Genomic DNA, 107373 nt, shown 5'->3' with positions numbered 1-107373 from the left:
GTTAAGTGCATGGTATAAATTTAAAAATATATGTTTCCTCTGATTATTTATAAAATTACTTTGAAGTTAAAATTTAAGGAATGTTTACTTTCTGCATTAATTTCATTGGCTCATTTATTTATTTAATTTTCAATTAATATTTAAAAAAACAGTCAAACCCAAGATCACTTAATTATATTTCTTTGTTACGATTTTACCCAGAAGATAATAAATTTTTTTATTGATTTTCAGCGACAAATTTCAATATAAATTATCTTAAATTTATTGATGTTTAATATTTAATAATCTGATTAATTATGATGAAATTGTTAAATTATTTAATATGTATTCTTTTCTTATGAAAGAGCATATTCAATGAAATTTCCATTCCGATTGTCCCACATATTTTAAATGAATATTTCAGACTTTTGCATAATACGCTTCAGCCTTTTCTAATTTCATATATGAATTATCTGCACATTTTAATGTCAAATCAAAATTAAAATATTGATTTTGCTTTCTTTAACTAATAATCGTTTTTCATCAAATTTAATTTGATTTATGGTGTTTTTTTAAAATCATATTATTTATTAAATCATCAAAAAGATCATAAATTTTAAAATTCTGATTTGTATATTTTTATTTTCTTAATATAAATTGAACTGAACTATATTCATGATTTTGTAAGAAATTATAAAACTGTTGTGATAACTATTATCAGTTTTAATTTTGATTAGGAAACAAAAATAACTTTACAAATTATTACAGCTTGATTTTTTTAAGTAAAACAAAATCCAATCAACGATTTTAATTTCAGTTCTATTTAAAATTTTTGCTGAAGGAATGCCATAAAAATTCAAAATGTTGCCTTATTTCATATCCAACTATATTATTTGATAATATAATATATAATATCTCTACGTAAATGTTTCCTTTCTTGATTGAAAAAATTAAATTTTTAATCGATTTTTGACTTTAAGTTTTTATTTCATGAAAGGCACATTTAGAAGCATATTCGGGAAAAAAATTATTCCAAAATTTTCTCGCATTTATCACAATGAATTGTAAAATATAATATGAATAAAATTAAAATTATTCAGAGTAAAATAATGTGAATAATATCTACAGTAAAATTTTAAATTATTCGTTCAATTTTGCATTAATCTTCCTTCAGATTTAAAGAAAAATATTAATTTTTATAATACATTAATAAAAGCAAAGCATTTCAGTTCAAAGTCTTTTCGTTATTTTCATGCGAAATAAAAAAAAAATATATCTAAGCATCAAGAACAACTTTCACCAAGGATCCAAACCCATTTTTTCTATTCAATGATAATTATCGGAATTAAGCTATTTAAATTACGATATAATAATTTTATATTTCTGAATTTTAATGTGAAACTAATTTTCTGCTTTTTATTCTGTCATATTTTTCACGTTTATAATAGTAGAATCAGCGGACATGCGAAAACTAATTATCGCATCAGAAAGCATGCGCAAGCACCATACCACTTTTCCTCTCAAATGAAAAGATACTCTCAAGAATCGCTGCAGCCAAATGTCGGTCGACGACCTGCCTCTGACTTTATATCGCGCATCTGAATATTCAAAGGGAGTTGCCGATGAATCAATCTTGAGACGGAGATCCGTGAACACCCCTCCTTCACCAAACAAACCCAAATACAAAGGGATAACAACATAACAGAAACCAAAAAAAGTAAAAGTAATAATTATAAAATGAAAACCTATTCAAGGAAGCCCGGATCTAAAACTAGGTTACACTAATGAAAATTTCACTATTGAAAGTGAAGAATGCTCAATAATCCGAGAAAAACGAAAATGAAATTGTTCTCCTGAATCGAATTCAGCAATTACTTGCGAAAGACTCGCGAATGGTCTTTTAATGAATGAAATAATGACGCAATGAAAGCAATAAAAGAGGAAAGATTCATAGAAAAAAGGATCCATGGAAACTAGAGGCCCGTCTTTTCTCTTTTAATATTTTAAGAACACTGTTCAATAACTAAGTTTTAAATAGCTATCTGCCAACTATTTTATCTGGAATATTAACTGCATGCGATTTCAACTGAATTTTTATCAATAACATGGTGTTCATTGTTCCAACCGCAAGTAATTTTTAAATTTCAGATTGAAAAATAAATTTATACTAATTGCCTTACACCTGTTCTATTTTTTGTGTGCATGAACTTTCTTATCTTTCCATATGTCAAAATCTCAGGAGAATAATGACTGCCAGCAGTATCTAATACCTTGTAGCGCGCTGCCTTATGTAGTGTAATAATTTTTCTCATTATTTTCCTGCGCCTGTTAATTCCAGTATTAAATTGATTCGGTGCAATTCAAATACGTTAACGCATTCAATGTCATATTGGATGGATTGATAAAAAATTTTAAAAGATTAAATTGATAAAAAAATTAAAATATTAGCATGCCCAATTTAACTCGTAGCATTCTTAATATTTTACTGGGTTTTAATTACAGTTAACAAATCAATGGTAGGAAATAAAAATCAGGAAGTAAAAATTCAACATGACATTGCCAAAGAAGATGAAAATTCGAAGAGAATTTTCATTCCTTGGTTTGTAATAAGGTAAGAGCACACTTGGTCAAATATTTAAAGAAATACTGAAATTAGTTTCAATTTCTTTGTAACTATGAAAAGAATTATTTAAAACTAAATTTAAATAGTACTTTTAGAAAAATTGCTGAAATTCAAGCAAAAATTCCTTTACTACTAAATTGATATCATTTATATATATATATATATATATATATATATATATATATATATATATATATATATATATATATATATATATATATATATATATATATATATATATATATATATATATATATATATATATATATATATATATATATATAATATAATTTGTGATGATATTTTAATTTTAATTTCAATTTAATTAATTTCCAAGATTTTATCTTAATTTAGCCCTTCCTAACTTCATTCTAAAATATTCTCTTATTTCGTGATCCAATTCCACTTTCGGTTTAATTAATCCCTTTATAAAAATAATGCACCATCAGTACTACGTATCAAATGGAAGTGATACTTTCGTTGCCCTTGACAGAGGTGAACACATGTATTCCATTGGCACGTGGCCGGAAATCCCATCTTATATAAGGCTAGTGATCATTTGTTCGGATCTTTTCGCCTTCTCTCTTACTTCTGCTTTTGTGCCGCGCTGCGTCTGCTTGTAAATAAATTGCTTTCCCGAGATGTATATTAAAGAGAGAATAAAATGAAATTAAAAATACAATGCCTCGTCTATGTCTTCAAATTTGCATTCTGTTTCAACCAAAATAATGTTACATATATATTATTGAATTTCAAAATGTCGCAAAATAAAACGTTTTTTTGTAGCAATATTTTTAGAAATAACCAGGGAATAAATGCCTAAATCTCATTTTAAAAAATTATAAAGACCTCTTCGAGATGCACATTTTCATGAATCATAGTAAATAATTAAAAGCATTCATTTTCACAAACTTTTAAAATAAAAAATAATTAACCTAAAATAAATCATTTACATGCTATTTAAATTAAAAATATGAACACAAACTGACCATTTTGTTTAGAACAGAGGCCTCATAAAGTCACACTTCCTATGATTCAAAATGCCTAAATCCATCATCGTGTTTCTACGCTGGTGATAGTCAGTAGTTTATTAAGAAAATTGTTTTAGCCATTTAGAAACATTCTATAGATATTAAAATATCATTAAAAAACAATATTTAATAATTTGGAAAGAAAAAAATAATATATCTGTTTAAAAACCTTTACATTGAAGTTAAATCATAAGATAACATAATCAATGATATAAGTAATTGCACAATGTTTCAGATGTGCATTTTTAATGCAACTGTAATCATAAGTCTTTTTTTTTTCCTCTTTAGTTAGATGAGAATTCCATTCTAAAATTAAATTATCGAAGCTCATTGACTTACTTGACTTCATTCTGTGAGCTTGTATTTATTTTTTTCTTCTTATTTTTGCGAGAAAAACGCATAAACAGCCTTGAACTAGCTGTAAACTCAGCTCATAAATTGAAGAGCTCCAAGAAATCTTTTCATTTCGTACGCTACTTAGAAATGCTACGCGATAAAATATAATTGCTAAAAAATTTTCGTATGGTGAAACATCAAATTTCCATGTCAGAAACCAAGAATTTTTCCGGTTAACAAATGCGTGTAGCTCTGGTATTAAGTGGATATTGCATCAAATTCTTTTATATTTATTTGAATTTATCTTGAAATAAAATTTATTTGGTTGCTTTTCATAAATAAGCATTTTATTAAAAAATGAGTTTTTTTCTTTCACTGATTTTTTAAATCATGACCAAGTATTTTTTCTAAGTATTTAAGATTTGTCATTTTTCGTAATCATTTGAATTTCCCAGAAAAAATGCAAATATAATGATGAAATTGTAATAAATAAGCACTAGCAGTTATTTTCAAAAATTTCTGTTATATATCTTTTTTCCAATAAAGATGTTTAATAATTGTCCTTGTACAGAGGTTCTAATAACGAAACTCAAGTCATATATCTATATTTTGAAGAAAAGCGATTTTAAATTCCCCATATGCATAGAAAAGAAAAATGCAAACGATATTATTCAACGAACCTTATATTTATATGATGTAAACAATTTTTTTCTTTTGATAAAAATTTGGATATACTGCGGCTCTTGAATTTATATTGATATTGCATATGAAGTTGGAATTACAATAAACGTAGGTTTAAAGAGAAAAATAACTGGAATCTAATGCAATAAAGATGAATTATCTCAAATTTGCAGTTCCCATTAAAATATAAATTTTAGTATGTCTAATACAGCCGAGGAAAAAAATAGTTTAAAGTCTCTTATTAATAAAAAAAACACTAATAATATATTTAATTCTCACAGAACCATCACTAAAAATCTTTCTTATGGAATATAATCCAGAACTTGTTATTTTTTATTGTACAAAGTATTTAGGAATTTTTGCATTTTCATACATTTTTGCGATTCTGCTAAATTTAGTATTTGCAAACACCATTTAATCCAAAAGTGGAAGAAGAAATAGTAAACTTCATACAGCAAACAACAAATAAAATCTCTTAACAGTAAATTTTTTGCGCATACGTGCACATTTTTTTCTGAATTTTGACGATTAGAGAAAAAAAATGGCTAATTTTTAACAATAGATTACATTGTTGTTTCGAAATTCATTTTTTGTGGCATCATTTATCTAATCACATGATTTTCTGTTGTTGAAAGCTATAGAAGAAGGATATTTAACATTTGTATAGTTCACAAAGCAAATTAAAAAAGTGAAATTACAATATTGCAAAATTTAGAAAATAGACGAGCAGCACAGAGATAGAATTACGTTTTTAATGTCTCATATATCATGGGAATGGTAACCGTTTGAAAGGCCCATGCACACAATGAATTCGGTTTGAATCATGTACACACCGAAGACTCTCCATGTGTGGGGGTGGCTGGCGTACGTATAAATTTGTCGGGGTCACAAAGTCCTCCATGTCAAGAATAATACCACTAGAGGTAGTGGATCAGGGGTGATCCTTCTTTGATTCAGGTCTAAATTACGATCTGTGGCTGAGTGAATGAAATGCATGAATGAAGTCCGCCCCGTAAAAAGGGTGTGACGTGTGTGTAGCTAAGTTGTACTTTTGGCCCTAGATGTCGCTACTGAAAAAGCAAGAGACGCACCCTTAGCTTAAAATCACTGACTTCTAAAGTGGATATTCACAATGAATAGAGCATATGTAAAATAATTAAATTAACACTGCATTAATTTCTAACAACTGGGCGGAATCATGGTCCTAAAGTTATATTAAAACGATTTAGCTAAAATATACCCAAAATCCTCGGCGAACCGGATAATCTCCAAAGGCAATTAGCATCAAGTTTGAGTTGTTTTTGACTGTAATGTTCTTCAAGTATGATATAAGTAAATCATCATTGTAACTAAGGATAAAAATTGAATCTCAGCTTAGAGTTTCACTATAAAAATTTTAAATAGGTATATAAAAATACGAAGGAAATGGTACAATGGATATAAAATTTTAAATACGAAAAAGCTCTAAATCTGATAGATTATTTTTCTAAAGATACAACGCAGTATACTGTAAAATAGAACAAATTATTTCAAAATCGATTTCATTTACAAATTCCCATCACCCTAAATCAGAATTTATAGTGATATTCCATAAGTTATTTTTTTAAGCTCTATCTTAAGTACCATAGTGAGTTGAGGATTTTTTACATCCTAAGAACTTAAGAACATTACAGACAAAAGTTAATCTAATTGCGATATGAGAAAAGATAAGTGATGTTATCATTCCACCGAATTAAATAATCCAGAATACAATATACTGACATATTAAAATGATATATTTTAATAAACTTTAAATTTTAAAATACAAAATTTTATATTTTGTATGTATATATTTAAAGCGAAAATTACCTGATATTTGAGCACCTTTATTGATCACCACAACTCGAAGAAACTAAGAGTGAATTGTTCACTGATGGCAAATCTCATTTCTTACGTTTTAACTTGAATGCCTTAATGTAAACCGAAAAAAGCTGAAGCGAAATAATAATACAGCATAGTAAGAATGCTGCTACAGAAATCTCAAAAAAAAAAAAAAAAAAAAAATTAGGAATATACAGGCTGGGATATACATTCAAGTGCAACGAACTGTGGGTATGGCTGCACGAGATCATAAAAATTTAAAGAATTTTATCAACTGCGTGATCAATAGTTTTGATGTAAAAATGTAAATTGTAGTAGATAAAAATGTAATTAATGCATATCGCACTGGAAAATATCATTTATCTCTTATGCGAAGATTCCTTTTTTTAATTATTTCAGATTCGTTAAAAACGAAAGCATCTCGCAAATGGCAATAAGTTAGCTCAGCCAACCAGAATGATTCTGAATTTTAATCTCAAATCCAATTTATAGTTGAAGCCCTATCTATGAATACTTCAAACCTAAAATAAATTAATAAGTTGACGCATTGATAATTACTGTAAGAAGTGAATTGTTATTTTTTATATTTTGCATGGTACTATGCTAACTACATGCACAAGGAATGAAACCAAAAATTTTCACAAATATCATGCAGGGGAAACTTTGGAAAACTTTTAAAAAATGGATTTCATTGGAGTTTATTGAAAATGCTCTATTCATGCAAATTGATTGAGTATTTCGAAATATTAAATGTTTTGCTTTTCTAACCAAAAATAATAATGGCACTCATCGCTTTATCATTTTTAATATCTTACTTATGAAGTTTGTTTCAGCACTGGCCATTTTTGTTTGACTTCTTGAATGAATTTTATTTCTAAAACAATCTCATTATGTAATGGGAAAAATACATTTAACTTTCGGTTATACAGTATCAAAATATTTTTTTAATAATGTTCATTCATAGACAGTTTTAAAAAAGTCACTTAAGTTAGAAGCATAATTTCTTTTCTTCAGAATCTTTCTTTCGACATTTATCAAGAATATGTCATTTGTATCACCACCAATATTAAAAAGAATGCATTTATAAATATCTTAAAATAATATTTTGGAGCAAAGTGATGCAAATTTGAATTTTCAATAATTTTTTCCTCTATAAATAACTTTTTAAAAAATATTGGGTTTTTTTTTTAATCTGAATACTAGTTTTTGAATTTCGATATTTAAATTTTAGTTTTAAAAAACATTTTCAAAATTTTAGTTCAATAAAAACAAATGAAAACACAGATGCAAATAAAAACTGAACTCAAACTCTCGTTTACTCAATAAAAATATTCCCGTGACTCGGGTGCAATATTTGATTCAGCAAAGATCTGCTATATATACTTGTGAATTCATAATTTATTCCTACAAAAGTATGAAGATTATAAGGAATAAAAATAGTATAAAAAATAGGAATAAAAAAGAAGAAATGAATTCTGCCCGAAATCTATGAGAAGCCATCGTCGGGAAGAAATTCAAACTAGGAATTTTTTTTTTCTATGAGGAGCCTGACAATCTTCCAAAAACTGAACCCATGTGACGCAAAAAATCTCAGGAAATTGCAGTTTTAGAATTTAATAATTTTAAAGATTCTAATTTTTTATCTTAATTATTTTTGCATCATTCTCGTTCATAAAATATATTTCATTAAAATATTTTAAAGATAAGAAGTCTTGAATTATTCATTTACTTAGATTTTATTAGTTTTATTTTCATTGTAATGTTATATGTCAATACAAATACAAATCGCCATGTCAATATGTCATGACGATGTTATGTCAGTAAGTTAATACAAACATAAATCGCTACTTTTTTGCTTTGTTTTTTGTTTACTATATCTACAATACAAAAAAATAAGAAAATGAATTAAGCCATTTTAGAAGAAAAAACATCATAATGAGAGATATTTTTGATAGGTGATTTATATAAATTGCTTTAAAGATGTAGAGATTGGAAGATATCTGCTGAGAAAAGCAGGGTGTAAGTTTATTATATAAAAAAAATCGACAAATGATTTAGTTTCATATTTTATTTCACAAATTATGTACAATAATGTATACTCATTATAAAAGACGATATACATTTTCGGCACATTCGTTAATTCTTTGTGCATATTGCATTGATGCTAAAATAAACAGAAACAGCCCTAAAACATATAAATTATTAGGATTTAAAATAAAAAAATATAGAAAATAGTAATTATGTGCTCATATGTAAACACAACTTATTTTCAAATATTGTGTATATAAATTTTTTATATGATTTCAATCTTAAGTAACATAACTTCAATATTTATTATAAAATTACCATTATCTTTCAATGCCATAAAATCATTGTACTTAATATTTTGATCCTATTTTCTCGATTTATGGAATTCTTCTTCTAGAAGTTGCAGATATTTGTTGCCGTTGTGAAATATTAATTGTGATCTTTCATTTGCTTTATCATAGAAGCTGAAATTGATATTTTACACTCATTTAACAATAATCCTCCTGACAAGCTTAAAACCTTTTGCAAAACCCCATCCTTCCCAATCTAAATTAATCTACAAAAACCAAAAATCCTTGTAACTCCTTCCATTCAAAGTAAATCCTCTAGTAACAATGTGGCTGTTTGACGCTCTCGGATTCTGCAAGTAAAACTTTAAGAGACGAATCTCTTTATCTTCTTGTTGAAGTATTTTACTCAAATCCGATTCTTTGAAATGAGTGTCTGAATTAGACAAACCTGAGAAAAAGATTTCATCCGGTTTCAAAGTAGCAGTATTTTGGATTGATGAAGAATGTGTTTCTCTATAAGTATTAAAATAAGCTTGAGGTTGCTGATACTTCCACAAAAATGTTGGTTTTTGGCTTGTTCCATTTTGTAATTTTGGCGACGCAGTTGGTTTCTCGCCAAACTGAAGATTCAGCCATGATGATGGATGTGTTGGAATTTTTGCATTGCTATATTTGCTTTTGATGGTATTTGTGCTTTTATTTCTTTGGCTTTGTTTTGAAATTTCCAAGGCATACTTAGGGTATTTTGTAATGGAAGTGTCTTTCGAGTACTTTTGCTTTGTACTTTTGGAAAAAGGAGAAAAGTCAAAGTATTTGTTCCTAATGTCATTTTGATTTGGCGAGTAAGGAAAGCTGTTGTAGCTCTTTCCAATGACGATGTCTGCGCAACCTCTAAATGTCTCTTGGGGTCCACATCCAAGTCTTGACTGGCCATCTTCGCATCGGCCCCAGTTATTGCCTGAAAAAATATATTATTTTATTTTTACCTGAAATTTACTAATCTGCATAAATAATAATAGATTTATATGGTAAAGTTTTTATTAAATTTTTTACAAAGAGAATTTGATGTCGAATAATATAGAAATACTTGCTCAAATTGATAATGTTCCGTTTCTTAAAAATGTAAGATTAAACTTTTATATATTTTATGAAAGAATTTTTACTTTTTTAAATATACCCACAGCGTAACCATTTTTAATAATTATATATACCCATGGAACAAAAACTTACATAGAATTTTCTTTAAAGAAGAATATTTAAATGACCTATTTCTCAGAAGCAGCTTTTTTTAATCTTTTTTTCCTTTTGATTTTGGTTTAAATCTTAGAAAACAAAAAGTAACTTTCACATTTATTAAATCAAGTCAAAAAATGTACTAAATGAAATAAAATGATTAAAGGAAGATTATCGTAAAATAAAGTAAAAGAAACATTAGAAATAATCTTAAGATTAATTTATATCTTTTGTATGTTCCTTCACAAATGCATGAAAATCCATCTTATATGGAATTTAGCTTTTTCTTAACGTGGAAAACAGTTTCGACATGAAAAGTATTTTTTTTTATTTAACTTTCAAAGAACAAAATTTAACTGTCATATCTACCATTTGATACAAACTTTAAAAATAAAGGAACAAAATGTTCTTTAAAAAATCGCTTGAAAAATGTTAACGGTTTAGCAAAAATAAATTAAAACGCTTCTTTGCCCGACGCGGTAAATGTGCATGTATATTTTTGGATAATACAGGGAATTTTGTTGGAACAAATTCAGAATTAAAAGGATTGAAAAAATAAATGAGTAATCCTGATGATACTTTAAATAATTATTTAACTACAGAAAGTATTGATTGCAAATTTATTCCCCCAAGGTCTAATAATTTTGGAGGCTTGTGCGAATCAGGTGCCAAATCTTTTAAATTTCATTTAAGGAGAGCAGTAGGTTCTATAAAACTCACATTTGAAGAATTTTTTAACATTAACTGCAGAAATCGAAGGTATTTTAAATAATAGATCTATTGTACCTTTATCTACGGATCCGAATGATTATACAGCTTTGACTCCGGGACATTTCTTAATTGGCCGTCCAATAACTTCAATTATTGAACCACAATTAATTGAAAAATCAGATAATTATTTGTCAAAATGGCAAAAATTAACTAAATTAGTACAACAAGTTTGGAAAAATTGGAAACGTGATTATTTGAATAATTTACATCTTAGAAACAAATGGCTGTTTTCTAAGAATAATGTAAATCTTAATGATATGGTTGTAATCAAGGATCCAGATTTGCCTCCATAAATAGAGAATGGGTAGAATTCAAGAATTAATAAAAGGTTGAGATGGTTTAGTCAGAGTTGTTGCAATAAGAGTTTTGAATGGTGTTATTAAAAGAGGTATTAGTCAAATATGTTTACTTCCAAAAAATTAATTGGATTTATATGTGTATATGATTGTAAATAATATATAGAGACTTTAACTCATTTGTATAAATTTGTATATGTAAGAATTATTTCAGTATTATTTTGTGCAAATTTATATATAAGAATTATTTCCGTATTTTTTATTTGTTTTTGCATTTATTCATTTTTTATAATAATTCTGTCGAATTTATTGTGATGTGTGAAATTCATATAGTGTCTGAATATTGAAATTGTGCAATTTCAAGGTGGGAGTATGTTACGTAAGCATGCTGCCCCGCCTCTCACTTGTAACGCCCTCTAGCGGTATATGTAAAAAACGATCAGTCTTTGTAACATCATCGACGTAGCAACACGCCGAAAGGCAAAGCTAAAAAAACTCCCGAAAGCGGAGAAACAATAAAATCTTTAAAAAACTAAAAAAGGTCCGTCATTATTGTTGAACCTCCCCAGAAATAACATGGTATTTTTGGCATTAATTTTCACTTCTCTGTAAAAATAATCAATTTATTATAAAAGACCATAATTGAATATCCTTTAGTACATATAACTAATAAAGAATTGACATGGGATTGAAGCAAAAGTATATCAATATTGCTTCAGAAGAGCTTCTGCTATCTCTTAAGGAGAGTTTCTGCATGTGATCAATAGGTCCCGTCGATACTACGAAGGAATTCTTTCCCTGGAAATTCGGTCAATGTGTGAAGGACTTTATGAGCCAAAGGATTTTTGGTCTCAATTTTCAACCGGAATGGGCAGATTGAATTGATAATTACTTTCTATCACGATTTAAAAGCTGTAACAGAAAAAAATCGCCATTAAGATTACATCGATGATTTGAATATCAATTTTCTGTCAGTATATCATTAATATTTATAACTTATGTAGTAAATAGAATAACATCTCGTCAAATATTTGTCATTCCTGATAAAAAGAGATATTATTTTACCCTTCAAAAGTAAGGATCCTACCCTATACTTATGCAAGATAACCGTGCTTATTCTACTTGATTCGATTTTGCGAATTTTTTCTTATGGACCGATAAATATAGAATCAAATATATTTATGAAAGTTTTATTCTAGGTTCAAGAAATTTTTTCTTTTTTTTAGACAATTGTTATTGCGAGATTGTTGTAATTGTTTCTTTAATTTGGCTTCGATCCAATTTTAAATGTTCAGCTGATCTGGATCTGATTTATTGATTCCAATCTCACGTATTTTTAATTGAACTTTCATACAAGTTTTTTCTATCAGGATAAACATATTTAATTACTCAAACTTTTATTATGCATTATGATAAATGTGTTTAAATATATATATTAGTTTCATAAAGCGGATTTGTTACATCATCTTTATTTCTTTGATGAGATTTCCGGACTCGTTCCAACATGCGCAACACATTGCTGACTTCTATCTTGGGCAAAACAAAAACAGTACCGAAGAGTGGAGTTTGTTGACTTTAGAATCACGTTTTATAATAACTTTTGTAAATGAGACGAATGTCTTCAGAGGAGGTAATGATTATTTGCTATTTTTTTCAAATAATTCAGGTGTTTTGTGTTGTACAATTATAAACAAATGTGGTATTATTACAATAAAAAGTTCATTTTTATTTTTAAACTTCTTTCTGCTTAAAAAAGCAGAACTATTAAAATTTTTGGCTTTCATTTGGTTTATGTAAAACGTAATTTTTCATATTTTATTACATTTAGATTTTTTTTCTTATAGTCACTGAAATTCAATAAAAATTTATTCTTTTTTAAAGATTAAGTCTAAATAATAAGAATGATTCCAATAACTGCGGATATTAAATAATAATTAATTTTTTTTTCCTTTCATGAGTTATGTGAAATAGAAATTCAAACCTCTTTATGTTGTGTAACTGCTTCAGTTTTTTTTTAATGTACCATTTCTCAAATTGTTATTAACTATTATTACAGTTTGTAAAAATTGTGCTAAAAGTATAATCTGTAATTACTTTATTTTATAAATAACCACTGATGTGTTTGTTAAGTTTTTTAGATCTGGCATAAAACTTTGACAATTATTAACTCATAAAATATAATTGTAGTTATCTGTATAAATAAAATACTTAAATTTTTTGTAACTCGGACATCTAATACATAAAATTGTGAAAGTAAGTTTTAAAAAAATTATTACTAAGTAGAATATTGATGTAAATATAATCACTTCTGACATATAATTTTTAATCAATTTTCATGTATTATTGCATTTTAATGTATTATTGTATTAGTGCATAACATCTGTATAAATCATTATTATTGTGTAATAGAATTGTGTGTGAAGAATTATACCCTACATTGATATTTACTTTGGAACATATTTTAATGAAGCATAAACTGCCTTTCTTTTAAAATTTTTTTTCTTTAAATTGAATGTTTAATTTTGTGCTTATTTATTTTAAATATGTGACAGAAAATGTTAAGTTATATTAATTTTAAATTAAATAAATGTACTTGTTGCTGTGCCCTTATATTTTCATTTTGAGTTAGTATTACGTTAATGTACCTGATTATAATTAACATAAGAATTGGCTATTCTCGCTTAGTTATATATTTCAAAGTTCACTATTTTAGAATTGCAACTGTATGAAAGATTGAATTATTTCTTATATTATTCTATATGTTTACTTTTATCTGTAAAGTTGAAGGGTTTTTTGGGGGGGAGAGGGGAAGAAAACTCTCTGAAAAACACTTAATAATTATTAATTTACATTTCATTTCATTTTTTTAAACTAAAAAATGACGATGAATTTTAAAAATAAATTTGAATAATTAAAAGAATGTTTTTTTTTTTTTTTATTATTAACAAATGATATGTATTCGTATAGATTGTAAAAAGAAATTACGTACAAATTGAGGAATTACAGATTTAAGTAGACTTGAAATGAATAAAAGTTTTATTTCAGATTTTTAAATTGAAGATTATTAATTCTTATGAATTATTATTGAGATTATCATCTACAATTAATTAACAAAAGTCATTCATTCCAGGACCAGGATGTGTTTGAAATCACAGATTTCACTACAGCATCTGAATGGGAAAGGTAGAGATGTTTTTTCATTAATAAAAAAACCCCCAATATTTCATTTTATGTCTGTCAGTAATATAAATTATTTATCTAATGTATATACATATTTTATTTTGTCAATCTCTATCAGTGTATAAATCATTATAATAATTTATAGGTTAGAGAAATATTCTGCTAAGTTAAATAAAACTATGTTTGAATGAAAAACAAATAGACATGGTTAGGAGAATAATAATAATAGCATATAATTTATAATTAATAAACATAACACTTTTTAAACACAGTGATCATTAATGATGAAATATAGGAAATATTATGATTTTAATTTGAAGATTTTGACTTTTGCTAACAATACATTGCTAATTATTTTTGTTGAAACAATATTTGAAAATTATAACTATTTATTAAATTAATTTAAAATAATTATAAAGTAATCATTAGTTTTTCAAATGCTACTATTTAAAAAAAAACAATAGTACTTTTCAATGCTCATGGGAACATGATGAAACATATGTCAGATTTTTGCTATAATTTTACTATAATTTTTAACATATTTTTATTAATTCACTTTCTGCTGGGTTTGTCTTTTCTGTGCAAATTTTGTAATTGAATTTAAACTAATTTCCTGATGAGCTAAAGACTTAAAACTTAAACAAAGATAAGAATGCTTAAAGTTTATGAATGACAATGCAATATTTGCTCACTTTCTTGCATATCTATTTGTCTATTCAGTACTTTTCAAAATGCTTTCACAAGTTTCCATATCTTATGATTAGGAATTTCTTTCTTCGAGGTTACTGTAACAGAAATTGTGTACCACCGTTGCCAAATGAGTTGAAAAAGTTCCATAACTATATTTTTAAAATTTGTTTGAACATAATTAATTGCAAATTCCAGTGTGTCTGCATAAATTTGTATTCTATAAAGATATAAATTATATAAGGAAAAGAATTTTATATATATATTGTTCGTGGATTGATGATACTAACAAAAATTTATAGACAATAGTATTTTACAAATATTTATATTTAATCAAACAACAACAACAAAAAACAATCCACTTTTCAATAGATGCAGCAACAATTTGTTACAGATCCTCCGCCACATTCAACATTTTAGTCTCAGTCAAAAACACCAATGGTCGCATGTAACTCTAACTCAGTGAAAGAGTAACCGCAAATCTTTCTTTGATGATTGCAACAAGTTTTTTTTCTATACTCTTGGAATACTTTCGAATTTTATAGAAATGAGTTGAAATGTCGCATTGTTAAATGTATCATCTAATTCTGTCACAAGGCCATCCAATAGAACCTCTTTAACATGTTGTTTGTGATTTGCGATTTGTAGGATTCAACCAATTTAGACAGCGGAAGTAATATTTTTCTCTTGCTCGGAATGAAGTTGGTGTTCTGTACCTGGAAATTCTATTCTGCAACAATGCTTTCACAACCTAGTCCAATCAAATTATCATGAAAAATAGCTAAATATAATAAAAGCACATGACAAATATGTTTGATTTGAGTTGTTGAGTTGGCTGTCTAAAACAGCCTACATGTTTGCACCTGGATATGTTACTGGATAAAATTGTGGCGCAGAATTTCTCATGGAGATTTTTTGCATTTAAATAAAAAGCTATTAATTTGAGATGGAAGCTTTAAATCAATAAGTTGTAAACATTGAGAAGAATTATAAAATGTGTTATAGAACTTGCCGACAGCTTGATCAGATAAGGAGTAAATTTAAACAGGTGGGAGTCTGGCAAAAACTTTCTCGCATACTCTTTAATAAATATGCTATCTTCTCCCCACATAAAATTGTGGACCATGGGCAAGGCCGTGAATTCAGAGTTTCAGAATCCCATACATGAGAATTGCCTGTTTTGTAAATAGTGAAGAAAAAAGACTAATAATTGGTAAATTGCTTGGCATTGACAAAAATTCAGACCGAGCATATCGATTTTTAGTATAAATCTAGCGTTTTTTTTTTATTCCGGTGTGATTTTACTAACACACACTAATAGAAAATCGATTAATGCCCTTTTCACTATTGATTGAAAACAGAATTTGACAATGAATTTTAATTGTTATCCTATTATCACACACCAAATTTTTTTCAGTTGAAAACTTTTTTTTTTTAGTTATTGCATTTATATGTATTTGGTCTAGGAATTAATTCGTGCGGTTTTTAATGAAAAAATTAAAGCTTTATTTCAAAAGCAAAATACATAAATACGTTATAAAAAATATTGTCCATCGCTAGCTACTACTTTTTCCCATCTTTCAGGCAATTTACGAATTCCGTGTCGAAAGAATTCCTCACTTTTCGAAGCGATCCAATCAGAGATCCATTTTTCAATATTTTCTGAAGAAGTGAACCGCTGTCCAAGCAAATCGTTATTCATGCAATCAAACAAGTAGTAGTCTGAAGGAGCAATGTCTGGTGAATGCGGCGGGTGGGGTAACACTTCCCATCCGACATTTTCCAAATATGTTTTGACCGGTTTTGCGACGTTATCTTGTTGAAAAATAAGTTTATTATGTCTGTTATCCCATTCGTTTTCTGGCCAGAGCTTGTTTCAAACGCATCAACTGAAGTCGATAACGTTCTCCATTAATAGTTTCACCAGGTTTCAGAAGCTCATAGTACACTACACCTTTCATATCCCACTATATACACAGCATAACCTTTGCACAGTGAATATTTCGTTTCGGTTGTAATGGACCTGGTTCACCTGGCATTACCCAGGCTTTTTTTCGTTTAGGATTCTCGTAATAAAACCATTTCTCATCACCAGTAACAATCCGATGCAAGAATCCCTTATTTTTCTGTCTTTGAAGCATCATTTCGCAAATGGTTTTTCTTCTTTCAACGTCTCTTTCTTTCAATTAATATGGAACCAAATGTGACATCTTTTGAATCATTCCCATTGCTTTGAGGCGTTTGGAAACTGTTGTTTGATCAACTCCTAATGATTTTGCAAGTTCTTCCTGTGTTTGACACGAATCCTGATCGAGCAATGCTGTCAATTCTTCAAATTTTTTTGGCTGTCCAGGTCGTTCTTGGTCTTCCAAGCTGTAATCACCATTTTTAAACCGTGCAAACCACTTCTGACACGTTCGCTCAGCTAGAGCATGATCACCATAAACTTCCACCAAAATACGATGACTTTCGGTAGCACTTTTCTTCATGTTAAAGTAATGAAAAAGAACCCCCGCAAAAACACTTTATCAGGCACAAAATTTGACATTTTCAGTTGAATAAAAATTGTTGTTCTTTACGCTTAAACCAAATGGCATATACTAAACTAGATGCGCAATAACAGTAGTTTTAAATGCATGTTTGAACAAACGAAACTATGGGACAATAAGCTAGTTACGCCATCTCTTCTAAAACCGCACGAATTAATTCCTACACCAAATATGTAAAACTGTAGACTGACAGATGATCAGCCCTTTGAATAATTTGACATGTTTCTACATTTTAGATGGCAAACTTTTATCAAGTTTTAACTATGTAAATTTTAAGTCTTATGATTTCACTTGTTCGCTTTTACTCGGACAGCCAGCCAGACAAATGTCCTGCGAATGTATTTCGTTCAAAATTTGATGAAATATCTGTAAATTTGGTCTTAAATCCATATGCCGAATTTTATCATGTAACTGAAAACACTTTTGATTTATTGTTTTCATAGAAGACAAAATTCCCATCAGCAGGAGTGAAGCGGTTGGAGTCTTCCTGAAATTTTCGCGCATATTGCCTAATGAAAGTCCAATTTTCTTACCCATCTGTATAAAATTGTGGACTTTGTGTAAGGTCGTAAATGCCTTGCATGGCATTAGCGAAAAATAGTCACCAGCCCAGAGAACCTTGTGTTATTTAATTCTAGAACTGAAGCTGCCAGCTGAATCTTGTATTTGAGGATACTATTAAATTCGAGGATCGGTTTTATGCCTGAATCCTTCATTCGTGTTTCTCACTATGATTAATCGCTCCATGGATTTATATGGGGTGGAACTGAATCCATGATTTAGGTTATCATCTGGTATTTCTCTTCAAATTCAGAATAGTAACGACTACTTTTAGAATATGGCTTTCTTTATAAAGAGCCAATATTTTCGTGTAAGAATGGATTCTTTGCGTTATTTTATTTCAAAGTCATATCCCTAATATTTATGTATTTATCTGGCCGTATCTCCTCCCTATATTCTTGGAATTCCGAAACCAGTCGTGAGAGGCATGATCAGTTCTGAGCAGAAATTTTCATCCTTAACGCAATAATTAAAGAAGTTGTTTACAACTTTTACTGTAACAGGCAATTCTTTTCGGATCATACAATAATTTCATTCTGATTTTGTGTGACATTTGCTTTAATATATAGTGACACATACTATAATTGCTGACGTCAGTATTTAATATGAATTATTTTGCAGAATTAGAATGGACGTCAATGTTAATGTCCCTTTCAACCTAATTAAATTTTCTCGCATTCTTAATTAGTCTATGAAGTGGTCCTGCAACTAAAGAAAAGCCTTTCTCAAAACTTCTATAATAAGTGTAAAGTCCTGGACATTTCCTGTATTCATGAATATTCTGCGAACGGTTCCAATCTTTCACCACTGATATTTTTCTCGGGTCATTTTTCACACCATTTGCAGAAATCATGTGGTTGAATTAGCTTATCTAACGACAAAATAAATTGCAATTAGATGGAGTTAGTTTCAAGTTGGTGTCTTTTAATTCCTTTAGTGCATTTTTTAAGGGATCGCTAAAATCCCATCCGACTATAAGTGCATCATCAAAGTAAACTTGACAATCTTCTAGATTGATTGCTCTCATTACAATCTCCATCAGAATCTCGAACATGGCTTGTGCATTGCAAAGGCCAAACAGCATGACTGTGAACTGCCAATGCAGAGAAAAAACACTCGTTCCCAGAAAGTGTATTCACTATGTTATCACCTCTGAGAAGGAAAGAACTGTCCTTCTTGGGATGTCATTCAATCGGCCATTGTTTTCACAAGATCACGTGAAACCATTTTATTCCGGACCTACACGATGTGAGAGGATCAAGGACTATTTGAAGGTTCAATGACATTTTTTTTTTTTTTTCATATCTTTTCACAGATGTTTTTATTTCATTCTATCTTCTAGAATCTAGAGATTTTTTATGTTTATTAGATGTTGAGACAATTTTTTTTTCTTACAAAACCATCAAGAGGTGCGAGAAAATAGATCTTCGAATTTTTCATTTACTGTTTCCGCTGTGTCTTTCTGGTCATTAATTAATTTGGTATTAATTGGCAGCTCTATTTTTAAACATGCAAAATACTATAAGTATCAGGATTTCTCTTAATATAAGGAGTCTGGATCACATTTCGTCAAAATCTCACTTTTCTAAATGGCTTTTTGTTTGCCGCTAAAATTTATAATTCTGACGTGAATGGTATCTTTAGAAATATCTACGAATGTCTTGGAAAATATCATTCTTTTCTGAAATATTTCCGTTTTCCTGAAGATTCTGGGAAACTCGAAACCAAATTGAAAAAAAAAAATAAAAAAATCTGTAGAATCTTTTAAAAATCATTAGTCTTCTAGAAATAATTAGATCACATGTTTCGGTTCCACAAAAACCTGATTGAAATATATATCAATATTTATATTGTTTGTTGAATGTTGAGATTTATCTTTTAGCATATTTAGACCCTCATTTTGCCAATAATCCGAAATTTATCGCCTGCCAAACGTATGGAGAGTAACGTAGGGCATTGTCTATATAATTTTTCCATTAAATTTTTGAATAATTTCCTGACGCATGATGGTTACATTAACTCTTGTATCAGCAATCTTTTGACAAGGATTAATTAAGGCTTCGATTAAAAGGCCATTTTCGTCACCGCTTCTAGAAGAGATTTGCAAAATTACAACATTTTGCGTTTGATTATCTGGTATTCTCCACCACTCGAAACCGCCATGATCTAATCTATTTGATTAGTATTCTTGGTTATGGTTTTCACCTACCAGTGATTTTGGGGACCATCTCGTTGAAAATGGTCCTTGACCCTACACTTCTTGCCTTAACTTGCAGGAAATGTTGGGTCGGGGTTGTATTTATTCTTTATCTTCTAATTGTTTTTAATTTAATATTGCGCCCTTTCCAGCTGTTTGGTTCCGTCGATGAAAACGGAAGCGCATAGCAATAATTATTGAGCCAGTTTAAAATGCTGCTTTGATTTTTTTTTTTTTTTTAGTTGATCATACGAACATTGCTCATCTTTCTCTGAAGCACAAATTACGAATAAATTTATAAGTGGTTGATCCAATTGCAGATATGAAAATTGATATTTTCTTGTTCTCTTTAATATCAATTGTAAGAAGAAAATTGTTCCGACTGTTAAACCTATAAATTAAAATCATCCAGTTCCGCATAAACCGAATGCAAAGTGCTGATTAGGCCTAACTTATGCATGATACGAAATGAAAAATAATTAAATTAATGCAAAGATATAGATTTGCAAATTAAAAAAATCTTCCCATCCTTGTTGCCAATATAATGTATTTCAAATTTGCCACATTTTTATTAAAAAAAATAATCTCAAAGATAAGTTAAAAATACTTTATTTTTGTTCTTACAAGTGTTATACTGACTAAAACATTGCATTCCCATTAATTTATTGATTTTTCTATGTTGAGTTGAGATGTACCCTTTTTATAATACATTAAAATGATATTGCCAAATTGTTATTATATAACAGATATTACAATAATGCATAATAACAGATATTACAATTTCAATAATGCATACCAACGATTTATGCATGGCATAATCACCAATGTGTAAAAGTTCACCAATAAATGTATCGAAAGTTTAATACATAAGTACCAATAAATGTGAGTAAATGATAGTTCATTACATATTAACAAATAGATGTTTGAATAAAATTGAATTCAAACTATTACAATCAATTATTAATATCCTTTTGAATATAGCTCCGGGAAGTTTGTGTGATTGCTCAGAGCCTTTAAATTTAAGGCAAAATATTATATTATTGTTCAGATCTGTTATTAAAAGTTCATGCAATGTTAAACAGGGTCTTCCTTTTCCTTGTTTGATCTTACATCTTTTATATTTGAGTTAAGTATACACTGTTATATAATTTTGATAGTTTGGTTTTACTCACTAGATTCCTTTAGATTTGGTTTGGTTTTATCCTCTAGATTTTCCAATTATCTCTTTAGTAATTTTTATTTAATATTCCATGTAATATATATTTCCTTTTTTAATTTTTGTCTACTTGACTTAATGTGTTATATTTTTATAGATTCATTTCGAAAATTGAAGAAGTGTTTCATGAATGGAAATTGCCTCAACATAACTCTGCTCCTCCTTTGAAGAAGGTAATTTTACTAAATTTGTTTTTATTTTGTTAACAATGATATTAAAATGCAATATCTTTATTCGCTTGGACTCTACTTTTCTTCTTGTAGATATTTTATGCTTTTACTAACAATCTGAAATATTACAACCTGTTGAAAGCTTAATTTTAGATATAAAATTTTGATTAGTTTTCTTACTTATAAAGTTTATCATATCTAAAATTCCTTTAAAATTATATCAATATCAAGGCAACATAGCAGTTTTAATTTTCTTATACAAAATAGATAAAGAGAAAATATTGAAATTGTCAAAAAAAAAAAAAAAAGTCTGTCTGGGGACATTATAATTGAGTTAGACAAATAATTTAACACTTGAGTTAGAAACTTGGTGGAATGTATATGGCATTTCGCCAAGTTTCCATCAAATTCTGATAGAATTCTATTCAGAGGAAATTTGTCTGTCCAGCTGTCCAAATATAAGTTAACATGGCAGTTGCAAAATGAGGAGAGCTGGATGTATAAAGTTTGGCACATAGATTTATTTAAAGTGTAGATACCAATCATGTTTGAAATCATATCCATCTAAAGGTTGACTGTCTGTTTGTACTTTCACAAATATGTAAGCATGATAACTCAAAAACACAATGACTTAATTATTTGAAATTTGGTTTGTGATTTTACAACTATAATTGTAGTTCTTTGTCAAATTTTGTTTTCAATAGGCTAGAAAAATGAAATTCAAAATACACATTTAGTATTTTGATGTTTTTGTAATAACCTCTTTCCAGTGATTAATCCCCAGAGATTACAGACTAATAGCCTCTCTCATAACTATTATTTGCTAATTGTATGCTGTTAATAATACATAAGTATATTTATTTGAGAATATAGGATAAATTTTATGAAAGACTAGACCTGCTGGTTTTCATTTGGATTTGTTGGACTGAAATGTTATGTAATGGTTGGCCTGAGTTTAAATTTTTCTGTTTAAATTTACTACAATAAGAGAAATTAATTTTAATTTTAAATTAATTTTATTTTAAGAGAAAGACAAATGTGATTTAGAAGGATCTGAAGCATAATCTAAAAAATCAATTCAAGCAAAAAAAAAAAAAAAAAATATGATATTGGTTTAGCATAATTTATTATTGATGCATCACATATGCATTTATTAAAGAAGCTAGATTTTGTTTTTAACAAATACTATTCAATTTTAGCTTTCATTACTGATATGAATAAAATATGCAGTTTTGTATAACCATAATTTGCTTCACCCAATTTTTTTTACATATTTTTAAAAAATTAATAATTGAATTTTACTAGAAAGAAAAATATTTCTTCAGATGAAATTTTTGCAAAATAATTTCAAAATTGCTTTGAAGGCATAATAAATATGAAAAAGCTTAAAAATAAAGAAAATTAAAAAAGACTGAACCATTTGCTTCCTTTTATAATTTTTACAAAAGGGAACTTAATGAAAATGAGATTTTTTTAATTGAAAAGAAATTTTACAACAATAGAAAAAATGTAAGTAAAAATTTTATTTGTCATGTTGATATATGATATTTTAAAATCTAATTTAAGCCTAATTATTTTCCTAATTTTTAGCTAAATTCAGCACATAATTAACTTCATTCTAAAATATTCTCTTATTTCCTGATCCCACTCCACTTTTCTATTTAATTAATGCAACAAAAAGCTCTGTAAAAATGGGTTCGTCAGCAGTACCCACATTCAGAATGAAGGGATAAAAAATTGTCAGTCAAGCAAATTCTTTTTAATAGATCCCTATACCTTATCTAAATTCAACACGTGTGGAATATCCCTACCAAAATCTCATAGTATATATTCACAGGGATAAAATTTTCATTAGCTTTTCCTCATTTCCTTTTGTGTTGTTTTGTGTGATGTGCTCATCCCTTTGCTTGTACATAAATCATGCTGCCTGGGATAAAATTAAACTAAGTTAAAAATTCAAAGTGTTTTGGACCACGATTCTGTTTTAAAAATTATGTTTATATATATATATATATATATATATATATATATATATATATATATATATATATATATATATATATATATATATATATATAAGATGGAATTCTAATTCATGATGTTTTACTATTCAATATTGTGCAACAGATTTGTTTAGTTATTTGAAAATTATATCTCTTTAATTTCTATGATGTATTAGATATTTTTATTCTATATTTTATACTTCAAAACTTAAGTAATATTCCAGTTTAGGACAAAAGTTTAAGCAAAAGAGAGGCTGAAACCTTGGTGAGTATTGTTAGATAATTTATTCATTTACTTTTCAGGAATGTTTCTAAAGATATATCCTTTTTAATTAATCAGTTTTAACATCTGAAAAAATAAGCACTTTATTTCAAGTATTAATTGGGCATAAGAATGACCAGTTAATAAAAAAACTTGGAAATTATTTCTTCTGCTTTTGATGTTTTGGAGAGTAATTTGCAGATGAAAGCTTTTATAAATAAAGTTGTTTATGTAGCTTTAAATTCATCCATTGAAATAAATGCTATAGATGTTAGAAAGTCTTAGAACTTGGTGTATTAGAACATGAAGGGTTTTATAAGTTCAGTTTTTAACTAAAAACCTTTTCTCTATGTTTAGATAATTGAATGAAATTTAAATTTGCTTGTAGCTTCATATAAAAAGCACTAAAATATTTTCTATGGTTCGTAATCAATCATGTTCTAGTTCTAGAGCTCTTTATCATTCATATGCCCTTGTTCATTCTTTATCATTCATAAAATGAATAGGGGAAAAAAGAGATGAATTATTTTTTTGTTAAAATAATATACAGTGCCTAAGAAAAATTCTTTAGTGGGGGAAAAAACGAGCAAACAAACAAACTCACCTTAGCATTGCAGTCTAGAAAAAATAAAAAAAAATCATCTTTTTCAGAATAAATTATTTCTGTGCTAATTACAAATGCATTGTAGATTTTAGTTTAAAATGCAATAATTTTCTGACTTCAAATGGATAAGAAACATATAAACTTTTTCTTTTTTTATCAATTTAAGTTTAGTATGTGTGAGTATGGGAAAGTGAAAATAAAGCTCTTTGATACAAATTATATGTATCTGTATGGATCTTGGATAACTTCATACTTGAAAGTGAAATAATCTTGTGAAACAATGTTTTAGGGTGAACTGACAGATGGAGTATGGATGGAAAAACGAGAACAGCTTATGTTTGCATCTTTTCAATTTGAGGCAGTGCATCATTGCCTGAAACCTTCAGATACACAATCTACTTCAGCTGAAGATGACAGTGAGTTTATTTTTTTATATTTATAATTTTCAAACAAAAATGTCACTTACTTTCTAATTGATCAGTAGTTTTGTGTATAAATTAAATGACATATTAAAATTTTTTTAGGGTTTAAAGCACTTGTAGTTTTTTTTCAGTCTATTCAGAAATCTTAGCTAGAATTGACCTTCAAATTCCAGATTCTAATGTTAAATTGAAATCATGTATATTAATTTAGCATTTTTTTCCCTATGTTTTTTGTGAAGTAATGAGAGCATTTTTTAAATGTATTTGACAAAATAATAAATAGTTCTTTTGGCTGAAGAATATAAAACTATTGTGTAATTATTTTTAATTATGTTTTTGCTTTACAGATGAGTGCCTGCCATATTGCCTGAATGATATGATGTCAAGAGAGAATGACTTTCCACCAAAAGCTCATTGCCTTGTTAGATGGTAAAAATATTTTATTTTTATTTTTGTGGGTTTTCTTTGTATTTTATAGAACTTGCTCATAGTACTAAGTCTTTTTCTGGTTTATAAATTTCGTAAAAAAATGTTTTAAGTAAGTTTTTTGTTTTATTAAATAATTAAGTATTAGGATGAAAGCACTTTGAAATAAATATGCATTTGTTGAAAATTCCTTGATATTTGATATAACAACTATAATGCCTAGAAATATGTTCTTAAATACTTTTTTCAGAAATTAGCAATGATATTGACTAAATTAGAATAAAGACAATTAAATGATTAGATAGATAAATAATGATAATAATAAATTGACTGTATAATTATTTTTACTACAGAGTACTATTTTTCCTATTTTTTGCTCTTTCAAAAGTTTATTACCATGGTAGAATTAATATTGTTGAGCAGCAAATCTATAATAAATCTTTTATGTGTTTCTAAAGCTAAAATTTTCAATTTTTAAAAAAAAAAATCAAGTTATTATATACAATAAATGAGTTTTAAGATGGAAGAGAATTTTCTAATTATAACTGCAAATACATTTTAACTATTTACTATTTAAAACTAGTTCTGTGTGTACTAATTATAAAAATAGTTAAAACATTTTTTTTGTATTGAATATTTTAACTTTGATTTTTGAAATAGATTTTCAAATGCTGATATTTTATAATATAATCACTATCACTCTTCTTTTACAACTGAAACCTAAATTGTTATATAGATCCAAAAATGTCACTTTTCTTAAAACTTTTATTCAGGGTTTTGCTTATTCTGAAATTCAAATATTTGATAAAGAAAAATATTGAGAAGGTACAGTTCTTTGAATTTTAAAGGTTATTTTCATTTAGGTATGGTGTCCGTGAATTTGTGGTTATCCATCCAGCGAAAGCAAATGATGCTATTATGACAGAAGATAGAACAAAAATGCTCCTTAGCTCTATTACTATTGCCATCAACAGTACTAATTGGTAAGCTCATATTTGGTGGAAAATGGCAAATATCAAAACCTCTATCTAATTAGATAATATGTATTGGTTTATTGGCATTAAATATGTTTAATTTATGGACAATTTTGTATGATGTACATTCTGAAAGAATTGAATTCATTAAGAAAATATACTTTATTTTTATCATTTTGATCCAGCATTTCATAAATATTAACATATTGGGTATAATGTAATTGTTTTAACTTAATTCTTATATTTGTGACTAGCAATGCATGAAATACTAGCAATCTGTCAAATTTCTAAACACTTTATATAATGTCAGCTATTTTTAGGCAAGGTGTGAATTATGAAAATTATTATATACTTTCCTAGGCATGTGTTCATAGAATTACAAATACTGTTCAAGCAAAATATGAAAATAAGGTCATATTACTGTTATTATTTAAGCAGTTTATTAGTTTAGAAACTATATCATTTTCATCATTTTCACTGGCAAGGTCACAAAAGGTATGAATTTTTTTATAACACTTTGTGCATGCATGTGCATTATTAGTTTGGTTTAAACATGTGCAACAGATGGTTAAAACGTAAACTTTTCAGTAAGCATGTCATCATAATGTGATTTAATCTTTGAATATAATCTATCCACGTTTTTTTAAACTGGTTCTTTTTCTTGTGTCGGAGATGAATTTCATGCTTTTCTGGTTTCATATTTGTCTTTCTATAGAATGCCCAGGGAATAGGTGAAGTGTTTATTCATTTTATGTGTTACTGATAAGTCTTTTGGCATTCTATGAAATGTCTAGGTATTCTATAGAATGCTGGCTTTCCTAAACTGACAGTAAAATATACATATTTCAGGCTGAGCCTTTATTATAGGTTTGTAATGCGTAAGCAGTTAAAATTGCAATTGCTATTATTTTTTTATTTTCACAGTTGATTTGAAATTTTTAAACATTTCTGGTACAAATAAAACTCAAGTCATTAAAACTATTATTTGCAAATAAATTAAAATTATATTTATGTTATTCCTTTCCTATTAAGTTCTTGATTCAACTGTTCTTGTACGAAAAGACTTTGTGCTTGTTTATCAGTCACAACTTATTTGCAGATTAATTAGGCTTTTATTGATTGTTATAATTTTCCAGCCAAATTCCTGTATTTGTGCAACTGCAGCAGATGCGTCAGAAATACTTTCTGGGAGTTTGTGAAGGAGGTGGAGTACGGACATCTTTTGACATGATTCATTTGCATCGACCCTTTCCTCAGTTGCAACATACTCAAGGCCTTTTACAGTTATTTAAAGGAAAGCTGGTGAGCACAACTTTTTTAATACTATGAATTTTCTCAATTCTTTACTGTAGCTTTGCTAATTTTTTTATAAGGCTATTAAGTTTCTCAGTTTATGAATTTAAAAATTATTGATATTTAATTTTATTTATTAATAAATTGTTTTGGTCATAATTAGCTTTTTGTGACCTCTTAGTTCAATTAAAACAATCTTCTCTTAGAGAAAATAGCTCAGCACAGACTTTGAATATCATTTGATGAAAATTTTGTTTCTTTTAAATCAAATGTTACATTAGAATAAATAATTACAATATACATTTTACTAGTCTTTGAACTATAAGTCATTTAGAAATCACACATATTAAAATTCATTAACAAAATTACAACACACAAAATTTAAATATTGTTTTAGCTCTGTTTAGGAAAATTATCTATTCTTATACTAATATTTGTATTTGATTTATTCTCTTTAAGAAAGTTAGTTGATACTTTCACTTTGATATGAAAAGAGAAAATGTAAATAATTATGACTTTTTGAACATTTATCATTAATGAATTATTTTTTTTTTGTTAGATATCAAACTGGATTAATTTGTCTTGACAATAACAACAAGAAAATGTGTCAAATTTACATGCATATTTTGTTTCCTATATTGATATTAAATATTACTTTAAATTAAGAAAACTTCTCTTAAAAGTAATTTTGTGTTAAAAGTACTTTCTATTTAAATTTGCTTTAGTTTTTATTATTTTTCTTTTCTTCTATTGCCTAATTTTGAGTCACAATAAAAAGACATTGCTTAATATTGCTTAGATACAGTTGATTCTTGATTTGGGCGTTGCATTTTGTTGATTACTTCATTGAATTTATTGCAAATTTTTTTATTTAATTTAAAATTGAAAATAATAATATCTATTGTATGCAGACAATTTATATTTCTACCCATTTGTTTGCATTTTTCAAAGGTGAAAAGATTTTGCAACAGTTTTTTAACTGTCCATTATATCCTGTTGATAACGTTTATTCACAATTCAATGTGAAGCTAATAGGAATAATGCTATTTAGTACTACAATAACACTTCTTTAAATGGTATGGTATATTGATATATGTACATTTAAATAGTGTATATTGATAGTAATATCTGGATTTTTTTTCCCTCTCTTTTACTTTCTAATATCGTAAATTGAAGCAGTACATTGATATATATACATTTAAATAGTGTATATTGATAGTAATATCTAGATTTTTTCCCCTCTCTTTTACTTTCTAATATCGTAAATTGAAAAGTAGCATATTACAATCATCTTTTAGCTATTCAGCATTTTAAAAATATATTTGGAAAAAAGATGATTGTGACATTTTCCAGCTTAATTATTCTCGATAAATTTCAAATTCTTTAGTCAACATTTAGATTAATTTTATTACTTTTCCCATCTTTTATTTAAACAATTAAAAAAGATTAATTTCATTTGTAATAGTAATAATTGTTCCTTGTATGTATTCTGAAATTTTTTTGCTCCTATTCACATGATTAAGTGGATCAATTTATAATTGATTTTTTTTCAAGTTAAAATTCACTGTAATATGAACATTATTAAAATTTTGAAAAGAGTATTATTCATTTAGAAATTTAAAAAAAGAATTACTTTTACATGCTGCCTCTCTGATGAATTGGTAAATTTTGTTCTAGGGCTTTTCTGCCATTCCTCCGGTAACTGTATCAATCCGCTTTACATATGTACTCCAGGACTGGTCTCCATGCAGTTGGCCTCAGCCTCCTCCAGGTACCTTATAATATTCATACTCAAATCCCTGTCAGTTTCTAAACAAATATTTTTGATGAAATTGACTTATAATTCTTCATTTAGAATTGGATGAGTTAGGTGAAGATATCACTCCTACAGATATTGGTCGGCTTCCTTGTGGAGCATTAGAAGATCCTGTATTGTGAGTATGATAGTTTGATATTCTTTGCAAACTATTTTCTTATATCAATTTGCAACTTTTATGTGTTTTCTTTTTTTCATTTTTCCATCTCTTTTCAGAGAATTCCATTTGTCAGTGACATGGCCATATTTCTTTGAAAATACCATTGTTGACAATGATGTGCATTCGTGAGTATATTAAAATATTTTGTTGGCTCTAGTAGTAAATTGGCAATATTAAAGTTTTGATTTATTGAAAAGCATTTTGGATTATCTATTTTTATCTGCTGAAAAGTTTTTCCTAACAACTAACAAGATATGAAAAATTCATCTTAAAGGTTTGTGTTACTTAGATGTTTGTCTTTTGTAACTTCTTTGGAATGAACATATATTTCATATTTGAGACATAAGGCTTTTAACTGAAATAATTTAAATTTGAAAACTAATAGTACAATATATAAATAAAATTTAAGTTGTTGATATTGAAATGTCAGAACTTTAATTTTATTTTGGTACATATCGAATAATGTTGTGACAATTTTATTGCAATTTTATATGTAATTTTTCTTTTAATTTATTAATGTGCTCTTTATTTTATTGATAATTTTTTATGTTTAAATACTGGAAAATTTCAAAATTACTTTAATCTACATTTTTGATAACTTTATGAACAGTTTTTTTAAAAACGTAGCAAAATAAATATATTTTGCTAATTTTTTGTTTTGTATTGATGTTGTGAAGACAGGTACTTTCCTTTATTTTACTTTATGTAAGAGTATTTATTGTATTTTGTTTATTGTAGTCTGTGTTTTCCATTATCTTGTTCAAAAACCAATTCATTATATTTAAAAATTTCAAATTAAAAATTACTTCGTCAGTTAATTTTAATTTCTTATTAGTGTAAAATACAATACTAATGACTAATGTGAAAAGTTTTCGAATTTTATAACTAATTATAGATGGGTGAACCAGTAGTTATTTAAAAAATAAACAAAACATAATTTTTAGATTCAGAGATAAACAAATATTTCAGTTGTTAAAATCTTTCTCTTCTTGTAAGTTGATAAATTACATTTGCATTGTGAATTTTATCCCAATTTTAATATGAAATGCGAATTGTTTACCTGGATAAAGAAGGCAACCTATCTTGATAACTCTTTCACAGAGATTTGAACCCAGTGTTTTCTCCAAAGTGGTCAATGCGTATGAAAACATCAGAAAAACCTGTTTGTTCAATGGGTGAGTGTTATTTGCTGAAATAATTAGCATGCAAAGTGTTAGTTGCTTGCAATTTATTTTTGTTTTGTACTTTCTGAAGTACATTATATAGATATGTTTTTAATCAACTAAATTCATAATTTTATGAAGGTTTATTGAAAAGTTTACTTACTGTATTTATGTAATCATTGTTTTTGTAATTTGTTTTTAGTGAATGACAGATGTCTTTCAGAGTGCTTTTAAAGTTTTTAAAATATTTCCATATCAGAGGAACTAGTTTCCATTTATACAATTTTACCATTATCAGATATTAAAAAGAATAGCCCCAAGGGCATTTTAGAAAAGGGATAAGAAAAATACAAAATTAGAATTTTCTGATTGCATTTGCTCCTATCATATAGATGTTAAAATTCTATTGATAGCCCATTTAATGCATCTGAATCGTTTATTTGTGGGTTAAAAATTGCTATCAGGACTTCCCATATAATTTAATGTTATTTTTTATGCTTTCATTACTTTAATTACTAAAATAATGTTTTACTTTTGCAAAGTTGGATACTTGAAAGTATAGCAATATTGCTAATTCAATAATGCATAAAACTATATTTTTCTAATTTTTATATAATGTTTTATAAACATATATCACCTTTTTTTTCCCAGCTGATTATTTGAAAGAATTTTCATCTATTTTGCAAGGATTTTATTCTGAAAACCAACTTTTAGGAAACATCCCACCAGAAGAAAATGAAATGGGTAAGTGAGTGCTTTTCTTATTTGTAAATTTCTGGTCCATAATTAAAAAATCCCTATGAATTTAGATATAAATATTAAAAGTTTCCACATGAACTGAATTTTACTTGAAATACTATAATTTGTGTAAGTTGATGATATTTAAAATAAAACTTATTAAAATTGCATCTGACTTTGAATACTGAATATATTGCATCTGTCATTTGACTTTATCCAGCAGGTTTCATATTAATAAAATGAAAGTGAATGCAACAATCATATATTCAATGTTGAATGTTGTAATAGTTATGTAGATATGATGTGATTGATGTGACTTATGTGATGTGACTTATTGATTAAATTTTGCACTCAGCTATAAGTCTCACTTTATTTTAGACTTGATTATTCTTTTAATCCAGTAGTATATGCATGTACTGCCAAATAAAAAAAATCTAAAAAAGCTATAAGAAATTATTTTAATGTGTGAAGTAATTTGTTTTTTCAATATTTTGATATATATATAAATATTTTTGATGAGCAAACAGATTTTTCAAATAATGTTTCCTGTTGATATCTTAATTTCATTAGTTTTTTTTTTACATTACTCTTTTAAAATCTGGCAATAATATTTTGTTTGCTATTGGCATGTGATTGAGGAATATGACCATTTAAGTTTTACTTATTCCAATAAAAACTATTGCAGCATATCATTAGTGTTTGACCATAACAATAAACATAATTTTTTTATTCAAAATTATTATATTCTGTTTATATAATTAATATTCATAATATCTTGTATCAAATCATTTATTAAATATCTTCTAATAATAATGTAAAATTTGCACTTGTGTAATTATGTTCTACAACCCATATTACTTTATCTAGACTTTATCCAGATTTGACACGAATGTACTTATGATGGTGGAACAGTTCTCAACAAAGCAATTTTTTTTTTGTGAAATTTTTATTAAAAATTAAGCAAGATTTTGGCAGTTTTTTATTAGAATGTTTGGAAGTATAATTGCTCAAAAATGTCTTTTACATCATTTTTAAATTAAAGTTGTTGATTAATTTCAGTTGCAGTAATATAGCTATTTTTGCATTTTTTTTCGACAAATTGATGGCTGTGAATTTTTTAGTAATTTTGAACAGTATGTTTTAATGTTGGCAAACAGTTTGAAACATTATTTCATCAAATATTTAATCATATGATTTTCTTCTATTATGGACAGCTAATGAAGAAAAATTCTACTTATTCTCTGTGCAATTTATTTAAGGATGGGAAAGTGAAGTTACTGTAAAACAGAATTTATCAGAAAACACATTAAATTTTTCAAGTATATAATACATTTAATATGTAATATATATTTTATATTAAATTAGTGATATCAGTAATGATCAATGATACCAGATTATATCATTCAATATAAAATATATTAAGAGAAAAAATATTTTTAATGCTTTTATGGAATTATTCTATTAGGGAAGATCATTTATATAATAAGAGTGAGTATAAGCATTGTACGTAAAATAACTCTTCTTTAATATTATTCACCGTTCAGTGCATACATTGCCTATTGAAGGTATCATGGGAATCAAGTTATGTATAAGTGATATAATTGATATTTAACATTCCCAGCATACCAGCTGGTCACTTGTAAGGTTGCTAGTGAAATAAAATCAAACTAAAAGTTAAATTTTAGGTATAAGTTCAAGCAAATATATAAAAAAAATCTTATACCAGTACTGCATATTGGTAAAATATTAGGAAAAAGATAAAAAAAAAATGTGTAAATGATCTCTACTTGATATAACTAGGTTTGAAATCATTGTAATAACAATTATATAATTAATTAAAATTTATGTTAAATTTCAGTTTAATCTTTATTTATCATTTTCTAATATTTATTTGTTAAAACATCTTAGAGACTTTAAATAGCTAATTTTCAATAAACTTGCCATTATTTATTTGCATAATTTATAGTTTTGATGTCTGATAGGTAATTTGTTTTTTTCTTAAACTGCATTAAGAGTTTGCTACATTGTTTTTTTAGATGTGACTCAAGCTTTGGACAAACTTGCTGGACCTAATGTCAATGTCCTTCCCAATCTTGCTGGGCTGAGACGTCCTGCCCGTTTCCAAGACCAGTGGACCATTAGTGAAGAAGTATTGATTAAAATTCTTCAATATATTTTTCCAGACTCTGCTCCTACTCCTGCAGAACCAGTGAGTATATATATATATATATATATATATATATATTTGTAATTAGAAAGCAAAAATTATCTGTTTTACCAACTATATGCATTCAGTATCATATCTATTAATTTTGCCAAAAGCTTTAGATTGCAGCCTCTGATATTTTATGGATATCTCAATGAAATTATCATATTGTATTACTAATGGTAAAAAATAAAATTATTTCCAAAAAATCATTTTGGTTCTGGCCTAAGAGCAATGCATTTGACTTCAGCATTATCTGGTGTGCCCATCCAAGAGCATATTAATGAATTATAACATACTTTTAAAACAAATGACAGAATATTATCACAATTTCTGAGCTAATTCGACATTTTTTATTATATTTCCTATCACAAAAGATTTTATCTAATTTTACAGAAGAAGTAATGAAATAAATAAAGTAAAATAATTAGAATATTAATTACCTTTATGATAGAAGAGAAATACCTAATTAAATATTTGCATGCAAAGGAAATGTTTTTTTTTTTTTTTGCAATAATGAAAAGCATTGTCTTAAATTATCATATACATATTTAAAAGAAGTATACCAAAATTAGGGGAAAAATTGAACAACAACCAATTTATATTATTAAAAAAGACAGCTATTTTAAAAAACAAATTTATCATAATGAAAAAATTATCTTCTGTGAGGATGTTATGTTTTGGTATGTTACCAATGAAAAGTGCTACAATTTCACTCAATTTTTAATTAATTTGAAATAATCGCACCAAAGTGCATATTTCCTCCAAAGTATATTTATACTTAATTTTGTAATTTTGATTGATGGTCTTTCCTATAAAGCACCAATAGATACTCGCCCATTGGCTTTTATTAGTATTGAAATTTAGGTGCAGCATTGAATTTTTACGTCTTGTTTCTGATCAACAAAAATGTAATGATCTTGTTTGAAAAAAGAAATGTTTTTCATCTTTTAGGACTTTGATGAATGGAAAGACACAACGAATTCCATCAGTGCCTTGGAAAATAGGGCTGCTTTTGCAAGAATCCAGGTGAGTTCTTCCTTATATATGAATAGTGGAATTAGTTTTATTAAATGTGATTGTGTATATGATAAATCTTCTGTAGTATACTATGATAATATAAATAGTTGTTAACATTATTCTAAATGAATAATGTAATAATTTGAAGTATTGTTTTTCACTTTTGAATATTGTTAAGATACTTTTTCTGATTTTATGTTTGAATAGAAATATTTGTCTACCAATGATTAAACTACGTTCATTGCTTTCTTGATCATACAAAATGTCCATATAACGTTAAATCTATGGCTGTCATAAATAAATTTTAGTCCTGAATTTTGATGCACATTAAACATTTTGGGTTACATTGTTGTAATTGAAGCTGCTAATGAAAAATTTGTTTTATTTCTCTGGAAGATTTTTTTTATTTCAAGTTTTTAAACTTAGTTTTGCTCTTACATTATTTTTACTATTTCTTTGGAACCTTAAATCAACAACATTATTTTACCAGTCCTGATGATTTTTAGGCATCTGATTGGTTTATTGTTTACCTATGTGCATCAGATTAGAATATGTGAATAATATTTTTTCTTCGTTTTTGGGTCCCATTTTTTTGTTTCCCAACCTTAACTATTAGGTCTTACGATAATATTATTAAGTATAGAATTTTATACTTCTTAAATGGTTAAATTATATATATAAATGAATTACAATATCAAATGTCAAACAGTTTCTTTCTTCCTGGCAATATCTGATGATAAAAAACTATTTAATCTCATTTTATGAAATTTTTTTAATTAATCTAAAAATTGTTTGTTGATTGCTTAAATTAATTAATGGCAATTATTTGAAGTCAAAGTATAAATAATAATCTGTTATACATATGCCAAAAAGCAGAAATGGTGTTTCCTAAAAGGGATTAGTAATTTACTGCTTCTAATAATCAGCATAATTTGTGGTGTTAATACATCAATTACAAGAAAGGAGGGGGCGGGGATAAAAATTCAATATAATAAATAGGTTTACTTTTGATAAATGAAGACTTCCTATGAGAGTTTACTGAGAAATCATTGAAAAAAAAAATTGCAAATGAAGTATGTAGAATCTGTAAATTTTAATTAGTGCAAAACTGTAGAATACAGGGGTGTTTGTGCTCCGGGGATTTTGAACTTCGATACCCGGAAATTCCGGGGATCGTCGTTCAAAAGGAAGTAGGAATAATAATGAATTATTTATTTTGATCTGGGTAATTTTGTTTGCTTTGAAAGCAGAAAACGCAAGGTCAGTGTGTGTGGTGAAAACTTTTCCTTTCTTTCTCCAAAGGCAGTGATAATGCGTGAAAAGGGGGAAAAAACTTCTTTTTTGTTCTTTCCTTATTGCGAGTTATGACTCATTTCCCCGGTTCTCGGACATTCTCTTCTGGATTCTTTTCGGCAAGTAGGCGCGGCAGAAAAAAAAAGGGAGAGACTTCGTTCTACCAGATGTGCGATCACGTGACCTGGGTTCAAAGGTCTTAATTTTGCAAAAAAAGTAATTCATTGAACTTTTATAATTAGGTCATTCAATACTTCATAATCGTAATTTTTCATTTCTTTCCCCCCCCCCTTCTCGAAACTCCAAAATGTCGGTAGTAAGTCCGTAAAAGTTTCAGGGGATTTTTTGTTGTCCCACAAACACCCCTGAGAATATAAAAAAATAGTTTAAAAAAGTAGCAAATATGCAGTTTTTCTGCAATTAATAGCTCTCTTTTTTATAATTTAAGATTACGGCTTTTTCTACAAAAATTATATAGACATTTTAAATTGACAACAAACAAATTTTTTGGCTATGAACATTATATCTAATCTTCATACTTTTAGGAACATTTGCGCAATTTCAAAAGTGCACCAGAAGGCAGTCTAACATGGCGACTTGCATTGGCTATGTGCCATGTTCATCATAGCTATGGGGGCTTACCAGCTGTAGCACAACTTTGGCAAGATTTTCTGCTTGAAATGCGTCATCGTTGGGAGAACAATTACACACTGCCCTGGTGAGTCTGTGCCTTGAAATGTAAATTGATATTTTGCTAATCACAGATTAGCATTATCATATTATTTTTCATGAATTGGGATAAGTTGGTTTCTTTCTTCTTCTTTTTAATTTATTTACATATTCAAACAATCTATTATCATGTTAGATTTTGAAATGGCTTCATCATGCATGAATCTCAATATTTTGTCATCATATATAACTTTTTCTTGTTTAGTTAATATTACATGAAATTTATGATATAAAGAAAATTTTAATCCCATTTTCTGACATTTAAAAAATAATTGTGAGATTTTCAATAAGATATGATTTTCATTATTTTCATGTTTTTTCATTTTCACATTATTTTTACAGTTCAGTAATTTTTGAATTTGTTTCATAGAAAATGTATAAAATAATAATTATCAAATTGCAAAGAAGAATATTTCTTAGTTTTCCATGAAAAAATATAAGATTACAGTTTTTTTAAAAATTTATTTTGTCATGAGCATTTCTTGTAAATAAATTAAACAAAGACTTAGTTAATTGACCTTGATATATACAGAGGTGCCTAAAATTGTGGACACTTTTGTTTATTAACTTTGTATGCTCATAGAAAAAATTATGTTTCACAAAATGCAAACTTTTACATATCATTTGAAAGAAAATTTAAAGTTAAATTCAATACAAAAAGCAAATTTCAAATATTTGCAGTACAAAAAAGTTATACTTACTTTAATCCTAAAAACAAGCACAATGATGAAGTGGATTGTAATTTCTAACTTTCCTGACGAATCACTGTTCTTGTTCTGGGAACGAATCAAATGTTAAAAATTGTGACAAAAGCTTCATTATGCTTAAAGCTGGAACAAGTCATTATTGTGCTTTGTTATGCAGATGAAAGTCTGTTTTTTATGTATTCAAATTACAAGTAAGAAAGTTTGTTAAACCTTTTAATATTAAGTTGGAATTCTTGTAAATATTTCTAATAGTTAGTCAAGAAGCAGTAACATCAAATGAAAGAACATATTTTGACACCTAAAAAGAGATCTAAGATTATTGTGTTATAAGAATGTGGTCTTTCCTGCAAACTGCAAGACAGGTGGGTGATTCAGTGATTACGTTTGGAGTCCGAAAGTTTTGTTTACGATATCAGGAGATAAATTCAATAAAAAACAAACCAGGAAAAGGCTGAAAAAGGTGCACCACATCTGTTGATGACAGAAGAATAAAAATAATATGTCTTCAAGATAAAAGAATGTTATCAGCTGCCATCAGAAGTCAATTAAATGTTGGCATTTCTGTCACTTCAAGAACAATCAGGGGAAGATTATTTGATGTTGCACTAAGAGGTAGAATTCTTCAAAGAAAGCTTTATTTGAATTTACAGCAACAGGTAAAAAGATTATAGTGGGCAAAGGAACACATTAATTAGGCAGATAATCAGTGGTCACAATTTATAGGGAGTGATGAAACTTAAGATATTGTAATTTGGTAGTGATGTGCAAAAATATGTAAGACATAGAATAAGCGAAGAGCTACTTCTTGACTGCATTCAGGTAACTGTGAAGAACTCGGTGTTATGATTTGGTCATGCATGTCAGTAGTTGGTATTGGTCGCCTTCATGTTATCGATGGGACACTAAATGCATGAAAATACATTGACACTATTCTAGAGCCAAAACTTATATCGTCCATCAGTGATCTCTTTTCCAAGAACACATCATTTATTTTAGAGCAGGATTCAGCTCCTTGCCACACAGTAAAAATGTCGAAAGAGTGGTTTAATACAAAGAGCATTGAATTATTATCATGGCCAGGAAACAGTCCTGTCCTCAATCCTTTTGAGAACTTTTGACACTGTTTGAAAACTTTTGTAGGAATGATGTGTTAATCAAATAAAAGAGTACTAATTGAGGCTATAATTGTTTCCTGGCATTACGTAATAACAAAGGAAGAATTTAAAACTCACGGCAGCTCAATGAAACATTGATGTGAAGCTGTAATAAAAAAAATAAAGACTACAATACTAAGTACTGATAACTCACTGCAGTCATCAGCATCTAATGTATTTCGATACTTATTGTTGCCAATTTTTCCATATTGCAACTATTTCAGTTTTGTTCTTGTATTGAAATCTGTATTAAATTTTCTTTAAAATGATATACTAGACTGCATTTTGTGAAACATAATGTTTTCTATAAGCATACAAAGTTAGAAAACATAAAAATTTTCAAAAGTGTCCACAATTTTGGCCACTACTGTATATAAATTGGAACTCTAGAAAATATGGCAGTTATTATAATGCATTTCTGTTAATTTTTTTCTTTCACTTACATTCAGTATTGAATCAAATATGTAGTTTCTTCATTTGCTTATACATTTCAATCAGTTTGTAAACAGAATTACATTTTTTTCTAAAAAATCTAAAGAATTAAAATTCTGAAAATATAATTTTTAAGAAGTTTTGTTTCCATTTAGAATAAAATGTCTTTTTTTTTGTACTTTCTAATATAAGAACAATGAAATAATTTCTTTCTTTACTACTAGAAAATTTTGATATTCTTTTCCAGCAAATTTTCATTTTAATAAATTACTTACCACAGCACTAGTGCAATACTTATGTTATTAACCATAAGTTAAAGTAGCTCTGTAGCTAATACTTTACTTTTCATCTGTTTGCAATAATCCTGTGTTCAGATGTTTGCAATTAAGGAGCATCATTATATTTATTTTCTAAGGAATTTAAAGAAGAAAATAAACTACAGTGTATTTATTTGGATTGTATGTTACAGTAATTCAACAATACCAGTGGAAGCTGGTGTTGTTAAGTTACTCTAGCATATTCTTGCTAGAATGTTTGAGCAGAATCTTATAGTGAATATTAAGATTATTATGTATTTACTTTTATGATTATTACAATGAATGTTCTATAAAGGTATATGCTTTCAAGAATTTAAAATCCTTTTTATATCAAGTTAATCCCTTGTTTGATTCAAGAATGCTGATTTTCCTTTAATTCCTAATATGGTAATATATTTATGAACAAAGACATTATTTGCTGTTATTTTAGGGAGAAAATAGAACAATAGAAGCAGTTGCAATTATTATATATCTTAAATAATTTAGAATTTGATATTTAATACACATTGGTAAAATTTTATAATTTAGTGCAATTGCATATCAAAGAAGAGATAGTTTGAGATATCAAAAGCCTATATGCTAGTTTTGGACAGGGACATTGTAAAGCTTAAATATTATGAAAGTAAAAAGATTTAATATTTTGGCTTATTTAATTCTTAGAACTTAATCGCATAAATTCTGATTGAGATGCTTTTACCATATGTTTAATAATATCAACTCCTTTCTATGATTCAATAGAATGTACTTTAAATAAACCAGCAAAGTATTTCATTAGATATATTTAATTAAAAGTTCAAAACATTGCTAAATACAATTTAGATATAATCAAATTAAGGTTTTTTTTTAAAAAAAAACTTCTAATTTTTCAAGGAATAAGAGCGAGCAGATATTACAGTCACAAATGATTTTATTTCTTTTCAATTAAGTTCATAAGATTAAGTGATTGACTAGTCATAAATGTTTCAAGAAAATTCATTTCTTATTATTCAAGAATTCTATTAGGCTCATATGTTGCATTTCTTCAATTCAGTTACTATTTTTTTTAAAGCTAAACTTATAAATCAAAATATGAGGTGTCAATCTTATATAGCAAATAAAAAACTAATAAAAAAAGTGATCAGATCTGAAAAATGTAAATTTCCTCTCCCCAAGAAACATTGTTGGACTCATTTTGTTTAATGCCATACTACCGCATCTTTCTTAGAATTCTTTTTAAGATAATTGAGCTCCCTTTTGGTAAAAGATCATAAAACAAAGTGGCTACTACTCAAATTACCATGTAGCTATATTAGCATCTTGCATAAATATAACTTTATTTCTTCAGAATACTTTATTGCTATCTGGACAAGCTATGATTTATTGAGGTTTCCAAATTTCCTATAATTAAGTTGGAATGGAGGAAGTAATTAGCTGTCATAACTTAATGGGATTATAATGGTTTCTCTTTCCTCATTTAAGTATTAATTGAGAACCATTTGGCTTGATAATAAAATACTTGAAATGTGTATTTTTTAATCTTATTTTGATAAACAAATGTTTATTACTGGTTGCAATACAAATTTTGCAATTTTTTTAAATTTTTTTTAATCAAATATATCAATTATTATATTTATAATTAATGAAACATCATTATAAATATAATAAAGTATAATTTTATTAAAATCTATAAATCTTTAAGTACTTTTGGCTGTGACTGCCTATTAATACTCATCTAGTCAGCTGGAAATTCTCACTGCACAGAAAAGGTATTATCTGCCTTTTCTTGATTGGAATGCTTTTTTATAAATTCGAAATATACTACTGATCATTGTAATTTCACACATAAATATTGGCTGCCAGAATAAACACTGACTTTGGATTCTTGTCTGTACAAATGATAAGGACAAATCGAGATCGATAGCAAATGTTTTGCTTTTATTTTTGATATCTAGTAGCCCGAGAGATGTATGGCCATTTCATGCACTTCAATTTCCCGATCATCTTCCAGCCCTGTTATTCAGCATGCAGTAATGCAATCATATGCTTGTGAGACACAATGATTTTAGATTCATACAGGAAACTCTTAACTACTCATACGATAGCTACTAATATCTGAAGGTTTTCTGCTTTAACATTCTGAGTATCCGGAGCTATATATCGTCACAGTAGTTAAAGCATCTCTGTATCCCAGAGTTCTGAAGCTGCTAAACTGGGGACGTGGAACTGCATTGAATTCCGCATATGAGCGACTAAGAGCATTCCAGGAACCTGCAAAGCAATCTCTTTCCTTACTACGGAAGGGTGGAGTTTCCGGCTCCACAGGTGGGGGAGTTTTGGACATCGATTGAGTCCTATGCTGGCACCGCAGAAGCTTCTTTTGGTAACACAAAATTATGGTGATGGCGCATACAATAATGCACAGAATGCAGGCGAAAGCAACAGCTGCGATCTCTGCTCCTTGCAAGACATGGTGGCCGGATGTTTGCACTGTGGCACAAGATGATGAGTTGGAAGGAGGTGTTAGAGGATTTCCTTCCAACGATCTATGCTCCACATCGACTAGACATACTTCATAACGTGTGCGTGGTGCCAAATCTCCTAGAGCATACTCGTAGCGCTGTCCATCTGTTTCTGATCCAGTCGTGATATCATAAACAGGCACATCTGTAAAGGATTCTGAGCCTACTCTGCGTAGACGTACAGTCCATTCGTGTCGATAGGATACGTCGTCGGTTAGATCTGACGACCTTAGTATCCAACTGACAGAAACGGCTGCTGCAGATGCTGCAACTGTTTCAAGCTCTGTCCAAGCAATGGGGCGGCTCTGTGTCGTAGCGTGGGCGCACTTGCCAACTTCTACTGTGTAACGAGCCTGAGACACCTGCGCGAGGCATATTACATAACGAGTACCTGGCTGCAATCCCTGAAGAATTTGTGTTGTGAGGTCAGCTGCTGTTTGGCGGCCTTCTGGTGCTAGAGTCATTTGATAAGGGCTATCTTCCTCTCGTCGATACACTACCGTCCATCTGCCGCTGCGTGTATCTCGAGTACGCCATGCAACAGTGATGCTAGTTTCTGTGTTTGACAGGTACACGACATCAGATGCATCACCATGACCTAGGAAAAGCACTGGGTTATATAATTAAAAAGAACAAATTAAAAAAATAGTATGGCTCTGCATTTCTAAGAAATTTTCTTAAGGGAGAGTGGTATTTATTCCTTTCCAGTATTTTCCTTAATGGTAGCTGAAGGTGGAGTGCAAGTGCCCAACTTTTTCCTTCTCACCATCAGAATGGAGCTAACAATCCCTAACCATTATTACACCCCTAGGAGTTCCGAGAACTGTCTTAAAAATTTCATTTGCAACTTTGCATTATTGTATTAATAAATAACTATTTGATTGCTACTTAGAATTAAGTTTATCGTGCACTTGGAGAATTAGGAACGCTTTAGGAGAAGCGTTTGAAGTTTATCTTTATAAGCCTGTCAGTAAGATAACATGACGTAGCTAAACTATTTAACATCTCGGGTACTCTCTCCAGTGGTAAATATTTCTTGAAAAAAATATACGGGAATTTAATTCTTTCAAGAATAAGAAGGGGAAAAAATAGTATTATGTCAGCGATTTTCCAAGTTACTGAATTATTCCTGTAAGATGAAGAAACTCTTACCTCTAGCCATGTAACGGAATGTAGCGTTATGATCGGGGCATTCCGTATCCCAAGGAACTTCATCCAAGGTACGTCCTTCCAGATGCGGAGGTGTGTAGCAAGGACCAATTTGAATTTCGTTCTCATTTGCCCATTCGTGCATCCATCTCAAGGCGCAGTCACAGTGCAGTGGGTTTTCTAGAATAGAACCAAAAATAATTTTACCATGATTTGACTAGATTGAACATTTCTTTATGAAATCAAATTTAAACATTTCCTGTTTGGAAGTGAGTAGCACCAACTCCTCGTACGTTCGATTTGTTTACATGCTGGCCGCGGGGAGGGGGGGGGGGGTAAGATACTTTTTTTTTCTTCTTTGGAGTTGGATAGTATGGAAAAAAAAAAAAACAATGTAATGATCAAAATCACTAAAAACGAGAATTTATGGCAAATGGAAGTGTTGAAGAATCATTCATAAGGAGATTCATTCGGAATAAACGAAGTCAAGATGTATATATTTTAATTTACTGAACGAAATTTCTGAGCTGCAGAAGCATAGCCAATTAATTTCGCCACTTGAAGTGCATCTAAATATTCAGAATACTCTGTCATTTTTAATCGAGTAAAATTAAAATAATTTGGTATTTTTGTGTGATAAGTATATATTCATCAATGTTGTTTGACCTGAATAAATTAATCCCATTAATACTAGATAAGTTCGCAATTATATCAATCCTACTATGCCAACTTATTTTTATAGAATACATTTTATCAAAATAGGAAAAAAAAAAAAAACATCCAATACAATTTTGATTTTTAAACATCTTTAATTTATATATTTTTGATTCTTAACATTTTCATATATATTTCTCTGTTATTAGAATATTTTAATTTTTGTAATTAGATGATTGAATTTTTAATAATAATGTAAAATTAATGTTAACACTTCATGCAGTTTGAAATCTTTAAAAATTTATTTTTAGTAGTGAATGTAGTTATAATTTCTTATTACTAGCATATATGCATAATTATATGACGAGCGAGCGAAGCGAACTAGGATCACGTAGTAATCCGAAAAGGACCACAAGATGATTCTTGTGGATCGGTGAGCGGAGCGAGTAGGGGATGTAGCCCCCTATTTTTTAATAATTTGATTCATAAATGTTTCAAACGGTATGATATTATTTCATTTATCAGTGGCAGATCATTGCAGTTTTTCTGTTGTTACTTATGGCATTTGTTACTTATGGCATTTGCCATAGACAAGCCCACTGACGAAGCCAGCGATTTAAGCCTAGTTTGTGCAGTAGCTTCTGAGGGTAAAAGCCCCTGAGCACCCGAGGACAGAAGTCTGACTTCTAGCTCATATGAAGATGATACTCACTCACTCGCTGGCACAACTCCTTTTTACAGAGGGGAGGGACTCTTTCCGACACCTTACAGATAGAACACAGTATGAGGAACAACATGCCCGAAACAGGACTCTAACCCGGGACGCCCACATCACGGGGAAGACGCGCTACCTCTATGGCAGGACGCCGCCGCAGTTTTTCTAATTTACTGACATTTATTTTTATATCCTTTTTTTTTATTTTCCTATAAGAATTACTTTATAGCACAAAAGCGGATTGGGTTCTAGTTTAATGTTTTGAGGAAAAACAAAATTGGAATTATTTTAAGTGAAAATTCGTTTAATACCCGGGTAGAATTAATACTTAAAAAAAATTGGACCTATACAAGAATTTTATCTCCCCCCCCCATTTGGCTATAATAGATAATTACAGAATTTTCGTTTGTCGCGGTCATGTTAAGCTGTTCTGCAATATTGGAACTGTACAAATTTACATTTTCTATTTCGACCATATTATTGTTTAAAGACAATGCAAACTATCTTAACAATTCAATTCCATTCCTTCGATTTGGAAGATTACGGTAGTCTAATGGCAATTTTTTTAGATTTAAAATCATATTTGTCTTCTACGCCGTTTTTTCGAAGATTCTCTCCATGTAGGAATACAATGGTCCGTAAATCCGCCGTAATGGCGTAAGCTTTCTTAGATTGATGGGGCGTTTTGTGCGCTTGTTATCACTATCTAATCTCATTTCGTAATTACCAGTTTCATTCCAAAATTTTCCTCTTGTATGTTTTAGATAAAGGTTAATTGAACAAATCATCTCAAAATGAATTTTTAATTAGTTGTTCTTTAAACTAATATGACAATTTTACAATTTGTTTTCCTTTATGAATAATTGTCTTCTAAGTTTCATGTTAATCAGTTAACATTTTACTCCTTAGGAAGAATATATATTTAGAAAATAAATCAAAATTATTTCAGATGATTGATTCTCAAATGTAGTATTATCAGAGACGCTTCATGTGGAATTTACCAGTATTATTTAACTTCATCATTCATCGTTAATGAATAAGCGTATATTTGCCTGAGAGAGGAAGTTGTCAGGAGAACCGGTTGGCGCCTTGACCCACTTTCTAGACAGCAGTTCTTAAAAATAAGATTTCAGGAGTAACCACTGGGACGATACATATGGGTGTGCGAGACAATGTAACGGAAGGAAAAACCTCCCTTTTTCTGTTGTATTCTGATAGTCCGTGAACAAATTCGCTTGCTGAATTGTTTAAGATCTAACTTCTGGAGAAATTGAACCATTAAGGTTCCGAACTTTTTTAATTAACCAAAGAATAGAAATTGATTTAATTTCAATGAATAAACAATTTTTATTAATTTTTTTACAGTAACCAGGTTTTTTAAATCAATTTTAAACCCTGACATAGAATTTAAAAAAACGTCATATTATACAAACTATGCATTGTTTTTTTTTTTTTTTAAATTTTCCCATTTTTTTTTTTTTTTGTCTTTCTAAATATTTTTGAAAATGTACTGCTATTTTAAAATATAGTAAATAATCATTATCTTGAATTGAGGATTTTTATATGCTTGTATTTTTTGAGAAATACAAACATATGTAAATGTATTTTTAAAAGTCGCCCTCAAATTGAATCTTGTTAAAAATCACTGAACAAAAAAAAACAAAAAAACTGGTAAATGAATAAAGAATTTTATCACTGAATCTTTATCAAAAGTTAACATTCTCTGTTATATCGGGGATTATTCTTTATTTGTGGAATTTGTTTATATTTTATGTAGGGGACCCCCCCCCCCCAAAAAAAAAACAACATAGAATTTGCCGTTGACTATTGCTGAAATTTTCGTACCGAAAGTTTACTGTTAAAAATGACTTTACTAATTGAAAATGCTATGTAATAAGTAGTTAAATAAAAAAAAATTATATTTTTTGATTTTATTTAAAGCTTTAATTTTCTATTTATAGAATTGAATTTATATGCCTCATTTACTAATATTTTTCTTTTGTATGAAACGTCTTAAATTTTACTAAGAACTTGTTGATACTATTTCGTTGTAACAGGTAAAACGAAACAGTGCTTATGTAGAAATCAATGAAAAAATTAAAAAAAAAAAAAATCCCTGTAAAAAATGGATTTAGTTTAGTAGCCAGTTATAAACGTTTTTCATACGGAAAAAAATATTTTTGCTTCTCTGAACTCAACTTTTCTAACTTTAAATATATGTTTTTTCCGGCTCTTATATGCTTTTTTTTCCTCACTAAAGTTAATTGAACCTCATTAATTGTAAGTAATGTATAAGTCTCTGTTTATGCTTTCCTTTTCTTTTGGAAATGTGGTTAGTTTTGTAAGGTTTTTACTAACAGTTTAATTGAGGACATGACTTGGGAAACATTTTGTTTGATTTGTTTTGTTGCTATGCCACATATTTGGTATTTAATTATGCATTATGAACTATTTTTGTGAGATTAGAAATAAAAATGAATAGAATTTATTATTATTATTTTTTTTGTGTTTAAAAATTTTATTTATGGAAATCGATATATATCTACTTAAATTTTCCTGGTTTCAAATTTTGATAAATGCCATCTTGTGGGTGCTTTGTTTTATTTCCGGATGTTTAATGATATTTGCAAGTGTGAAAATGTATATATTGAATTAAATATTGCATCAATTATTGATATTAACGTTTTCTTATTCTAATTAAAATATTGTCTGGAATAAACAATAAACAAATGTTCCAATGTAGCTCGGACATTTTGCATTTATACAAAATAAATCTACAAAATGTGCTTATAAGTTATTGATATAGGACTTAAAAATTTCAGTTTAATGCCTTAAGTATTAAAAAAAACCTAAAATTTTACCAATAATTGATGATTGGCTGAACTTTTGGTACGACATTTTTGTTGTCTAATGGAAATACGATAATGTTTTGTTTGAGATTTTATAAAAATACTCAAACAAAATGATTATTTCCAATAATAAAGCGATGCTTTTAGACTGTCGAATATTAGAATATTTATCGATATGCTCACCTGTGAGATCTAGACTTTGGATAGAGTCCGAGAGAGCATCGAAAGGGACTCCCCTTAGTCTATTGGCGTGCAAATCGAGACTTTGCAGATTCCGGGGCAACTTCCCCACCTGTTCTATGTCGTTTTCGGAAAGATCCAGGGCCAGCAGTTCCATAGCCTGCAAATGTGTTGGAATAGATTTCAAACCATTTGCCCTCAATCCCAGAAAAAGAAGCCCCGAATTGATACCTTCTTTGGGTAAGGTGTCTGTGAACAAAGAAAAATTCAGTTAATAAAGTAAAGGAGATTTAGAACAGAATATTACAGTCACTAACTTTTCATTCTATCATATTAAATATTAGATGTCTGCAAACAGAGATTTGCATTTAGTTGAGAAAATCTGATTTACAATATAATGGTGCAATAGCGTTGATTTTTTTTCCTTCAAAAATGTTATTAAATCTCATCTTATCGAGTTTTTCTGACTAACAGAATTGTATGAGTCATAAGTGCTATGCTTTCTTTCTGGCGGTGGATAAATTTCTGTATTTCATATTGTAAGAGTTGATACAGATGTTATTCTAATGTTTATATGTTTGTAAAAAAAATGAAGTATATATATATATTTTTAATTTTTAAATGATATTTGCCTCTGAATGATATGTTATTCGATTAAAAAGAATTACAACACACTCCTGAGTATCCGATTCACGACTATCCGGCTTTCGTATTATCGGGTCTAGTTTTCTTTCTTCGTAATTAAATGAAGAATGTTGCTTTGGTAAAATTTTTTATATTTCCTGCATTTAACCCTTTCTAGGGCCGTGGGAAGTATGCTTCCCACCAAATTTATCAATCTTTGTATGAAAATATGTAGGTTGGCATAAGTTCTGACAAATTTTTTTAGAAAGACAGAAACTTAGATGCTTCAGTTCTTTATCTCAGACAAGATGATGTGTCTTGATTTGTTACTTAATTATTAATTAACCAAATTAATTAATTAATCAAATTAAATTTTTCTAATAAGCTAAATGAATCTCTTTTCTTATTCTAATTTCAAGCCTAAAAATATTTTGACATAATATGACTAGAAAAAAAGGGCCCTTTAAAGGGTTAAGTTAGACATTACGGAATTTACGTTAAAGTATCTATCCTTTAACTTATCTTTTCTCTAATAAATTTTTGAAGCGTGCATTGCAGTATATAAATATATATAAATTGTCAGTATAGAACCATTTATTTCAATTCGAAAATGACGACAACCTGGCAACTGCTTCTATGATTTAATGGGCCGCGGCCGCGCTCACATTATACGTGGCTTGAGATGAATAAAGGGTTTAGTACTCAATAAGAAGTGAGAAAATACGTATTATAACAGTGAGTTTTGGTATAAAAATTTATCTTCTGGTATTGGTGGGCAAAAGAAACGAGTTCATGGAACTCCTGCCGATCCTTCTTTTTTGTTATCCGACCTGCTCTTTCGCCACATTAGGCCAGGCTGTATTTATTTTTTAAAAGCAGGAGTATTACGTTGAAAACCTAAGAACTGATTTTCTTGAAAAATATTTGTATTAACCAAAGCAAAGTTTAAAAAGAATCTTAGCATACGTTTTTGCTATTCCGATTTTGTTTAGACATATACTTTGAATGTCGATATTGTTAATATAAGAAATGGGATTTTTGTATATTAAACACCATTTTTTTTTACCAATGTGAGGGTATACAAATTAAATTTTGTTCAAGTTGTGTTACTTCAATGGATAATATAAAGATTATAAAGATTTTCTTTTTTCGGAACGTTATATTTATAATTTCTTTTTTTTTATATTCTTGGTGCATCTTTAAAAATAAATCTTCTTTCGTGAAAGTGTTTTTTAATTGAATTAAAATAATATCCAAAATTGCTTTTCAGTTGTCGATTTATATTAGCGAAGTTCCCTTTCAGCACCTATTGAGTGCAAAATTTGAAACTTCATACGCATATTTGCAGTTGCCAAAGCATTTGTATCAACCATCATTGCTTTTTGCATCGCTGTAAGCTTCTTGCGACAAAATTGTGATTTGATTGTTTACATATAAGTTATTTTATTTAAAGTGTTTTAGTGATTAAAATAAATTTAAGAAAAATTTTGATTGAAATAAATTTAAGTAAAATTTTCAATTCATTATGTTCCTGGTGAGAAACACTTTTCAAGAGAAAAAAAAATATTTACAAAATTTTGTATTCATTCAGTTTCTTTCTCTGAGTCTTAGATATGTTTTTATTTTTTGAAAAATTCATTTGTTATCAAATAAGACGCCGATATCTTAAATAGATACTGATGTTATTTAGTGGCATTGCTCTTAGTTAAGAATTTGACTCTTTAGAATTCTGCTATTTCGGTTTTAATGTTTTTCTAAACTCATGAAATATTAGAAAAAAATTAATAATAAAAATCGTTTGTAAAATCGACAAATAATTTCATTAATACTTAGTTCTGTTCGGATATGACAGAACATCTCCACTTTAAATGTATTATTATGTATAAATTCGGTAATGATCAATCGGTATTTAATATATTAAATGCATAAATTCGGATTCTTAAAAAGTGCTTTCTGTAATAGGATATTGTGTCTTCTGTTAAATAAAACTTTTTGAGGTCTAATAGCTTTGAGTACACTCAGCTCATTTCTTACGGCAAATTTTATGCTTGAAAAACTAATAAAAAATGTCCTTCTGTCTTTCCGTCTTTTATTATTACGGTCCGTAAGACGTTGTTGTTGTTTCATATCTTTTGGCCGTTGAATGGTTTCTATGACTACCATTATAGCAAATTTTCTGATGAAATTGTCCGCAATGTGGAACAGATAGACGCCATTTTGCTTGTGTTTAATGTTCATTGTTTATTTCTTGAAAATTAACATTATTATGTCGAAGTGTATTTTTTAAGTGTGGATTATTGTCTAGACATTTTTATTTTCCGTGAAGATTACATCTTGAGTCCACTTCCGGCACAAATGAAAGTTGCTTGATTGGGTGTACTTGTTAATTGGTCACGCACCGCTGAGTCCATTGATTTGTGAAAGAATGGGGAGAGTCACGTGATTGATCTGTTCCTTAGTGGACGTTTGGCACGATATTCATTTCAAAATCGTGCATGCGTATGGTTTTGTGGATTGTAAAAAAGAGTTCATAAGCGCGTGTATTGAATGCTGTCCGAGATGTTTCAATTTTCGTTTGTAAGGAAAGTAAAACGAATACATTCCATTTGTTAAAATCAGTTTTTGAATGATATAGCCTACAAGTGGTGCCCATTGTTTTCAGAGTATCTAGGTATATATTATTTGTTCTTCGGTTTAATGATTGAATGCTTCCTCTTGCTTTAAAAAATAAATGTAATAATATAATTACAACTTGTCGATAAACTGTAAAACACATTATTAAAACTTAGAATGGACGGAAACTATACGCCTTGTTTGAATTTCAACAATTTGCATGGAAGAAAGCCAGTTTTCTAAAAGGAAATGTGTGTCTGCCGACTGTCGATTAAAGTACAGACTGCTGAACATAAAACTATCAATTTTCGCATTTACTCCTATATAGAGTGGAGGGTAAAAATATACTTTTCGGAACGATTTTTTAAAAATTTATTGCATTTTTGGAGTTTTCCATTATGACTTGCAAAAATATTATTGCTGAAAAATTATTTTTACACCATTTAAAATACTACCTTGCATTTAATAGCAATTTCTAAATTATGATAGTTTAAAAAACAAAAACGAACTTCGTGCTATGTTAGTCCAAGAAATATTTTTTCAATGTAAAAAATGCTATAATCATATTTTAAATATTTATGCTGTTCTGGGTGATTTTCGATTTGTAATTACAACTCGAAAATCCAAATAATATAATGTCAGTATTGTATCAGAAAGTAGATCATTTTCTGAATAATAAAGGAGGAGGGGGAAAAAAAAAAAGGCATTTTTTTTATTTCTTTACATAACTTAAAAGCTGATTACCTTCAGCATTTACAACTTCTCTTGTCATGACGTCATATTTTTGTATATCATTTTAATATCAGATCGTAGTGAAGGGAATGAACGATTATTTTTCTTGTTTTGATACATTATTTATGGGCGGACACAAAATCAGGCATTTAAACTTCATTGATCGTGGTTTCAGTAAAAATTGAAGGTCATTATTACAAACAAAGAAAGATGGGGAAAAAAAATAAACAAACCCCACTTGTCCTCTTTTGTTTTCACATTATTAAAAATACATCTTTCAAAGCACGCTTATTGAAAATGTTGCACTTGCAAATGTTGCAATTCCCGAACTGTACGTTATGGGGGCCACTAATTAATGGTCCGTTTACCGATGTCATTTATAATTCTTTAGTGAAGCATTTGGTATCCAGGATTTCAATTTTCCGGACTGTACGTTTTGGGAATCATTAATTAATGGTCCGTTTACCGATGTCATGCTATAATTCTTTAATGAAATATGCGTTGTGTGGAATATGCTCTAATGAAGCTTGTTGTACAAAAAGTATAACACCGTGAGTACTTCTGATGATGAATGGCTGCTAGTCATTTTGATTTCATTTGTGAGGTAATATTCGTCACATTTGTTTTTCTGGTTACTCATTTTTTTTTTCCTGTAGTTGTAACTTCTAAATATTTCAATTTTTATTTTTAATAAAGGAAAATCTCTATTATATATACATCTAAAAATGCTACATTTATTCGCGGCTAAAGTTTAAATTCCATCATTGTTTTTAAAATTTGATAACATTCCTGACTGAAACTAGATAGACTTATTTATCAAGCTTATTACATTTAATTTATTAGTGATACAAATAAGATTTCGTGTGACGAATTTGTAAGGTACGATGACAAAGCGACACGGTTGCGGCAAGCGATATGCAACAAAGATATACAGTTGTACCTATTTACATATGTCTAAATTAATATATCTTTAAAAAGTTACCTCTGAATTTTATAAATGCCAATGAAAGTCAGAAATGAGACTTACCTTCTTCTTCGTTATTTCCTATTCGATTATGTCCTAGCTCAAGCTCCTTTAACTTGTTCAGAGCGGAGAGAGGCCCACCCGGTGGTATTTGAGCTATTAGATTGTGGCTAAGATCCAAATGCTCCAATACTACTAGCAGCCTTATCGCTTCTGGAACGAACTCTAACTGATTATGTGAGAAATCGAGCTCTTTGAGACTTAAAGCCACACTTTCGAATGCCTTTTCCTCCGCTGTCCGTAGGCCACATCTCCGGAGACGGATTCTTTCCACTGCACTCCCATCGAAGGGCAGAAGAGGCAAATGACCATCTGTCTCCGTTCCATTGCACCACTCTGCTTCCAGAGCCCTGGGCCTATTGCGTACCACAGCTGTCAACACATGCAGAGATTCGGTTAGCTCCGGAAGGGTGGAATTCCAGCACCGAATCGTTTGGTCATCCCTCAGGAATACACATTCTGGGGCCCCAAAAGGTAACAGGGCCCACAACAGCAATAGTGCCCCCGGAAGGGTCATGTGAAGAACCTGTTCACAATGAAAAAGAAAGTAGTAATATAAAAATAGGCTTTTTGTGATGAAATTTACAAATTTAATAAATCAAATCACCGATTCCATTTCGTACTTTTATTTGTCCCTCTTTTATAGATTGTAATAGATAGTCAAAATATTTTTTTCAATATCACTAAGTTTCCATATGAATATTATTATTTGTGTTAACTAAATTGAAGTGGAGAGTGTTCTAAATTTAAAAGCTTTTAAATAGATTTGTCGTGAGCATTTATTTAAACATTGAAAGTTAATATAGAAATATCTAGGTAGATTTTACAGGTTTAAGCGTATTTAATGTGTCATAATTTCAAACAAATGAAAGAGAATATTTGGATACTTTCTCCTGCAATAATTTTTTACTTTACTGGTCATCACTAATTTCAAATTTTTAGCTAAAACTTGAGAAATATAGTCCTTTGAATAATTTTGTTTTTATTTTGCTTTTTAGTCATAATCTTATGAGTTCTTGTTTGGTTATTGCAAGATACGAAAGAGGTATAAAATAATTATAGTCATGAATATTAATACGTACAGTTGTTTTTGGATCAAAAATTATTATTTAATAGACATATTAAAGAGTCTCTTGTTAAAGCCACATATATGAGTGTTAAACTCTATAGCTTAGTTTTGCGTTGGAGTAAATTTCCGATTAAACTCAAGCTTCTGCTCTAAAAATTCATAATATGACCAGTAATGATATATGGCTTCCAAATTTGTGATTCCACTTCAGTAGTTAAAATTGAGAAATTGTAAGTTTTTAAAATGAAACTAATGATTCCCGTGGGTACTACCGACTGGTATGTAAGATGGAAAGTAATACATGATGACCTCAAAATTGAACCTGTTCCCGATTTTATTAAAAGAACATTTGAAAACATAGAAAAGCATTTTTTCTCTAATTTTATTGATTTTTAAAAAAAATATTTTATAATTAAATATATTTAATTATATATATTTTTTGTTTTATTTAGTGACTTTATACACACGTGCGATGATAAATTATTTATTTTGTGCTCGCCCATTATTATATCTATAATTATTAGTAAATATTAAAAAAAATTATGCAAAGACATCCGAAACATTATTGGGTTTGGGCTACGATGCTTCGGGTTAAAAATTCGAATATTTTAAATTTTCTAACTTATGCATGTGATAATTATTTGGAAAATTCACAGTAATTTCATTTTCTGACATTATTTATCATGGTTTCAATTATTATAATATCAAAGAAAAAGGTGTTAGAGAAAATGAAATTTTCTTTTCCTTTTATCTTGAAACAGGCATAATCTAATCTCTGGGCTATCGACATTATATATATATATATATATATATATATATATATATATAATATGCTTTTTATTTTCACTCTCATTTACTATTTACATTGTTTCCAAGGAAACGTGATGCAGCAAGTTAATTATCTTTGAAAGTTTAAGCTTTTCTCATAATGTTTTCTTCGAAAATAATTATGTTTCATGAAAAACCAGTGGAATTGGTCTCCTCGGTTTTTCTGTAGTCTTTCCTCTGCGTAAAAATTGCGCATTATGAACAAGACCATTAAAGAGACGTATGCATAGAAACCGAATGCACATTTTGGATACATTTCTTCCCAACCAAAATTTACAGAGAACTGCAATTTTACTACCAAAACCACATATCAAATTCCATTTTTTTATGTCATTGCGTTTTATATTTATTTCATTTATATGTATGCGAAAACATATGCTTAATTATTCCACACATGCTTAATCCCTTGATGTATTTGATTCAAAATTTTATGTTGATCTACTCTTGAGATGTTCGTGTTCACATGTGGCAGCCAGACAGATTTCCTAAGAATACATTCCTTTTGACTTCTGGTAGAATTTAAAATTTGGCTAATTTACAATTTGGGTTGAAGACCTCTTGTCAAATTTTATCCTTGTAGCTTAAAGCGTTTTTGAGTTTATGTACAGACATAATTCCAAAAATCTGTCTTTCGAGCTTGGGCAGGTTTGGAACGTGGGGATTCATCACAATCTCAAGTTCTTTGATGATTACGTGCTTTTACATAATATATATGCCGGCGTCCTGGTCTAGGGGTATCGCATCCTTCCCGTGATCTGGGCGTTTCGGCTTCGGGCATGGTTGTTCTTGTGTTCTATCTGTGAGATGTGTGAAAGAATAAAGGGATATGGAAGTATGTATAAAGGGGTTGTGCAAGCGAATGTGTGAGTGTCAGCTTCTTAAGAGCTAAAGTCAGACTTCTGCCCTTGGGTGCACAGGGATCTTTACTCTCAGAAGCTATTGCATCCCTCTTTCCCCTATCTCTTGCTTGGTTTGAATTGGTGTTCAATCCAAGGGGGATAAGCAACAAACAAAACAATATAACATACGTCATATAAGAGGGGGAAAAACGAATAAAGAGTCCAAGTAGTCACTTTTTTGAGATTTGGTATACAAGTATATATGGTAAATCATATGCATTACGTGCTTTTTGATGATAACTTTCCACTAGCTAATTTAGTAATAATGTGCAGTGGAAAGCGAATAATAATAATAAAAGAATTCTGAAAATCTTATTAGACAGGATTGTTCCGCAAATTGTTCAACTTGTTTTAATCATCTAGATGCAAACTCATTCAACTTTGACTAATAATGTAGCACAATACAATATCAAAAGAAGGAAGGAAAAAAAAATAAGCTTACAGGCATAGAAATCCGTTGGAAAATTTATTTTTGACATTATCCTTTACTCGTTACTCCCCAAGAGTTCATGAGGACGAGTTCAAGATCATTGCACTCTACGAAAGTTTCTTTATTTAAAAGATTGATGTGGAGATTTTTTTCTTTTTACAATAAGGAAGCAAAGTTTACCTTCCTGCAGCTTACTCAAAATACATAAAGGATGTTTGATTATTGTCTTAAAGCTATGTTTTGAACTTTATGTTGTATTAAGCTTTTAACTAAATTTTGTTCTTAATAATGTTTGTTCAATACTATTTCTTCCACTGAAATATTCAAAGTTACATAATCGAAAACCAGATTATGAGATTATTTTTAATATGATAAATAAATAAAAACTAGAAATTTTGTGAACAAAACTTTCCTTCCAGGTCGTGATTTTAATCGCACTGATATGGAATTTACATAATTGTCAATTTATCGCATTAACAAATATGCATCCTTTTCAGAAATGTTATAGTGATAAGACAAAAATTAAAAATATATTTTGTAATCCTTATTTAGAAATTGCGTTATACCTTTGCATTTCCGAGAAATGAATTCGAATTGTGTCTGTTTAGTATCTTGATATCCTTTCGGAAAATCGGATTCCTTTCGGAATTTTTGTATAATAAATGAGCCGGCGTCCTGACATAGGAGTAGCGTGTCTTCCCCGTGATCTGGGCATTCCAGGTTCGAGTCCCGGTTCGTTTATGGTTGTTCTTCTGTGTTCTATCTGTGAGGTGTGTGAATGTGCCCCTTCCCCTTGTAAAAAGGGGTTGTGAAGCGAAAGTGATGTATCTAAGTTGTACTCTTGGCCCTAGTTGGCGCTACTGAAAAAACAAGAGAGGCTCACTCGGCTTAAATTGCTGACAGATCGCTGTCAGCGGGCTTGTGAAGTGCCGTAAGTCGCAACAACAACAATAAATGAAATGGTCATATCTCGACTATTTAGAAAAAGATTTCTCTAATTTATCTCTGAAGCTTTATATCTTTAAATCGATGATAGATATTAGAATTGTAAATTATAAAATGATGTGAATTGCGATATTTTTATATTCAAAAAAATGTTGAAATATGAATCATGAATGTGATTTGCAATAAAATGGTCTTTTGATTATTTTCAAAAAATAAATACCACTTAAAATTTCTCGATCTTTACTCTTAAGAAATATTTTTACACAAGGATGGATTAACAATTTCTTGTATACAATTTAAGTATTTTGAACCATTTAGAAAATGAAGCAATTTTACTTGAGATAATGGATACTCTCCAAATTTAATATTATAATTATAAACTTTTGAATTGAAAAGAGACACATTAGCACATTTTTTAGTATTATTACATTATCTTTTTAAAGAAAAGAAGAGTTGAAAAGGATTGTAGCAAATAAAAATATGAATTTGGACTTGTTCAACACCATAAAATTCATGTAAATTTAGTAGTAAATAGATTCAAGGAGTTGACAATTTTCATACCGGAAGGTTGCATCAGAGACTCGCCCATTTGAAGGTTAAACATAACTGTAATTTATCGCGCTCGAAAACAAAGGAATTATGTAAAAAAAGACCTCCACTAATTCGTGAAAAGAAAAAGGCATAAATGTTTAAGATTTTTGTTCTACCTTGTAGTATTGGGTTAAAAAAAACACACCCTTATATTTAGGATACTTTCACTGAACGTAGCCTGATAAATAATCTCTAAGCCGTTAAAGATAAGTGTATTTTTCAAATTAGAAAATATTCTATATGACATAATTAATTATATTTCACGTTGTACGAATCATTAAATATTAGAATTGCAATTTAAATTTTTGCCTTGATGATGATGATGTCGTGTCCGCTTTACAACGGAAAGAGGAGTGCTGTAGCTTCTGAGGGTAAAGACCCCTGAACACCCGAGGGGAGGATTCTGACTTCTAGCTCATATGAAGATGACACACACTCGCTTGCACAACCCCTTTTTACAGGGGGTCTCTTTCATACACCTCATAAATAAAACACAGGGTAAAGAACAACCATGCCCGAACCAGGACGCGAACCGGGACGCCCAGATCACGGGGAAGACGCACTACTCCTAGGCTAGGACGCCGGCAAATTTTTGCCTTATAAGTCACATTTGAAAATATGTTTTTCAGCTCAATAGCATTTTAAAGAAAAATAATTCCACTCTTTTATAAATATGATTGATCGAGTTATGAAGCTTTTGTTTTCATTATTTAGGTCATCTGTAAGAAGAACTATTCGTTTATCTTTTTCGAAGTGGCTTAAAATCTTCTAAAATAGAAATTTAAGACTTCGTAAGTTGATTAGTTTTAGTTGCAGAATTGTAAAACTTTTTTTGATTTACGCGGTAGATTGCCAAAAAAAAAAAAAAAAAAAAAAAAAAAAAGCAAACATAGTTTATAGTATAGGAGAATTGTATAAAAATTTTGGATTCCCAATATTTTTGCATAAAGTACTTTATGTCATTTAGAATATTTTTCCATATAAAAGTGCGTGTCTGCCTTTTACAATTTATAAATTAGCTGTTCGCCCACTATTATTATGACATCATGTATATGAAGAAAAAATAAAATAACAACAATGATATTTAGATGAATAAGAAACAAATTGTACAGAAAATTTTTTGTAATTCATTGTTTTTGTGATATTTAATCTTCTTGAATATTCGACAATATATTATCTTTTCAGTTACAAATTTAATTTGGAGAGATGATGTTTTAAATATAAAATGCACAATGAACAGATAATGACAGTACAGGATCTCTCCCTATTTGAGTAACTTAATAAGTTACTTTTACTAGCAGAATGACTAATAATTCTGTTCTTTCAACTTACATTGGTTATTGTGAATTAATAGGTGACAAAAATAGAGCTTTTGTATGATTGAGAAACGCGAGAATGATCCTCCAAAATAGAGAAAAACATTTTAATGCCGAACATTAAAATTGGAACCGTTTTTTTCCCCCCTCTTTTTTTTCTTACTTTTTCTTCTTTTTAAAAACTAAAAGCGTAATTTACAATATTCCTCATTCATTTGTTTTATTTTGATGATAAATTTCGTACCCATCTGCACAATAACTTATGGAAAAATGTGTTTTTATTTCCCTTCTCCTCTAAAAATAGTTATCTGTCAATAAATTTTGTTAAACTATATTGCGTGAAATTTTTTCAATGAATTTTAAAAATTTTATCAAAAGATATAGTATTCTTTTTCTTGAAAATAATATACTGATATTATAAGTTTTGAATTGAAATTGGTTCCTATACTTATATGTATAGGATATGTACAGTTCCTATACCATGCAGTAAACAGGTACTTATCCAGGTAGATATATCTGCGGTTATTTTATTGCTTTTCGGAAATATTATATCGATTAAAATAATATTTGTAGCTATTCTTTAGTTTTTCTGAATTCAATAGCTGACTTCCCGAATAATTGATAAAACTTCTAACTTTGATCAAGTAAAATCAGCATAATTATATCAAAAATAAATATGTATTGATAAAAATTGGTCATACACCAATATATTATTATTAAATCCCAAGTAATTTTTTGGACTGTTAGCTATTTCAATTTCAGTATTGCAGGATTTTAGATCCGATCAGTGTCGGAATTTAGGTATTTTGTGATTCTAATGATAATGCGTTCTACGAAGTCCTTCTATTTTATAAGCAGATTAATTTAGTTTCACATTTTAAACATGTTAATATATTTTATTAACTTTGTGAAAATATGCTTATTTTTCTGTACCTATTATAATTCCAATCGTCCCATTTGTACACAATTTTATTGCAGCAGATTTTTTAATGAGTATTCTAATATTAAAGTGAACGCAATGGAACAAATAGGGAACTGACTAGGGATTGCAATACCGGGATACCGAATACCGGTATTTTTAGCCATTTGTACAATTTTGTAATACCGGTATTTACAAGTTTAAATACCGGTTTTTCGGTATTTATTTACTAGAAATTTTTAAAATTGTCCCCACTATATGTTCAGGTATCGCGAACATAGCAATATAGTATACGTTTTTGTTTTTATGTCTCCCTAATGGGCGAAATTAATTAGCTAATTAATGGCTTAATTAATTGCTTAAATATAAATTAGCGAAACATGGATTATCCCTGAAAGAAAATATTGTATCTATAACGACTGATGGAGCAACAATTATGAAAAAAGTTGGAAAGTTGATTGGTGCAAATCAGCAGTTGTGCTATGCTCATGAAATTCAATCAGGAGTAATAGATGTATTATACCAAAAATATAAAGAACAGAAGAATTCAAATACTGTGGATATAGAAACTTCGGATTCTAAGTTTGAAAAGAGTAAGAGTGAGAGTGATATTGACATTGAAGATAATGACAATGTAATTGTTGAAGAAGATATTGCTAATGAGGATGAAATATTAACCTATCAAGAATTGCTTACTACAATTTATAAAGTTCAAAATTTTTTTTAAAATATTTAAACATTCCCCTATAAAAAGGATATATTACTAAAATATATACTAACTGAAAATAAGACAAAATATATGTTAATATTAAATTCTAAAACACGTTGGAACAGTTTACTCCTAATGATGGAACGATTTTTGAAACTGAGAAATCCAATCTAAAAAGCAATAATCGACGTAAAATTGTAAATTAATTTTTCAGATAGTGAATGCGACTTAATATCCAGAACTATATCAGCTCTACTTCCATTAAAACTGACTATTGAGGCATTATGTCGGACAGATTCTAATTTATTAACAGCTAATGCAACAATAAATTTCATGTTGCAGTCACTGAAAGAACAGCACACATTAGTATCTGAAGAATTATATATTACATTGAAAAATCGCACAGAAGAAAGGCATACTGAAATAGAAAATGTCTAATGGTATTTACATAATTCTAATGATTTTAAAAATGAAATTGAAAAGAAGAAAAGAAAATAAACAATTCAAATCTAATTAAGTTAAAGTAAAGTTTCTTAAAATTTTTTTCCCACAAACCTATCCACATTCAGAATTTGGTTCAATTATCGAAGATTATGATGTCACTACTGTCGATAGCGAAAAGGAATTGTCTCTTGAACAAAAATTAGAATTAGCGATAAATAAAAAAATTTCAACGAACCAAAATACAATACAAAAATCAGCTATATCCAAAACCATCCGACGAGAAATCGATTTATTTGAAGATGAGGGATTTAGAGGTAAATACTTGGAAAAAATATATCGCGCATTGCTAACAGTACCACCAGCTAACGTAGATGCCGAAAGAGCGTTTTCGACAGCTGGTAATTTTTACACAAAATTACTTTTCAGGCTTAATGACAGTACAATTGATGCATTACGTTTGTTTAGATTACATTTCAAAAATTTGTAATAGTATCACAAACTGAATAGTGATATTTACACTTTTTTTGTGATTTAAATAAATAAGATGTTTCTTTACTTTTTTTGATTATATACTGTTATAATTTATAAGTTACAAATTATTTTTTGTGATATTTACACTCTCTAACAAAACTGGCAAATAAAAAAAAAGAAACACATGTGTTTTCTTTCTTTTTCGAAAATTTCTAATACCGGTATTAAAACCGGTATCCCGGTATTAAGATTTAAGAAATACCGAATACCGGTATTGAAATTTTGGTCCGGTATTGCAATCCCTAGAACTGACCAATTATATTTAATAAACTGTTAATATTATTCCAATATTTTATCATTCATAGAATTTTTTACGAACTTATTTATTTGGCAGCTATAAATATGGTTTTATAATCGACCCTCTTATGGTTTTCTCTTGTCCTTGCTGTAATAGGCAGCTGCTAAGTTAGAAATACGTCACTGAACTTGGTTAAAGCAACTATTATGTGATCTTGATGGATAGCGAATTCTTCGTTTTCGAATACCTTCCTGCAGACATGATTTAGAAATTTAGAGACGATGGCGGTGGCTGAGATTTTGCCTTTGACCTTGGCTCAAAATTACGAACTCTATTCTTAAATAACCCTTGCATTTCCACGAAACAGAACATTAACCGAACCCAACTTAAACCCAGTTACCCAATTAACCCTTTTCTAACCAAATAAGCCATAAATCACTAAAATGACGAAGTTATTTTTGCATCGGCATAATGATTTACAATTGCTTGAAAGCGGCGAATATTCTTTGAGGCAAGAGACCTCTGACCTGCGACACACTTTGAAGCAGTCTATCTTTTCCTCTCGCTTTTCGTTCAAATATGGGTCAGTTTCACCTGCATTCCTCTCGAGTGAAAAAGAAAAGCCGCTTAGCTGCTTTCTTTTCTCTACTCTTTTAACCCAACTCGCTCTTCCGTACAGTGCAGTATTTGCATTTTATGCCTTCCAGAAGAGTTTTCAAGTTTGTGTCGTGCTGACGTTTACTCATCCAGAATAATAATAGCCTGCCGTAATGAATGGTTGTTTATAGTAAGTAGTTGGAACTGGGGTTTTTCAGCTGTCTCTCAATCGAAACCCATTTCCTGCCAAGAAAATATCACATGGTTTCCTTTACGACCAAATAATTGGCCCAACGCGATCTCAGATATCTGTATGGAAGATAGAGAAACGAAATGGGACAAATGTATGCTAACTCAGAGTCGTATTTAGAAAAATGGAAAGTTATGTTTTATGTGATACCATAACATAAAGCTAATTACATCTTGGAGTAATTTTGAGAAATCATAGCTTTATTTATCTGTCAAAGTGTGTAACTTAATTTTGTGATTTAGTTATAAATTATTACCCTATTGTCAATTATTCTTTCTTTATTGTTCAAACTTTCCTTATCGCATTTATCAAAGCATACGTTTCATTTTCGACTGGTTTTGTAGATTATGAAATTTTATTTAAAAGTTGAATCGCAGAACTTTGGAACACAATCCTGATTGGACATTCCCATTCCCGTTTCATCAGTGCATCAGAAAATTATATGAAATATGTTACACATATCATTTTTAGAGTTTTTATTTATATTGTTTTTATGCAATTTAGTAAAAGCGGTTAATTAATTTAGAATAAAAAGACCCGCATTGCAATATACAGAATAAAAAACAAATTATCAGGAATTAATTTATTGGATTATATTTACCGCATGAAATTTATTGTGATAAACGAGGAACAACTGTTATTAATAAATGTCCATAAAAATGTGTCTGAATTATTTTGTACATAAAAATTAATATGCAGATTTCATGCCATTAGAATTCTGTCGTTGGTGGAAATGTTGACATCATAACTATTTGAATAACTGATATGCATTAATTAGACATTTTATTTGAGATAACTTATAAGTAACTGTTTCTCTTCGAATCAACATTTTAAGAAAATTCACAAATGCAGGCCTTTTTTAGAAGTGCACTAATCAAACAGCTAATATATATTTGTCTAGTGAAAATTTGCCCCATTCTACTTAGATTTCAAGAAATTGTTATATATATGTGTGTGTGTGTGTGTCTAAAATAGACCAATGAAATCTTTCGTCCTTTATTTAGACATGTGAAAACAATAGAATGCCTTCAACAAGATGCTGTTACTGATGCTTCTTGCTGAAAACAACAAAGTTATTTTAGCCTTAGTATATCAAATATTGGATCTTGGATAGAATTTTTCATGTTGAGATATACTTCATACTTAAAGAGACATATGTTAGGAATATGCATAATATACTCTAATAATAATAATAACATTCTTTCCTGGCATTCTTTTCTCAATTATAATTTCATTATGTCACCCTTTAACATACTCACCGTCATGCAAGTAATGACAATACCAAAGACAGTAAAGACATAGATTTTATTCTTTTATTTTCTATCATTTTCATATTTTTTATTCTAGGCTATTATTCCATATGATCGTTGTTTCCATCAACGAATCAATCAATCACTTAACCTGTTCTACCTTAAGCCCATCCTTGCCCTTAAATGAAAAGGTATTACTGGCAGCGTCCCACGTTTGACAAGAGGTTTGAAACTGAGCTGTGATTTCATTCAAAGAACGCGATATAATTTTTCCAAGCAATTTGATTTCCCATTTTTGATTTGTTTATTGCCTTGGCCTAATTTAGAATCAATGCACAAGAAAAAGACAAATGAAAGGGGGAAAAATACGATTTTAACTGACACTTTATTAAGAATAATAATATATCTTAAAAGAAAGGAAGGAAAAATAAGACTAGACAAGAAAAGAAAAATAAATTAGAAAGAATCTCCAAATCTCAAGTCACAGACTAAAAAATGATAAATAATGAAAGCTTCCGTTGTGCTATTTTCGAAGAAAATGAAAAATTGCCATTTTAAAACAGAAATGGAACAGTCTAACGTAAACAATGCAACAATAAAGTGTAAAAGTTTCCCTCTTTTTGAAATATATTTGATTGTAATAACTTTACAAACTGTGAAAATAAAGGCATTGTTATTGTAATAAGTGCTTTTAATAAAAATCTGCTTTAGACATTATTATGATGCAAAATTAAAGCTCTACCGCTAGATATGTTTAGTATTCATGTTTTAGTCCTAACTCAAAGAACCGAAACAATGATCCAATTCATACAATGAATACAAATAACTTTTTATATTGAGCTTTTTACTTGAAACAAGTTCATTTTGACTCATAACATAGGTATTTAGTTCAGACCGATATTCTTTGAGAAGCGAAATGATATATTTCAATTTACGGAAATTTATAAAGTAAAATTTGTAAGATTTTTAATTTTGCTGCACCATTTGCGACGCATGAAATTTTAATACTTCTAGTTTTAAGATGTAGATATTAAATTAATGATATCGCGAGTTCACATTGTAATTCATTACTTTTTAAATTAGTACTGATTGATTTAATTATTTTGTGAAAAGCTTTGTATATTCTATAGAGTTATAACATTTCCTATTGAGAATTATATTTGCTTAATTTTTTATGTCTATTCTTTATTTTTCGTTTTCAGTCAAAAATAATTTATATATTTTTTAAAATCATTTTGCCACGTTTCACGTATACATTGAGTACAATAATACTGATGCCCTACGAATTTTGTAGAGTTTTAAATAATTACTTTGAATTTATTGCATTTGATTTATTTTATAAATATCCATCGTTCTAGTAATGGTTTTAATATCTCCTTTTATATAAATTCCTTATAGGAAGATTTGTATTTCTTATAGGAATACTGCAATGATTCTCATGACATGATTTCGAGAACAAATTCTAGAGGTCTTCATCGATGATCCAAGAATCCATCCCCCCCCCCTTTCCTTTAAAAGTTTACACACACATAAATCAAATTAAGCGAATAAGTGTCTCATTAAGATGAACAACTTAGTACTAAAAGTTTTTCAATAACTGCAATTGTTTAATATTTAGAGACTGACAAGTTATTTTCAACTTCTAACTTCGATTGATTATTTTTAACATGACCTGAATTGCCGTATTTAAATAAATAAATAAAAACATTTGATCTTACTTTCTTTTCTTAATTTAAAATTGCTTAAATACCCTTGAGCTAAGAATTAATGGCTTGCAGAAAACTAATTAAATTAAAAATAAAGGAGTTGAATTATTTATTTTCTAAAGCTGATCACCTTTACATAAAGTTAAAGTTTCAAATAAATAATTCCACTCCTTTATTTAATTAGTTTTCTTCAAGCCATTTGATTTCCTCACCAAAATTTTATAAACTGCTTTACCTCAATCATTATATAATAGATCTTGTTGAAGCGGTATATAGGTTTAAAAAATTTAAATTCTACTATGTTCTTAAAAATTTGCAAGATGATTTGAAAATCAACACTTATTACTTAATGTCGCCAAATAATTATTCAATGCTTATCAGATTCAATTAACATGATGTCAGATTCGACTTTTATTACTTCATATCTCTGAATATTAATTCAGTGCTTAACGGAATAAATTAACGTGATGTCAAAATCGATGTTTATTACTTAATATCGATTAATAATTCAATACTTAACGGAATTAAGTAACATGAAGTCACTGTCGCACGATAAACAGATCGGAATATGCCATCTAGCTTGATTGTCCTCTATCTTTTGTTATGCTATTTTGTTATACAAAATCGACTTATATTATTTAATATCTCCGATTAATAATTCAATACTTTTGGAATTAGTGAATATAACATCACTGTTGAAAGATAAACAGATCGATGGATTCCATTTAACTTGACTGCCCGCTAATCTTTTGTTATGCTGCGTAGCCATTTATATGTTTTGATTTATTTGACATTATTTTTTTACTAGAATTTGTGTTGAATTCTGAAATCAAATTAGCTTGATGCATTTGACAGGCATCACGTGAGCATGAGCTAACTTCCATTATTTACGTGCGTGAATAAAGGTTAAATTCAGTTCCTTAAAGATTGTAAAATTATTTACATAATTCCTATTTCTTATCGATAGCTTTTTAATTTTTATTTTCTCGTATGCGTAGTTATACAGAAAGTATAATAATCGTCAAAAAATTCCAACTCGAAATTTTGACGAATCTCCACTTTTTAGACCTCCCCGAGATCGAAAATTGCATATTTTTAGAAAATGTCCGTCTGTTTGTAACAAAGATAACTCAAAAATGCTTTAAGGTTGATGGATGAAATTTGGTGTATGGTCTTTATACCAAATTTGTAGATTTCTATCAAATTTTGGATTAAATCCGCTCAGAGGCAGTCTGTTTGTCTAGTTGTTCGAATATAATTTCATACGATACCTATAAAACGAAGAGATTTAGATAGATAAAATTTACAGATACACAGAATTAACATCTATATAGATATCTCAAATTTTGACCGAAATCTAATAAGGAATGGACCTCTTTCGGTCTGTATTTCTAGAAACATATAAACGCGATAACTCAAAGTCGAAATGACTTAAATATATCAAATTCGGTATGTGTTTTGTGATTAAAAGAGTAATTTCGTGTCAAACTTTTATTCCAACCGGTTGGGAAAAATACATCTTAACACAAATTCGATTTTCGTATATCAAACCGCATGCCATGGATTAATCAGCAAGGTTCACACGATAGATTCAGTAAAAATGCTGAGGTTAATATTTCATAACTGTTGAATGCCAATGCTATGCAAAAGCGTTCTTTGGAATAATACCTGTATTAGAGAGTCTGCGAGAAACTTTCTGGGAGATCACTGTTGCTGTTTATAATGCTAAAAATTTAATTAAAGCATGATAATGATACACTATTCAGTGATCAAATTTGAATAGAGTATCAAATAGATTTGCCCCCCCCCCCCGAAAAAAATATGATGTTGGTCTTTTTTTTTTCTTCTGACTAAGACCCGGTGTACATCTTCGTTTGTATGGGACAAAGCTTTAAAGACAAAATATTGGATAAGCGATTAACGGCTTTGATAGTAGTTCGGCATTGTACATTATACTCTGTGACACAAAAGTGTCAGATTAGTTATAAGCGACACTTTTGTCCAGCATTTTCTTGAATGATCGGGGGAAATTGGAACAGAATCACAAATATTTGTGTAATGCTGAACTGCAATGAATGTACTTCACGCCTGGAATCGCTGCTCCGATGTTTTGTGTCACTAATGACTTGTCCAGTTAAATCTCATCTCCAGACTTTAATGGGTGAAACGTTCTTCAGCTTTTAAGAACATAGGTTTTTACGATATATAATCAATGATAGCTAATGTTTTATTGTTATGTAATCGATGGCAGATTAATGTTTTATTGTTATACATTTAATGACAGACTGTGAACTAATTCACTTTCCCTTTGCACGTCCTGTATATTTTTTATTTTAGATATGCGCGATAGATCTAATCTGAATACATTGTGCCTTATTAATTTCTTTTAAAGGAAGCTTGAAGAAGGGATAAAGAAACAATGACCATTATCTGTTATCATATTTTTACTTTCATTTATACGAAGCATTGCATTCTTGTGCGTTTTAGATCTCCTTGGAAACCGGAATCCCTTCTTCTATTATTTTGATTACGTTTATCTGTCTGTGTTGAGGCGATTGAATAAATGATAAATAAAATTTTAATTATTTTATTTAGATAGGGATTATCAATCACACTCAAAGGAAATTTTATCTAAATGTTTAATTTTTTTTTATTTAATTACTCGAGTTATCCTGTCTAATTCAAGTATTAAATACTTTTAGTGAGTTAAATTAAGTAGGATTTAAAAAAGCCGACAAAAATTGTAGAGACCGGGTGTAAATAGACTTAATTATCAAATCAACATCACATCACAGATATTTATTATTTTTATGATTTATTAAGATGGTTAAAAATCGTTACTTTGAGGTAATATCAAGAATGCATCAAATACATAAAAGTTATGAAACGGTGAACCAAAAATAATATGTAGATTTTATTATTATTTAACATTGTCGAGTTTTAATGGATGATGCAATCTAGAATATTTTGGTTACTTAACACTGAGGCAAAATCATGTTTGTCCTTATATTATTAGTGATATTTTTATATTCAAAAAAGTCGTGGGAAGAATACTCCTGCATTTTCTTATATTCACAAGTTTTTAATGGAGAATAGTTGAATCTTGAATACTATAATAATTTTTCTGAAACTCATATTTGTGCTATTACAACCATATGTGTCGCATTCTACAGTAGTACTGAATCAAACCATTTTCTTTTCTTGAAAATATTAAAACTACTCATAAAACTAAATTTTCAGAAAACTATCTAAAATTTATTATTATTTACAATGTATTACCTTTGATAAGCTGAACATTGTTTTATTTGAATATTTTCCTGAAATGAAAAAAAAAAAAAAAAAAAAAAAAAAATCTGGACCGAACAATTTCAAAATAAAAAACACCGAACTTGGCTATTCTGTCTAGACAAATTATTTCAATAAAATTATATTCAAAATTTTGTAAAATTTCAAGTTATTCATTTTAATTGACTTGCAAAATGTAGTTTGCTCACATTAAAGCGATCAAATACTTTTTTGAAAAATTATAAATTAAATTTCAAATCCTGATTCGGAAATGCGAAATGAATGTCAAGACTGTGGGTCAAACGTTGCTGCCGAAGTCGCATATAAACCGAATCAAAAATGAATCCACTTTCGCATTAAAATCCAATTAAAAGTGAATCAAAACAGAAAATAGATCTGTTTTTTGTGTCTAAGCATCGGAAAGCAACCTTGAGACAACTAAATAGAGCGAAAAATTTTTCACACAGCATCTCTCAGTCGGTCACTTTTGTAAAGGAAATGAATATGCTTCCCATTCTTTTCTTCATCCTTATTACAGTAACCATTGAAATTATCTTCAAAATTTTCTTTTATGTTTTTTAAAAAAAAATGTTTCCTAGTAATTGTACAAAAATAATATTTAAAAATATATAAAATCAAAAAATACTATTTTAAGTACATATACAGTTATTGTTTAATGATTAATTTATTTTTTATGAGGTCTGAATTCAAAATTCTGAGTATATGTTCTCGAAATAACCAGTTTATCTTCGTTATCTTATCTGGAACGATCTATATAGTATTTTATGGATTCAAAGATTATTTAATGGATTTTTTCGACAGGATTATTAATATTAGCTATCAAAAGGAAATTTAAGAACAAGGCGATTGTCTCTATGAAGAAAAGAATGAAATTAGAGGTTAAGCAATGTTTCATTATAATTATGAAATATTATAAAAGTATTATAAATATTATGAAATATTATAAAAGTATTAAAAGTATTAGAAATATTATAAAACATTGTAAAAACATTTGAAAGAGAAGGATTTTATTGATGTGAATTAAAGTTTTATTTTATAAGCTTGGTTAAATATTTTGTGATATGATTTATCAACTTATATAGCCTATAAAAAACACTAGCATCAGTAAAAATACGACTCTAAAACATATTTGTAAAAAATCTGTCATAATAATAAAAACTAATATTTTTTAAAGAACGTTTAAAAAAAATATCGGAGAAAAAAGTTGGAAGTAAAAATTCAATTGTCTATTAAAAGAAGACGCACTCGATGAAAAATTAAATTTTTTATAACAAGTGCCTAAAAAAAATTCTTAAAATATTTTTGCATTTTAAATTTCGTATTGTTATTTAGATGTTTTCTAGAAAATTTATTTATATAACATAGAGGCATCGGATCAAAATGTACTTCATTTTGATCCGACTAAGTGCACTTAGAAATATTTTTTTAAAATTTTGTTACATCTCTCTCTGTGTATGTATGTGTGTGTGGGGGGGGATGGTACCTTTATGGTTTCCTCTTAAATGATCTAAGTGGAAAACGATTCCATTTATGATCAAAGGTTTAGTTTAATTAGTCTTGTTTTGAAGCTGCACAAGAAATATTCTTGGCTGGCCTCCGAAATTTTGAACTATGTAAAATGACTAATCTAACATCTGCACCGGCAAGCTACCCTCCAAATTATAGTACTAGACAAACAAATATTAAGATGTTTGACTTACGACAGCAGATTTAATATGCATCAAACCTATCTACACGATAGATTTTAAATGATATCAGGCCTCAAATTCACGATTATTTCATTTAGAATGTGAGGCATTGAATGTAGTCATAATGCCAATATGATCAAAAAGAATTTGTTTTAGTATTAATTTATCTAAAATACCTTCATCGACTGTATGTCAGGCCGGCAGGTGAACATTTTAATTTAGAATTTCGTTGCCGATGATTGTCAATAAATTTGACTATATTTTTTTTTTGGGGGGGGGGATTACATTTTATGAATGATATTAAAAATCGCTGCTGTGTTGTATTTTTGAATTGCTTATTAGCTTGAGTGATTAAATATTTCTGCTACTTGTTGAAAGGAATTTTAAAAAAAATACTTTTGTCACTAAAAAGTACTCTGAAGATTTGCTTCAATTTTTAGTTTGCATTTGAATTATCATTTTTGTAATCATGCTTGAAAAGGAACTTTTTAAAAATTCTAATTAAAAATATTTTATTTTTCTTCCAAACACTGTTTTTTTATATTGCTTAGATCACTCTAAAATTCTGAGAGTTCTCTTGTTCGAATTTTCATAATACAGTTTTAAAATGTAATTGACTAATCGTAAATTAGAATTTGATAATACATCTTTACCTTTGCAAATGTGGCTTGTAAAGATATTCAGACAATAAATTTAGAATGAAGAGAGAAAAGCCGAGAAGAAACAAATAATTTTATTGTTTTATGTCAGTAAAATTATGAAATGAGTTGAACAAAATAACCTTAAGTTGAATTAATAAACTTACTAATTGGCTATTTTATTTTGCACGCGAAAATGCAATTAATAAAACAAAACGAAAATTTATGAAAACTAATATAATAAAAAAAATAATGTGTCACACGCATAGCATTGTGTAACATAGGCTTTTAGACAATGTATCTTGATGTTGAAACTGGCCATTCTCCAGCTCTAATTCATAAGCACATTTTTATGTACGAATTTGTTTAGTGGCGATTTCCTTTTAAACGCACGTCGATTAAATCATAATTACGTACCAGATTTATGTGTTACAAGACGCCTTTAGATTATGTTAATTTTTATTATTTGTTCGCGTGATTAAAATTATTTTCAATTGTATTGCACAAAAACGACCCTTGAGAGCTTATTATTACCATATCTTAGTTTCTTACGAAAATGGTATGATAATCCGTTCTAAGATAATCTAAGCGATGCAATGAATGTAAGCTAATTTAAATAAAATGCATTAATTCTTATTCTTCTAATTTATTTCCTTTCTTCCATAATTTTCAATCTATTGACTGTAAAAATTCTCTTTTACAAACAATATTTTTTCTCCGAATAAAAAATCTTCATCAAAATTTGATATCTAAAATGTGTGTTTACAAATAAAAAATGATATTTAGAGTTTTGCGTGTTTATTTTCGTAATACATTATCATTAATCAGAAAAGCGCATTCGAAACTTATTTATTTCATAATTGTTTTGGCTATCATGCAAAATGTATAATAGTTTCAGGGTTACATATTTTAGTTTATTTTTTATCATTGATGAAAATTTCTGGTATTAGTAAACATGCAGAGTATCCAGCAATTGTAAAGAAGGTATTAATGCTTGATTTTTCTATAATATATTCTAAGCATTATTATACATTATTATTTTTGTAGTCCAATGTCAAAAAATGAAATATAAAAATATGTTTTCATAATTAGCTTGAAATTTTTCTTACAATCCTTTACGAAGTTGCAACTCATTGTTTAAGAAATTTGTTTGGCAAATATCTGTTTATTTCTGTACATATTAATGGATATTAATATCTTAATAGATAATTTTGCATGAAGGAACTTTCGATCTAGATGGAAATGCACGAGGAAACAAGATGATAAATATAATGGATATTAATTTTTCAATAGATAATTTCGCGTTAAGGAACTTTCGGCCAAGATGGAAATGCAGAGTAAAGCAAGATGATAAATATATATAAATTATGTCCTTACCTGTATTCCCACTGCATGAGCTATCCGATTGAGCGTCTTACACGCACGAAGTTACGCTTCCAACTGGCCTCGTTTTCTAAGAATGCACCACAAACAAAAGCGAAACTCGTTTCCTTAGCTTTAGGTTTCGGTTTCTGTGCCGGTGGCGACGGCTGTTGGTGTCCACTTAAGGCGGGAAAGAAAGAAACATTAATTATTTGAAAAATAGCTTTCACTTGTTCCTCATCCAGATTGCCATTGGTCATCTGCTGCCGCCTAAATTGATATGAGATGAAATAAATAAATCGCCTCACTTTATTTATGGCAGTCCCTAGAATCTAATTAGTTCCTATTATTATTATATTTTGCACATGATTATATATTTTTTTCACAAAATCCAGTGGGGTAGCGAGAATTGGGGTAGGTGGAAGCAGATTTCCGGGCGCCAATCTAGAGAAGCGCCGCTGAGGCAATATTTGTTAGTAAATTTTGTATTTATAATGGAGGAAGTTGATGAAAAAAATATGGGTGGGGCGAAAAATTAATATTATCCCCCCTGGCGCCATTTATTCTCACTACGCCTCTCAAGAACGCTGCACCAATTGACAGATTTTTATTAATTATATATTGAATGTGCAAATGCACCTGCGCTCAAAGTTAAATAATTCATTTTTCAACCTTAAAAATGTTACTAATTATGGCTTATATGATAATAATTTCAAGACTGATGATAACTCTAATTTTCTGTCCATTTTTATGTATTCCTTTGTCACCGTCGTACCAATCTTGGTGTCGAATTACATATTTTTTTAATCATCCAGATATTTACTTTTCAGTTATGCAGTTAAATTGAATATCGTGATGATAAACTCATTTGACATTTTGAAGTGACAAATAGTGTTTTTTCCAAAGAGAAGGTGATCTGATGAACTTGGTTGTTGTTCATTATGACTTCAGAACTTGTTTGCACTATGTTTGACTAAATTCATTATGAGGGCATGGTTTCAGCTTTAAAACCAAAGAATTATAGGTTTTGTACTTTACTCCTTCGAAGATTCGACGCATTCGCGCTACTCTTGTAGTGTAAATTCACCAAGATAGAATGTTTTTCTATTGAAGTGAGGGAAAACTCTGGAACAAAGGATGCAGTCTTAAGTGTCATCATCATCTAGTCACAATTTCAAATTACAAGGTCCACTCCAAAATAATTCCATGCTTTTTTTAAGGAATATTAATAAAGTAATCGAAATTAAACCAAACCTAACAAAACCAGGTTTACTAGGAAAATAAAATGCAATATTTAAAACCGCTCTATTTTATTAATGATAAATAGATGGTAAAGTGTATATTTCTTGTAGTGCTATCCTATATTTTCATATTACTCTCTTTCTTATCTCACATTTGCGAAACTGCAAAAGAATAAGAGGCAAAACAATACTCTAAATAACTTCAGCACCAAACATTCTCACATCGATTATGTAGATTTCAAGTTTGACAACATCCTTATCTTTTGCAGCCTAGATCCCGGTTCTCCTAACATGACCCATTGCCTTCTGCACCAGAAATTGCAGGTAAGTCTCGACAGTGAATGCATTTTTTCCTCGTATCTTTCTTCAGTGATTGAGAGTATTAACATAAGAAAAAAAGTAACGGAGAAATTAATTAGTTGACGTCAATCGCTACGAGATTGCTCTTTTCTGTTTTGCCACTAATCTGTGTTATGTTCCTGTTCTAAATACTTTGGAAAGAATGATTTGTAAAAGAAATAGGTTTGCTTTTAATGTTTAGTAAATATATCTTCCTATTAGATCTATTAATTTTGTGTTATTTTTCCATTGTTGTCAGCTTTTTCAAAATGGTAAGAATGAAAGTGATGATCAATTTAAGCTCTGCATACCATAAATCAACTTCATTTTGTATTTAACTTCATTATTTAGCTTCATGCTCATTAACTTTTAACTTTGTGCTCGAAATATTCTAAAATTCATTCGAAAAAGAAATGGATTATATAATGATTAATGAAAAAAATAAATAATTGAAAATAGTTTTACAAACTATTTAACCACTTAGGTGCTTATTAACTGTTTAACCAAATTTTAACTACTTAGGTACTAATTCCTTTGGCTCCTTGTTTGATTAATATTTGTATGTCAAACATCAAACATTCAATTTAATTCGTTTTGGAATTTAAAGAAACAAGACATACTTCATAAAGTTTACACGATTTTCGCTTGTAATTAAATAATTCCTTTTGTAATTTAATTACTGCTAATGATTGCACTGGTTCTATTTATATCCAAAAAAATCTTGTACACGATAATGAGTCGAATTGTTTATTAATTCAATAAATATTATTTTAAGATATTTTTAGATGCATTTATAATGGTAGCATTTTAGATGGTAGCATTTATAAAATAAAATGATCAAATGGAATTAGAGCCCATTTTTTCGAAAAAAAAAAAAAAAATTATCAACAGGACTAAAAGGGAAAGAAAGTTTAAAAATAATGATGATTATAAATTGTCATATAAGGAACTTGTAAATTTATTATTTATATATACCTTTTGTTTGCACTATATTGCATTTTCCGAATTATTTGATTTTTATTCATTTAATATCAGTAATGTTCTACATATTTATGTATTCTAAAATTATAATTTTTGAGAACACTTTATCAATCGGAGATATTACTCACCCATCCCGTTATGACAATTTATAAATGATTAGAATCGAACAATGAATTGGGCAATAGATATTTTTTAGAATCGAACAATCTAATGGGTAATAGATTTTTTTAGAATCGAGCAATCTATTCAGAAGTGATATTTTCTTGCAATCATTGAATGCCCCATAAATATTTTGTTTTTTTAAAAGCATTTACTCGAAATCAAAGGCAAAACCTGAAATACTAATTAAAATTGAATATCTGTTATAAAAAAAAACTTTATTCTTTAAATAATATTATTTAAAAATATTCGAATTTCAGAGTTAAATGTTATAAATAACAAATGAAAATATTAGACTTAAATCTATAGAAATTCAACGACGTTTTATCGAACCGTGATCTCCAAATTTCAATATTACCAAGATTTTCTCGCTCATGCACTAAAAGTCGATTTAATATTAGAAGTATAAGGGACAGCAAACGAGCTGGTCAAGGACCTTTGTTAAGCTTATTTAATTCAGACCCAAAAGGACCATATTTTTTATATTAGAAATAGGCTGCTTGACTTATACTTTTGGTTAGGTAGGAATGGGCTGCTACTGGATGATAGGTTAAAACTTGATGACGATTGCGTTGAATTTGAATGAATGATAAATATTCGCCACCCCAATTACATCAAGGATGGTAAATGAGCATATTAAAAAAAGCTTTTATTGGGACGAACGCATTTTCAGAAGATATTTATAGTTACGATATTTCTACCTTATAGAGTGGATGCTCATCTTACTTATACCTACAATAAATATCAACGTCCACAGACACATCATACACTGCACCATATACAGCTTGGTGGTTAGGTAGGAATGGGCTGCTACTGGATGATAGGTTAAAACTTGATGACGATTGCGTTGAATTTGAATGAATGATAAATATTCGCCACCCCAATTACATCAAGGATGGTAAATGAGCATATTAAAAAAAGCTTTTATTGGGACGAACGCATTTTCAGAACATATTTATAGTTACGATATTTCTACCTTATAGAGTGGATGCTCATCTTACTTATACCTACAATAAATATCAACGTCCACAGACACATCATACACTGCACCATATACAGCTTGGTGGTTAGGTAGGAATGGGCTGCTACTGGATGATAGGTTAAAACTTGATGACGATTGCGTTGAATTTGAATGAATGATAAATATTCGTCACCCCAATTACATCAGGGATGGTAAATGAGCATATTAAAAAAAGCTTTTATTGGGACGAACGCATTTTCAGAACATATTTATAGTTACGATATTTCTACCTTATAGAGTGGATGCTCATCTTACTTATACCTACAATAAATATCAACGTCCACAGACACATCATACACTGCACCATATACAGCTTGGTGGTTAGGTAGGAATGGGCTGCTACTGGATGATAGGTTAAAACTTGATGACGATTGCGTTGAATTTGAATGAATGATAAATATTCGCCACCCCAATTACATCAGGGATGGTAAATGAGCATATTAAAAAAAGCTTTTATTGGGACGAACGCATTTTCAGAACATATTTATAGTTACGATATTTCTACCTTATAGAGTGGATGCTCATCTTACTTATACCTACAATAAATATCAACGTCCACAGACACATCATACACTGCACCATATACAGCTTGGTGGTTAGGTAGGAATGGGCTGCTACTGGATGATAGGTTAAAACTTGATGACGATTGCGTTGAATTTGAATGAATGATAAATATTCGTCACCCCAATTACATCAGGGATGGTAAATGAGCATATTAAAAAAAGCTTTTATTGGGACGAACGCATTTTCAGAACATATTTATAGTTACGATATTTCTACCTTATAGAGTGGATGCTCATCTTACTTATACCTACAATAAATATCAACGTCCACAGACACATCATACACTGCACCATATACAGCTTGGTGGTTAGGTAGGAATGGGCTGCTACTGGATGATAGGTTAAAACTTGATGACGATTGCGTTGAATTTGAATGAATGATAAATATTCGCCACCCCAATTACATCAAGGATGGTAAATGAGCATATTAAAAAAAGCTTTTATTGGGACGAACGCATTTTCAGAACATATTTATAGTTACGATATTTCTACCTTATAGAGTGGATGCTCATCTTACTTATACCTACAATAAATATCAACGTCCACAGACACATCATACACTGCACCATATACAGCTTGGTGGTTAGGTAGGAATGGGCTGCTACTGGATGATAGGTTAAAACTTGATGACGATTGCGTTGAATTTGAATGAATGATAAATATTCGCCACCCCAATTACATCAAGGATGGTAAATGAGCATATTAAAAAAAGCTTTTATTGGGACGAACGCATTTTCAGAACATATTTATAGTTACGATATTTCTACCTTATAGAGTGGATGCTCATCTTACTTATACCTACAATAAATATCAACGTCCACAGACACATCATACACTGCACCATATACAGCTTGGTGGTTAGGTAGGAATGGGCTGCTACTGGATGATAGGTTAAAACTTGATGACGATTGCGTTGAATTTGAATGAATGATAAATATTCGCCACCCCAATTACATCAAGGATGGTAAATGAGCATATTAAAAAAAGCTTTTATTGGGACGAACGCATTTTCAGAACATATTTATAGTTACGATATTTCTACCTTATAGAGTGGATGCTCATCTTACTTATACCTACAATAAATATCAACGTCCACAGACACATCATACACTGCACCATATACAGCTTGGTGGTTAGGTAGGAATGGGCTGCTACTGGATGATAGGTTAAAACTTGATGACGATTGCGTTGAATTTGAATGAATGATAAATATTCGCCACCCCAATTACATCAAGGATGGTAAATGAGCATATTAAAAAAAGCTTTTATTGGGACGAACGCATTTTCAGAACATATTTATAGTTACGATATTTCTACCTTATAGAGTGGATGCTCATCTTACTTATACCTACAATAAATATCAACGTCCACAGACACATCATACACTGCACCATATACAGCTTAAAGACACACAGTAAAGACAAGCTGACATTCAGGTGATCTATATGTCCTTTACATTTTCATATAGACAAAGTCATACGATTCCGATTAAGTTGCTGTGAATTTAGATATCAAGTGAAGTGACTAGATCAAAGTAATGAAGCAAAAGACTGAGGAAAGAATGTTTCGAATCGTATAATAAAAAGTTGAAAAATAATATGCATTTAGAAAAGAACGCGATTAATTTCATAATTTAAATGCAGAATTTTCTAACATGAAGAATTAATATTATTAAGAAACGAATTTATTTCTGGCGTATATTAAAGAACAAACAATCTAAACTTAAAACTTAGTGAAAAAAAAAACTTAGAGCATTCTATTACTTGATACTATTTCCAATAAACATATATTCATATATAGTTGTTGACATAATCTGCGATACTGTTCACGGCACAAAATACTTAAAATACTCGCTTTTACTTTAAGAAATATCTTATTCGAAACATTTGAAAAAAATTCAAAGATCGTATCCTTCTATTGCAATCCGCTTTTACATCTATTATGCCATACTTTTTATGCAGAAAGGTTTCTGATTTGCAGATTATAGCATTAACTTCCGCTTAATGTAGCTTGAAGGTAATTTGTTTAATGCCTGTGACGTTGAAGTGTCAATTACTTATAAACGAGGTTATCTTTTAGCGAAGGTAAACTTTTAACACGTTTTGCTGGCATGTTTTTATTTTTAAATTCGGTTGATTTCGTATTTTGCTGAGTGAATAATAAAGATTTTTTTCTACCGCTGGAAAAAAATAAATATACGATATGCATGATTAGCATCAAATTAAAATGAATATTATAACACTGAAGTACTTTTAGTGATGAATTAAATTTTAAAATATAGCATTTTTTTTATTGAATTTCCAAAGTCTTCAATTTATATATAATGCATTTTCCCGAATAACAAGGGAAATGATTGTGTAGAGTTATAATTGAGAATCATGATTTCTTATCTGAGCTGGAATTTTTGCTCCCCCACATTAATGAAATATAAGCAACTATCATCTTAAGTTAATGAGAGCTATTAAATGAGTAAAATAGAAATAATTTATTCACTGCGTCAAAATATAAGCAAGTTGTACTAAAAATTAAATGATTAAATAAATATTAAAGAGAATTGTTACTTACATATCTTGATATATTTTCTATCATATTAAGAAAAAGAAATTTTCGCTATTCCTGGTAAAAAAAAAAAAAAAAAAAGATTTTCTCATGTGACATTTTGATATTTCTTTATTTTAAAATTATTTTAATTTGAAATTAAAGAAAAAAATCATTATCTGGATCATTTAACTTTCATTTATTAGTTCTTAAAATTATAGGCTTTTATTTGCTTAAAAAAAAATCACTGCATTTATAACGTTTGCTGCCGGATGGTGATGATACATATTTTCCTTTGATTATAATATATTTTTCTATATCCCCACATGCTTTTCGGGCATATTCCTTATTTTTTTTAAATCATGAAAAATGTTAGATGTATGTGTATTTCAAGATATAAGGAAAAAAATCACTGAAATTTCATTAAAAAATTTAGAACTTTTACTTATTATTTGCTTATAGTTAAAAGTAGTTTTGATTAAATATTCCTATTAACACATGGCTGATTGATGGATATTTATAGGAATTGTGATCCCCCCCCTAAAATTGAAATAAAATACTATACCAGTTATATGCGATTACCAGATTACTAAAAACCATGTAATTGAAAATTATTTTCATCTTTTCTCAATATAATCATTAACATTTGATCAATATCAATAAACATTTTCTTCGCAAATGAAATGTGAATGTTGCGCAAGTTTTGATCTGATACGTATCTCTATGATCCAATCTAAATGTTTGTAATTTTCAAGAGCTGCAAAAATGTCATCATTATTAGGAATGTTAGAAATGGCGCCAGCAAAAGAATGCTCATATTGCAATATTACAACGTTATTTGATGACAATTTATATGTATTTTTTTAGAGTTTTTAGACTATGTGATTTTTCAGATGCTAAACTGTTGCATTCAGCGTAAGAAGAGCCGCGAGTGGCAGCAACAAGAGGAAGTGAGCGAGAGCGAGGACGAAGAGTTCTTTGAATGCGAGACGGCCTCTATTTCCTCATTCGACGGAACATCACGTGAGCCACTCTTTTCTTGATATTTCTTTCTTTTTTTGTTTTTATTTATTACTAGCCGCCTTTGGCGATCATATGCTTCACTTGGATCGATGCTCGCTAAAATATTTAGTCAAATATTTTATGTAACTGGGTTTAAAGAAATAAACACACACAAACGCGCGCGCGCGCTTTATTATCAGTATAGATTCATTTTAATTCTAACAGTGACAAATTTGCCATCTGAGTAACAATGAATGCATTTAGAATTTTTTAATAGGATTATAAAAAGGTCCCCCCCCATCACATACTACCTTCATGATGTATGAAAGCATATATTGGATTTAAAGATGGCCGAATTTTGCTAAACGCGGGTTAAGTAGAGGGTTAAGCACATTTCCGAGAGTTTCTGTGGATATAGATAAGTCATCGAAAATATTTTAATTTATATCAAATAGTCTCCATGAAAAGCTCCATTAAAAACTATGGACTTAATATAAGCATTAATAATTGCAATTTATTTACGGAAATTTGAAACGACAAACTTGAAACTGTATTAAAATTTTTAAAATTAAATATACAGAGTACCCATGATTTTCTTTTTTTATATGATTGTGAGCTGCATCGAAAATGGAATCATTCCCAGTTAATAAATGGAAATTCTTCTTCAGATTATATTAAAGAAATAATAATAACGTTTGAAAATAAATATATATGATGCCGTTTTGTACGTCCATACAGAGAGGAAATTGCTTCCAATATTTTGTTTTTGATTCCAGAAAGTATGGTTATGTTTTGTAATGAAACAGATTTTAATCATATATATTATTTTCATAGTTATAATTGTACTGTAGCGACCATCAACGGGCGTGGAAACTCCATTGGACTCGGCAGACGTTGAAAAATTAGTATGCTTTTTAAATCATTTCGGCAGAGGGAAAAGAAAGAAGGCGGCGGAATAGGACAATTTAGTGTTAGCATTAGTAAACTATAGCCTGTTTGGCTTTTGTAAGTTTGCCTGATTTTATATAACTACATGAAGTTTTTCTACTTCTGTATATTATTAGAAGTAGAATAGCTAGCATTTAAGATTTGTATATGCAAGAATTTATATTCTTATTTATTTTGCTCAGAACTGAAAATAAATGACTGTTATTTTAAAGTAATTTTTTTTTTTTTTATTCTCACTTAGATATTAGAATGTGTATTTTAACTGTGTAACACAATTTTTTTTTTTTCTTTGAACGAACTTTCAGGATTGCATGATTATACCATTTCATTTCGTTTATGCTGATGAACACTTTCTGGGGATGTACAAAAAATAAGGAACTTGATTTTGGAGTAGCAAACGATATAATTATTGGATATGTATCCAAAGATATAATTGGTTTTAATATTGGTTTGCTTTGGAGTAAAGTTATATGCTTTTCGTCAAAGAAAGTTTTTGTCTTGGGATTTAACCCTTCAATGTATCATGTATCCGTTTGGCTACTCACTTTTATTTCCATTTATAGGCTTTGCATAACTGTTTCAAAGGGCAACAATGAGTGTTGTTTTTTTTAAAATGTGTTTTGATAAACATTTTTAGAAAACACCGATATATGAAAGGGCGGAACAATAATTAGAATTTAAACTGGAAACTTAGAAAAGTATCAAGGTATCTTAGAAAAGTATCAAGGTATCTACATTTCGGTTGTTTTGTTAAAATTTCACCAGAAAAAATAAATTGAATTTTTAAAAATAATTTTCCTAAATTATATGCAGCTATTCAAAACACATGTTCGTAAAAAAAAAAAAAAAAAAAAAAAAGAAAAGTCATGCATTCCAGGGTTAGAAAAGAGAAATACACACTAACTTGATGAATTAATATATATATATATATATAACATCTTGCATTTTTTTTTTTTAAAGTAAGGTAGGGGTGTTTAATATAACTGTGGTAGTTTAGAATTTACATTTTTTCCTTTTAAAAGCATCTATTAAAAAATTATAGGACTTTTTTTTTGAAATATTGTTGTTAAATCTTTTAGGGAAACGATTGCCCGAAGGCCGACTTATGCAACTGGGAGATCTGAAGCTACTACACCATGATGATGAGCCTCTTTACATTCCAATTACGCAGGTGCAATTTTTCAGATTTTTACTTTTTATTCATTTATGCTTTTAGTGTACGTTTCAGCCATAACATGTTTATTTTTCAAATGTTCATAAAATACAATAAGGCATCGCGACCCATCGTTTAATATATTGAGATCAATTACCAGATTTCATTACATTTTTACACAGTATTAATGCCTTAATATATATGAAATTAAATGCTATCAAAAAAATTAAATATACTGTGTGCGTGCTACGATTTTGGAGTTTTCGAAGCATGTTATTTCCCAGGAATTCATATTCGTGTCCTTCATTCGTACAGCTCTTTTGAAATGCTTCTTTAAGGCATTTGTTTTCCAGGTTTCAGGCTATTTGAGCTATATGTTAAGCAATTTTAAATCTTCTTTATAATGAATGAAAGCATTCTCGCGTTGCTTAGTTAATCTCACAATTAAATTTCAGCCATTTATTTTTGCTAATTAATTTCAGTTTGTGCTAATTAATTTCAGTATAAATTGAAATATGAAAGGAATAATATTATTAATAATAAAAAACTATGACATGGATCCTAAATTTATTACTTATGCCAAAGTATTTCTTAGAAAAAATCAGATTGAAATCTGGAAATTGCTGAAATTAATTTCGTAGTATTCGTTATTTGATAATGCTTTAAAAATTTTTTTTAATATTTTAATTTCATCAATTAAGATATGATGCATTTTTTCTCCGATTCTGAAATTATTTGATTGGTTTTTATTAATTAAATTTTTTTTAAACTTTCTTATTTCAACATTTAATTATAAGATATTTTCAGTGTGGTTTTATATATTTTGATGAATTCTTCATTTCAACGCTTTAATTATTTTATTTAGGACTTCCAGTTATATAATAAATATTTTTTTAATTTTTGATCAAAGTTCAGTGTTTGTAACTTTTTTTTAAAATGATGGAGTTTGACAGTTTTCATGAAAAATGTTATATGATTATAAAATATACTTTAAAAAAACAAATGTATAGTTCGTTAACGATTTTTATTCTTTCTAATTTTAAGGAAGTTGTCAATTTTTTATATATTATAAGATTCTTTGTAACGATACAATGTACCGAAAAGGAAAACAGAAAGCAGACAAAGAAAGCCGTGGGAAAGTAATCTGAGCCTATATAATTTTAGAAAAGAATTTGTCTATTCAACGGTTTAGTTTTGTGGGACAAATAACTCAGAAGCTAAAATTAGAGCAAAATCGGAGTTCGAGTGATTAGACAATTATTTTTAGAATGTAGATTAAATAGAAATTATTATTTGATTATGTTGTCATAATAACCGAATGGACTTCTTGTAGGAGCCTGCACCTTTAACGGAAGACCAGTTAGAGGCACAGGCTGATGTGCTGGTGCGGTTGGGAACTCATGCTGAGGGAGCAGCACTCAGAGCGCGCATGCAAAGTGCTTCCCTAACTTCCGATATGGAGGCTTTCAAGGTGAGATGTTTGGTATTAGAAAAAAAGAAAAGGAATGATTATGAAGGATGTTGATTTGAAGAAAATCTGAAGCAATTTCAAGTAAATTAAAAATCAGTTAATGGTTATGTTTTTTTCCTTCTGCGTTTGTTTCTATATATATATAGAGAGAGAGATTTTAGTATTATCTCATAAGTGGTTTAGAATGTTTTTTTATAAATTCGAAAAATATTGATGGAGATGCATCATAAAAAAAGAAAGAAAAAAAAATTTATTTTTATTAAAAAAAAACACATTTCTTTAAGAAACATGATTTAAATTATTATTTTTTCACTCATTTATTATAAGAACAGTAAGAGAAAAATTGCTTTAACGTCCAGAATTAATTTTTTTTTTTTTTTTTACTAATAGTGCTTTGCTGACATAATAGGATCTATATTTCAACAACATTACTTGTCAACATATGATTAAAATAATATTAAATGTATTTTTTTTCCTTGTTTGTTCAGAAAATATATAAAGAAAAAATATTTTAGTCATCAGGAAATTCAAGCTTAAAATTTTCAATGCTGACATCCAAAATACAAATAAATAGAAAATTATTTATTTACTTGTATGTTTTTGTGGGTAAACGCGATAGTTTGTAAAGAGCAATTTTGTATTTGAATCTTGATACCAGGTTTGTACATCTATATCAAATTTAGTTAACAAGAACAAGGTTTAAAATTCATATACAATTCTCTTCATTATACTACATAGCACTATGATAATTAAAATATACTAGTCCTCTTATAAGAATGTAAGATATTGGACTCTTTCTGATAAAACAAAGAGGACCTAGATATCATTTTAAAAAATTAATTGACTTATTATGTATAACTAGGGTAGATACTATAGTACTAGTCTTATTTATAAATTTGCTGAGTTAGTTTGAGTGATCAATTTTATATACAACCTGCTGCGTAAAGATTCACTTAAATTTGGACACTAAATCAGGTTTTCAATAATCTTACTAAGCAAAGGTATCTCATAATTAAAAAAAAAGTTTTTGTCTATGTGCCATTTAATGCTTTGTATTTCATGATTGGTTGAATATCTTTTGATATTGTTTATATTTCAAATATCAAAATGTACATCAAAAACTTAAAGATGGGCTTTTTTATTCCATGTCATAATATTTTTATAATAGTGGGTTTTCTTAAATGGTAGTATTTTTTTTTTTCCAATCTTGAAAATTTTTGTTTGTTGAAATAATAGTAAATGAATACCGTATTTAGACATGTTCTTTTCTATATGCCTTGATTGCTCTCTTAAATTGAAATAATGTATATTTTTATGCTTTTTTTGGTTTCAAATTCTTTCCAAAAATTGAAGTTCATAAAAAATATTTTAAATTTTTATAACTACACCTATCCAAAACTTGATGCTGGTATTTATTCATTTCTATTTGGAAGAATTTTACTCTTTATAATGACAAAAAATTTCTCTTTCCACATCTTCCCACTGCTGGCAAAATTTTACGAGAAATTTATTAATGCAGGGGTGTTTGTGCTCCGGGGAAACCCCGGAATTCCGGGGATTTTGAACTTCGATACCCGGAAATTCCGGGGATCGTCGTTCAAAAGGAAGTAGGAATAATAATGAATTATTTATTTTGATCTAGGTAATTTTGTTTGCTTTGAAAGCAGAAAACGCAAGGTCAGTGTGTGTGGTGAAAACTTTTCCTTTCTTTCTCGAAAGGCAGTGATAATGCGTGAAAAGGGGGAAAAAACTTCTTTTTTATTCTTTCCTTATTGCGAGTTATGACTCATTTCCCCGGTTCTCGGACATTCTCTTCTGGATTCTTTTCGGCAAGTAGGCGCGGCAGAAAAAAAAAGGGAGAGACTTCGTTCTACCAGATGTGCGATCACGTGACCTGGGTTCAAAGGTCTTAATTTTGCAAAAAAAGTAATTCATTGAACTTTTATAATTAGGTCATTCAATACTTCATAATCGTAATTTTTCATTTCTTCCCCCCCCCCTTCTCGAAACTCCAAAATGTCGGTAGTAAGTCCGTAAAAGTTTCAGGGGATTTTTTGGGGTCCCACAAACACCCCTGTTAATGTTTTTAAAAAATATAATCGTAGTGCAAGTATTGTTTTTGATTAATTTTCTCAGTTTAAATTACATGATTTTATGCCCTTATTTTTTTTCAAAGGCTGGTTTTTTAATATCCTTTGATTTTGTGATAATATTGTATAAAAGTTAATTATTTGCCTTTTTGGTGATATTTAAACTATTTTGCTGAAACCAGAACTCTAATATTACTTTGAAAATCTTGGCTACTCTAACTTACTAAGAAAAAAAAATTGTCAGATGGTGGAAGGACTATTGTTATGATACCTTTTCTTATAACTGAATTATTTTAAATAACATTATGAGGCAAAACTGTGTTGCTCTGAATAAATATGTCATGGCTCATCCATTTTAGCATCACTTTTTAATGGCTAAAAATTTCAGGCTGCAAATCCAAAAGCATCACTTGAAGATTTTGTTCGATGGTATTCTCCTAGAGATCTAATTGAAGAACAGAAAGTAGATGAAGAGACAGGGAAACCAATCACTACATGTAAGAAATCCTTTTTTCTAAATAAAACTGTTTTTGTTTAATTGGCATTAAAATTATTTATTTACCAATTGCTATACCTAGGTTTAATTATTTATTTCTTTTCACTTAAAAACAATTTTCCTGGTAAGTTGTGTATCATTTGTGTTATGTTTAATTTAATCTATATTCATCTGATTCACTGTAACTCATTGCAGGTATGAATGCTGCAGCATTAATTTTTATTGTGATGCAAAATGATATGAATATTATAGCAATCAATTTAAAAATAATTGTCTGCCTATTTTGCAATTTGTGAAAATGTCTGAAAATGTTAATATAATTTGTTTCATCATTATTTTGATAAATTTGCTGTTAAAATTATACTTAAATACAATTATTTTTTGTTAATATATATTAAATTAATAACAAGAACTACACTATAAAATAATGAACTTTCAATATTATTTTTGCTTTACGTATAAAAATTATTCAGCTATTTTTATTGCAATTATTTCTGATGGTTGTCATTTTTATTTCATTAGTTGGTTGTCATATCAGTTTAAATAACTATTTATTAACACATGAACAAATTTTTAATAAATTACTTAAAACAAATAATTTAGCTGAGATTTTGCAACAAATTAGGAGGTGTACTGAATTGATGAGTTAGATTTTAGTTACCATTTTGATTTATTTAATTTAAAAAGAAAAAAAAATTATTTTGAGGTTTTCTAATTATTAATAGGTAATAAAATTAGTGATTCATTCATATTCAACTGATAACATTGTTTGTTTGTTTGTTTCATATTAAACAACTGTTGAGTTACTGCATTATATAAATATTGACTGCACAAGGTAAATACTTTTCAAATTCAGTTAAAGTTGCATAAATTTAAATTCATTAGTTTTTTAATGATGCTGATGTCGTGTCCGTGTTACCACGGAAAGGGGTTGCAGTAGCTTCTGAGGGTAAAGACCCTTGAGTACCCGAGGGCAGAAGTCTGACTTCTAGCTCATGAAACTCACACACATTCGCTTGCACAACCCCTTTTTACAGTTGGGCACATTTACATACAACACAGATGAAGAATAACCATGCCCGAACTGGGATTCGAACCCGGGACGTCCAGATTACGGGAAAGACATAGTTTTTTAATGAATTTTAAATTTTGTTATTGATAATTAAAAAGCTTTTTAGTTGAAATTTTTCCCCTCACTGTTTTAGTCATTAGATTCTCTTCTTCTTTGTTAAATGCTTTAGTGAATTAATACGATTACTACTTAAATACTAGTAAATGACAATGATAGCAAATTTATTATTTTGAAAATGATTTTCTTCAAAGAACTGTAAAAAGAATTGATGATTAAAGAAAAATTCCTTTTCATTATATATATATATATATATATATATATATATATATATATATATATATATATATATATATAGTAAATTTTTTCTCTTGAAGTGATAATTTAATATTACATGTATAACCCTGCAATTGCAAGTCTTGCTATTCTTATAGAATGATGGTATATTTGCTGACTTGATATATTATTCAGCATTTGATAAATGTTAACAGTTATATAGGATGTTTTTATTATATATTTCATTTTTTAATTGTACATTATTTAAGGTATTTACTTTTATGACCCCAGAGTTTACTTAGCAATTTTCAGATTATGCTAAGATTGGAAAGCTCTATTATACATAAGATGCTAAGATTTCGCCTAGATTGTTACATTGCCGATTTTCAGATTTTGCCAAGCTCCATTATGCATAAGATGCTAAGATTTCATTAAGATGGTTGATGGTGATTTTCATTTCTTGACAATTTATCATTTGAGCTGAAAAAAATATTTTTAATCAAAGAATTATATTTATTTTAATATTAGACTGACAAATTCCTCAGCAAAAATTAAGTTTAAAGTTTTATCATATCTGAATTTTGGGAATTTCATGACTTGCATGGATTGCTCATGAAGCATGTATGAGAATATGCTATTTTATTGTTTCAGACCATCTGAGTGCACGCATGCTTCTTCCTGGTAATATGTGGCTAGAATCTTGGGAAAGTGCTCGTGCGGTTCCAGCTCGTAGGCAAAAGAGGCTCTTTGATGACACTAAAGAAGCAGAAAAAGTATGATACTTATATGGAATAAAAAAAGAAAAACTTATTTACAAGTGTTGTAAATTTGAAATTTAACTTTATCTTACATTTTGACTAATAATAAAATTTATTAGTATTGTTATTAGAAATATTTGCAAATACATATGGTGTAAACCTGGCAAACTAAGTAACAAATGATGTTTTATTTTACACAAATACATGAATACAAGGTAATAAAATACAGAAGAAATTAATACAAAGGCATCATTTGCAGTAAACTGTGCACACAAGCAGCAGATTGGTAATAAGCAACAGTAACAGTACAGAGTGCTCAGAAGGAATTCCCAGGAGAGAGCCTTTGCTTAACTATTCATGTCTCCCAACTTATTCAATACTGATTAGCTTTCGGCTTTAGCTCTCCTCTTTTTATAATTTCCATGACAGGTCATAGAAGCTTCTGAGGATCACTAAAATTCATCTTAATGAAGCTATCACCAAGATTTTTATAGTTTCTGGAATCTTTGATTTTATCAAGTTTATCGTTCTGGCCGGGAGCCATTAATTCGACATCCATTCAGCATTTATCAGTGCTGCATTTGGACACAATATTACAAATTCGTAACAGTATTGAATTATTACTATAATTTAGGAGGATTTTTAAGGAGCATGTTTAAGGCATTTTGATTAATTTAGTTCCTTAATTTTTCTTATTAAAATTAGAAGTACAAGATAATTGTGAAGGAAACACAACTACCATTTCTAAAGAATGGAAACTACTGCAACACTTTGAGTATACACATTGGAGTATTGTGTATCCACTCTTATCATGTCCTGACACAATTTTTAATACATTACTGATATGCATATATTTCCATTGAAAAAATATTTTAAATGATACAAAGAATTATATGTCATGTCATTTGAGTCGATGAATTTACTGGTGAAAAAATTGCAAAGTTACAGTTTTTGAATACTTTCTCAACTCTTACTAATTATTAGTTATGCTTATTAAAATATTCTTAATGCAGTAATTTTCTTCTTAACTCTATACTTCTGCAGCTAAAATTGATCTAAGATGCTTTGAATCTCAGAAGTTTTAGTCAATCAGCTGTGACTTCGATTGAGCCATCTATTGATTAGTGGATGTTTTATAAGATGGCTATTGAAATGATATAAAACAATAATATTCTAAGCTTCATAATTTAATTTTGATTGCATTCGAGATGAGCTCTTTTGTTTCAGATGTTAATGTGTCAGGAATATTTTATTAAATATGACTACTAAAAACCAGAGATTATATAAAAATTGACTTTTTAATTTCTTCAACAAACCATTTTTAACTGTAATAACACAAAATCAGATTCTTTAAATCATTCAAAGTATTTTCCCAATTAAAACAATTTCCCAACTTAAATTTCCCAAGCATACGTAGCTCATTATCTTGTTCTTAATTATCAAAAAGACTAAAACCTAATAAAATTAATCTGTTCATGTATTCTGTCTTCTTCTCAATTGTTCTGTATAAAATTCAATATAGTACTTATCAGCAGTACTTCTACATGTCATGAAAATCAAATTTTTTTAAAACATATTATAGCATACCACATTCTGATATAATTTTCAAGAAGAAATGTTTTGACCATCAGCATAAATAAACTGTGCAATTTAAAAAGATTTTTAAGTTTTGCAATAGTTGCTAACCTTGGTATTTTTATCTCCTTTCGTAAAATATACCATGTCTTTGTAATATTTATTTGTTTATCTGAATTTTATCACAGTGTTTGGATATCTAATGATTATTTTTAGTAAAAATTACTCTTAAAAGATGAATGAGAATGATTCTCCAAATAAAATATTATGAAAGAAGAAAAATCTTCACCATATATATATATATATATAATCAAGTTGTTTTATTACTATCATTTTTGTAGATTTTCAACTAGTTGTGGGATCTGTTAATCATTTAAAGAATTTATATGCATGGACGTAGAAAAACACATAATAATAATAAATTAGTTTACAAATTGTTTTCATTGCAAACACACACTAAAAAAAATGTTTTTTCAGGTTCTTCACTTTCTAGCCTCAGCAAAGACATCAGATGTTGTCAATTATTTGATGCCTATGTTAGTGCACTCAGCTATTCTTCAGTTAGCAGAAGAAGGTTAGGTTATTTTGATCACTTTTGCATTTAAGGGTTGTGTAAAGTATAACATTGAGTTAATTATCTTTATTAATTCATTTTTATTTATTAACTCCAATTATTTTTAATGAGTTTATCAACATATGTTTAATACATTGAATACTGAAAAATAATAAGGTGGCTTCAAAGCACAAGTAATTTTGTTTCCTTAATACCCAGTGTATAATTGGTTACCCTTGCCTTTTGGGGATTATAATTTAGGAGGCCTGGTCCTCCAGGTTGGGGTTTGGCATGAGGCCATTAAAATAAATAATAATTTAAAAAAAAAACCAATAAAAAACTACCAGTTCAGGAACCTTAATTAGGCACAAAAACTTGAAGGAAGAATTGGAAAGTGTGCATGGTTGTGGCACCCAAGGTCTGCAGGGGGGCTGTTATTCTCATGCAAAAGAAGAATGTCAAATATTATATTCATAAATTGTTTTTGACAAAATATATTGTATGATTTATTATAAGATAGAAAAAAGGATTCCTTAATATCAAACAAAAATTATTAGTTTTTTCAGAAATAGAGTTACAGTTGTTTAATGTTACTTTTATATTCTTTGTGTTTAAATATTTTTTATATTCTTTGTTTTTAAAGTTTATGCAGCATGTTATTATAAAAATAACTTTTTGGTGATTTTGACATTAAACTGCTTATTTATAGTTTAAATTTTTATTGTAAGGATAAACGCCTAGTTAAAATTTATGCATTTCAAAGAAAAAATATTTTCACATTTAAAGAATCATAATTTTATATTTTTGTTTTATTTTTTGTTTTCATTTTTAATTCTTACTTTTGTAATGATGTAATGTACTTTTGTAATAACTTTTTGTAATGATGTTTTCTGAAATTCATTTGAACAGTTCACATTATGATAATATTAAATTTTCCTGATGAAATAAATTATAGTGAAATCTTGATGATTAATTTTTTATTTAATTAAAAGAATAGAAATTATAATTGTTGATCCTCATCTTCAGATTTCTGCTTATGAGAAATAAAGGGCCACATTGACATCACATTAAGATCTTGGTTGTGGGAACGGCTAGTTCCAAGTTCGAAACTGCATTCGACTAATGAATCACCTTGTAAGCAGATGTAGTGCATACAGAATCCATCTGTATCTATTGTACTTGCTACATTAAGTTGCTGAAGTTCAGAGAGGAGTTGCTAATCATGCAAAAGCGTTTCAGAATTACGAGATCTGCCCTAAAATAGCCCTAATGCTTTAAAAACGATGTTAATATAATTAAGCTAAACTAAACTAAACTAAACTCAGAGCTTGTGGGCTATAAATTCAAAATCTAATCTCGTGTAAGAAATGGCACCTAAACTGGCTTGGCACATAATGCACATCATCTAAGTCAAATGCAGTGTGATGATATGACATAGAAATTTAGAAAGGGAATCCCATTTCAGATTTTTCTCCTTTTATGGCTATATTTCAAAATTGTGAGGTGCATCCTAAAGTAATCCAGTTGTTAAATGGGATTTAGATATAACTAAACTAAACTGAAGTCAATAGAAAAAAGGCTTTGTTGTTAAAAAATGAAATTTTTGTCCAAATTCATATAATATAATAATAAAAAATATCTGATTTTTTTTAAAAAAAAAAAAGGAAATGTATAAATGTAATTTTAAGTTCTGTACACCCATATTTAACAATTAGTATTTTTTTTTCTTTCAGATTTAACTTTTTATGAGTCTGATGGGATACATTTCTTCCAGCAAACTTGCTTCAAATCTGATTCAAAAATATTAAAATAGCATATTAAATAAATAAAAATCATCAAGAGGTGCTTTTATTTTAACAAAAAGGAATTTTAAATACTATCTTTTTCCTATGAAAATTACAAAACTTAAAAAGAATTGAAACAAAATACTTGTTTCTGAATATATTTTAATATTTTTACTAAATTGTTCTTTTACTTTTTAGAAGAGTGTCCCCAGTCTCTTCCATTGAAATTAGAAGAAACTGCTTTGAAAGCTGCCAAAGTCATGAGAAGTCCTGATCCAAAATATGAGGTTAGATTAAAATTTCTCTTAATGTCCTTTTAGTTATTACATTCTTGTATTCGAAGTATAGAGAAAGTACTGTAATCATCAAAAATAAAAAAAGAATTATAGATTTTGATCAATTTTCATATTTTAGGCTTCCCTAAGTTCAAAAAACACATTTTTGACATTATGTCTGTCTGTCTGTCTGTCTGTGACAAAGATAATTCAAAAATGCTTTGAGTATGACAAATTATATTTGGTATAAAGTCTAGACCAAGTTTGTAAATATCTATAAGAATTGGAATGAAATCCATTTAAACCATTAGGAAAAAATCTGTGCAAATATAAGTTAATACAGTAGTTACAAAATGAAAATTTGCAACAGATTTAAAGTATAAAATTTGGACTTAAAAATGCAATCACTTAAATTTGTAATTTTAGTATGTGATTTTGTGACTGCAATTATAATTTGTGGCAAATTTTGGTTTCAGTCTGTTAAAATAAATGCATTTAAAATACTAATTCAGTTTTTAAGTAGTGTTATTGCATGCTAGGAATTAATCGACAAAAAAACGTTGTCAAGGATAACACTATAAATTGAGCAAAAATGCTGAATTCGTGCCAAAAATCAATAGTTCGTAACTGTTGTTTGCAAAGACAATTTAAGGCATTTATGGCTTTACTCAAGTTCAAAATTTTATGTGGGGTGATAGGCACAGTATCTTCATTAGAGAGTATGCAAGAAAATTTTGTGGAGATTCCTCCTACTGGCTTTCTGTGTGTAGTTTCGGTGATTATATTGATTCAGCAAAAAAGCAAAGAAATGCCAATGTCTGTAAGTCACTGATATTGAGACTATTGTTTTTGTTTTCTTATAGCAGTTCAGTCAATGTAGAGGTTATTTTAATATGAAGGAAATCATTATTTTGAAATGCACACAAAGTTATATTTAAAAAAAGAGAGAGATTATTCAGGTTAACGGGGGGGGGGGAGAGAACAAATATATTCTTCTTAACACTTTGAGGGATAAGGAGCCAGATTTTGTCCCACCTTTAAGATTTTTTAAAAATAAACTTTTTGCTGTTTTCCTTTCTTAAAAAGTATTTTAATGTTTTATATATTTTGTAAATGAATTTCAATAGCATTTAAAATTATTTCTAATATTTTAAAAATAATTTTAAATACATGACTTTTTAGGTCATGAAATTCTTTTTTATTTGTAGTGAAAAAGACTTTTAAATAAATATTTACTGCAAAAAAATCGTTAAAATTCAAGGAATATATTTAAAACAAATTCATTCTTCAAAAATGCAATTTCCTTATTGATTACTGAAATTGAAAAGTGTGGGATAAAATTGTCCCACCGCCCATCAAAGTTTTGTTGGCCAGTAGAGGACAGTATGTAAATTTATGAATTAGTTGCTTTTACTTTTCGTTAAATGTTATTATTTAGAACAGTTTATTCATCTAATTTGTAATGGATTTTCTATAAATTGTTGTTAACTAGTGTAAAATAATGACAGATACAATAAATTTAATATATATATATTATATCACATTAGAACAAAAGTGTTTTCCGAAAATTAATTCTTCAAAGTTGTAGATATATTTACCAAAATAAATAAATAAATAAAAATAGAATTGCTACAATATAAATATTTTTCTGTTTTCAAACTACCCAGCATATATAAAACTTCATTGTTAATTTCCATTCATTCTCCCCCCCCCCCATTTTCTTAAAATATCTGTATGTTCTTTGCAATTAGCCACCATTTCCTGCTGTTTTTGAAAAGTCACTCTATCTTTCCCATGACATACTTTGTTGTCCATAACATATGCAAATTGCTGAATGCATTAAAAGGAAAGTCTGTATTGCTTTTCTTTGTAGATAATTTCCAACAGGGATGGTGATGCTACTGTAATTAATACTTTCTACTATGTCTATTTAAGGCTTTTGAATGTAATTGAAATTTTTTTAAATATTTTGTCCCTTAAAGGATTAAAGAAATATCATTCCTTTGAAATGTCTCTAGATAAATCTGTTTTGATTCTTAGAGCTGTTGCTTATTAATTGCTATGCATGTGTTAAAAAAGTTTAAGTTAGTTTGCATCTTTGTTAATCTAACATTTTTTTTTTCTTTTCTATGATTTGAACTCTAAAATGATGGGACAAACATTTTTTTAAACAATGAATTTAATAATATGTAACTTATCTAAAATCATATTTTAGTTTTCTATCTCAATATATTATTGTAGATTCAGCATAAAACAAATTCTGCTATATGAATTCATATGATCCTACAATTTGACACTTTAAAAAAAAATAAGTCACTGATTTTAAAATACACTTTTTGAAATAGCATTGTTTTCTTGTTGGATAATAATAGAAAATATTCTACTGTTGCATTTTTCAAAAACTAATTATAACATTATAAAATTCTATGTATTTTAATGATCGAGGTTTAGATCAGTTTTGTATATTGAACTTTTGTGTATCAAACACAATTTGGTAAAATTTGAATAGTAAATTTGAAACCTTAGATTCATAATTGGTATCTAACAGTTTTGCTGCATTCAAATGTGTCCATCTAGTATTCCCATAAAATGCGATTCGTCATGTAGCTTCTCAATTTAAAAAAAAATCATTGATTCTCCTAATTAAATAATTATATCTACTTGGTAATAATACAGTTGACTCACATGTCAAAAGATTTCTCAATTTGGCATTGTGTAAGTTTCATTTCAGGAATTCACATAAGTCAATATCAAACATGTGATGGAAGAAATGGTATATTTGTGTTATTCGAAATGATTTTTGTACACTATAATATCTTAAATTCAAAATTCTATTATTTTTATAGATTGTTTTACGTTGCTTATACCAAGCAGAAGTGATTGTAGCACAAATGCACTCAGTGCGAACTAAGTTCTTGTGTGAGGGAGAAGATGAACAACAGGAAGTGCAAAAGTTCATCCTAGAATTGCTTGATAGCTATGAAGTAGAGGTACCTGGTGCAGGAAAGGGTGCTGTAGGCAAGAGAATCAGGTATCTCTTCTCAGAAGCACAGAAGGTGAGGGTATTTACTTTAAAAATGTTTATCTCAAGTATCATGTATTTGGCTTTCTTGCAGTTGTCATCTTTTTTATGATACTGAAGATGCTTTTCTTGATGAGAATCGATTAAAAATATTACATAAATTGCAAGATATCCAAATTATACTTTCAGTATTATTGTCATGGTATTTCTTTTGATATTTCAGAAAATATGATTCTGCTAAAAATAATGTTTATGTTTGTTTAGAATGTGACATTGCAAGGAATAAACTGATAAACATCATGATGGAAATTATATATTTCAGTCATATGATTTAGATTTAGTTTTTTAAATTGATTTTGAAATCAGAAATGGTTTAATGCATTGACGAATCTTAATTATTCTTTCAATTAGGCTCTTTTCTGGTAAATATTTATTAATTTCTTACCAAAAGAATTAAAATAAATAGATTTAAAATAAAATTTTTTGAAATATTTAAATTGCAAAATCAGGTCGAAACATTTTAATGAAATTAAAACGATGGAAACCTTATGGTAATTGCATTTTTCCATTTCTCTGATTTTGCAGAGAAAAATATGACTTATTGATCAAAGTAAGTTCACTATCCATTCTAATAGTTTTCATTGTTTCTGTCAAAGACTTCTTTCTTACTTTGAAACTAGATTTGTAATGAGATCTTGTAGAAGCTGAACCTTCATGTCCTAGATGGGATTTGGTTCTTTTAAAAGGCTTGCTTTAATATAAATGTATATATTTTATCAGTTATTCACGTAAGTTTTCTTCTTTGTTTTGGGACATTCTAATGTTTTTAGAGTCTTGCATATTGGCAATAAAGCCATGTAATGTGAAAGGTTTCATCACAGAATACTTTTGTTATCCTTTTAATGAAACAATCAAATTTATTCTATAATTGCAAAAGCATAATTGAAAAGAATTTCAAATACCTAATCACTAAATACTTGGATCACAATAGAATACCTAAATAATTACATGTAAAATGTAAATGAAACTACTTTTCATTAACTGCTATAGCAATTACATTGCCGAATGCAGACATAAGCATGCCCATACATCTGTCCTGTCGAATGTCTCTTTGAGGAGCAATTATTCAGTTTTATTACATCTTTTTAATCAAATCACCAATCGATGTGATGAAAACTAATGATATCAATTATATACTGAGTATTGTATAGTTGATCTAATGTTCATGAAAGGATTCATTTGGCATTTGTTGTGACCTTAGAAATGCCTTTGGAGATGTCCAGTAACTAATTATTTCTGCTTGATGAATCTTAAAACTTATGTAAGATTGTGCATAAATTAAACTGTACTATTATCGGATGCTTTTCTGCTAAACAGCTATCCACATTTGATTTTACATTCAGTATGATTATCAAAAATCATTATGGATAAGAATGAAAAAGAACCTTCCAATTATGCTTCCTTCTTATTAAATCAATAAAAAGTGACCATGATAGCCATAATAGAATGTTGATATTTCTGAAATGATGTGTGTGTGCTTGTCATAATAGAACAGACATCAACAATTTTGATCATACATATATTACAATAGGTTTTAAATTCTCATGTTATTTTTAGTATTCAAATTTGCTGGGTATAAAAAAAAGAATGTCTTGTGGAACTGTGGAATTCCTCTCTAAATCATCATGAGATCGAATTATATAGTTATCATTAGAATTGAGATAATGGTTTTCCTTGTGAATATAACCATATTCCATTTTAATCTGTCCTTAATTTTTATGATATCAATAAAGATAGCTTTAACATTATCTAAAGTTGTAAACATGGTGCATGACATCTAAAGGAAAGTGTAAATTTAAGAGACAATTCATATTTATTAAAAGGTGATTTCAAAAATGAGACACCTTAAAGTAGTTCTTAAAGTAGTTCCAGGTCATTCCATTCAGCTGTGACCATTTTCCGAATTCCTCGGAGTGTTTTCCCACTCATTAAACATCTGTGACTGAGCTGATACAAGTATTCTATTAATTATTACTTTACTGAGGGAATAGTTCATTTCTTTTCATGTTTAATTCTTTAGTCATCGTGCCTGAACATTATACGAGCTTACAATTATCGCCTCACAAATTAAAAAGTTGAAATTAAATTATTCAAAGACACTATAATTTGAGATTGGAAGAAATGCTCATTACATACTACTATCACTACCATATCTAAAGTACTATTTTAAACTATTTAATGTAGTCATGAGCTTGATTTAAAACAATATGCTCGATACATCGTACGTGGAAAGTCAAAAGTAAACTTTATTATGAAATACGTCAATGCAAATATCAACATTCATTATGTCAGAACTATAGAAAAGTTCTTTGATATCACATACATGGGAATCACAATATGAGAAGGATATATAGGCATTTATTTTTCAATGCACTTTCTTCATTTCACATGTTTTATCACTGTGAATATTTCCAGAATGTTTCAATTATTTGATTCAATCCCTTCGTTTTACTATACTGGATTGTGATATTTATTTTGTTTATGGCCATTTCCTTTTTCGCATTTGATTTAATTCTATTATTCCTTCTATAGGCTTCTCACCTAATACCTGAAGACAGACCTGTAGGAGGTCCTCCACCAGAGGCTCAAACGCCTTCGCCTTCAGAGTTCCCTGCACCATCTGGTAAGGAATTCATATTTCGCACCACATTTGCTCGTCCTCCCGGTACTCAGACGACACCACAACGAATGTATTGTGTCATTACAAGGGAGGAATTCCGGGTGGCTGCTGCCTTTACTGAAGATTCCACTTTCCTCTGAGAATGTAGAAGAAAGTACTGTACAGAAATTTTTTTGAAAGTGCTGTACACTGAAATTATTGTACAGAAGATTTTTTGAAAGCACTGTATATTCATGATACTGTACAGAACAAATGATTTTCCTTTCTAATGAAGAATTTTTACTTATTTATATTGGGATGGGTTCCAACTATATCTCTAGTCTTGTATTTGCTTCTGAATAATAAATATGTTATTTTGGAATAACTAATGTGTCTTCTTTTCTTTTAAGTATTCCATGATTGGTTTAGTTAAATTTCTGTAATTGTTTACGATGATACATTTTAACAATAAATATGTTTAGTTTCAAATTGCATAGATATATGTGTTAAGGTTTCCATCATAAGTAGATAATGTCACTCATTTTCTCATATTGCATAATGCCATTAAAGTGCTAACAGAGTTGTTAAATTAGAAGGCATATCATTTTTATAAACTAAAGATGTTTCAAAATTCATTTTATTCTAATGAGATGGTGCAAGATTATTATTTAATCAACAGAATAACAAATTTGATTCCTTTTCCTTTATCCTTTGTCTGGATGCTTTTAAGTACTTCTCCCAAATTGTCAATCATAAAAATGACTCACTAGTGAGTCTCGAGTGAATTTTTGATGCATAAAGACAAGACTTTGAATGTGCAGAATGATCAGTAAAGCCCTTTAAATGCAGAACAGCTTCTTATAGAGCCAAAGAAGTGACATGTACATATAGAAGAGTGATTATGCTGAATTTATTGAGATAGCTTATGACGTCCATAGTGGTGAAATAAAGCAGTTACAAAAAATAAGTAAAAAAATAAAGATCGGCCAAAAAGTGTTAAAAGTTCATTTATAAAAAATGTATGTTATACCTTAGTAAATAACACAGGAAAAGTTTCATGGAGTTACCTGTAAAACTAGAGGAGATATTTGCAAATTAAAATTATAAACAACCGTCACTTGAAAAAGGATTAGTCCTAAAATTGAACATACAATTTTTCCAAGCTGCAGCAGCAAAGAGAAATTTAAGTGAATGATAACGAAAATAAACAACACCAACAATAATAATAATAAATTGGAAAAATTATCAACCTTTTAAAATTTTTATCGTATAAATAAGAATAGAATCTAAAATATATGCAACAAAAGAAAGTCAATACCTCTTAATATCCTTTTAGATGTCACTTTGTGCATTGTCAAAAATAGAATGGAGGGAAAATGACAGGCTATTTGTAATGAACAAAATCAAAATTAGTTGTTTGAAACTCATCTTATCAAAAAAAGCTACATAACTTCACTTTTAGATAAAATAATTTATACTGAAAACAATCCTTTATACTAATTTAGTTTAGCATTAGATGCACTAAATTTAAGCATGAGCTCAGGAAGTTCTCATTTACTCAAATGAGAGCCTCCACATACATGTACGCTTTGCCATTGTCATTTATCCATCAAATTAGCAGAGTTTTCATTTCGATTATATATATATATATGTAGTGACGAGCGCCTGTTGGCGAGCGCCATCTGCTGGTTGTTAGACGGAGTTGACGCTGGTTAGACGGAGGGCAGATCAGACGGATCTGGACGAGAGTAAAGACGTGTCAGATCAGACGGATCTGGACGAGAGAAAAGACGTGGCAGATCAGACGGATCTGGACGAGAGTGAAGACGTGGCAGACCAGACGGATCTGGACGAGAGTAAAGACGTGTCAGATCAGACGGATCTGGACGAGAGTAAAGACGTGTCAGATCAGACGGATCTGGACGAAAGACGAGACGCGACGTATTCGACGAAATCTACTGAATGTTCAATTCTTTTATGTTAATGTATATATATCCTAAATGTAATTAAATGTGCGTTCTAAAATAGTAGTGATTTCTGAGTCCTACAAAATATGGGGGTTCGGCCGAGATATTAATGAAGACCGGCACATAGACGAAAGAAGAGCCAAACAGGAGTGAAATTTGACGTGCTACAATAAACCTTTTGGATATCAACTACTTGTGGACTGACGCAGTGTGGATCGACGTTGAAGAAATTGTGAGTACAATTTTGATATATTCTCAAGTATGGCATTTCTTACACGAGCACGAAAGAGCGACTTACTAACTTTAGTAGACGAATTAGAACTAACGGCACCACAGGATGCCAAAGTGCGACAGTTAGTTACAATGATAACAGAGTCGAAAGACTATGACGAAGAGTTCGTAAAAAACTTACTTTTAACTATCACTCAGGAGCGCGAAAGGTTAGATGCTGAAAAAGCCGAAGCCGAAAAGATAGAGCGTGAATATACTTTAAAAAAGTTAGAACTTGAGTTAAAAAGTAGAGAAAATACTTTAACTGCATCAGATATGCCTAAGACTGATATATTAAAATTGCTAAAGAATTATGATAATAGCGGAGACATAAGTGTTTACCTTTCGTTATTTGAGAAACAAATAAGTAGGGCTAACATTGCAAAAGAAAACTGGATTTCTTATTTACTCGGGTTATTACCATTGGATATAGTCAATTTAATTGCTCGCGAACCTGATCCATCAGCTAATGACTATGATTACATAAAAAAACTGTTGCTTAAAAGATTTAAATTAACTTCCGAACAACTCAGGCAGAAGTTCTTTACTCACAAACGAGATTCTTCTTCATCATGGCGGGATTTCGGTTTTGAACTGAATAACTTTTTTGAGGAATGGATAAATTGTTTAGAAATAACCGATTTTGAAGATTTAAAGCAGCTAATGGTCGTTGACCAGTTAAAGAGTAAAATACCAAATGACGTACGCGATCATTTTCTCGACGATTTGCCCAAAATAAAGAAAGTAGAAGATTTGGTTAATAAACTGGACGAATATGAAGCTGCACGAAGTCACCTTAAAAAGGAAACAAACAGAAATTGGCGTGTTTCCGAAAACAGAAGTAAATTTGATATCGCGAAAGAAGCTAAAAATTCACCATTGCCGTTCGTTCGTGCTCAAAAGAATTATGCTGATGATAATTACTATAACAAGAGTAATAATAAATGTTTTAATTGTAATGAGACTGGCCATAAATCAACTAATTGCAAGTTTAAAAACAAAGGATTGAAATGTTTCCAATGTGGTAACTTTGGCCACAAAGCCAGTAACTGCCCGCAAAGAGATTTTAAAGTGTCTCTCTCTAATAAAGTATATACTCGTAACTCTCCAAAAACTGTAAATAAGCTTAGTAAAAATGTTGAAATAAATGGTGTAAATTGTGATGCATTAATTGATACTGGAAGTGATATTACTATGATTAACTATGATTTTTATTTGAAAATTGGTAAACCTAATTTAATGACTGATAATGTGAAATTAGCTGGTATAAGTGGAGATAGCATTACTCCTCTAGGTTTTTTTTATTGTGATATATTAATTGATGAATATGTAATATCAACTAATGTGTATGTGTTAGAAATAATGCCGAACGAAATAATCATTGGCATGGACGTATTAAATAATCTAAGCTTTTCATTTCAAGAAAATCAAATTATCATTCATGAAAAAAGAGCCCAAATAAATTACACCCGGCTGGTGAGAAACGAGGTCAAGGTCGTATCACTACGTTCCTCGGAGCTGAAAAGAGACAGTCAGGCACCTATTTTTGCTGAGACTGGCAATAAAATAAATACACATCCTCTCTCATACTTCATTCATTTAGCGGATTCGATAAACTATGATGAAATCGACATGAGTCATGTAAAAAAACCGTTGAGACAGGAAATAAATCGTCTTTTAAATAAGTATTCGCCAAACAAAACAAAAAGTACGGATTTGCAAATGAAAATAATATTGAGCGATGATATTCCGATTAGTCATAACCCTCGAAGGCTGCCTTTTAAAGAACAAAAATTCGTTGAAACTCAGATTGATAAATGGTTACAGGAAGGGATAATAAAACCCAGTAGTTCAAATTTTTCTTCACCCGTGGTTTTGTGCAAGAAGAAGGATGATAGTTATAGGTTATGCATTGATTATCGTAAGCTAAATAAAAAGATGATTAAAGATCGGTACCCTTTACCCCTCATAGAAGATTTGCTCGACAAACTTGAGCAATCAAAAATATTTACTACTTTGGACTTGAAAAACGGATTTTTTCATGTAGACGTAGAGAAAGATAGCACAAAATTTACGTCTTTTGTAACACATCATGGCCAGTGGGAATTTCTTAAAGTACCATTTGGACTTTCCAATAGTCCGAGTGTATTTCAGCGTTACATTAATGTGATATTCAGGAATTTGATGCTAGATGGAACTGTACTGATTTATATGGATGACATTATTATTCCATCCAAAACCGAGGAAGAAGGGCTAGAAAAATTACAACGTGTTCTAAAGGTTGCATCAGAGTACGGTTTGGAGTTTAATTTTAAGAAGTGTCAGTTTTTAAAACCACAAATAGAATTTTTAGGCTATAGAATCCAAAACGGAACTATACAGCCCTCTGTATCTAAAACGGTAGCTGTACAAAAATTTCCACAACCACAAACTGTTAAACAAGTACAAAGCTTTTTAGGCCTTACTAGTTATTTTCGGAAATTTATACCCCACTATTCAAAAATCGCAAAACCTCTTAGTGATCTACTAAGAAAAGACATTGCATTTAAGTTTGAATCTGAACAAAAGGAAGCTTTTCAAAAACTCAAAGATATTTTAACTCAGGAGCCAGTTTTGCATCTCTATCAACAGGGATCAGTTTTAGAACTTCATACAGATGCTAGCAGTCAGGGGTTCGGAGCAGTGCTGCTGCAACAGGGAACCGACAATAAGTTTTATCCTATTCATTATTTTAGTCGAAAAACTTCCCCACAACAAGAAAAATATAGTAGCTATGAATTAGAAGTTTTGGCTGTGATCGAAGCATTAAAAAAATTTAGACATTATTTACTGGGTTCTAAATTTAAAATTGTGACTGATTGTTCCGCTTTTCAACAAACTATGAGTAAAAGAGATCTTACACCAAAAGTTGCAAGATGGGCTTTACAATTAGAGGAATTTGATTACCAAATTGTTCACAGATCAGGAAAACAAATGGCACACGTAGATTCTCTTAGTCGAAACGCAGTACTTGTTGTTACTCGTTCATATAGTGAAGTGACCACTAAAATAGCCAATGCTCAAAATCAGGACGAATTCCTTAAGAAATTAAAAGCTTTGATAGATAAACAAGAAGACGGTGAACACATTGTGAGAAATGGCGTTTTATACAAATACGATAATGGTAGAGAATTGCTCATAGTCCCAGAAGCATTACAAAGAGAAATTATTCGAGAAATTCACAATAAAGGACATTACGCTGTGGCTAAGACAGAAGAAATTTTAAAGCAAGAATTTTACATACCAAAGTTGAGGTCAAAAATAGAAAGTGTGATTGCCAATTGCGTGGAGTGTATTCTTTGTAATAAGAAACGTGGGAAAGGTGAAGGTTTCCTTAACCCCATCCCAAAAGAAAATTTGCCTTTAAGTACATATCACATAGATTTCATTGGCCCTATGCCTTCTACAAATAAGAACTATCAGCATATTTTTTCAATAGTCGACGCTTTTACAAAATTTGTCTGGTTGTACCCGGTTAAATCAACATCTACTCAGGATGCAATAACTAAACTTAAGCTTCAACAATCTACTTTTGGAAATCCGACGAGAATAATAACAGACAGAGGTTCAGCTTTTACCTCAAAAGAATTTGAAACATACTGTCAGGATGAAAATATTGAACATTTCAAAATTAGCACTGGAATTCCTCGCGGAAATGGGCAAATTGAAATAATGCATAAAATTTTAATACCCATTCTATCAAAACTCTCAATAACAGATCCTACCAAATGGTATAAACATGCTGCATCAGTGCAAAAAATAATCAATAGTACTGTTTCGAGGAGTACAAAGTTTACCCCGTTTGAGCTTTTAACTGGTGTAAAATTAAAAGATACAACTGATTTACATTTAAAGGAAATATTGGAAGAAGAATACACAAAAGCAATGATGGAAGATCGAAATAATATGAGAGAAGAAGCAAGGGAAAACATTTTGAAGATGCAAGAAGAGAATCGGAAAAGTTTCAACAAACGAAGAAAAGTGGCGCGCATCTACAAACTTGGTGAATTAGTGGCCATACAACGGACGCAGTTTGGAACTGGACTCAAACTAAGACCAAAGTTTCATGGACCATATCGGATTGTTAAGGTTAAACCTAAGGATCGCTATGACGTGGAAAAAGTTGGATGTCATGACGGACCAAATACAACTTCCACAGCAGCCGATTTCATGAAAGCATGGTCTTTAGACTAAAAGAAAAAAAAATGTTTATTGTTTTATCCAGATACTGTTTTCTTTTTTTTATTCTTTCAGATTTTTCTACTTTAACTTTCGAGGACGAAAGAGACGTCAGGATCGCCGAATGTAGTGACGAGCGCCTGTTGGCGAGCGCCATCTGCTGGTTGTTAGACGGAGTTGACGCTGGTTAGACGGAGGGCAGATCAGACGGATCTGGACGAGAGTAAAGACGTGTCAGATCAGACGGATCTGGACGAGAGAAAAGACGTGGCAGATCAGACGGATCTGGACGAGAGTGAAGACGTGGCAGACCAGACGGATCTGGACGAGAGTAAAGACGTGTCAGATCAGACGGATCTGGACGAGAGTAAAGACGTGTCAGATCAGACGGATCTGGACGAAAGACGAGACGCGACGTATTCGACGAAATCTACTGAATGTTCAATTCTTTTATGTTAATGTATATATATCCTAAATGTAATTAAATGTGCGTTCTAAAATAGTAGTGATTTCTGAGTCCTACATATATATATATATATATATATATATATATATATATATATATATATGGATGGATAGAGCAATTTCACTAAATAATAACAAAATTTTAGAAGATTTGTTGAGAGAAATCTGTGTATTTTGTTTGTAAGAAATTCAGAAGCATATATAAGATGCTTTAAAAAAACACTGGGCTTCGATTCTGTAATAAATAGAATAAATTTTATTTATTTATTTATTTTTAAAATTTTGTGTTTTCTGTTACACATTGGAAATTTTTTTTCAAATGTTTAACATTTTCTTTGCTGTAGAATGGCCAGAAATGACTTTTGTCCCGTTAAACCAAACTATAGTCTGTGTATTTTTTGTAGGCGGTTCAAGGTCACATTTTCTACCTCGTTACTGGTTGTCTGCCAGGCAAATAACAGAGAACTTTTTTTTTTACACAGCTGTTATCAAACAAATAGCCTATTCCTTTTTTCGCACATATTTTATTTCCAAACTTTACAAATTAATTGAGCCCATTTTCCTTCACGAGTATTGCGGGCTGTAGTAATCTTTTTAATATCTTCGCTTAAGGGTCGGAATGTCCTAGGTTCGAGACCTGATTTCACCAAAGAATATCCATGTGAGCGAATCTGGTTACTCTTTTTGCGCCAAACATATTCCCGTTAGCTCATGTATTATCCTCGCTATCTAAATGCTGTTTAAAATTGCATGGTTTGTCTTCACATAAACTTGACGTTTCTTCAAAATGGGATGTTAGTATAATATGCTATAATATTATATATGATTAGATTTACTGAATGCATCTCCACAACGAGGGCAAAGCTAATTTGCTTTTTCATTATTTGCTTGTTAGCTCAAAATCCTTTTCTTCACTCTTTCATTTTGAGTTTTACAATTTTTTTCTGAAACTTTTCTTTTCTTTTCATTTCTTGTTATCTTTTTTTCATTTCTTAGAAATTATAAAGCCAAAATTTTTTTTCCATTGCTTCTTTATCAGTTTGATTGGAAGGGAGAATTTTTAAAAATAATTTTATTAATCCTTTGTTCGACTCTTTTGGATTTGAATCCTTAGACAAAACTCTTACCTTTGAGGAGGCATGTTAATATTTAAAGCAGACTATTGAATAGTATAAATCAAGAACAAATGAAGATAAATTTCGTAAATTGTAATATGTTACAACTTTCCCTGAGAATTTGTTACAACTTGCTCCATCGCATATGTTTGATATTTTTGTTGCTTGATAAAACGTATTGTGCTCACAAAAAAAAAAAGTAGACTTTTAAAATGTATAAACAAAATAAATAAGTAAAAATATTTTTAAAAGGATCGACTAACTTAGCTTAAAATGAAGTTAACAAAGTTGTTTTTTTTGTTTTTTTTGTTTTACAAATTAAAACGAAGCACGTATTCATTTAGATATTAAACCAAATATATAGATTTCAAAAAAAAATCCCTTTTATGTTGCAATCTTTAGTACATTCCATTGAAATGAACGATCGAAGACATAAGTTATTGCTTTTAAACGTTATTTCGGCTTTTAATATACAATGAAAAATCCCTCATGCCCTTTTATTTATGTAACATTTTCAAACCACCAGGGTACCCTTTTTCCTTCATCTTTATTAATTTTATATTTAATATCTTAATGATTTTCGGATTTGGATAGAATCTGATTTCAGGTTTCGTCAAATTTTGTAGGGGGTTTTGAGGACAAATAATTTAGTCACATTTTTGCTTTGCATGAAATATCGGCGACAGAGCTAAATTGCATTTAATGGAAACCATGGTTACTATTTAAAGTTACTAAAACTTACTGTGTAATTTCTGAAAGATGTTACTTAACTTGCTTTAATATAATGATGAAATCAGTACCTTACAGTGCTATTAATTCAAGAATTAGCTACAGTTTTATTTTACATGGCAGATGTATTAACGAGTTATTTGATGAACATTGGAATCTACTTTGTAACATAATTATCAAATCATGATCGAAGAATTTGATTTGATACATTTATTTTAGGTTGAAAATGACATGATATAAAATCAAGTTCTCAACTGTTAATCAGCAATTCATAATCGTATTATAATTGGACATAATATATGAAAAGCGTTTCTCTGTCACCTAACAAGGAAAGGGCATGAGTTGGAAAATCGAGTTCGGAATGAGATTTTGTACAATGGTAGCATACCTTTAGGAAGTTCATTTATTAAAATATTAAAGAGCAATAGCGAGAAAATTCTGAAAAAATGACTTTCAAATTTTTGGCACAGTTTAT

The 107373-nt window shown here is 29.1% G+C and overlaps 2 protein-coding genes across 2 annotated transcripts; one reads left to right on the top strand and one right to left on the bottom strand.

Moving 5' to 3' along the window:
* The first annotated feature begins 12613 nt into the window (after nucleotides 1-12613).
* Nucleotides 12614-98519, top strand: LOC129961679 (rab3 GTPase-activating protein catalytic subunit-like). The gene is made up of 25 exons (XM_056075213.1): nucleotides 12614-12758; nucleotides 14259-14311; nucleotides 21616-21691; nucleotides 24847-24973; nucleotides 25327-25408; nucleotides 26269-26388; nucleotides 27516-27681; nucleotides 29350-29443; nucleotides 29528-29606; nucleotides 29705-29773; nucleotides 30750-30823; nucleotides 31463-31555; nucleotides 33586-33758; nucleotides 34710-34784; nucleotides 36614-36786; nucleotides 73672-73726; nucleotides 79897-80026; nucleotides 82033-82124; nucleotides 83440-83577; nucleotides 86056-86164; nucleotides 88160-88281; nucleotides 90319-90415; nucleotides 92377-92465; nucleotides 95300-95509; nucleotides 98068-98519. Exons 1-25 carry the CDS (start codon nucleotides 12735-12737, stop codon nucleotides 98293-98295), a joined length of 2748 nt encoding a protein of 915 aa, XP_055931188.1. The 5' UTR covers nucleotides 12614-12734; the 3' UTR covers nucleotides 98296-98519.
* Nucleotides 40296-72308, bottom strand: LOC129961687 (leucine-rich repeat transmembrane protein FLRT3-like). The gene is made up of 5 exons (XM_056075226.1): nucleotides 72177-72308; nucleotides 52449-52971; nucleotides 47456-47701; nucleotides 43058-43234; nucleotides 40296-42503 (listed from the first exon to the last, which is right to left on the bottom strand). The coding sequence occupies exons 2-5, from the start codon at nucleotides 52960-52962 to the stop codon at nucleotides 41515-41517; spliced, it is 1926 nt and encodes a 641-aa protein (XP_055931201.1). The 5' UTR covers nucleotides 52963-52971; nucleotides 72177-72308; the 3' UTR covers nucleotides 40296-41514.
* Nucleotides 98520-107373: the final 8854 nt, after the last annotated feature.

Source organism: Argiope bruennichi, chromosome 1, assembly GCF_947563725.1.
Source record: "Argiope bruennichi chromosome 1, qqArgBrue1.1, whole genome shotgun sequence".
Taxonomy (NCBI): domain Eukaryota; kingdom Metazoa; phylum Arthropoda; class Arachnida; order Araneae; family Araneidae; genus Argiope; species Argiope bruennichi.
This window is presented reverse-complemented; position numbering and strand designations above follow the sequence as displayed.

What these genes read in the sequence shown, in the direction of transcription:
- LOC129961679 (XM_056075213.1), top strand. Translation starts at nt 12,735, where the DNA reads ATGAGACGAATGTCTTCAGAGGAG. An exon ending in GCCATCAACAGTACTAATTG is followed by an intron (nt 26,389 to 27,515) that starts GTAAGCTCATAT and finishes ATAATTTTCCAG; the next exon opens with CCAAATTCCTGTATTTGTGC. An exon ending in ACACTAAAGAAGCAGAAAAA is followed by an intron (nt 88,282 to 90,318) that starts GTATGATACTTA and finishes ATGTTTTTTCAG; the next exon opens with GTTCTTCACTTTCTAGCCTC.
- LOC129961687 (XM_056075226.1), bottom strand. Translation starts at nt 52,962, where the DNA reads ATGACCCTTCCGGGGGCACTATTGCTGTTGTGGGCCCTGTTACCTTTT. An exon ending in AGGAAATAACGAAGAAGAAG is followed by an intron (nt 47,702 to 52,448) that starts GTAAGTCTCATT and finishes CTTTGTTCACAG; the next exon opens with ACACCTTACCCAAAGAAGGT. An exon ending in CCAAAGTCTAGATCTCACAG is followed by an intron (nt 43,235 to 47,455) that starts GTGAGCATATCG and finishes GTTCTATTCTAG; the next exon opens with AAAACCCACTGCACTGTGAC.